The sequence below is a fragment of the Pseudopodoces humilis genome, chromosome 4 (genome assembly GCF_049639895.1).
Source record: "Pseudopodoces humilis isolate 2021_Gansu_Grassland_sample_001 chromosome 4, ASM4963989v1, whole genome shotgun sequence".
In the NCBI taxonomy this organism is placed as follows: Eukaryota; Metazoa; Chordata; class Aves; order Passeriformes; family Paridae; genus Pseudopodoces; species Pseudopodoces humilis.
Genome location: NC_142203.1, coordinates 63,993,809 through 64,137,987, shown reverse-complemented (window position 1 = coordinate 64,137,987; position 144,179 = coordinate 63,993,809). Strand labels below are relative to the sequence as shown.

Below are 144,179 nucleotides of genomic sequence, written 5' to 3'. Positions count from 1 at the left end.
TAAAGTGATTGTATTATTCACTTTCTGAATAATTATGTAATTTATGTTGCTAACTGAACTTGATCATACTACAGGCACTATTGACCCCAACAGACAACCAACCAACACAAGCAATGTTCTTTTATTTTGGGAACTATTACTTGGGTTATCAAATCTTATGATGAGGAGAGGTATATAAGTACTGGGATGTGCATAAACCTGGTTATAGCATTCTACTTGTGCAAATAGTCCAGGCATATGTAGAAGCAAAAGCTGCTGCAAACCCTCTCCAGATAGAAAAAGATGCCAAATCTGTCATTTCTTGAGTGAGAATTAATTTATTTAGATCATCCCCCCAGGACACATACATGTTGATATGGACCTGCAAACAGGATTGCCATCTTTATTTCACTATATACCATTGTTCCCAGAAGACACATACTGGATATTGTCTTTCTCAGTATCCAAAGCTCCCACCAAGATGCAAACTTCTCCTGGTCCTTGAAACACTGGTTGTAGAAAGAGGAAGAGGTATTGTGTCTCTCAGAGGGAAAATCTGGGAATATTATCTACAGAATAATTGGGCTTTTATTCTTTTTTCTCTCTACATTGTTTCTTCTACTAGATTTTATGGAAACTCACAAATAAAATTTCATTCTTGGACAACTGTATCTCTGTGAATCCCAGAGATGGTTTTAGACTATGTACATGAACTCTTCCTCCTCTTTAAGCTGTCTAGACACAAGATAGCCTGGTCTGGAGACCGTGTAGCTGCACTGGGGAAATACATTGGCTGGCTAATAAACACTGAGGGGGTTGGAATGGATTCATATGAACACCAGGCAGTGCTTTGAGACTTCAGCCATCTTTAAGGCAGTTAAGAGGTGGCACAAATAAAGAGCTGGGGCCAGTAGTGCCAGCCACAGCTGCAAGGGCTAATGAGGACTGACTGCTTGTGCTGTTTTCCTGCTGCAAAGGTTTTTCTCAGGCCTCTTTGATTTTAGAATGATAGGACATATATCATAAGGCTAAAAACTAAGACAAGACAATAAGAGATGTACTGGTGTTAGCCACTCCTAAAGCCTTTCCAGTCCCCCTAAATGTGTAGTTTTGCACCTGTGTGCAAACATACCTGCACACACCCTCCTAGGCACACCCATCAAGCCAGTAAGGAATGCAGCCACTGCTCTGATGTTTTTAGCAGGGTCCTGCATGCTATGTGAGCCAAGAAAAAATTCACATTTACAGGAAAACTCAATGCTGGTCTCACCCTGTAACGCAGCAAATAAAAACATTGCACAACAAATGTTGACACAGTAACTCTCAGAGGAATTTCACAGACAAAACAACCATGTGTTCAAAGATACTAATGCAATAACCCAGGATTTCACATGTGTTTATTAAGAAATTATTTCCTAGCAAACAAAACCAAGGATATGAGGTGATTATCATCTAATACCATCAGGTATTGTACCATGCCAATTTTACTTAAAAAAGCTTGAAAACATGTAAGGAATATTGCTTGAGGATTTGGTCAATACTGAGAAGACATCTTGGTTTCTTAAAATTTCCTAGCCCCTTTTAGACATTTCAGATGTCTAAAACACTATGTCATATTTCATTTATACTCTAAAAACTGGAACATTTTTCTGGCCCTGAGCTCTGACCCTGTGGATTGTTGTTTGTCCCTAATGGACTGCTGTCCATCCTTAATGCATGCTAGGGAATTTCATAACAGACATGGGAATGTGGATAAAGTAAATCAAGTCTAGGAATTCCTGGGAAAGAGGAAATAACCAGTGATTGTAACAGTAAATAAAACTGGACAGGCCTCATTTTGCAGTCCCAGGGGCAAAGGGGTGTATATCAGTTCATATCTAGTCAGCAAACCCCACAAAAACAGTTGTCTTGCTGGAAACAGTCCCTGGCCCATGTGAGTGGTTCAGTTGGCCCCAAATGCTCTTTTGGGGGAGAACCAGCTAGTACAGACCAAAATCACATTAAATAATTCAACAGGAAGGATAATAATGTGCCACTTTCTGGACCCCATGGCTTGGTCCTCTCAGTTTAGCAGCACAGATACAACCAGGATGCTTAACAGAGGACAGAAATGGCTGCAATGTTACAGTGACCCTTCTCTGCTGCTTCTGGGAACACAGAACGAAAACCACTTTCCTCTTAAAGTATCCTGAACCTCCACAAGCAATGAAATCTTAAATGCAACTGCTTTATAAAGTAACTGTTCTGAAGTATTTCCAGGAAATTAGGCCATTGCTGAAGTCCAGTTCTGAAGTGCTATTTATTTGCTAAATACTTTTTTTTTTCCTCTTGGATGATCACTGGTGATAACAGTAGCTCCTAAAATGATTTCATAAGAGGTACTTATTTGTCAAACTCATTTCTACCTTTCAAACCTTTGCAAATGAAATCAGCAGTTCATTACATGCAGTACAAAACTTTGTAACCAGAAATCATAGAACTTTTGTTAATCCAAGGACTGGCCATCAAATTTAGCATTGAAAATGTGGACCTAAATCAGGGCATTTGGTAGCTATACAGAATCCATTTCCCAGTGTAGCAGGTGTCCATCCAATGCTCACTAAGGCTTTATCTTTTCAATAGCCAATTCATGTCAATGTCACAGTTACAGGGACCAAAATGGAGAAAAAGGGTGGGTCATTGAGACATTTTCAATCAAGTACTGGGCACATAGCTTCATTATCTTCTATTCTACAGCTCTGACAAGAGCACAAGTTTCTCCAGAGCTCTGTACTCCCCAAAGCTGATAGAAAGCCAGCTTACTTTTACCTTCTGAAATCTGAAGAATGCCTGCTGAATCCAGCAGCCTGGCTGGTGTGTGTCATGGTTCTTTGTCCCTGTAGTCCTTGGACAAGATGCGTTTTTCCTGGTAAATCAAGATCACCACCTTTCTGTAATCTTATCTAGCTGTGCTGGGGGAAGCATTGATGGGCTTCAATGAGGTCAGGGCCTTTCTCAGTCCTGCACCCCCCCAGAGTGGCTGGTGCTGTGTTCAGTGACTCATTTCTGGAACGAGGCTTTGACAGTGACACATATGCCACCTCCCTTATTAGAACCTGGATCTTCCTGATTAGATGTGCATCATAAACAACAATGGTGGAAATTTACAAAAACAAAAAATTAAGTGCTTTCAACTGGTAATGGTTGATTCTGCTATAAGTTTCAATTGCCTCAAGCTGAGCTGATTTCCAGGAACAGATCTCATTTCTGTTTGACTATTGCAGTTCTCTCTCGGGACTCGTAATATGAAGCTACAGATCGGCTGCTTTACAGTGCTGTGTCAGAAAGCCTTCCTGAGATACACATAAACAGCCAGTGAACTGAGGAAACTGCAGATAATCAGCTTTATTTTCTCCCTGAGTGGGTTTTAACACATGGGTCACATTGACCTTAACACATGGGCTTGAAATTCACACTTGGTGCCCAGTCACCCACAATCAATCGTGTGATAATTTTTTGTAGCTGATTTATCTGAAAAGTAAGATATCACGTAAAAGCTAAGGCTCTTCTTTCAGCTGCACAATTACACTATACTCACAGAACAATCTAATGAAAGAGGAAGACTGATTCTATTATTTAGCAAGGTCTCAGCAGCAGAGAACATGAGAGGGAGAAAGTCCCTGGTAACCAAGTTATGTGCCCAGTAAAGAAAATATCATTAGAAGTTTGCACTTGCTGACATGTTTTTGATTTCCAGATAAATGTGCACTTCCTGAGTGCCATAGGGACTGTGTCTCCCTATGGACCCCCAGGGCAGCAGGCAATACCTGACAGTTCAAACCAATCATGAAATCAAAGTGCTTGTGGTTGGAAGGGACTTTAAAGATCTTCTAATCCAATCCCCATTCCATGGGCAAGGATATCTTTCACTAGACCAGGTTGCTCAAAATCCTATTCAGCGTGAGGTATACACAATTTCTCTGGGCAACCTGATCCAGTGCCCCACATTTACAGTAAAGAATTTCTTCCCAATATCTAATCTAAATCTACCCTCTTTCAGCTTCAAGTCGTTTCCTCTTGTCTTATCACTGCATTCTCTAGTGAAAAGCCCCTCTCCAGCTCTCTTGTGTGTGGCAATGTGCCTCGGGGCAGACAAAGAGTTACATTGTCCCACCCCAAACCCCTTGTGATGGGTGGCCCAGGTGTTCTGATTGGGTTTGAGTCCCTGGGGGTTTCTCCCTTGCTGTGTTTCTAGTGGTCCCTGACTCTGAACTCCACCCTCAGGGGTGGAAACCCTCAAAAGTTCTGTCCCTCAAAAACCCCGGCTCTGCCTTTGTTCGGGGCTCTTTGTTCTGGATCAGAGTTTGTGCCCATGCTGAATAAATGGTTTCATGAACCGGGAGTCCGTCTCGTTGGTGTTCCATGCTGGTCCCCAGAATCCTACTGCTTTCCTGGATGAGATCCTGAGGTTGCGGACTGCAACACTTGTGGGCCACAACTAGGTGCTGGAAGATGCTATAAGGTCTCTCAGGAGTCTTCTCCAGACTGAACATCCCCAGCTCTCTCAGTCTTTCCTCCTAGGAGAGATGTTCCAGGACTTGATCATCTTTGGGGCCTCTGGTTTCATTCCTACAGGTCCACTCCCCACCCCCTGCCCAGAGGGCCAGGCAGCCCAGCCCTGGGCACCTTCCTGGGGATGGAGTCAGGCCAAGGCCAGCCTGATTATTGGTCCATGGGCAAGGATCCCAAACAGCAAGGTCCATGACCTGGCGGGGCAGTGCCTGATGGCCCTGAGATGCTGGAACAGTTTCCTGGGTTGTGGATAGATGGGGAATTCCCATGAGAAGCTGGTCAGGGACATAAGTATGCCTGCACCCCTCATGCCCTGATACTTGAGATACCATATGTGTTCTGGGGTGAATTATTTCCCCAGATAAGGATGATGCTGGGTGAAAGGCTCTGGTACCCCACAAACTACGGAAGTAATAACTTCCAAAGATAAAATGTGGATTTTAGCAACAAGGCTTAACTGAAAAATGAACAATGGTTGAGTTAATATCAAGTTCTGTCTGCTCTGGGTTTGGCTATTGCAGGTTCAGGAACAACTGGGCTGTCTGGGTAATGAACTGGGCAGGATGCACAGCAGCCACTCATCCCTCATCCCTGTTCTGCTGGTGCCTGGCTGTGCCTCATACAGACACCTTCATATCTTCCACCCACGTGTAAATAACTCTGGCTGTTTTCTGGTTGACAGAACATGCAATGAGAAGGATGCACAGGCACGTCATTTGGTGCTCAGCAAACTTTAAGGAGCAAGCCTTAAGCTAATCACAGTGCTGAACCCCACAACTTTGGTCTTTTGTGGATGGAGCCAGTTATTCCTGAAAAGAAGTGGTAATACCAATAGTGCTGATCTGGAAGACAAATAATTTGGTGCTGGAAATTAAGTATAAATTAAACTTAAATCTCTTAAACATATTCTTTTTAAAAAACAGAAGTTGGAAAGTTTAATCCAGTTTTAGAAATCTATAGTGAAAATATTTATATTTGTCCTAGTCACCGCCTACCTTCCTTAAAAGTCAGCATAGGAAGACAGGCACTATTAGGGCATGACTCACCCAGCTCATTTTGTGATATCTATCTAAGACAGAAATTCTGTCTTCTAAGGGTCTGTTTCTCTCCTCAATTGACTAAAAGGACAGCCAACAATGATTATCTTGGGTGCAGCCACACACCTTTTAGGGGCATCTCATTTGCAGTAATAAAGGAACAAAGATCAGCATGCTCAGATCTATCTGCATTGGAGATCTTCACCCTAACCCATATATAAACACACAAGCTTGGGAGCTATGGAAATTTAGCTCATAGAAAAATTGACATCTGTGAGTACAAGTTTCATTAATTAAGTAATTAAGTGTTGGTTTTAAAAACATATTATTTGTGTAATCTTTATTCTGTAACCCTTCATCGGTGAAACTGAATTGTTTCTGTTACAGACAGTTGAAGCTTCCCTTTTCTGAAAAAAAAAAATAGTCAAAGCATGCTGCTCAAGGACATCTGAGAAACGTGATGGACTTCTCCGTCTGAATACCCAGCTGAGTATATTGAGCTGGAGTATCATGAATGCCACAATTTATACTGCTGCTGGAGATGTATCCCTGCCTTTTCTGGAGTGCAAACCTGAGAATGCACTGGACAGCAGTGGACTCTGCCAGAACTTACTGGAAAAACACTGGCTAAGATGGTCTCTGTTTTATCACTCACTGGGAAAATGTTACTAGCAAAACCACTGGTGCCTATTTTCTACTGTGTTTACTATGTCTAGCAATTTTGCATTTAATAGTCTTATTTTGCACAAAAATCTTAAATCAAGAGATAATTACCACTCTCACAGCATCTGAAGTATAAAAACACCAGGACTCAAACATTTAATACCAGATGTTTTCATATTTGCAACAAGGAACAATAATTGCTATAACTAACTGTGGCTCATCATAAAAAGTTTGGCAATTGATATTTAAACTTATATATTTGATTTACCTTCAAGTCCTTGAAGAAAACTCTGGATTACCCCTTTCTGAGGTTGCATAAGGATAAACATTACAACAGACACTCTTCAGTTTTCTTCTACATTTTCTCAAATTTTGTATTCTACATTACATACCTATATCATATCTACATATCTACATTTATACAGAAGTGAGGGTGAGATGCCTACAACATCAGTGCTAATTGTCCAGTCATTGAATCATGCCTCAGCTGTCTCAGACCCTGGTAAGTGTACTCTATATACATTACATGCTTGTGCTAGTGAAAAATTAGATATGTTGGAATTTTATGAAATTTTGTGTGGGAAGGCTTATTACATTTATTTTGAATGATGCTTCCTCTCTAATCTTAAGACCAAATAGATAGGGCTTTTTTTCTGTGCAGTAGACATGCTGCATTATCAAGAAAGATGTCCTTTGTGAATTGGTAAGGTCTCTGTGACCTAGGTTACCCTGACAGATTCACTTCAGGTTTGCTGTATCTTCTCCAATTATAAGTTATGGCCCAAGGCAGTGATCCATCAAGCCAGGTAGGTTACTTGGAGCTTACAGTGGCATAGGGATGGCATTTCCTGCCCACAGTGAACAAGAAAACTATCATTATCTAATATATCATCACATCTAAAAAAAAGATAGATGTTGAAGGAAATATTAAAGAACTTCAGTCCTTGATCTAAGGGTTGAGGACCCTGTGACAGAGCACAGGAACAAACCCAAAGTCCTTGCAAAGTGAAATCCAGACCCTACTGAAGTCAGCAGTAAAAATCCCACTTATTTTAGCATGCTGAAGATTTTCTCTGGATTCAGTGTATGGCAGAATCATCCCCTTATTAAAGAGTGGCAGATGATATCTCCTTTCTGTGCTGTAATGCTCAACTGCAAAACAGAAAGAGTGGGAATTATAGCTGGGCAGCCAGTCATAGTGGTGTCCCTCAGGGGTCTGTGCTGGGGCCAGTTCTGTTCAATATTTTTACTGATGACGTGGATGAGGGTATTGAGTCTTTCATTAGTAAATTTGCAGATGACACTAAGTTGGGAGCTTGTGTCGATCTATTGGAAGGTAGGATGGCTCTGCAGAGAGACCTAGAATGGTTGGATGGGTGGGCAGAGTCCAATGGGATGAAGTTTAACAGGTCCAAGTGCTGAGTCCTGCATTTTGGCCACAATAACCCCCTGCAGCACTACAGGCTGGGGATGGTGTGGCTGGACAGTGCCCAGGTAGAAAGGGACCTGGAGGTGCTGGTCAACAGCCAACTGGACACGAGCCAGCCCTGTGCCCTGGTGGCCAAGAAGGCCAAAGGCATCCTGGCCTGTATCAGGAATAGTGTGGCCAGCAGGAGCAGGGAGGTCATTCTCCCCTGTACTCAGCACTGGTGAGGCTGCACCTGGAGTTCTGTGTCCAGTTCTGGCCCCTCAGTTCAGGAAGAACATTGAGACGCTTGAGCACATCCAGAGGAGGCAATGAGGCTGGTGAGGGGCTTGGAACACAAACCCTGTGAGGAACAACTGAGGGAGCTGGGGGTGTTTAGCCTGGAGAAAAGGAGACTCAGAGATGACCTTATCACTCTCTACAACTCCTGAAAGGTGGGTGTAGGCAGGAGGGGGTTGGTCTCTTTCTCCAGGCACAGCCAACAGAACAAGAGGACACAGTCTCAAGCTGTGCCAAGGGAAATATAGGTTGGATATTAGGAAAGAGTTCTTTTATAGAAAGAGTGATAAAGTACTAGAACAGTCTGCCCAGGGAGGTGGTCACCATCCCTAGATGTGTTTAAAAAAAGACTGAACGTGGCACTTGGTGCCATGCTTTAGTTGAGGTGTTAGGGCTGGGTTGGACTTGATGGTCTTGAAGGTCTCTTCCAACCCAGTGATTCTGTGATTCTGTGATTCTATCCCCATCAGCAAGAGAGAGCAAAGCAAATCTTACTGTGAGCACTTGCACTGCACATAACCACTCTGAAACCAGAAGTGCTGGAGAAGTGGGGGCAGTCAGAGAGCACCTGGCTGCCTTCTGTTTAGCAGGAAATAACTTCATCTAGCAATTAATCATGGTGAAAAATGTCAGGGATAAAAAAATTCCCTTTTACCAGAAACTTTGCTATACAGTCAAATCAGAGGCCTGTAATGAAAAGCTGGTATTAAGCTTAGAGGATCAGGAGAAAGAAATCTTCATTGTTTGTTGGTGGTGCAGAGAACATAGACAACCATTCTGACTGATTCTTGCCCCACAGAATGCAACAAGCAGGAAGAAACAAGGGCACTAAAAACCAATCTTAACATAATAGAATTTGCAGCTCACTCCTAGGTCACCACTAGCATATTACTGTAGATCTTCACCTGGAGGAAAGAGCTATAGAACTACAAAGGAAAGCCTATCCCAGGCTTTTATAATATTTTTACTACATATTTTAAGTAAGAAAGCACACATTTATTGTATTCAGCAGCAGGATGATTTCTTCTTTTTCTTGAGCTCCATCAAGTTGAAACTAGATGATGCTCTAGGTAGCTTGACAACATCCTAAATATGTTTCTTTGTAGGGAAAGATAACCACTTCACATCCGGCCCACTCCCAGCTCCCAGGCGACTTTGTCCAGTCTTTGGCACCGTTTAACACTTACACATAGGGCAGGTTGTTCAATAATGGATATTTCTCATGCATCATGTGGTGGGTGAGCAACTGGCAGATGTGTCAGACATAAAGGACTGTAGTGAATGGAGTAACATCTGACTGGCAACCAGTTACGTATGGAGTTCTTCAGGGGTCCATCATGGGCCCTATTCAGAAACAACTTTGGATGCAGGGCTGGAAAGGATACTACATCTGCAGATGATAGTAATTTGGGAGGAGCTGTTGACTCCCTCCAAGGCAAACAGAACCTGCAGACAGACCCTTGGTGACCAGGCTGATCAATCACCAACATTATGAAATTCAGCCAGGAAAAATGCTGGATCCTGCACCTGACACAGGACAATCCAGTATGCATGGACAGACTGGGAAACGAGATGCTAGAAAGCAGTGCCATGGAAAGTGACCTGGGGCTCCTGGTTGATGGCAAGTTGAACAGAAGCAAGCAGTGCCCTGGCAGCCAGGAGGTCCAACCCTGTCCTGGGGGCATCAGGGACAGCATCACCAGCCAGGCAAGGATTGTCCCACTCTGCTCTGCACCGGGGCGGCCTCAGTTCTAGTGCTGGAGCAGTTCTCAGTGCCACAACATAAAAAAGACATGAAACTATTTGAGAGTGTCCAAAAGAGGGCCATGAGGATGGTGAAGGGTCTGAAGGGGAAGCCGTGCAAGGAGTGGCTGAGGTCACCTAGTCTATTCAACCTGGAAGAGACTGAGGGGAGACCTCACTGCAGTTACAATTTCCTTATGAGGAAAAGAGGAGGGACAGGCACTGATCTGCCAAAGGAATGGCCTGGAGTTCTGTCAGGGGAGGTTTAGGTTGGATATTAGAAGAAGTTTTTTCACCCAGAGGGTGTATGGGCACTGAAACAGTTCCCCAGGGAAGTGGTCACAGCACCAAGCCTGACAGAGTCCAAGAAACATTTTGACAATGCTCTCAGGCACATGGTGTGATTCTTGGGGTGTCCTGTGCAGAACCAGGAGTTGGACTTTGATGATCCATGTGGGTCCTCTCCAACTCAGCAAATTATATTTTTATTTTCTGTGTTTCTGTGAGGTTTTTTTTTCCTGACTGTCATTGTTCTGATGTCTGTCGGTAAAGAAGAATTGACTTTCAATTTTCCCCTTCTTAAAATGCAGGTTCATACTCCAGTTTGTGAAATTCCGAGTGCTGAAGGGAAAATTCTGGTTGCAACTGCTCAGGAGCAATGATTTGTGACCAAGGAATGCTGGGGGCATGGACCATGGCTGGGCTGAGGTGCCCTATGCAATTGCTGTCAGGTTTGGTGATGGTGTTTGATGCGGGTGTATGCAAGGAATCTGATTGTCATGTTTTTCTGCAGACTCCAAGCAGAACCACTCCAAGTAGAACCACATACTGCAGTAGGACTCTGCCCAGTGCATTGTTCATTAAATGTTTATTTCATATTTAAAGTACAAACATTCTTAATTCATCTTGAGGGGTACCATGAAAATTCTCCAAGCCTGAGGCTTCAGGCTTTCTGCCTAAAGCTCAAACCCAGCAAACAAATACAGAAAGCAAACACCTCCTCCCTTCAGCTACTCCAATTAGAGATCACATTGTTTTGAAAGCTTCACTCAATCATTGCATAATTGTGGATTTCAGTGTTTGGTATTGCTCCTTCCATTTGTACTGTGACTGCAGGTAGCCTCTTGCTACCCCTTCCCCATTTGACGTCAGAAGTGGTGTTGAAGTGCCTGCTCTGTCTGCCTGCATGATACAGCAGGTATTCATCCAGTGAAACAAGAGTGCACAGCAGTCACAAGCACAAGGATAAAGCAGCAAGTGGATGAGGAAAGGAATAGTCCCATCAGATCTTGGGGAGAACAAAGGCAATCTTTCTTTTTCTCTCTTTCCTTTTGTTCCCCTCCCTTCCTCTGCACATCGCCAGTGGTGGCAGCAATGACAAGCTGTCCCTATACTCCCAAGCCCAGGTAATTTTCAGACAGAAAAAAAACACTGCCACCCTTCTCCCAAAAAGCTGTTAAGCAAGCTCTACTTTTTTTTATCATCCTTTTGTTTTGATCGACTTATCCTTTCATAACTGATCAAGTATTCCGTGGGTGGCTCAGTCTGCATTTGATGCAATGATCATGGTGTCTGCAGAGAGCAAATGGGTTATGGCAGGCAGCTCCCCTGCTCCAGCACCTGCAGTTTGATGCCAGCACATTTCATGGCTGCCAGCATGCAATGACTGACTGTCCTCCGCCTCCCTGTTGTCTCCATTTGGATGCAGTGAGGGCGGATCTCTTCTTTGGGACACTGGTAAGGCATCAGGCAGAAGCACTGGGTCTGTGTCTCTGGGAAAGAATGTGTGGAAATATAGTAACAAGTGTGATAGCTGAAACCAAATTTTATACTTTGATAACATTTCAAAGTCCAACAGGGAAAAGTACTCTTGGATTTTTGTGATATATTAGTTACAAAAAGCCTGTAATGCGTTCACTGGATGGTTGGATATTAGGAATAGAGACATAATCAACTTTGAATAACAGTTTTTGCAGCAATGGCCCATGCAAAAGACTATTTTTAACTATTTAACTATTTTTATCCACTGGCTTTCCCTGACTTTTTTTCTAAACAAAGATATATTAAGTTGACTTTCTTTTACCAATTATCCTTGAACACAATCTTGGTATGAAATGGAGTCTTAAGGTCCATATTGTGTCAGCTCCTATTTCATTAAAGCTTTCTTCATGAATGCTAAGCTACCTACTGCTGGCTTATGGTAAAGCTCAGTCCTGCTGGTTATTTCATTACCTATTTCTGATCTAATCAGGTTCTGACTCTTTATACTCTTTCCCAGAAATTCCCTAGGCAGAGTTTCTGCCTTCATTTTTTTTTAAAACATGAAAAATGTGTGCTTTCTTCCATTTAGCTTCTTTCATGGTACTGCAGTATCTTCTCTGCAGTATGTTCTGTCCCTGTGTTGATACCAGCTACCTGCTCTCAGGAAAAACAAAACATTAATTTCCTAAATGTTTGTGCACACTCATGAAAAGTGGACTTCTGCAGAGATGATGAAGAGTCCAGTTCTAATCTCTTGAGCACCACACTGACAACTAATCTTATTTAATATATTTTTCTCCCCTCTCTCTTATTTTTCTGAACAGGGCTCCTCTGTAGGCTTTTGAGATAAAAACACTGACATACTGGCACAAGATCCAGCTTGAAGACATTTGCACAGTGGAGGCAGAGCTAGGCTTCTTAGAGGCTCTGGAATAAGTAATTTTTTAAAAAAATTCACCTTTTTCCCAGGAGCACAAGGTGCCTAGAGGTTCCACCAGAGCACGTCCATTGATGGACACACCTGGTCATGCCCTCTGCTTCAGCCCACAAGGAACAAGAGGTCATGCAGTAATTTTACAACCATCTTTACTTCAAATTCTCTGCCACAGAAATCTTGCATCTTCAAAACAGGGGCTTAGGATTGCTGCACACTGCTGTTGCTTTATTTATCATTAAGTAGACCAGATGTGATAACAATCGGATTTGTCTCTGGCAGCAAGGGATGGAGTGAGTGTGTCTGTCACTCAGCCTTTACCTGGCAAGCACTTGATGTGCGAGGAGCCAGTCAGAACCTCAGACGTCTATTTACAGAAAAACCTACTGCTCTTATCACCTGGTTACACAGTAAATAGCCAAGTTGCACAATATTGTCTAAGAAATAATCCTCTTAGGGATTTTACCAGCTTAGCTAGTTCATTAAAACTCTTGATAAATACAGTTTTCACATATGTGTATTTGCAAATTTTACCATTAAAATCATATTAAGCCTGATGGCCCCAGTCTCGCTTTTGAAGTAGTATCATGATTTAATTTCACAATTTAATTATATGCTATAGAGGGTGTGAGCCAAATTAATTCCTGAATTGAAAACTAGAATCTAGTAGCCTTACAAGGCATGGGTGAAAATATTACCAACTACATTTTTCTGATTAAAGATTCAAATGGTAATTCTCCTGATAAAGTTCTCTTAATCTCAAAGCTCCTCTTGTGCCTTTCTAATGGGAACTAACAGCACTACACTAGTTGTAAGTAAAGGGAAAAGGCACATATTTAAGTGTAACCCTAAGTAGCAGGGACGCAGAACTGACTACACTTTCACACTCCGTCCCCGGAGGGACTACAATGCTGTAAATCCTGTTCCCGGAGCAGCAAAAGTCAGCACATTTCACTTTTAGATCCAAAGGGATGGCTAAACCTTACCATTCAGAAGTCATACCTTGACAATCCTCCCAGTCATAGCAGGTGTCATAACCACAAGGCACTTTCTTCAAGCTATTTTCAGAGAGCTTTGCCCTCTCAATAGCCCAGTCTAGGTTGGAATTACCATGGCAAGGGCCGGCATGCAAGAAATGGAATGACTTCACTCCAAGGCACATTTCGGCTGAGTACTGACAGCTGGGCTTGGTCACATTCTGTTCAGAAACAGCATGTAGCACACAGATGTCTTCTGAGTAGTGGCTGCCCAAAGGAAGATGAAAAGAAAAATTATTTTAGCAAGCTGTAGAACAAGTCCATGCTATTAAATAGTCTAGCAGCATTGGATGAAACACAGCAAAGCCATGGCCAGGCTGGAGGTCCATCTAAAGGCTGCCCTAACTACTGCAGGACCTGGACCTGATAACTCCTGTGAGATGGAGAAGCTTTGGTCCTGTTCAAGTGTTGGGAGGTGAAGGGAGGTGAAGGACATGTGTCTGTACAGGAAACAAGAGAGGCTGTTATCTCCACAAGGATGTGAAATTTCCACAGGGCCTGGATGGCTTTTCTGAGTTAATGCATCCCTGCAGCTGTGTGTGCAAGTCTATCTCTGATGCACAGTTGTCTTGGAACCAAGGGCAGGCAAAAGCAGTCATGCTGTTTGTAGTTTCCTTTTTTCTGTATAGTTCTTGGTTACTGAGTGAATTCATTCCTAGAAGGTGCATGCATTTCCAAGCAGCACCATTTTGTGGAGCTTAGTAATTTTCCAAAAAGAGCATCATAAAATCATAGAATGGTTTGGATTGGAAGGAATCTTAGAGATCATAGTTCCTGCATGCTCCTTGTGCACGGTGTTGACATTGGAGAAATAAAGAGAAGAAAAGGAAGAGTTGGGGTCTCCAGTACCAAAGAGCAGTGTAGATTAAAAGGATCTTCTATCGTGTCTCTTTACAGTAAAGTCATTGGATGCATTCAGGAGAGCATTGCCAGTCAATTATGGGAGGTGACCCTGTATATCTAGTCAGCCCTAGTGAGGCACACATGGGGTGCTGTGTCCAGTTCTGGGCTCCTCAGCACAGCAGAGACGTGGAACTCCTGGAGCGGGTCCAGTGGAAGGTTACAAAGATGATCAGGGGACTGGAGTATCTCTGTTTTGAGAAAAGGCTGTGGAAGCTGTGCCTGTTCAGCCTGGAGAGGAGACAGCTGAGAGGGGACCTCAGCAGTGTCTGTCAGTGTCTGCAGGGAGGGGCCACAGGAGGGACCAGGCTCTGCTCGGTGGTGCCGAGCAATAGGACAAGAGGCAAGGGGCAGAAACTGATGCAATTTCAGGTAGGAAATTCTACCTGAATATGAGGAAGTGGGTTACTGTGAGTAGGAACAGTTTGCACAGAGAGGTCATGGAGTCTCCCTCACTGGAAATACCTAAGAACCACCTGGACACAATCCTGTGCCATGTGCTCTGGGATGGCCCTGCTTCAGTAGGCAGTGTGGGCCAGGACACCATTGGGGACCCCTCCAACCTGACCCATTCTGTGATCCTGTGATTGTTCATTTGATTCATAGGCTACAAACAGGGCTGTAATTTGAATACACAGGAAAAACTAGCTAATATCTGAACAGAGAGTAGTCTTGATTTGCAGTTGTCTTTTCCTGCTCTTCCTGTTCAGTGTCGCAATGGCCTCTTGGTCTATCATTAGAGAAACTTTGATTTCTAATTACAGTACTTACCCACAATCTTCTTCTGGAGACATGCAAACACACTGAGATCCAACCTGCTTTTGTCCTGGATTGCAAATACCTCTAATTTTAGTTTGCACATCTGAAACAACAGTGAGACCTACTATAACTACTAAGAAGTGGACAGAAATATCTTATGCTTCTACCATAAAAGCTAAAATGGATTTATTTCTATTTGTTCTAAGTTTCTATTTTCAAAAACTCTGTTTGGCATGCTACAAGTATCTTCATCAGTCTTTGGAAAAATCATTGGAAAACATTGTTTAACAAGAGAAACTACAGAATTCTATAGAATGCACTTTCCTACTTTGCTTTCATAAAGCCCTATTAATGCAGTTGGGCATTGGTTTGGTTTCGGATTTAAGCAAACAGTTGCAGTGTCTTAATTTCATTATTAAAGTTTACAGTACATTGCATCCAAAAATTCTGAACATAATGCAGAAGTTTAGAGCTGAAGTTCTGTGGGAGACACAAAGTAAAACTGAAATTAATGAACAGCTGCTATACGTCTTAAATCCAGTCATCAGCCTTCTAGTTCTAGCTAGCTGAAATAAGCAGTACTGTTGATACCAGTAATATGGAAACAGTATCTGCAGGCATACTAACCTGTTTCACATATAATAGAACTCAAAATAGGAGGCATCCAGGACAGGTCTTTCCCACAGGTATACTTTGTGTGACCAGTGACTACAAACCCAGGTTGGCAACTCAGCTTCACTGTTTCACCAATGTTGTACTGTTGCTTAAATGGGGAAATTGTGATACTGTCAGATATTAGTGGCCTGAGGCATACTGAGGCTGTAACAAACAATAAAAAAAAGCATAATTCTTGTTGGTTTAATGCTTTGTGGATATTTACAGAAAGTCATAATTCTTTATCTGAAGAACTATATAAAGATCCTCAGTAACACTGAACATTTGTCTGACATTCAAAACTAATAAAAATGTAACATAATTAAGTATAGAAATTTTCAGTGCATCATCATAGTCTTTAAAATATTTCTCAAGTAATAACTAAATAATATCAATATGTTTCTTATGTATGCCAATATAAGTAATTTAATTTTGCTGTTTAAAAATAGTAAGAACGGCATTTAACAGCACATTTTAATTTTTCTTTTGTAAATGGAAGAAAGTCAATGACAATAGAAAGCTCCTAAGTATATTCAGATACTTCTTTTTTTAAAAAATTAAGACTAAGTCAATACAATCACACCAAGTTTTAGAAAAGTACTGAATCTCTCCTGTTAGCAAACACAGACCAATTCTGATCCTTAATTCTTAACTGAGCTATAAATCCTTCAAGGCATTGATTTATGGTAGAGATTTTCAAGGCAGCCTGGGAGGTTGTTGTTAGAAACATATCATCCATTTAATATAAAAGATAGTAGACAAATTTCTGTAAGAATAATTTCTTCTTCGTAACTGTATCAACCTAAAGGTATCTATGTAAGTCTGAAAACAAAAGCTGAGTACTTTTGTTAAAAGTATGTAAAACTATGAAAGAGGAGAATCTTGCAGCATCCATCTGAGGATTTTCTAATACACTGGATATTACCATTTCCTTACAAAGCACATAATAGCAACACTTCTGAATTGAAAGAGGAGTGATGTAGTGACTCATGATGTTTTTGCCATGTCTACATGAAATACCTTCTTAAAATGCTACCTTTCCAGATACGTTAGAGATTCTTTTTAAAAAAACTTTTATTAAAATCTTTTTTATATGATTTTCTTCCCCTTCTATTTTATTGCTGTGCATTATGTTCATTTTCTCTTTCTTACGTTGGCACTCAACATGTTGTTGTGTCCAGGTTTGATCTGGCAGACACCGAAGGTATTGATAGCCAATGAGGCTATGACCACTCATGCAAGCAACTTCAACTTCCTCCCCCACAGCATACTGGTTCTTTTCATTCTAACAAAAAAAAAAAAACCAACAAACAAACAAACAAACAAAAAAAACCAAAACCCAAAAATTAAAAAAAAAAAAAACACACACCAAAAAGCTCTGCAAGGATCTATGGTAACGAGGCTAGGCATTGTCAAAGGAAACAATAGCAAAATCCTGATAAGATGTAATGAATGCATGCAATTCCTACTCTGAAATATGAGTCATCCACTCACCAATATAATGATAACTTTGTCCAGTTGCGGTAACTGATGTCATGGTTACAAAACAAGGATTCAAGGACCACTTGAAATGAATTTTACCTTGATTTTTCTTCAGTTGCTGATGGAATGTGGTGGGCTAGAGTCCTGCAGCATTCCTTGAACACAGCACTCTCACTAGCACAGTAGGTACATTAGATATCAGGCACATACAGCAGAGAAGTTATCAAATTTCCAATCTCTGCAACTACTACACTTTGCCTCTGTATCATTTTTCATGCTCACCCTGATAAAGCCGTGCTCTGGTGGGTCTGGCCTAGAACATCCAGAGTCAGGTTCACTAATCAAGACATTCTCTTCTCTCTTGGTTTCATCATCATTTATACAAGGAGCACCTCTGAAAAGTGAAAATTTACTGTAAGGCTGTATCTTAAGCATTCAGGTTACCAAGCAATAATGGCAGAATGTCAGGAGAGCTGCAAGTGTGTCTTGTCATCCTGCCCCTATAATTTTATTCTGTTAAATAAAAGATGGTGCACAAAACTGCAGGTTGATAGGGGGGAGAGCATGAGAGCAGTAAAAAAGTGCTAAATGCATCTATCAACATAATTAATTAAATATTTTTATGTAGCAAGAAAAAGAGTCATCAAAGAATAACAAAACAGGAAATCTCTAAATAATCCATGTAATTCTGTTGCCACCCCAGAGTGGTTAAAGGTGGCTGGTTGTGGGCATGGAGCTGTACAGCCCATGGTGCCTAACTCAGTAACAAAGAACTGTGGAGTCCACTGCTTGTAATCCTCTCCTATTCACTCCAGAATGCCCTCTGCAGTCATTACAGCAGGGATAGTGAAAATCCTGTTTCAGCTCTTGGTCCCAGTGGAAAAACTGAAGCCTTGGGCTTGAAGATGAAAAATGCTGAGCCAGTTTTTTGAAGTTGAAACCATGCTAAAAAGGTACATCACGTACACTTGAAGTGAAAATATGAGAAAACTTGGTAGCTTCATCCGAACTCTCTCAGATCTAAACCTCTATGAAGGAGGGGATAGTAAAAAAAACTCCAATGAAGAGAAGGAAAAGACTTCTCCTTGGCTTTGGAAAAGTAGATATGCAAAGCAGAATGCAAGATCTATCTTTAGTATGCAGTTCTTCAGCAATTTTCAAGGAATAGAAAATTAATAAATCAAAATGTGAAGCAAATTGCAGAGATTTTCAGAGTTTCCCTTTTCTCTACCAAAGAAATTCAGAGGGGAAAGTTGTCTGCTATTTCTCCTTGGTAGTCACAGAGTCGCTCTGGAGGGCTCCTTAACTATCCCATTACTATGGAGATCTTACAAACTTCTTACCTGTCTGTGAACACAGAGACATAACAGTCCTCCTCTTCTTCCCACTGCCCTTCACACGGCTTCCCACCATTCATTGGGGAGGGGTTATTGCATTCCCGAGTCCTTCTTTTTTTGAAGGAAGCATCACATGGGCTCCATTCAGACCAGCAACCCCATCGGCCATCAACAGCAACTGCAAGGAATAAAAGAGACACCATCTTTCATTGGCAGACCAGTACCACACAAAATATTTCTTTTATGGCCACATATGAGAGAGATAATGGTAAACTCATAATAGTAATTTTCAGAAGATGTAAAATTGTCAATGTTAACATTGCATCTAGAACATAAAGTTTTCCAGAAGATGTCCAGCCAAGTTCCAGCTGCTTCATAAAACTAAAATACATTTACCTTTCTAGTTTTGATTGAAAGTAACATTAAAACTCAGAAGCAGCATATTTTATACTTTCATTGTACACACAGATGCGTGTGTTTTCATGGTACTGACAAGTTTCTTAGGTAGTTATTTAATGAGTTTTCTAATAAATCTGAGTTCTAACACCATGTCTAAACCCCAAATGTACATCCCATGCCAGTTAAATTAAAACATTACTATTACTGTCTTCTCTTAACTCTTGGCATCAGGTACACCACCATGAAGCATGCATAAGTTTTTTTCCTAACACACGTTTTCTTTTCTGCATGCAATAGACTTTCTGTGTCTATCTCTGTCTTCAGTTGTTTATTAATTTCAAAATATTTCTCTATCAGGGTCAGATAATGAGACCTGTATCTGCCTAAATGACTTTACCTTATTTCCCTTTTGTTTGTGTAATATAAACATATATAAAGTCTCTTTTGTTTCCCCTAGGTATGGCACTAGTGCCAATTTAATTTAAAAATGTTTTTGCATTAAGTTGCTCTTTAAATTTGCCAGAATGGTCATTATGTTGTCTCTCCTTATGACAACTGAGTTTTCCTTCTAAACCATAATCATCGATTTTTATGTTCGTTAGCCATTTAGTCTTAAGCATAATAGGCTATAGGGAAAACTAAGCAATGGTTTTCTTAACTTTTTGCATCAATTATCTTTGATCTCAGCTTCCCCCTTATTGCTGAATAGCTCATTTCATATTACTTTAATTATGTAGCTAAAGAATATTTTGCCATGTCTCACACTGTCTTTTGAGTTATGGCTATTCAATTTGATTTTTTTATTTGTAATCCCTACATTTTTTCTCATGCTTTTTGGACATCACCATGTGGTAGGAAGTGCTGTGGATTTAGCAAGGGCAGGTTATGGCAGATTAACCCCAGACAAAGAGATACTAGAAGGACCACATTTGCCCACCGCCACCATCACCCCGAATACCTGCTGTGTAACCCGGAGCCCGCGTCTCGCAGTTGGCGCCGTAGGTGCCAGCCGGGCACAGGCAGAGGCACTGTGTCCCAGAGAGCACAGGCCTGCCATTGTTGGGGCACGGGGCACACTGGCAGGGGTCAAACCTGCCCACGTGTTCCCTCAGGGCTCTCCTCAGATGGCGGCGCTTGGTCACAGCGCATGGCACGTTCCTGACCAGGTCCACGATGGGTGACACCTGGCAGAGAGCTGCACAGTCAGCAGGAACCAAAACACAGCAGGGCCCTCACGGGGGTAGCCAGGGCACTTTAAGGGAACTAGAGCCTACATATGAAGCTGTATCACACAGGAATTATGGATGTTTTAAAGGAGCACAGCAGTGCTATACATATATGTTATCCTGTTCACAATGCTTTTATCTCCCCAATTTAGGACTCTGTGAGACGGGAGAATCAACCAAGTGGGATACTCTGTCCTAAAATTCAGAACACTCTCTACCACACATCACATCACTATTACATTACATCACATTACATCCAGTCCCTGTCTTGTCAGACATCCCTATGTTGCCTTCAGGAGTTCAGGAGATGCAGCAGTAGAGACCTCAGTGGATGCTGCATCCATGCTGGTTTTGCTATTTGCCTCAAGTGCTGCTGAGCAGCTGCTGTACCAGCTGAGGAGGGAGACAGCTCGGTCCACTCACAGCAGCACCAGCACACTGCATTAAAGGAGCAGGACAGAGATACAGGGCATTGCTGTTCTATTTCACTTTAGCTAAGTGACATACTTTGCAACACAGGCCTGACAAGGGAATGATCCCATGCACTGTTCTTCCTGCACAGTAACTAACCCTGAGCTCCAGAGCAATTAATTCACATTCCTCACCCTTAATCCCACTGTCTATGGACAATGCAAAACTGGTGTGCCTTATAAACCAACATGCACAAGAAGTTGTTCTGATAAAAGTTCTGTATGCCTATGTTGTGCCCATACTTACGTAAATTCATATTGCATACAACATCATCCCTGTTTACAAGAAAATATATTTGCACAGCTCTATGAAGAGCTGCTAACCAGTTAGTCTTTGCTATGTCAGTGTTTCTCTTGTTCTTCTCTTACCTCAAAGTCAATCACTGCAGGATTGTCTTTTGTTGATTCCAGCCAGTCTGTGAAGACTCTATGTCCTGGAAAAGCCCCTTTTTTCTCCCAGGCCAGAGCTGCTGCATACTCTGACCTGCCACCTTTTACCAGGGAAACTGATCGTTCAGCTGACTCCAAAATAGAACCTGAAAGACGATTTCATCACAGTATTTTCAGACAAAGGCTTCCAAAGACAGTGGGTGTGACAACAGAATTATAAGAAAATGTATAAGAGGATATTAAAGAATATACTAAGATTAATTTCTTGGAACTATCCTTGGAAAAATGAAGGATCATTCAAGTCAAAGCTCAGAAGAACAATCCCTGCCTGCTATGACAGCAGCTTGTGATAATATTCCAAATGAAAGTGTTTGAGACCTGAGTCCTGGGGATATTCAGAGTGTAAGACAGTTATGGAAAATGCAGAGCACGCAGGAGCCTCTTCTAAAACACACAGTATGGCAGAAAGGTATCTCTAGAATGCACAGCATGGCAGGTTTAGTCCTGGCTGTAAATATCTAAATAACAGATATTAATCAACTACTGAGGACAAGAATATTGTGGAAGTGATGAAATTCCTATCCTTAGTGACACAGAACATGACTCCTGCCATTCTCATGGAAAATGTGCAAGGTCATTTGGGGCACCTGAGGGAAATGGTATCTCTCAGGGTAGATAACAGGACATGGTCCCTGTTCTCATCATGGTCACCTTCATGTGTCACAGTCATCCTGTTTGTGGTGCATCTGGTACTGACTTTCTTTTTCTTCCTGAAGAACACACGCCTGGTTGTTTCTGTTCGGACACACTCTGTTGATTCCTCAACTGACAGGCCTAGAAATACCACAGAGCAGCATCTTCATCATCATAACCAGGATACGTGGCAGGCACCATGCCCCAGGCTCCCACACTGAGGGAGCAGCTTCCCGTGCTCCTCCCCTGCCCCTGGAGACTTCACTACAGCAGGCATGTGCTTCCTCTTGTAGCTTTGCACGAAGGCATGCTTCAGATACCCTCCCATATCCATGCAAGTTACAGAAGTGGCATTAAAGATCATAGATTTCCATATTTATGGTATTGTCTTTTTGTTTTGACAGTCTAGCATTCATGGGAAAATTTTTAAGTAATTTCCAAACCATCAACTTTATTAACTGCATGTGAAAAAGTACCTATTATACCTCTCAGACCTCAGTCCCATGTACCAGCTGGGGAGGCAACATGCAACAGGATGCTGGAACATCTTTTTCTTGTGGCACCTGGTCTTGGTCTGAAGGTCTTAAGTGGTTTCCCTGAACACAGTGACATTTACCAAATAAGGAATCTCCTGAACTTTTCAAATACAGTGTAGAGCAAAATTTTCTTCTTGCTCTGTATGTAAGCAGTGTGAGTAATTAGTGAGTCTGTGAAAGATTTTTTGGCTGTTGGAGAACTTACTCTGTGGTCTAAGACTTAGAAACAGGGATAAGAAAAGCTGTTAAACAAATAATTATATTTTCTTGTTAAAGATTACATACCTGAGTTCTGCAGTTCCTCAGAGCTGTACTGGTAAAGAATATCATAGGAACCACCCATCTTCCCAGAGGTGTAGTAATGAGTGCCAAAGTCATCAAATATTCTGCTGTATAAAGCATAGTTGTACTCCAGGGGCAGGTGGTTAAGTGCTTTTAGAAAGATGTCTGATAGCTGCAGATCTGACTGTTTCATTGTGAAGTTTGCAACAGAAATTACTTTATGGACTCTAATAAAGTTGGAATTCTAGAAATAAGAAAAGGGGAGTGTTAGGACTTCAGAGGGCAGTATGTGCAGAACCTAGAGGAGCCAAGATTATATCCTGAGATATACTGCAAGAACAAAATAATCCTGCTATCATGATGTTTTACCCATGAACAAATCAGCTCTGGATTTTCCAAGAGCTCTGTGAGGTTCTTGAGGGCTCTCTTGCATTGTGGGTATATATAGCAAATATTCCAGTATTTGTGTTCCAGTAAAAAACAGGGCTCACCAAGCCCATACCAATCCAAAAGGATTCCTGTCATGAAAAAATACACCAGCAATTGGTAAGATGACCAAAAAATTCTGAGGAAGGCTTCACCTTTTAACTGTGGCTTGTTTGCAGGTAATTTGGTGAGTGGGTATTTTTAACACTAACTCTTTTATGAAGTTCCACCATTTAGCAGTCTGTTAAAACTGAAACTAAACCTAGGGATAAAGACCTCCTTGAGTTCAAGTGTCAGGCTGTTAATGTGAGAGATAAGAAAAAGAGAATGTTCAAACACTGGAAACATAGACTCACAGGATATCCTGAGGTGGAAAGGACGTCTTTTACACATAGAAAAAAATATATCTTTTTGAAAGAGCTTATTCACATATTTTTGCAGTGCTGGAGTCTGTTTATGTTAATGTTGTACTAAGTAGAAAGCAAACAAATAGAAAATACTGAAAGAAGGGACTTGTAGAGTGACAAGGGGAACTAATGGCACAAGCCAAAGCAAAGAGATCAAGAGAAAAAGGAGGGACAGGAAATGGGAGCAAATAACCAACTGGCAGATAGGAAAGATTCATTATAAAACACTATGTGTTTTATACACAGGTTCTTCTGCTGGATTTTGCTGCTCTGCTCCACTCCACTTTCTCAAATTACAACGGCCCCAGCTAATGTTTCAATCATGACACAAAATTCTGGGCCACTTTGGCAAATATTGATTCTAAAACTTTAGTTGGTTTCCATATGTGCTTGCAATCTGGGAAATCCCAGAGGGGGAAGAACTCACTAAGAGCAGCCCTGAGAGAAGGACTTGGAGGTGCTGGTAGGTGAGAGGCTGGACATGCCCTGGCCATGGCACTCACAGCCCAGAGAGCCAAACGTGTCCTGGGCTGCATCCAGAGCCCCGTGGGCAGCAGGGCAGGGAGGGGATTCTGCCCCTCTGCTCTGCTCTGCTGAGACCCACCTGCAGCACTGCATCCAGAGCTGGGGTCCCTGCACATGAAGGACATGGAGCTGCTGGAGCCAGTCCAGAGGAAGGCCAGAATAATGATTAAAGGGCTGCAGCAACTCTGATATGAGCACACACTGGAAAAGCTATTCAGTCTGGAAGTCTCCAGGGAGACCTCATTGTGGCATTGTAATACTTCAAGAAGATTCATAAGAAAGCTGGGGACAGACCTTTTAGTAGGGCCTGTAGCAGTAGGGGAAGGGGTAATGGTTTTAAGAGGGCAGATTCAGGCTACATATAAGGAAGAAAATTTTTATGATGAGGATGAAACACTAGAGCCGATTGCCTAGAGAGATGGTGGATGCCCCCTCTCTGGAATCATTTAAGGCTGGGCTGGACAGGGCTCTGAGCAACAGGATCTATTTGAAGATGTCCTAGCTGACTGCAGATCAGACTAGGTTGCCTTTAAATGTTGCTTTCAACACAAACCATTCCACTATTTTATGAATCTATGATTAAAGGATCAGAACTCATGAACACATACTACAGACCAGTCTGCTTAGCTAAAAAATTTCTGGTAAATAGAATTAAATTTAAAAAACAGCAAGTCTTCATATTTCTTCCATGCAAATACGAAGAAATGCATGGTACTTCAAGTGGCTAAGGTCCTCTTGAGAACCTGGGATAGTCATGTAAAATTTTTATGCAAATATTTATATACAATATGTTCATTTATATGCATATATGCAATATATATATATGCATATCACATGTATTTTAATATAAATATTAATATCTTATTTATACCTATTTTAACATATAGGTTTCAATGACACATCCCAAAGCACAGGAAAGTTCCTCCCTCCTTTTAAGTGATCAATATAGTCTTCTTTTTTCACTATATAAGGAAGTCTTGCAAATTTATCTGTAGGTCTTTCATATGTACACAAGTACACATCTACCTATGTATATTATAGTAATTGTGTTTACTCACTATACAGTTTATGGAGAGAGAGATGAAAATAGAGGCTTACTGTCTGATACAGTAGATAACATGAGGAAGACCCAAGGTAATAGTCCTTCTCTATATTAATTAAGAAAGGATTTTAAACTGTATCATCTTTACCCAACACTGGACTAAGTTATTAGTGGGTTTCTGTGGTTTCACAGAATCATGGAATGGTTTGGGTTGGAAGGGACCTTAAAGACTATCTAGGTTCAACCCCTCTGCTTGGGCAGAAGCAACTTCTTTGCTTGAACACTGCCAGGGATGGGGCATTCACTTGCTTGTCTGGGCAGCCTGTTCCTGTACCTCACCACCTTCCATGACAACAATGCTGAAAACCAATGTAGATGCAAAAGAACTTTTCTGTTGCAAGTTTTACCTAAACTAACATTTTCATAACTAGCTCTGGTCTGTGTTTAAGCCAATAAGAAGCTACTGTTCCTCCAAAATAAACTTGCTAATTGTACAGGAGAGCAGCCTGATCTGTGTACAGATATCTACATAGGCATGAAGGTGAACTGATTTCAAGCAGGTGGAACTTCAGGATAGTTGCATTCAAACTAGGAGCAATGCACTGTTCAAGCAATCAAGCTGCTTAACTATTAAGACAAGCAAGAAAGGCCTGCAGCAAACTTCCATTATAGGAAATCTTAAAGTTAAGACTAATATTTTTGCAAAAGTTTCACTGTAATTGCATTAGAACTCCTGAGTTTCAACAAGCCTTAGCTTCGTTCAGTCCTACGGCCTTTCCCATGCAGAAGTGCAAACAATAGCTGACCATTTACTGCCATTAAGCAATAAAGATGCATGATATTTTACCCTACCAGTATTTGTTTGCTTTAAAAGCACAGAATCTTATGGGAAAAATGTTATCTCCTCTGAGAAACTTTTCTGTGGGTGTGTTATTTCTGAGATTATTTTTATGACCAAACATATCTTGGCAGACATGAGACCCCAATATACAAGTAAGTTACCAAATAAAATAAAAAAAATAATCATGTAGATTAATACCCAGTACATGCATATGTACAACATTCTTGAGTGCTCTTCCTTTATTTTTTGAGTTGTTTGCTACTGTTAGGTATTATGCCCTCTTAATTTATAATTAGGAGAGAGGAAGGAGTGGCTTACGCAATATGATAATGTCAAATCTATGCTTTTTAAAAGTGGAATAAGCCTATGTTTTCTGTACTAAACAAAACCCATGATGCATTACAAAAGGTATGCTACAACCAGGAATATATTGTAGTATCAGAAGAGAATTTTTTAAATACCTAATCTAGTGGGCCAATGTCTCGATAGGGAAAGTAGCCTTTGGCAGCTCTGTTCTGAAATGAGCAGACAGAAATCAATAGAAAGAAAGAAACTGAAGGCAACATTCAATTACCTTTTCATATGAGGCTTTAATAGCTTTCTTGAAGGAGGAAAGTGAAGTAACCTGGACCCGTGTCTTTCTTGAGAATAAAAATGGGATACCAGAAGAACTTTTACCACTACGAGTGGATGAACTACTGTCAGAAGCACTATCACTCAGGGGAGTTAAATCTTTGTAGAAATCTGATGTTACATCATCCTCTTCATCTGCTACCTGGCAATTCAGTAAAGTGAAATGCATTTGCATAAATGATAATATGAAACAGAAAACTGTTAAGCAAAGAATTCTTGATTTCTTGCTTATTTTTTAATGGAAAAAAATATGCCTGATTATTTGAGATACGAAAGTAAGCTATAAAACTGTTCATAACACAAAAGATGAGACTGAGAAAGGCTAAGAGGCAAAATGAATGCAAGTTAAGCAGCAGTCTTACAAATAGCTGTTTATACAACAACAACCACAAAAAAGCTGTAACACTTTCTTCTAAAGCTTCTCACCCCTGTGCCCTAAACCTTAGGAATATTTTTCAACAAGTTTCAACATAATTTTAAAAGAATTCCAGACATACATGTTGTGTCCACATCATGATGACTTCCCAACCCCATGGCTTCTATATTGTACAAGACAGGGTTTGGTCCCTCCTGACCTTTTTTTCCCAATTTCCAGCTAGAAGAAAGAACAGGTTTGCACAGGAGAGTCTCAGAGTATACTTGGACTGTTAGCACCTATACTGCATGATGGATTAGAGGCAGGTGAAGAGGAATTATGAACAAACCTACTGATCTGGTTGGTAAACCTCCAGTGGTGGTGTTGAGCAAAAAATCAAGACAACCTCACCATCAGATCAGAAATCATTTATTTCCCAAAATTTGGGACAAGACCTGTGTTTTTGAAAAATGAGGTTTTTTTCCCCTCCTCTAGGCTTGTTTGCTTAATAGGGCTGCTAAGGATTTTGGGATATGAGGCGGTGCATTCTCGTCCTCCACTTCCATTTTACAAGAAGTCATATCCTTTTACAGGAAAACACACTGGAGTTCCAGGAAGGCCCAATCCAGTGGCCCTTCTACATGAGAAGCTGCTCTAAATGTTAAAAGATAAAGATGCACTCTCAAAGGTGAGTTTTACAAACCCTTAACAGTTCTGCAAGTGGGCATTAGTAATTTACTGAATCTTACTGGCTATAAAGAGACCTGGGCAAACCAAACATTGGTTTTCCTCTTAAATATTTCTGCACTCAGTAATTTTCACCATTGTTGACAAATCCGAAATGTCATAGCCAATTCAATTGCAGGTTCTGTGGAATGCAGCAAGATGTCCTTTTTTCAGTTTCCTCTGTTAAAGTAATTCTAAAATTTCACAACACCTCTTGCAAAAATTGTTTTCATCTATTAGTTGAGCTTTCTTCACATACTGTAGTATTTTCTTCCCAGTGCAGCATCTACTGGGCTCAAACAGGGCCTGCTCATATGTACACAGCCAGATGTTGTGCTCCAGTCATGGTATTCAAAGCATTTTCTGAATGCTAGTGTCAATGAAAAAGATATTAGTGGTTCCTAGATTTTTTTTATGATACAATCCAAGTTCGTTTTGGTCATTCCCCAGCCTGTCCTGTAAGCCTCCTCTCTAGGCTGTGTATATTTTGTCTTCCTGCTTCCTTGGCTCAGTGCCTGCCTCCTTTCTTTGTTGCATTGTGGAGGGACTGAGCAGGGAGCAGGCAGGACTGAGGGGTTGAAATGGCTCAGGGAGGAGCTGGGTCCCAAGGCTGCAGGTGACAGGAAGGAAGCTGGACTCAGTAGCTGCAGCCATTGGCAATTCGAGTATACAGAAGTGATGCTGGAATAAGCTTTGGAGTTGGACAAACCTCTGCCTAGATGATGTCTGGCTAGGAGAAGGCCCTTGGTTCCAAGTCAGAACAAAATAAGGCTACAGTCACAAGGAAGCAGGAGAAGCTCAAATCAATCATATTGACTCTGGTATATGGTGCATTAAGTTAACACAGATCTGAAAGACATGAGTGGAGCAAGAAAATTTATCCCCTTTTCACATATCAACTGAAGCATCTTCAAGCCTCATCAGGTTGAGAAATCTGTATGTTCTAAAACATACAATACTACTTAACACTTGAGCACTTGGATTTTGATTACACCAAGGGTTTTATAGCTAGGAGCTGCTGCTTGCGAGTACCTGAAAGCTGACAGCCTCCAGATTTGCAGGAACACGATACAATTTCCTTGTCTCATTGCGCTTCACTGTTATGCATTGTCCTCCATTGAATGAGTTGCCAAGAACTTCCCCTCGGCTCTCTCCTGCCAGAATGTGAAATCTAACAAAAAATTTATTTCCAGAGATTAAACAACTCTAGAAAGATGTATGAACTTGAAACATTTCAGGGTATACAGCTGCATTGAAGTATTGAAGATTTGATTGAGAGCATGAGCATCTGGGTCATGTTATTGGTTTGAAAGGAATTACAACCACTTCTCATTCACACTGAATTCACTGGAAAAATGCAGTAGCATCAATACAGTTTCCTGCTTTCCAGAAGTGCCTAACCTTACCGATGACCCCAAAGTCTGCATAAGGCAGTCAGTCTTAAGTGGAGAACCTAAAATTGGTTCTAGGTAAATGAGCTACTGGTTCTCTATTTCTACCATAAATGATGTTACTGGACAACACTGAGATCAAAATTCAATTAAAAAATACCAGTCTGCTTGGGACAGGCATCCCCTGTTTAGGCTTTATATTGTTTTAATTAATAGCATGGAAGTAGTTGTTATCCTGTGAAATGTCACACAGACAAACAACATCTGTAGAGGAACATCCTCAAAATTTTTGAAGCACTTGGTATGATGTACAGGCAAGTAATTCCATGAGCTGTAAATTGCCCATACATGCTCTGGTTGCTGTGCCACAGAACCAGGTGTCAGGGACAGTGTCCCTCAACACCTCTTCATCTACCAGCAGTGCTGGACTGGAGGATGCAGCAGGCAAGTCCTAGCCTGATTGTTTTATTGTTTTTTTATAATTTCTTGCCAGTTTTAATTTGAGAGATTATGTGCTTTAATGAATGCTCTCACATGGTAACTGGAAATTATTTTGTTCATGTAAATTAGTGAGGTAACAACTAAATCTTACGAAAAAATTAGCAGAGTTGGCTTACCCACTGCCTATTAATTGCACACCTGGGATGCTCTCATACTTTCGGTTACACACCGTCTTTTTCCTTCCACAGTTTCTTTCATCAGAGTTGTCCCCGCAGTCATTTTCTCCATTACATTCCAATGTTTTTGAAATACAGCGACCTGCACCAGAGAAACAGCAGCAGTAAAAGTTCATCATGTCTAAATGCAGAAAAGGGCAGTCTTGTCTTTTTCCTTTGCAAAAGTGTGAGCTTGCTATAGATGTTAACACTGAGTTAGTGTAAGGCCAGGATTATCCCAATTAAGAAATGATCGTTTCAATTCTGTGAGTTTTGCCTCATTTCAAAGCTGCAAAGGCTTAATTTTAAGTTTGGCAAAAGGATATGTGGATAAAATTATTTAGCCTGATCAGGTATATTTAAATTGAAGCAAACAAGAAATAGACAAAAGCCTAATAAAAATAGTGAGAATTTATGCTCAGACAAACTCTTCAGTTATGGTTGTATGTGAAAAATGTGTGCAAAGAAATATAATTGGAGTACTGTCCAGCTATCACGATCATAGTAATATCCCAGGCTAAGAACGGCATTTTAATTACTTATAGAAGAAACTGAAAAGATAAGCTGTTACTAATACATATAAAATTCTCACATAAACTTTTCTCCCTGGTCCCTTTCCCCTGGAATTTATACATGAAATGTATGGACATCTTTTGTCTCATTATTTAGTCTTTTGACTAACTGGTAATACTGCAGTTACACAGTGAGGATAATCATTACCACTTTCACACTGAAATTTATTCTTGCAGTCAACTTCCACTATGTTGCAGAGTTTAGCTGGGAAACAAGGGCGGGAATCCACCAGTGGCTCGGTACATGCCTGGCCCCCAAATTGGGATGGTTGCAGGAGTGTCCGGGTACGGAACTGAAAGGCAGAAGAAATAAACCCAGGGTTGCTTTTATGAGCTGTGTTTGTAGCTAAGTTCCACCCTAGGCAGAGACACACACCTCAGTGCTGCTGAAGCTTTATCAGAACTAGAGCCCTGAAGGAAATAATCAGTCATTCTTGTCCTTCCATTCTACTATGCCATCACCCTGGGTGAGGCAGGCAGGTATCCAAGAGCCTCATTAGCCCTGATGGAATATAAATGATTAAACTGCACACTACCTGGTCTACATCACCAAACAGATTACAAATTCCATCTCTGTATCTTCAGTATACACAGTAGGAAATTATGTGAGAACAGGCTTACAGAGATTTTTTTCTGTTCTTTACAATCTCTGTTGAATTAGAAATATCCTGACAGTGACAACCCAGCTGGCTTGACTCCCATATGTGGGATCTCTTGTTTGAGGAGAACTGGATGACTTGAGAAGACAAAAATGCTTTTCCTGAAAGTTTCTGGGAGCTCATTGAGTTTTCTTTCCCTGAGACAGCACCCTCCACACAGAATAATAAAGTTGAAGGGTGTTAGATTAAGTACTTCAGATATGTTTTCCACTCCACAGGACTGCTGGTGAGACCTGTCTGCATGTGCCTGAGTAGTTTCTCCTCTAAGAATTTTTCCTACTGCAAAAGTATGGTTCATTGCAGACTTTCCTCCCTGTAGATAGACCCTGGAGACAAAGAGTGTAGGAAGTTTCTAGTAAAAAACAATTACCAAGTGACTCTGGAGGGAGAGTGTGAAGAACACCAGAAAATTTTCAAGCTCATGAGAACCATTCCTTACACTCCATTTCAGTTTCATAACTCCCACTGTACTATCTGTCAGAGCTTCCAGTTCTTTACTCCTTCCCATCAATGGGAACTTGCTTATACTAGTCTTCACTCTTACACTGTAAGCCAGGTCCTCTGTTCTGTTGGTTGTTCATATTTTTAGAGGTCACAAGCAATGATCTTGATATTTTCTAGAAGAAAATGGACCACAGTCCACAAAATCACCTTTCCATTTGAAGAAACATATATGTTGCATCAATACTTACAAAATTACTAAAAATTAATACATTTGTATATGGATGTAAGGTAAGAAATTCAGACACATAAGAGGGTATTGAAATCAGTCCAGTTTAGAGGAACACTCCCTTTCACCTCGAAATTTTCTGTCTCCCATTCTCTCACTGATTCTCCTTGCTCTGCTCCCACACTGCTCATCCTAGTTGCAACCCCACAGGCTAGTTCACCTCTCACATATAGAACACCTTTAAGTATGTCTTTCTCACACTATTTGGGCATCAGAGAGTTATGTATGTAAAGATATACTTAAGAGGTTTGACAGATTTTCAGAGTTGCTTTTCAGGCATGGATTTCTGAAACCAAGATGTCCCACATGCAGTGGAACATAGGCTGTGTCTGCACAGAACCTCAGAGCTGCTCTCATGGTCAGCTTCAAAGCTCATACCCACCAGCCTACAACTACCCCACACAATCCACTGTCACCTCCCTCAATCCTCTACAGCCTTACATTTGACAGGGCTTGGTATGTTTAGGTAAAATTCACTTTAACCTGATTTTTCATTTCTTCCCTCTCTACTGTCTCACCTCTAAGTGTACCATTGTCAACTGAGAAAAGCCCAAGAGGAAAAACCACCATCCTGGGTGTTTGTGCCACAGACATTGCACATCTGCCTGTGGCAGTGGGGGGGGTTGTGCATGCTGTGAAGGTTCAGGGAATGTTGCTCTGTATTTCTTAACAGCAATCTCAAACTGATCCTGACTATCAGTATAAGACACAGACTGAGAATTTCTAGCCAGCGACACCTAGGATTTGTTGACTCTTTTTGAGAGATGATTTGTTTCTATTTTTCTTGTCTTTAGAACATGCAGAATGTTATGGCTAAGCTAAGATTCTGTGACTCTCTGCTGCTTAAGCAGACATAAACACTTTATGGTTTAGTTGATTCATTATGTGAAAAATTCACCATTAATTATGGCAGTGGAAATTTTGAAGCAAGTTTATCATAAGCATCACAAGCAGTCTCATAAATGGATTTACTGTACTAAATCACCCTTTTCTTGTCTGATCTGCTTATTTTAACTTGTTCTCTTCAGCTCCTACTGTATAATTCATAACCAATTTCCCTTGTTAACTTAAACTGTCATTTTCCAGATCAATTGATGTAAAGTTGAAACAAGGAGATCTCTTTAGCATAATTTCTTGCATTTAACCCATATAATACATTTTCTACCTACTTGTTTTTTAACACATGGGTCACATTCTGACCAAGGGCCAAAGCCTCCAAGCTGACAGTTGATAGGACATGTTTGCTGGTTACATGTACGAGATTCTTGCTTTGTGCACAGCTGGTCACAGAAGTTTTGGCTATAATATTCATCCATTCTTATTTGCCTAAAAAAATGTAAAAAAATATGCTAGGAAACAATAGACAGATTGTAGGTGTCCTCTACTCGTGGGTGAAGGCTGACAAAATGATTTGAACTCAAATAAGAAATCCTGAGAGATAATATGCAGTTGCAGAATGTTGATTACAAGAAAAATCCAAATATGCCTTAAGTTTAAAGAGCAATTTTTTTTTGGTTCATGTCACTTCAGATGTCCCAGAGGATAGCTACAGACAGAGTCAGGAGGGAAAGAGGGTACTTCTCACAAGTTTAGATTATTCCACAGAGCTGAATCAAATTAGATACTGCTGAATCTTCATTTGACATCATTTGCTGTCATAAAACTAATGGTGCAGGGAGGAAATTTGGAGCTCACCCCTCCTGTGGCATTGTGCCCAGTGCAGGGCTCCCAAAGCAGGGCACTGAACAGCAGCCTTGTGTGTCCACAGCAGCTGAACACCCAAAGCACGCTGCCAGCAAGGCCACTGTAGGACTGGGCTGTCCTCCTCTCATTACATCTATTGGTAGATATTGGTTTGTTTGGAGGCACTGGCTCATAGGATTAGAGTGGGCTGAGTTGGAAGAGATCTCAGGGGTCATTTAATTCCAGCCTTCCCCTTCCCTCCCTGCCTCACGGGCAGTAATGTTATGTATACAAAATTCTGTCATTTTAAAGCATTGCAATTAAAAGATGATCTATTTATCTGATAAACACTCGAGCATGACAATTTTTCTCAATATATTGTGGAAGGTGGAGCTTCAGACATAGGTGCCCCTCTCAGTAAGTGCTATTTTTCACGGAAAAGAAGTAGTGAGATGGCTCAGCCCCCTACCTGTGCCTGGTCTGTGTGCCGAAATTGCAGGTCTGTGAGCAGGCAGACCACGACCCCCATGGGTAATGTTCACAGTAGCACCCCTGGCTGCTCCCAGTCATCAGACTCAGCAAGACCAGGTGCATTGGCACAGTCACACCCATGGCAAAGGCATCCATCTACATCACAGAGACAAGCAGCTTAAGCTCAAGAAACTGAGTTATTATATATTATTATAACCACTTGGTTATGCCAGGGCTCTTACAGAGATGTCACTTCAGTTAGGCCCAGTTTAGCGTATTCAGCTCTGAAATGCACATTCACTGCTTGCAGAGTCTATAAATCTACTTCAAAATACTAAGGTGCTAAGCTGGGCACCTAGAAAGGGGCAATCATGCATGATAGACATAGCACTAATTCAGTCAATACTTCAAGGACCAGAAGTCGCAATGGGGTTTTTGGCCACTTATTTATCAGGAGAACTAACAAAATTATGCATTATTTCTGTTTCAGAAGTTGCTTGTAAATTTTTTTGTACGTGACAAATAAAGATCTGTTATTGTTCTTCGTTGCTTAGAAGTATCCTCAAAAATATTTTCTAGAAATAAGAATAAAAATATGAGAGTTTTTCCTATACAGTATATAAAACAACAAACAAGACCTTATGACTAGGCAACTCCATCTATTAGCCTGTAACCAATTAATTTTCACATGCCTATAAACCCCCTTTGCATAAGCATTTTATTGCAGTGAATTCTCCCCTCTCAAAGTTTTGACTAGCCTGTTGAAACTGCAAACCATCACTATTCAAAGCTCACCTGAATTTTCTATTAGCAGTAGAAACAGAACATCTAGCCTATTTCTCACTCCAGTGGTCAATCAAACTTTATTTTTTGAGACAAAAGGTTATAGGCAATCTTTAGGAAGTAATAATACTTAGTAGATTAAAAACAAACAAACAAACAAACAAAACCAAAACAAACAAACAAACAAAAAACAAACAAAAAACCCACCCACATTTTCCAGAAACAATATGTATTAACTAAAAAATGCAAACCTCAGCATGAGATTGAATCAATACTAAATCTGATAGGCTGTTACAGTAGGGCATTATAAATTTGGTTTACATCAAAACCTCCCCCAAATCAAAAGGACATTTAAAAACCAAAGTATTTATTTCAAAACAATACTCCAAAATACTTAGTTTCAAAAAGTTTGAAATGAATTGTGCAACTGTTTTTTTCTTTTAGGTTTTTAGCCACATATGCTATTATGATTTTTATATTTTGCTGAAAAAAATGAAACTGCATCAAATCCAACCATTGCTTCCTCCCTTAGCAAAAAAAGGCAGTAGGTCTTCACATTGCTGTGCAGTGAGAACTTGAGCACTTTTTACATGGAAAGCTCATCAATGAACAAGTCTTTCAGAGAGATTTAAGCACAATCAAATACAACATATAGTAAGACAGAGGAAGTAGTAGTCTTGCCAGTGGATGAAGAAGAGAACAGATATTTTCTTTTTCCTTACCTGACTGCCTGGCTTCTTGCATCAACAATGCTGGCTTGGAAAAGAGATGAAGCCCTACAAAACAATTACTTGCTTCATTCCGTCACTGCACTGTACATAGAAAAACAGACTTTATTCTCATCAGTGAGCAAAAAGCAACCTATCAGTGCATCAGAAGCCATATAAATATTGGCACATGCGAGAGTAATTCAACATTTTAAAGAGATAGAACAAAACAAACCCCACAGAACACTTCTCCATAGGTCTTGTAACCTGTGTGCTTTGAAGCCAACCAGAAAAAAAAATCCTTCTTCTTAACGTACTGTAAGATTTTTACCTGAAAACTCAGTGTATGTTGCAGACTCATGTGACCCTGGTGTGGTTTGCTGCAGTCTTTCAAATGAAAGGCCAGAGGCTTTGTTTGATTTGGTTATCCTTTAATGAAGGCAAATTGATCTGGTGGCAGGAGTGCTCAGAACTAAATGGCCCCCACACCTGCTCCCCCAGGGAGATGTGTTCTACAGAAGTGTGGAGAACCACCTCTTTGTACAAATGCAGCTGCCCAAGATGAGCCAAAAGGATTCAAAGTACATTTGCATTAGGCTAGAGTGGCTCAATGCACCACAGGTCTCCTTGTGCTGCCTGAGAGAGCTGCACAACCTCTCTGCCTTCAGTCTGACAGCAAGAGAGTGAGAATTTAGTAAGAAGGCTCATGCTTGTAGCTCATTACTGCTTTCACAAGGAAACAGGAGACAGAGTCCAGGCTAAGGCAAAATACCTGTCTGCTGCTGCACCATCTCCACAAAAGGGGGGCTCCCAGAGAAAGCAAAAGTCCAAATGCATTTGAGGTCATTTACAGCTGTCTGCCTTTTGCCCTCGATGGTGCGATCTGTGCATTGACCCTGGGGAAGTGCTGCCAGCAGACAAGAACTGAGAGCCTCTGTCCTGCAAGCATGGGCACCACCTCATGACTGAGGTGCCAAGGCAGGGGTTAAAATGGTAAATAAGAGAATGAACACACGCAGAACAGAAACAGCAATGGCAAGTACAAAACAAGGAAGTGATTTGCCCTAAAAAAATAATGACAGTATGAAATAGAATCCCTGACCTCCCAAATACCCATTAAGGATTCCATGCAGAGGGCAATCCTGCATTGAGCCCTCTTGACTCCATTGGACTGGCAGAAACATGTCAAGATATCAGAGCCCTCAAAACATATTTCCCAATTAGTTGGGATCCAAGGTCATCTATATCCTTGGAAAAAAACCTCAGAGCTTCCTGCATAGCTTCATTTTCCAGTTGCCTTTGCAGATTTTTTTAAATTCTGAGCTTGGCCAAGAAGTGTTTTTGTACAACTTGAGAACTTGAGAACAAAATTAGCAAAGTGATATTCTGCCAGATCCTTATTACATTGTGTAAACTTGTTATAGGAAATCAAAATAGTCATCACTAGCTCTATCATTGCTGCTGGGTGGGATTTTTAAAGTTGTGTGAAAAATATTGTCTTCTACCCTCCAGAGAACATCTTCTAAACCTTAGCAGGCACAGCTCACTGAGGGCAGCCCCCCACAGCCCCAGTGGGAGCCCAAAGAGGAGATCCCAGATTTCTCCCAGCCCTGCAGGAATAAACCACAGCTGTGAGCTCCAAGTCAATGTTCACGGTACATAATGCAGATGGCTAAAACCTTCTATCTGAGAAACTATTTTTTTTACTTCTTCATATCAGGAAAATAAGGCGTTACTAAAGAGAGTTTTTAAATTTTAAAAGATTTCAAAGGAAAGACACTTCACATAGTGTAAAAGCTTTTACAAAAAAAGTAAGTCTTTTACAAAAGCAGTATTACAAAAAAAAAACCCCAACATTTGTAATTAGAGAACAAGCTCACAGACAAGCACCACATTTAGCATTAACGGAAATGTTAGGTGGAGATGGGCACTGGTAGACCTCACACCAAAGCAGGGCTTGAGAAAAGCGCAACTGCATCTGTATCAAATGCTTAGATGCGTGGTCATGTGAACTTAAATCAGTTGTCTAAAAGTTATGGGCCACAGAAGCAAAGAGTGCTGCCTAGGCTAACTCACTTTTTGGCAAAGCTGCATACAGCTGCTGGTGTGCCCCAGGAGTCTGTCAGCTCATCAGCAAGCGTGGCAAGGTGATGAGATGAATGAAGGCTCTGAACAAGAACAACACAGTAGGCACTCATTTTGTCACCAAGGTGACTAAAGAAAGGACTTTTTCACAAATGTGCTGGCTCACTGCCTGTCACTGAAGGACTGGACTCCATATTACAGCTGTTTCTTAAAGGTTTTGTCTACAGGGTATCCTCAAAACAATCTGAGTCTCTGGTCTCAAATTCTGGTGCAGTATTCCCTAAAGACCAAAGCACTAACTCTGGAATGAAACTGGGAGCAGCACAAAGAGGTCAGTGTGTAGGTGCCATTTTGTTACCCCCAGACTCTGGAAATGTCCACGTACATATTCATGGCCTCAGTTTCATTACTTTTACAAGAAATATTTATCCAGGGAAAAAAAAAACAAACAAAAAGAGATGAACATATCTTCATCTCTGCTGCAATGTCTGTATAAAAGATCATTTTTCAAAGAATGTGGAAATATTACCTCAAATTCAATGAGTATTCTGTCTGACAATGTAGCATTTCTAGCTGGTTTTCACATGGTCATGTCTCATCTATTTAATCCTATATCTATATCTATTCCTCGCACTTAGAAAAACTATGTTATTATCTCAAGTCAACCTCTAACTTCCCTCTTAGAGCAGCACATGTTCTCACCACTAACCTCTGCTCAAGGGAGAAAGTCTAGAACCTTCAGTTCTTCAGATAATGAATAGCAAGAGTTTACTGCACTACATCCCTCATCTTACACTGATTTTACAGACACAGCTTTAGCTGTCTGTGTTCCGCCAAAATCTGGAGTTTTAAGAGCATAAAGTGATACTATTCACTAGACATTTTTTCCCCTCGAAATCTTCCTGAAAACAGCACAAGAGAAATCTTTCACCCCTATAAAGCAGATGAAAAATTACTATTAGGATGGAGTGGAAGGATAATACACCTTGCACTTAATTTAATAACTCAGAGAGTTGTTTTTCCTCCATATATACCCCTCATGAGAAGGGATAAAAAAAAAAAGACACCTTTAAGCACAAAGGCTATCTGAATGGCTTCAATACTGAGCTGTTCTGACACATCCTGTGGCAATAAGAAAAGTGAACCATAGAACATCCTATATGCTCTGCCCCTCACTGGGCTGTCTGAGGACAGGGGTGGCAGTGCCACTGGCATGGCACAGCGGTGGCAGGCAGCCCTGCGTGCACCCAGGCATCTGCCACTTGTGTTCTTCTTCACCAGGGAACCCATGCCTCTACCTCCTCCCTGGTTGCCACTGCAGAGCTAAAGGAGGTGTGGGATTGAAGAGGAGAGTCAAGGCTTTGATAAAAGGGATTGTATCAGCGTGGAGGATTCTGTGGACCAGCAGCACCTGTGAAGAAAAACTATTTATGTCCAAGGATTGGACAAGCAAATTCAGGTTTATGAGGCAGAGTTTGGAATCAATTTCCCTCTTCAGCCACTTTGTTGAATAAATAAAGTCAGCAATTCTTTCTATTATGCAGAATTTTCTGCTTCCTTGAGTTTAATTAATAATCTGGAAGTATTTGGAGCATCAGTAGTAGGACTAAGGACTTCATTGTATTGGGGAGTGTGGGTGTGAGTGTAAGTGTGGGTGTGAGACTGATCAAGGTAATTTCAGGACAGCAGGAAGCAGAACTAGCTACCACTTCTGAAAATATGTTCAGGATGTTTTGCTCTGAATTAGGCCCAGTTCAGTGTATTTAGCTCCGAAATGCTCATTCACTGCTTGCATCACTGAGAGAACCCAGCCCAAACATTTTTTGCTGAGTTTCCACCCTCTTTCTTGTACCTCATGGTAATGGTTGGGCTGAAGCCAAGGAGGGAAACCCTAGCTCAGCACCTTCCTTTGTTTTCAGGAGTCTGTCTCATCACTTCTTTAGGCCACAGATTACCTGGAAATTGACATAAAGCTTCCCACTTTTAGAAGCCACATTGGATTTTATCCCCATTGAGAGTCCAGCAATGGCTCAGACAGACAGAACATGACTACAGGCCTACCCCAGCACAATTACAGCATAAACACATTCCCCTGAACCAAAAAAACAGCCCTTCTTCCAGGGTCTGAAATGCTTAGAAAGGGGGTTTCACCTATCACAGAGTGAAGAACCAAAATTATGGAGAAACTACATCCCGGGTTCCATGACTGTAAAGCTCCTCACCATCAGAAGAAGGGACTGGAACCAACCAGAAGTGCTGCATGCAGGCATTCATCCCTCAGTACTCAGCCACCTCACCTCATCATAAAAGGAGGGTGGAAAGGCAGCCACCCTTTGCACAGTGCCCTGCTTCCTAAACCAGCCTTCAAGGGAGAAGGAAGCACCATCTGAGTAAGAGTCTGATCTGGTCTGTCCCAGAAGAGAGTCACTATCCTCCATGATAATGTCTGTAATAGAGAGCACCTCCTGCACCATAGTAGGAACCTTGCAGCCACTACTGCGTGGCCACAGAGGGATGAATGCAGGAGAGGGATAGCAGCATTTTGGCCACATACTCTTGTTCTGCTTCATCAACTTGGCCCATGGCTCATGGCTGGACCATGAGCATCACTGCACATGAGCTGGCACCACCACTTTATCCAAAAGTGTCTGTCACGTGGCAATGTGACACCACAAATCTCCCATTTGCAGTTGCTGGTTCAATTACTTCCCATCACTGTTTAAGTCATTCAGCAAATTAACTCTCTCTTGGTACCCATAGGCACTGGAGTGGGAGATGGATGCTGAGGTTTGAGACAGTGAACGAGATCAGATTTGGAATCCCTGAAACATCAACCAGCAAGATGTGCTGGATACTGCATCTGTGCTTAGTTCATTTATGAGAAATGGTACTTCTGGAGTGCTATCAAGCAGGAGGGAAAACAGAGCTGTGAGGCACTTGTACCCCATAGCTTAACAAATATCTTAGATAAAAGACAAGATAAAATACCTGTCATTTCACACAACTAACTCAACTCAATTCAGATGGTGGTATCATGAGTACCTGCAAGCATACCTAGGAGGCAGCAGGTTGTGCCACAGCTGATTTCCCCAGTGTTATTTGCAACATCTGTCAGCAAGGAAAGCTGCATACAGGATGTGTGTTGCCTGCCTACAGGCTTTGGATGCTCCCTGGGAACCACCTCTCATAAGCTGACCCAAGTTATGGAAAGTGCATGGGGAATGGCTCTGTTCAGCCCACAGGAAATATGCCTTGCAACTGCAGGAGCTGTGCTGGCCTTTCTTTCATGGGGACAGAAGGTCTAGCAATGTGTGTACATAAGGCAACTACTAGACACTGAAATTTTGTTTTACAGATTCCACAGACTTAGTTCAATTTACTTCCAGACAGTTTGCTGGTAGATCTCAGCTTCCTGAAAGACGTAACATGTTGTTGAAAACACAGAAGGTGAGAAGATAAGATCCTGCCTGATGGCAAAACAAAAGGAAAGAAAAACTTCAAAAAGAACAGTGCAAAGCAATAAGGATTCTTGACAAACAATGATAACTACTATCAAACAAGTCTGATATATCAATCAAAGTAAGTCACCTTGTTTGATTAGAACAGGATCTGAAAGCCACCTCACTGGGAAAAGATGAAGGGAACTGGGTGCACCCTAAAGTGTGTTCCTTTACCAGTATATCCATTCCCAGCTCAGACTATGCCTCTGTGCAGAAAGTTGTGATTCTCTGGCTCTTCTGTTTTCTCCAGGGCCTATCCTGGGACAAATTTCCTTTCTCTGCAGCATCTGAACCAGTCAGCCTTGCCCAGGATTACTAGTAGTTTCCATGAGGCATGGAGCTGTCGTTTGTGGCTGTGTACAGCTTTTTCACAGGCAACAGTTAACATATGCTGTGGGGTTTCCTCTTCTCTTAGATATTTCTCAAATTCATGAAGTTCAGCCCACAAGTGAGGCAAGTTTGGCATTATCCTTTCCACAAATGCTTTGTCCCCAGCCTGGCACACTTATGGGAAGGCAGACAGGCACACTGCATTGGTGCCTGGCTTTCTGTCAGACACAAAGTGAGAAACAGAATAAGAATGGATATGTCATCTTATTTAGTACAGTTCATGTAGCATATTAATACTAAGGATAGGAATGAACAAAGCCTAGGAGGTAAAAAGGATTTTCCTTACTGCAATGTACATTTTTCACATCATAGAGGCCCAGTGCCACATGAAAACTCCGTCCTGCAAATCTGCAATGTGTGAATGACCTTACATCTCCATAGAGGCCTTTTGGGTGACTTGAATCAATTAAGCTATGAAATTGCATAATAACTAGTGAAATTCCTCCAGCTCTACTAAAAGAAAACTTCACCACTAGGGAGCACCAGTAGACAAAGTTTTTTAGAGTTTTTCTGTGTTGAAATCAAACTACAAATATAAACTACAAAATGCATTTAACAATGTTACAATAAATACTTTAAATTGCACTTTTTTATAAGTACCCACTGAGAAACTAGATGAATCAGAAGTAATGGGGCAAGAGATTTTAGTTTACTTGATCACTAGGCAAGTCCTGTAAATGGAGACCTACTAAGAGCCCTGCTGATTCATCTCTGCAATTCATGGATAATTTTTTTGAAGTTTCTGTATGATTGGTAACTTAATCATCATAAAAAACCACTAATACCAGGCAATGAAGGAGTCCTTCTCTACCAGAGATTAACTTTTCTAGGTCAAATCCAAAGTACATTACAGAGCCAAGAGAACAAACAGCTTGTTTTTTTCTGTAGCAAATCAAGATCAGAGGTGCCTGTCAGTGTTTGGCAGTGACTCAGAGACAGACAAAGAAAATTCAGAGCTGTAGCTCAAATCTCAGTTCAGCAGAACTAACTGCCTGACCAGAGATGGTGGCTGACAGCTCACCCTGTACGCTTTCAGCTCCTCTTCCTCTTGCTGGAACAAGTCCTCCTTATCCTCTCTTTCTCTCTGAGTTGGTCACAAAACATCAGCATTGCTATAAACACCTGTGCAGAGTGGGATGACATTAAGGATGTGTCAGACTGGCTGTTCTGGTTTTATCTTTGTGCTCCATCACCCAGGTTGCATCAGGGTGTTCAGGGGCCTCACAACAATGAAATGAAGACAAAGGCTCAAGTCAACAGAACTTCGACTACTCAATAGCTTTGTGGATAGAGATCAAAGCATAAATAAACTGATCATTAAGAGAATATTTCAAATTTTATCTTCTGTTTCTCACACTAGAAAATGGAATTAGACTTGATAATTCAGGGACTCAGACTGCTGGTCTTCCTCGTCTTCATTTTCCCCAACAACCAGGACGTGCACCATTTGAAATACAGCCCTGGTATACCTCACACCAATTCCCACAAAACAGAGGAGGTTCAAATGAAGGCTATTCTATAGCCACTGCTCAAAGGGGACCTCCTCTGTGTTTGGAGGCATGGCCACAAGGACATTCTCCAAACAATCATGCTTGTGCCATAGCTGTGAAAAGATGGTGATGCAAAGTTCTGCAGACCTGATGCAGCGGATGATGGCAAACTGAGCACTCTTGTGAAATCTGTACTGGTTATTTCATGGAAACTAACCTGCATTCATCAAGTCTGCCATGGTAGCCCATTTTCAGTTGGATTAAGGCTCTCACCTTCATCAGTGGCATGTTATTTCTTACCTTGTTCTTCCCAACAGTCACATTACTGTAGTGAATGTGCTCTAAATATCACAAGAAGGTGTAATTGAATTCAGTAGGAAAGCTCCTGCTCACTTGTATATTGCAATGGCACTTAGGGTGACATTCACGATCACATATAGAGGGACAGCTTCTGTGCTGTGGTGCTGCTGGGCTGGCCAGAGGTGCCAATCGCCAGCTGAGGATGCCTTAGTCCACCCAGGCACTGTGGGTTTGAGGGAAATGGGAGTGGAAGAAGATGAAGTGGGGTAGCTGAGGGGAAGTTAAACTGAAAACAGTAGCTGCATACCTGATTATGTTTGATGCACTCTAAAAAGCTGGATAGGAAAAACCATACAGAGGGTGAAAGTCTTGAGGGTTTCTGGGCATTGTATGCACTGTAGAAAGCAGAAATTTAACAATGCCCTATGTTGGTAGACTATAATTATTTTAATTATTTTTTAATAACCTCAACCTCAGCTTTGTACAGAGCTTGTGTCTGACAGGACTGCATGCCCTGCAAGGTCCCAGAGCCAGCAAACACAGCTTCAGCAAACAGGGAGAGGGTGAACTGCCAGGTGCACATGCAGGCTGGTGACCTCTGCTCATTCGCACTCATGTATTGAAATACCCCTGCATGCACTAACACACCCTGCTTGCATCATTCTGACCATCAGCTACCAGCATCTGCTCATAGTTAGCCTTCTTCAAACAAAGCATTATACAGATCCTACTGCATTTTTCCAAGGATACGGACTCCCCTTTACTGCAATCACCCCCATGGGAAGAAGGGAAATGGACTAAGCCATCTTGGCCAAAGCTTTTGGCTTTCCTGGACCACCCCAAGGCCGGGTCCCAGCAGCAGCAGGATCTGATGCTGGAGACAGGCTGTGCTTCTAGACATCAGCTGCTGCAGGACAGTGCTGTTTGCCTTGGCTCCAGCACTGCTGAACCTTTATTTTGAGACAGGTCCAGGAAAACAGGAGGCAGCCCTGACCTGCTGCTAATGAACTCAGTCACAACTGCATTGCTATAAAACTGTTTCAACACCATTCAGCTCAGATGAGATATTTTTGTTTCATGCTGGTGCAAGTGGGAAATGTTGAACTCTAATGTGCTTGCAGTGATTGACAGGCTCACAAGGGGATCCAAAGATATCTCACTATGTGAGACTGCTTTTAAAATCAAGTTTACAGTAGTCAATCCTTCTTTAGAGACTTAATGAGTTTAACAATCATCCCAGTAAACCAACATTCACTTTACAAAAATAAACCCAGAGGGCAGGGAGTGAATTCAGGTTGGTTTCAGCCCCTAAAAAGGCCCCACTTAAGATGAAGTTTATGGTGTACCTGTTCTGCAGATAAGCAGGAGACTGGAGGTATTTCTATAATTACATGTGTGCCCTTCTCTGGAAGCAGTGGCTATTTTCATACCTCAGCCCAATAAGGGAAATGTGAGAGGCATCTGTGCTTTGTTTATAGCTCCATTAACCTTTCTTGAACTGTAAATTACTTGGCAGTGGCTAAGACAAAAGGGAAGGGCAAGGCTGGATTGCAAAGGAAAAGTTTGAGTTGCACAACTAATTCAAGCATTTCAGATTTTACTGCCTAAAGTTATAGTTCCTTTGAAAATTTACTCCATAATTATAAAACTCATTAGAGGAAATAAGCACATTGAGTATATGATCAGTTGTAGAACAGACTACTGTAAAACACACTTTTTTAATATATTTTCTTTATAACCTTTCAACTATGATAATTTTCTATGGCAATCTTCACTCTTCTCTCTTTCTTACTCTTCATCAGTTAGTGAATAAACTAATGAGTTTAGGCTCTGCCTAGCACACTTGAAATTTTCAGAGAGAAGGGAGTTAGGAGCAATAAACTGTATTCCTACTTTCAGCCCCCTGGTTTAACCACAATGACAACACTAGGAGAACATAAAGGCACAGCCTATGAGGACCAGCAGCAGGAGGCACAGTGCTGTAATGGCATCTGGAGCATTATCAGTAGCACAGTTGTGAGTAATTGCATTAATTGCCTTTAATTACACTCTGTGACCTGAAGCAGGCTGCTTCCAAGAAACATGACACAATACTAATCACAATGGGTTTAGAAAGTAACTTGAACAAGTATGTGGTTAGATGTTTCTAATGAGAGCTGCAGCTGGAATAACAGGCGTGTGCTTGCTGTATTTGTGTACCCATTTTACATGTCACTCATAACACAAGTAAAGGAGGAAGCAGAAGATTTTTCTTCATAGAGTGAACCCTGTACAAAGGGCAAATCTGTACATGATGCTTTGCTTTCCTTTTCCTAAATGTGACGTCTTTCTTCTGCCATTAGTGTCACTATCCCTATAGAAAATCTTTAAAGACGGTGGGTTTCACCACAGTTCCTGCTGGATAGTAACATCTTTGCCATGGGCACAGTGCAAGTGGTAAAGGACCACAGCTTTCCACAAATCCTGAAAGGATTCTTTTTCTCAAAGTCAACTTTGTCCCCTTTTTAGTTGCAGTTCTGCAAACATGAATAAATGTTCACATGTATGAATTTTTGCGTTGAGGCAAATCTGTTCAATGCTGGACAGAACTTCCTGATGCAAGACGAATGTCAGTGGAGGAATTGAATTAGAAAGGCATTCTCTAAGCTCTTCAGCCAAGTCGTGGGATGGACCTAAACTCCCAAAGCTGGGATGTTTGCAGGTGCACACGTGCCTCAGTGCTGGCAGAGAGGCATTTGAGATGGTCTGCTGGTGGAGCCAGCAGTACTGTTTCTCTGTAATGACTCTCATGTCCTACAGCAGGATGGAGCTGCTGGTGCTGCCATGCCACCTTTACATCATCCACCTGCAATTATGGGAGAGGTGCTCTTCTCCATGACTCAGAATGTTTTATTCATGATCCATTTATGGTAAGACATCACACCCTGATGATACTGGAACTCCTTTGCATGCTAATGGCAAGGATTTCAGCTGTGAGTCCCTAATTCTCATGCTTTACACTGAAATTGCATGTTTGATGGAGAGTTGCATTCTGAATCTGCTGCATGTGCACTGACCTGCATATGACCTGCATGCAGAGTGCAGCTGGCAGTGTAAATTTGGTGTGCATGGCTCGGTATGCAAGGGTAACTGCATGCATGACTCCTTGAACACCTGTATGAAGAGGGGGTTTAAAAATTATACACTATGTCTTATGGTTCAGGCAGTCTCCTTCTCACTCTTCCCATTGAGCTCCTTCAGACTGGTGAGACCCCCAGGCTGACCCAGCTCCCAGCTTGGCTACTTCTGAGCTGCACTGTAAAGCCTTCCATACCCAGGAAAATAAAGGGAGATTTATATTATGCCTGCATGATCTACCCATGCTGCTATTTCCTCTGTAGCAGACATAGGTGGAAACCCTTACAGTTAAACTGATGAAGAGGGAAAACCAACTTCTGCCTCACCCCTCATTGTGAATGTTCACAGGCTGTCCTTTCTCCTGCCCAAGGTGTCAGTAGATCCTGAGTGTGTTCTTTTTGAGTTTCTGATTTTCAGTCTTATCTGTACTGACATATTTTGAGGTGTTCAAAACATTGATCTAGTAGGTCATTCTGTGATTTTATTGTAAGTCTATCCATCACATGATTCACCCATTTATTTTTAGTTGTCTTAAAAATGTATTGCAGGAGGCATATATACAGATTTATAAAGGGACTCAGTGGCTATATGCAAGTGCCAGCAAACATAACAGTCAGCTGACAGCTTGACCAGGGTCCACATAATTCTTCTTACCTCCTACTCCAGAAGCAGGAGGCAAATAAAGGAACTTCAAATCCCCATAGCTACCATTTACAAGTAACTGAAATCTTGACCATTCTAATTGGTTTAAAAACCAACAAAATCATGCTGGAAACCAGCAGCAAGTCTCTGACTCCCTCAACTGTCCCTGAAAACCCCAATCTAAGGCCTTGTTCCTATTGTCATTGAAGTAATTAAACTAATGAAATTCAAGATAGGGCAGCAGAGGGAAGCGTAGTCCAGACAACAAAACACTGGGTTAGGAGCTACAAATTACAACACTTAGTCCCATACCTCCTTTTCTATGATTATGCCAAGTCACTCACTTTTCTTGACCCTTTCTTCATCTATTTTTAGGCTCAGGGGTTTATTCACCTACTTCAAAAAAGATCTGTTCATCTGTGTATCCCCTACATGATCTTCAAGCTATTAATTTTCTGTGATGAAGACATCACTGACAGCCAGATCTACTACTCATCACACATTTTGGAACAGCCTGGACTCCCCTTTTCACTGCCTGCAACTGTATGAACTCACACAAGAGACAAGAGAAGACAGTGCTGTGGGGGAAAAGGGAATATACCATGAAGGCTTTTGTTCTGTGCTTGTGAACCACAGGGACAGGATGCAAGAAGACTGCTGATGGAGGAAGCTGGTGATGATTCAAGCCTACAGTGCCCTCCAGGATTTAACCCCACAGGAAGAAGGTCTCATGACTAACATAGCATACTTGGGCCCCTGGTGCATCATCAATGCTAACTACAGGCATTTTGAGGCTTGCTTTCCTACCTACACCTCCTCCTCTAAACCCACCGATTTCCAGTGTCTGGGCATGGACAGCCCTGCTCCCAGATTCTTTATACATTCACAGTATATAACCAGCACAGCTGTAACACTCATCTTTCCTTGTCCAGATAATAATGCAGCAATGACTGGCTGTCGCTGTCCTCCATGGATACCTTTTTCTCCAGCCAGCCAGCCCTACATGCACTCACTCAGTCCTGTTTGCAGAGAGGCTTGGCACCACTCTAGGCTGCCCTGGCTATGGTTTCTCCTTCACAGGAGAAATTCACACTGCCATCATGGCACCACAAACTTGGCACCACAAGCGGCATGTAGGCCTCATGGTGATGCCATGGAGAAGTTACCTAGAACAGAGGCTAGACAGAGTTAGAAAACACACTAGGTATTTATTGAAAAGCCTTGGGCAGTGCAGAAGCCTCGCAGAGGCTACACCAAAGAAGGATGATAGTCATGAGTTTTGTCGGATGGGTATAAGTTTGGTCTGTTAGCATATCAGGGTTTAGCTGTTAAATTGCAGCTTCAAGTAATGAAGTCACATTCCCTCAGTTTGCTCCCCACAATTCATTTTTGTTTATGCTTTTTGGGTCTGAGGCTGAGATGATGACCTTGGTTCCCATCTGAGAAAGGATTGTTTTGTCTGACCAAACTGCGGAGAGAACTTACTAACACTTTATATGAAGTTCAGAGTTATGCACTAACGCGGTACATGATCTGAAAAATATAGAGGGTAAAACTTAAGGCATAAATGGTGACTATGAAGGGGTATTCCAAGATAGTGGGTTTGGCTATATAGGTTCCCATTTCAATGTTTGAAGTCAGTCTTCGTGATAGAACCTGGAACAAGCCTGCTACTTACTGCAGCATCAGCATATTGCAATTGCCAGCCACACAGAACATTATATGAACACTTGCTCAACACCACCTTTGCCCCATAAAGACAGTCATAATGAGAGGGTTTTCAGCACTGCTAATGATGGTGAAGAAATCTGACTGCATTACTGCAGTAATTTAGCCCAAGGGAACCTGGAAAAACAAATGAGGCAACATATATCACCGATTTGCCTTTTTTCTTCTCCTCTTCACCCTGGCCAACAAGGTCATGCAAAATATCTTTCATTTCATTACAGGCAATTTGAGTCATTAACATCAAGCTGACACTGTAGTGTTAATTCTGCTCTGCAGAGATAAGAAAATGGCCAGTGACCTGAATTTTGCATAGACACAGAGTAATTGCAATGATGCAGCCAAGATTAATTCCATCTCTGGGTATAAACAGGCTGTATCTTCAGAGGAGGATTAGGAAAGTCATGCTGTATTGGGTCTGAGTGAGGTGAAGTTCACAGCCCTTACACAACCACGCCAGCTGACCCAAATTAGCCAAAAAGATATTCTATACCATATGAGATGAACTCAAATATAAAGCAAAGGGAGAGAGGAGGAAGGGGTGGGGAAGCATTCATGAGTTTTCAATGTTTGCCTTCCGGAGGAGCCATTATGCATGCTGAAGCCCTGCTTCCCAGGAAGTGTTGGAACATTGCTGCTGATGGGAAATAGAGACTGACCTTTGTCCCCTTTAGCTCTTGTGTGCTCAGATCTCTGCTTGTTTCTTTCTTTTTACTGTAATAAAACTGCCTTATCTCACTCTGTTGGTCATTCTCCATCTTATTGTCTTCCCTGTCCCAGTGGGAAAGGGAGTGATAGAGTGACTGAGCGGCCACCTGGCAGCCAGCCAGCATCAACCCGCTACACATGCTTACAAGAAAGATCATGAACAGACATTGGGAAGAAAAAAGGACCCTTCATTTAAAATTATTTTGGTATTTTGTGATCATACTGGCTGAATTTTTTTTCTTACTAAAAAAGTAAGAGCAAATCAAATGAGAAGTTTCTCTGTTTCCGTCAGACAGACTCAATGTGTGTAACAAAACATGTCTATGAAAAGGAGGGATTAGTAGAGCAAATAGGAGCTGGAAGTTTGGAGAAGCTTATGACAGCAAAGAGGACCACATTCTGTATGACCAAGCTCATGAAGGAATTTTATTTATTTTTGAACAAGATATGTAAATAAAAAGGTTTTGTATCACTACATTAACTCAATTAACTTAGATTCATTTTTCCTTATGAATGAACCAGTCTCCTTGTGAATGAACCAGCTAAGATTCATAAAATCCTGGTGGGAGAATTAGAACAGCTGAGGAAAAGAAGGATCCACAGCTAAAAATAAAAAAATTACCAAATACATGAGCAATCTATTTAAACATGAACCATTGATATCTCACAGTAGCAGTGCATATACACTGCCCTTTCTAGAATCCTCACAATCTGACTAAAATGAAAGATTATGTGATCCAGAAGGAGTTTTAGGACTACTAGATTAAATTAAGCAAGATATCACCAAAACTATATATGGTGGATTTGTAAAGACACATTCAGCACAGTGCTGTACATGAGGGAGCTTGTGCTGAATATTCTCCCAAGAGGAATCACAACTTACTCAGTACAAATATAGCCTTGAGCATGCGTGCATGTTTATTATAGGCATGCTTACTGTTTTCTGCCTAACACAAGACAAGAATGCTGAAGAGGTGCTACTATAATATTGATTTATTTTCTTAAATGTCACTTGAAGTCTCACTGCACTATTCACTTAAGAATTTATAAATATGAGGAATAACCAACCTTTTTTCAAGTTGTTGGGGATAACTATGAAAGCCAGATTGGTAAGAATTCACAGCACAACCTTGTTATCTGCACAAGGTAGTGTGATTTGCAGACCCACCATTACTCCCTGTAAAGGGAGGCAAACACTGCTATTTAGTGCCTCTATATTCAGTGCTATGTCCAGGGCTAACATATGGTCAGATTGTATGGATCAGTGTAAAAATTACTGTGTTTCGTAGATCATGGCAATATCACTTTTAGGTCACAACACTGCTGATTTAAGCACTAGACACTTAGAGAACAAGTCATACCACCCTTAACAGTGGCTGGCACTGGAAATAATGCAATGAGCACTTGCAGAGCAAGTTATGGACTTCAGGACAAGACAAGCATATCTTGTGTTTGGCTCTTTAATGTAGGATTTTGAGGTTGCAGACTGCTGTAAAGCAGCAACTCATCTTGATTTAAGTCTTGATTTGTTCTAAGTATCACACAAACAGGTTTCAATGTCTGGCTGGTGGCACTGAGGTAAATTGTGCCCCCAGCCTCACAGCTGCTCACATCACACATCCTTTGTTTGTCAAAAACCCTTTTTCACCTGATTTGATCCTTGAGCAACACTGGGAAAGGAATTATCACAGAGTGATGCAACCTTCTAAATGCTATCAGAATTCAATGTGTTTTGGTTTCACAAGATTTCGGTAGGGAGAGGATGGTGAAGGAGGGGACACTGTCCTGAAAGCAGATGTTTTCTTGTACCTTTCCCACAAAGAAAAATCTCCATGCTAGACTTACAGTTTGAAAATAGAAGAACCAGTAGAGATGCCTGAGGATAGCTCAGTTCATAATTAGCCACAGCAAAATTCCTGTAAAACTACCAAGACCAGTGAAACAATATTTTCCTGGGAAATGCAGGTCAGTCTGACAGGGAATATTGTGAACCACTGATGATTCCCAGGGGGAAGGATTCAGTTTGATTAAATGTGAGACATAAACACAGATGAGACCCAGACAATAAGCTAATACATGTGCTGCTTCAATAACAGCAACAGCACCACATGGATTTTATAATAACTAAGAAGTGGGTTCTTAAAGGATGAGATTTGCACAAGCCCTAGTTTAGTCTGAAGAATGAGCTCATTACAGTCAGACATCTCTCCTGAATTTCCTGAAAATTCTTTCAGTGATGCACAAATATCCTCAGACTTGCACAGTTCATCACCTTCAAAGCAACAGGATCAGTGTAGCATGGAGTCAGTGTTTCAAAGGAAGTATTCTTTCTGCCATCTGAACACACAGCAGCAACACAGGGGCACCTGGGCTTGCTGTGGAGCCATGCCTATATCCAGACATGACTGGATAGTATCAGGAAGGTGTTACCCAGACAGGAGAGCCAGCTGCACCCTTGAAGACAAACTTTGAGATACAGTGAGGAAATAGAAGAGCCATCTAACATCTCCATCAAACATAAGCAGTTAACAGGATCTCAAATAACACAGCTTAGATACAACAGTCAGTCAAAGAAAATGCTGATTTTAAAGACAGCTTGAAGGCATAGAAACTGACTGTCATGTTACATTGTAACACATAATATCTTTTGCAGAATGATGCAAAACCTCGCCCAGCAGATGGGAAAGCTGTTTCTTCTCACGCCTGGGGAGCTGGGCATGTGCAGAACCCCAAGCCTTCACCACTGCTGCCCCCAGCTGTTTAAAAAATCCACAGAGAAGTTCCAATCCCCAAGGCTTTATGCTTTTTCCAAGTGAATACAAAGTGTTTGCAAATTAAAGCACCCATTTTATCTATGCATTTTGCAGAGGTATAAATGCCTATGAGGCAAGCTCCAAGGCAAAAGGGCATAACCAGGGCAAAACCCTACTCCAGAAATGCCGTAAGAGGCAAGCACAAGACCATTACCAGTTAAAAGATTACCCATGACTCCCCAACAGGGTATGCAAATACATATCAGAATCAACATCTGCTTGCAGAGGGTTTTCTGTTTGGAAGGACAATGTGCTCTGAATCATTTGCCCCAGAGATTTTGTACAGCAATTCAAGGTAAGATATATGAGAAAAAAACAGTAGACCAGTATGTTTTCTCATCTCTTCTCCTTTACTCATCTGAAGCTTCCCATCCCCTCTTAATCACAAAATAACAACATGAAGGTTCCCAAATAATTTTTTTCCCTTCCAACTTGTCCAATTTTTAGGAGAATATGGACTAGAATGAAGATATTCTATTTTCCACATCTATCAGTATTTAAGTGCTCTATGCAACACTAAAGAGGCACAGAAGGAGAGAATAGAAGAGCTTCAGACCAGTTGGCACATCAACCTGTGCATGGGGAGTTGCCTGGGGCAGCCCAGTGATCTTGCATAGCAAAGATATTTGTCTAACATAAGACATGTTAACAACTTTGTGTTGAAAAAGCATATGTTTCTGGAAACAACCTTCAAAACAGAAAAAAAACAACCCCAAATTAATACATAATCTTGTAAATTATAAAAACACAGGACAATTCATCTTTGAAGGAGGTCCTCTGTCTCCTTTAAGTGCATGGAAGTGCTCACACTTATGCACACATGATGCTTACACGGCAGCATCACTGCTTCTTTTTTTTCTGAGACAATAAAATATATTAAAAATACACAGACTTACTGACAATACAGTTTGGTTCAGCTCCTTTACATGGCTTCTCAAAAAAATTGACAAAGTTCTTGCAACTCAGTAGGATAAATTCCAAATGCATCAAAATGGCACTCAGATCAATAATGTTACATCTCTTTAGGTTAGAGGGAACTTCTACAAACCTGTGAATAAATCCCATTTATGTTTATTAATAAACTATTTCTGAATATACACTGGGTCCCACCATATAAAACAGACTGAAAGTTAATACTGATATTCTGCCTCCGTGGAATTCCACTAAAATCCTTTCTTCCACTCACCTGATCTAAGCAATGCTAAAACCCTATAACAGGAGCTGCCAAAAATTTCCATGACACACCACTGATTAACAGCATAAGGTTTTTGACCCATTTATGTCCATCATGCATGAGAAAGAGAAGAAAAGAGTGCCTTGCAGCAGTAGCAGGTCCAAACATTTTGTTTGATATGAAAAGGGAGATATTCCAGTCCAATCCTCTATTATTCTACTCAGTGCTATGGAACAAAAAGTTATTACAAAAATTGTGAGCGTAATTCTCCAAGCTATTTATTTAATTTTTCTTGAAGGTCAAGAGACTTCTTCTGAATTTCTGGGAAAAGGACCAATTAAAAAAAAGCAGTAGCAGGAGGTTCACTGAATAATTTAGCAAAGTGTTTGCAAGTTCTCAGGAACTTGGTCTTTCAAATTAAGCTTCTTTTTTACTCTAAGAGTTGTATTTATTTAATCCAAAAATCTTATCTTCATTGCACAAAGAGAACATCAGAGGAAATCTCCTCAGAGCTCTCCTTTGATAAACATTATGATTACAGGCAAATTAAAGCACTTTACACATACATATTTGTTAACTGCAGCCTTTGCACAACTGATGCTTTCAATGTACAGAAAGAACATCCCTGAAAGCTGAAAAGCAGCTTCATCATAAATTGTTGATTTACATTTCTCTTTGTCAAGTCCTTTTAACCCTTTTGAGGACTCAAGGTTTAATTAAAAATAAAGCAGAGTGAAAATTACAGACATTTGAGAGCAGCAGCAGCAGCCCTGTTTCCCCCCTCACCAGCAAACAGCCCAGGAAGGATGCATTCGCATTTGCTTTTTATCTGCGCCTGTTTCTGGTTTAAAATCATCAATTCCTCCTAATCAGGCCAAATTTTATGAAGTCAGAATCATTTATCTGAACCTGTAGAAACTTGAGCTCCTACTTCATGTGTGTTCCTCTGGACAGAGTGGATGGGTAGCCCAGGGCACCAGCTCTTAATAAATTATTTCAAATAAAAGCCAAAAGACTAAATTTTTTGCATCTTAAGTACTCTGTAATGGCTGGCTGGGATTTTCCTGCTCCTCTTTTGCACTAAATGTAACTAGCCTTAGTCCTCGTTGAGACATCAAGTGTACTTCAGCACTCACTAGCAACATGTGGTATAACAGCCCCCATTAGCTTTCAGTAGCCTTGACATACACAAGCTTGGCCTTGCTGCTTTCCAAAGAGGAGGCAGCTAATGGCCCTGCCCTGTACATCCTGCTCAGCTTTGAGCTTGCAACCTAAAAACACAATGTTCAGACTATGTGGTCAGTTCTTACAGTGGTACTGTCAGATTTTGCAAGAGGCTTTTTGAAAAAGCTTCCTCCTGTCTTCCCCACTACATACAGACCAATTATGCAGATGTACAAAAAGTTTCAGCCAAGTTCAGCTTGTTCATTTAACTGTTGCAGTAAGGAGAATATAGATTACCTGATTTTCTTGCAGACTGTGTTGTCTGCACAAACAGATGTACAGAGTAATAATCCTCATATTACAAAAAAGCACCTGATCTGACCATATCAGAGCTTTAAGTGATTCAGTAATTCAAGTAGATGACAAACTCTAAAATATTTGATTAATTGCTATTTTGCACAAGTCCATGAATCGTGGCTATGACTACCTGTTTGTATAACTATGTAGTTAATCACCCCGAAGTAGTCAATGTGGAAGCTTGCTTTTGATCTGGAAAAGGCTATCATAGTCCTTGTTTACTTGAACATAGAGCAGGAAGACACAATAGCTTGTTAGATTAGACTGTGGAGACAAGGCATGTGGATCGGTCGGTACCGGGCACTGTGACAAATTGTGACTCCATCTAATAAAGTACTCCTGGCTCTCCACTCTGCTCTACATTATATGCACAAATAGCCCACAAAACTACTGTTACCCAAATGTGGACCAGGTATATATCCACGCAATCTTATGAAAATCAGTATATCAAACAGACGAACGAAGACACAACAAATTCTTTTCCTCCCAGAAAGTGTTTCCAGCACCTGATAATCCCATCTAGCTAAGGGTATTAGGAAGGATTAAATATGGAAATAAATTAAGCTGAAGTATTCTGTGACCCTGTGATAACAAATCAGAAGGGTGCTCAAGGGGGCGCTATCCAAGCAGAGCTTATTTTCACATGCATATAATAATGAATCAACTTCTTTTCTATTCATCACTAGACAAGTGAGATTGTGATTTGTGTGAAAGTTTACCTTACTTACTATCAAAAGTAATATTTGTTTCTGTTAAGAAACAACTGGTCCTAAGCACTCTTCCAACACCAAACTATTCACAGCATTGGAATTCCATGAGATGAAGCCACTGTCACTATATTAGCAACCTTCAGCAAATTTATTTTTCATGAAACTGCCTAATCTTCATTTGGGCTGATGAAAACATTCAACACTCATCATGGTAAGAAGTGTTGTGGTGTAACTACCCAGCACGTGAAATGCTCTCCTTATGTCTGCTCTGAACATGCCTCTGGAAAGATTCAGGTGGTGTCTCATCCTGTTGCTTGTGAGCCACCACTTGTAGCCATGCCACTCATGGTTTGATAGCCAGCTATCATACCTCCTCCTCATTTCCTGTCCAAGGAGTCCTGACTTCATCTTTCCTGAGCTGGAAATTTGCTGTAACTTTGGTCATCCTTGTTGCTCTGACTGAGTCTTTTCAGGCCTGCCACATGCTTCTTAATACTGGCTAACCAAACTGCGCTAATATTGATGGTACCTGGATGAACACATAATGATGTGCTCTACTTTGTTCCTATATTTTTCCCCATGATCCCTACTGTGATTTGCTTTTTTGACTGCCAAAGCAAATGAATTTCATTGCTTCATTATTTAAAGTTTGTTTCAGTGCTGATGGTAACAGTCGATAGAGGATTGAAAGGCAGACAGATGAGAAATCCACATTTCTCAATAGCCTGGAAAATAGACTGCAGACATTTGTTGTTTGTATTCACAGTTAATTGCATACTTCATTTCAGTTAAAATACAGAACCAGACACTTACTCTTGAAGCAATCCCAATGGGATTAATAAAATGTACTGGCCACTTTGGGAGCATGCAGTGAATCTATATGAGCAACAAGGTCTAAAGAAGGTAAAAGGGCACCCAGAATATTTTCTTTCTGACAGCTTTCACACTTTCTATTTCTCAATGCTGTAATTAGAGGAAAAGCAGAGATGTATTTTATAGGGTTGCAGATACATAACACAGTGGAAAAGATGTTTGTTCAGATTTTGGGTCAAGTGTTTAATGAACACCAGCAAATCTTCCCATTACTGCAGGAAAATAATGTGGTGGTGTTTTATTAAGCAACCAATCCTCTAAAACCTTTTACAAGATCTCTGATGACTTGAGTCAGATGACTGCCAGGTTGATTAATACAGCCCTAGAGAAAGGTGAAAGTGGCAAACCCTGGCTGGTGTCAGTATTCTTGGCCACGGCAGATCACATCTGCTCTGGGGCAGGCGGGGCTTGGAAACTTAGGAACAAGGAATTCATTCAGGTATCCCCCAGTAACATAACTCCCTCTCCTCCTGGATTTGAATGCAAACTGAGAGATGGGTTCCACATTTCTGAGTTTCTAGAAGAGCAAAACCAGAGGACTTAGTCCGCTGTCTAACAACATGGTTTTTTTTGCACTCTTAGGTAGGATCTATCCTGGTTGTTTCATCAGTGTGGTACCTGACATATCCAAAACACACCCCAGCTCATGCCCTCAAATTCTTCCTTGAAAGCTTTACAAGCTTCAAAAATGTGAAAAAATGTGATGGCTACTTAGGGAATGGAAGTGGTTTGTTCAGACAATAGTTTTGCTAACAAGGGTGGTGCATGCAACCCTGGAAACTGTACACGAACAAGGAAACAGAATGCATCTGCATAGATGGCATGACATTAATGAGAAAGGAGCATGTGTATCCTGTCAATCAAGCAGGAGATTTTAAAAACTCTCTTCCTTTTAATCAGAATGCTGTGAGGGAGAAGTGGCTAGCAAGAAGCACTGCAAAATCCTACCTTACCTGCAGATTATTGTTTAGTCTTTTAAGTTTCTTCATTTTCATGGCTTCATCGGGCTCAAGTATTTTTGTTTGAAGATGAAGGTGCTCAGGTATTGGGCTGAATCTGTGTGATAGTGATAGAAACAAAAGAGGGTCGGGTCTTCAAGTGCATCCTCCCCCTCTCCAATAAATCCCCTCTCACTTTCCAAGGTCTCTGATACTCAGTGTAGTTTGTCTAAGACAGGAACACCAGGTGGGTATTACAGGAGGAATTGTCTGTGTGACTGCACAAGCAAAACATACCAAAGATGGGGGAGCTGAGATGTTTGCATTGACTTTGCACATTGACCTGCTAAAGTCAATATAGTGATGCCTATATAACTTTGATCAAAGTTACAAGGTGCTTATATGGCTCGAGTTATAAGATATCAATATAACCTGATATATCTATATAACCTGATATCAATATAATCTAAATCACGACCTTTTATATATCTGTATAACCTGATACTTACATAACCTGATTCATAGTTTTTTATACCTATGTAACCTGAATCATAACTTTTATACCTATACAACCTGATATAAATAACTTTTTAGACAATGTAATGGCTAGCATATGGTTAACTGAATAGACAAAAAAAATAAGGAAAAAAAAATCACCAGGTGTATAGCTTTAGATATATATATATATATATATAAGTATAGTACTAAACAAAAATTGGGAAGTGAAAAGCCAATTAGCCATAAAATAAAGAATTTAGGCTGGTTAGGAGCAGACAGATCAAGGAACATTGTGATTGCACATGCTCCTAAGACCAAGTTGAAAAGTTCAGATGTGAAGAAGACCTTGGAAGCCTTCATCAAAGACCCCCAAGACCCCTGAACTGGGGAGGCACAAGCGCAGTGCAAAAGAACTATCTAATAAACATGAGAGAGATCATACAGTTTAAATTGGTTCTGGAATGTATGTGATGATAACACTGAACAATACTTACTGTATGAATAAACCACAGCACTTGACAGAGGTGGGTGAGTTAGGTGGAGATATCCCCTTCACCACCAGTGCTGCAGTATACAAATACCTCCTCTATAGACATCAGTCTGTGGGGATTTATTTCCAGACTATCTTTCAGGCATCAAGGGTAGGAAATGCTGCTGGAGACTGGAACAACTGGATCTTCCAAGATTTCAGACAGCTTCTGTGGGCATATTCCTCTGCTAACCCCACCTCCACAGCCCCCTGCCCCTTCCCAGCCGGGATGTGTGTAGAGAACATCCAGCCTGAACATTTGCTGTAGGATGTGTGAGTAAAAGCACTAAGAGCCATCATGCTAAACTCAACACCAGGTTTGATGTTCCTTCCAGCTGGCCAGCTGCTGCTGCAATTTGTGCCACCCCCACATGCTCTAGTCCAGCACTACACTACACTACCAAGAGCTGCAGATTTTTACTCCTCTGTGTATGCAGGTTGGCTAGCTTTTAATAACCATATGAAAATTTGGTATCACTTACAACATTTTAAAGAAGAGATAGAAGCTTTGTTGATTGATTCAAACTAAAGGCTACATTTACTGTTTAGTAACCACTTCAGCAATGGCAAAAATTTATTCTGTGTACTGACCAATTAACATGCTCCTGTTGGTAAGACAGTACTTTGGGTTTCTGCAGGGAGTCACTGAGAGACTTGCTCATCTTTCGTGGCCTCTTCTACTGCAGCCCTGCAGCTTGCACCTGACTCCTTCACCCGGGCCAAGTGAGAGGTCACAAAGAGTAGGAGGGCACTGCACTTAAGCTGGGTTTGCCTGTGACACAGCAGGAGAAGTGAGCCACAGAAGACTGTCCTGGAAAACAAAATTTCTGGCCTTACTAGGAAGATTAAGTAACCCAAACCTTAAACTTCAAGCTTCTACCATGCAGAAAGGCTTTAACACGCCACACACAGCTCTTGCAGGAGGCTGAGTTGCTTGCCCTGCTCAAGTGTACAGAGCACTCTTGCCAGGAAGTTGCCTGTGCCCCGTTCTGAGGGGTGTCCCCACACCACATAGGAGACACCGGGGAGGGAAGTTGGAGGGATTCACCTCCTCACTGGCATGTCCTGGAACCAGACATGGGGCAGCAGACAGTCTGCTCCATTGGACCTGCAGGCAAGTGGGGTCTGGTTTGCCTCGATGGTGGGCAGTGCTCACCATGGGCAGCAGTGTGCGAGGGCCCAGGGCCCAGGGAGACAGAAGTGCCATCCCCCGCCTTCCAGAGACCGCCAGCGGCGTGAGCCAGCAGGCCGCACCGCGGGGCCTTGTGCTTTGCTGCTTCAGGCAAACCGGGGCTGGAGAGCCCTGCTAGAAAAAGAGGTAGCTAAGAGCTCACTGTGTCTCTGGCAGCATGGACACATCACAGCATCCTCCGGTATTGAAGTGTCTCTATAAAAACCAAGTGGAAAGGACACTCCCAGTGCAGTGCCTTCATGGGGCAGTCCGTGTACATCCCTAACAAAACAGCACAGCCTGTGTCTAATATATGGCTCCAACCCATAATCTCAAACTGTGCTTAAAAAGCCTCCTACATGAAAAGCCTTAAATGAAGCAATGAAGCCATAAAACAAGAATACAGGTACCAGAGCTTTATTATATGTTTCACTGGATACAAAGAAACTGGATTTTATATTACTTTTTTTTACTCTAAATACACATTTTTGTCATAAAAATTCACATTTGCTATACAGAACTGTAGGCATTTTTAACACAACATTTATTAAAGTACCATTAAACAGATCCTAAAACGAGAAGGTGCAGCTCTGTGAACCTTTGTGGGCACAACACACAGGGAGCTCCATGTTCTCAGTGTTACACAATCATCCTTCCCACCAAAACAGAGACATGCCATTCAAATGCATTAATGCTCACTGGGAATAATAAGGCTTCTGTACAGAGACCCTGAACAGTGTCAGGAGGCAGTGTGGCAATAACATGCTAATAATCATCACCTAGATGATACTAAACTACTGATGACTGAGGCAGTCAAAAACTTAACTGTCCTGGCAAGCCCACGTAATTTTTCTTTTTAAAATTGTGTTTTTAACCATATATTTTTATTTTCAGTAATAGTAATTACACAAGTCCAGGATTCTGCTTTAAGGATGCCCACTTCACAGCAAAACTAATTGCAGCTACTTGAGGAATTTCTTCCAATCAAACTCTGACCTTTGCATGACCAAAGGATGAAGGAAGAGATTAATACATGCCATCTTACTGCGGAAACAAAAACCCTCAGTCCACCTCCCTCTGAGGAGATACTCTGTGGCCAAGGTGATGCCTCTTTAAGAGGATGTGTGTGCATAACTTGGATTGTGGAGATAAACCATCCTGGGACATCAGATGAGGCCCTCTACCAGCTTTTAGCCCCACACACTTAACATCTTATATGACCATGTGGACTGCTATGATGTGCTGAGGCTGACAAATATCTAATATGCACAGCTGGCAGGTAACGGGATGTGTATGCAGAAGTCCAGATAAGCAGCACCAAGCAGAGGCAAAGGACAGAAGGGAGAAGATGCTGCATTTTAACTGGGCAACTGAAGAGGCTCTGAAATCAGACTTGTGCCTTCCCTCAGTCACTGTTCAGGTGGATCTGACTGAAGCTGACCTCATACCAGATGTGCTGCTGGAGGGCAGGCACCCTACTCCAACCAGCCAGGCACAAGGTGGACACTCTATGTTTAGTTAATATCTCTTTCCTAATTACTCTTGGCATCAGGCATCTTAAACATAAGCCATGAAGGGAGAGCTAGACCTGGCTGTGGGAATAGTATAGGAGTCATACCTGTAGGCAATGTAGAGATTCCTATGTAGATCCTGCAGGAACAGGGAATTATAGTTTTTTTATTTGAAGCTGACACAATCCCTGAAAGCAGAATGCTGTACATGGGCAGGCCAAGCCATGCTGATTAGCCTATGGTATTCACAATTTTTACATAAGGATTTTTTTTTTTTTTGATAGGTCCAACCTACACTGGAGCAAAGTTCAAAGCTCTTCCTGCAAATTTAAAGCTATATTCCAACACAGGACATGAGCAGTATTGCATAGCATCCAGGCACTTCCTTAAAGCCAGGATATCCCCATCCTCCTATCATGACTATATTCCAGAAGATGAATTTTAGGCCACTCAATTACATGATCACAATTCCTGCTGACATGAGCAGGAGCTGTGTGTGCGCAGAAGTGATTGGATCTGTAACACACTGGAAACCATGTCTTTGCCACCTTGTACAGTCAAGGCAGTTAATCAGGCAAACATCCTATTCTTTATCTACAAATCTGTAAGTGAGCTCCACGTAACTTCGAGTTTAACTCCTTTGTGCCAGAAAGTGAGGGAGTCAGCTCTATGGACAACCTTTGCTAACATCTGAAACGGAACCAATAATTATGAGATTTAACAATATTATCCTAATGCATTAAGGCAGGTCACATAACTGCCCCTTTCCTTTAGGATTAATTACTATTTCCTTGTACACTGTAGACAATCCATAATCCATTTACACACATACCTACAAAACAGCAGCACAGTAAAAACTAAATAGACCACTGAACTCCAAATACTTGTAATCAATACATTACATATACTATACAGCATATTTTAGCCTCATCATTGGGTAAACACATACAATTCAGAACAACATTGACTGTATGTAACACAGAAGCTACCACTGAGATATGACAAATACATCTTACACTATTAGCTTTTACTTCACTGAAAAGGAATTTAGAACTTTGAAATGGTGTTACCCAAACCCTTGAAATCACCAAATGGCCTAATCAGTTGCTAATACCTGGTGTTTCTTATATTACATTGAGGATAAAAAGCACTGGAACTGTGGTTTTCAGGGCACTTTGTTTTCTTGCTTTATTTTTTTTTATTTTGTGGAATTAAGCTCCACAATTTTAAATTTCATTTGCAACATAGCCTATAATTACTACACAGTGACTATCTGCTCACTCTTATCTCAGGGAAAAGGCTTAGTAACTCCTTTGAAGTTAGTAGAAACTGTCTAGATTTGTATCAGTATGACAAAAAGATTAAGCCCAGCATACCGGATCATACATTCCCTCTCAGCCATGCATGCATATATATTTATATATACATACATGTGTACATTTAAAATAATGTTTTGAAATGGCAGGACCTACAAAACCAGTAATGTATCCAACAGCAAAAGAATGCAAAGAACCCACTAATTCTAAAACTACGCTCCTGTGGTCTGATTCCAATTTACTCCTCACCATAGAAGGCAGGAATTGTACTCCAGGAACCACTCCTGTTTGGACTGGATTTCTGCAGGTTAAATCAGTACAGAATGAAGATGTCTCAGTATGTGTAAACTGAAAAATGGAGCCAGGTGGGTTTACACAGCTGAGACACTCCATGTGTGCAGCACAGTAGCCATCTTTCAATTATGGGTGAAAAGAAGCAATCAAGTAATCACATGAAACTGCCAGAAAACAACAGTACTCAATGTATACATGATGAACATACTGAGGGGGAAAATAAGCAGAAGAAGCAAAAAAATGTTTTGGCAGTGAATGACATGACAGTTTGAGTAAGTAGAAGCTTATACAGATCAATAGTGTAGACAGATATTTTTTCTTGATGGGCTGATTACAGTCAACTAATTTCCCATGCAAGATTCCTTGTAATACATGTGAAGAAACCTTCCAAGTTAATAGGATCAGAATAACACATCTGACCCAACCCTGCAAGCACATTTCTGGTTGAAATAAAAGACAATTTTAGCTGCATATGGGTGGCAGAACTGGGCTCTGGAATGGTCCAGTTGTGCTGCATAGTACTTTCTGGCTTGTTCTTTTTTGGCAAGATCCCCAAACAACATCAACAGGGAGTGCATCTCTATCAGGACTTACAGTTTTAGGCCCTCACAGATGAAATCTTCAGAAGAGCATGGATAGTATATCCCCACATGCACTTTTTTCTTTTAGTAATTAAGGCAAGTTTGTTTACCTGTTCCTACCATAAAGTGCTGTGCTTCTCCAATAGAAAGATCAACAGCTAAATGAAAACATATTTTTTCTGACCAGAATTTAACGTTTTGCTAGTATTCTTCCCCACTAATGGACAAGTGATACAATTTGTCTATTCTTGTTTCTTGTCAGAGGACTTTTTTTTTGCTTTGCTTTTATTTTCTATTTATTTCCAATTGAGAATTAGAATAAAACTGACACTAAGCAAACATTTTATAACAATGCTAACAAACTCTAGAAAGCTCTATACTTATTCATATATACAGGCACACACACATACACTTTTTAAAATACAGCAAAGCATTTGCCTTGAGTACACCTCTGAGCAAGCAAAAAGCCTGGTGTGTCTGTGTGTGTGTTTGAGCAGGGGTACCAGCAGAAATCTGGTGTTGATGCTCTCAGATGCAACAGAATGCCAGCCAGAATACAAAAAGAAGGAAACCTAATTTTCACTCTATCCAAGGATTCAGATTCCTTTACTGTATTAGAAGGCTAGATTAACTCTTTTGACTATATTTAAGCAGCTGAAGAATCACAGAAGGAGTCTGGAAACAACCAACTCCAGCTAAATGGAAAAAAGAGCATTTCACACCACACTGCCAATAAATAAGCAAACATTTTTACATTTCTATGTAGGACACCCACATAGGTGTGGGTTCAAAAATTTATTTTCATGTTTCATTTTATATATCTGTTACATAAATTTTACTTGGAGAGCCTGTGGAAACCAGAAATAAAGTCTATCAAGCCACTCTATAACTTGCTCAGTTGTGGATGAAAGCATTAAAGCCATACCCCTTGTTCAACAAAACCATGACTTGTGACTCTAAGTAAATTTTTGATGCAGTCTGGATGAAGTCTAAATGCCACAAAAAACCTTACTAGCTTAGATCACAGATTTCACTGGGGATGACTCGTACAGTCCTAACCTATACAGAAGAGAATGCTACTGAAAGAGCCATCATGACTTTGTAACAGCTGCATGGGTTTTTTTCAAACAAATTTATAGTAGTCCTGTCCAGAACCCCAAAGATCATTATGCAAGTGTACAAGGATGTCTGTGTTATACACATGCATTTGTGTCATTATACTACACATACACTTAAATTATTCTTTATTCTACACTCACATGTGCATACACTTTTTCCAAGACAACCTCTCAGTACAAAATAGCAGGAAGTGTTCTTTTTATTCCACTCCCTAAACTAAAGCAAACAAATCTCCCATAATGCTTGTTATCCATCTGTTCGATATGACCATTTCTGAATTTCTAAACTTTGATGGGAGACAGTAGTCATTATCATCTGACAGAAAATAGCAATGGACTGTATGATGCAATTCTCTCTTCTCGCTCAACTAAAAGTTCTAGTAATATCAACAGAGAATTGACTTTAATTCCATCCCATAAATCCCTGCAATATTTCAAAGAGCATTTCCTTGTAAGATGTTATACTATCTTTTGTTTTGTACAGATAAGATGTTTTACTTTCCAAAGTTGGGTACCTGTGTATTGATGTGTCCAGGAGATAGGACTGCCTGTATTTTATCCAGTTAGGTGTCATACAGTTGCAATGCTCTCATTTTATAAATCACTAAGTTTTCCATTTAGTTTTTATATATATTTCTTTAAAACTATGATGATCAGTGATTTTGTTGCTGGAACAGTGGCATTCAACAGATTTTCAATCTTATGCTATGCAGTATTATATCCCACAGACAATTTAAGGACTATAGAGTACTGCTATTACCTAGAATTGAACCACTACACTCTTTAGTACAGGAACTTTTCGCTGATGAAACTGGTACTGATTCTTTGTAATCAGTGGGAAAGTGTTCTGTTTATAAGCTTCTTAAAGAGAAGCTTAGACTGCACCTATTTTTAAATGCAGTTTCAGTTTTTCAGAAATCAGATTTCTACCATGGGACAAAATACTGCACATCTTAAGAGTACACACAACTCACTTACCTTATGCACAATCCACACTAAACACACACTAAACTGAGTTTTCCTACTCAATTCAATGGATATGGGATCAGGCTCTTCCATATGATTAATCCTGGGAAGAAGTGGTGCTCAAAACTTCCCTAACTGTATTCCTGCTGGAACCAGGGAAAATATGCACCAGCAGCTGTTCCTTAGAGGTTCATATTGTGACCAGTGTTATTTAATATCTTCATTAATGACACAGATGAAGAAATCAAGTTCACCCTCAGCAAATTTGCAGGTAACACCAAGCTGAGTGGTGCTGTTGACACACCTGAAGGATGAGATGCCATCCAGAGAGACCTGGACAAGCTGGAGAAGTGAATCCATGGGAATTTCATATGGTTTAACAATAAATACTAAGTGCACAGGCAGCCCCTGGTGTCAGCACAGGCTGGGCATGAACAGACCCAGAGCAGCCCTGCCCAGAAGGACCTGGGGGTGCTGTGGGTGAGAAGCTGGACATGCCCTGGCCATGGCACTCACAGCCCAGAGAGCCAAACGTGTCCTGGGCTGCATCCAGAGCCCCGTGGGCAGCAGGGCAGGGAGGGGATTCTGCCCCTCTGCTCTGCTCTGCTGAGACCCACCTGGAGCACTGCATCCAGAGCTGGGGTCCCTGCATAAAAAGGACATGGAACTGTTGGAGCCAGTCCAGAGGAGGCCATGAAGTTGATCAGAAGGATGGAGCACCTCTCCTGTGAGGAAAGGCTGAGGGAGAATTGGGATTGTTCAGTCTGGAGAAGAGAAGGCTTTGGGGTGACCTAATTTTGGCCATCCAGTACCTGATGGGAGTCTACAAGAAAAATGGAGAGAGACTTTTTACAAGGACATATAGTGACAGACAAGTGGGAATGGTTCAGACTGAGAGTAGGTTTAGATTATATATTAGGAAAAAATTCTTTGCTATAAGAGTGATGAGGCACTAGAACATGTTGCCAAGAAAAGTTGTGGATGCCCCCATGCCTGGAAGTGTGAAAAACCAGGCTGGATGGAGCTCTGAGCAACCTGGTTTAGTGAAAAGTGTCCTGCCAATGGCCAGGGTGTTGAAATACTTTGTGATTACAGAGTTAGGCCAGTATCACATATCTGCTGGCTTGACCTGAAGCAGAGACACTGGAAAACCCCATTTTGAGAATGAAAAGCAAGCAGGATTTTGTCTGTGCTTTGTGCAAGCTACACAGTACATCATGTTTACTGCCCACTGATTATGGTAACATAATGCATCATGTTTACTGCCCACTGATTATGGTACATAACACATCATATTTACTGTCCACTGATTATGCATGTGTTAGAAGCATGACTTTGGATTTACATCACAAAGGCATTTAAACCTGCAGCTCATTGATAAATATGATCAGTTAAACCACCTAACAGATGAAATGTAGCAGCTTGAAATTGTCATGCCAGATATACTGTCCTCAGTCTCCTGGTGCAATGCTCACACCATTGGGAATCCTGCTGTGAGCAGGAAGAGGACAATATATACATCCCCTTGCTCTGAAAACAACAAATTTCTTGGCACTGTTCATAACCACAGAAGACACATGAATCACATTTGGTATCTCATGGAGAACCTGTAAATGGCCTTCTTCTGTCAAACACTGTAAACATGTTTAGTTTTGCTCTTCACATTAAACACAAACATGAAAAAATGATCACAAATGATGAAAACATTTCCCTTATGCCCACCCACTAAAGCCCTAAACACCTCAGTGTGTTACAAGAAGATGAGTGTTTTACAATATAATCCTTTTAGAATACAATCTTTCTTTTTTTTTTTTTTTCAAATTCTGAATAATGCAACAACATACATATCACAGTACTATCAAGTAGTTTCATCTTCACCTTCATCCAGAGAATAGTTGAGCTTTATGACTGTGCTGATAAAGTCACCAAGTTCTACAAAATCTGCAGTGATAATATTCACACCACTTTCTCCTGCTTTCTGAGTTCGGACCCACTCCATCATTGCAGGAAGAGCCCTAAGGAGAAAAGAGGAACAATAATTACTCAAAAAATCAGAGAGACAAATGTATCAAGGCAGGATTTACCAACAGTGTCTCCCATTGATCTTACTTGGTTCCTAAGGGAAAGAAACCAAGTGAGACAGGACACAGGTTACTGCTTAAGCTTTTTTAAAACCCTTTTTAATTTTCATTCTCTGGGGAAATAATATGTTGATTGCACTTCAACTTCTCAGTAGGAAAGAATGGAAGGAAGATCATGCAGGCTTAGAGTAATTATTGATTTTGCCTAAGGCAAAACTGGACCATGGACCAGATACTTTTTGATATCATCTGGCCATATGACTCCAAGGGAATTGCTCATGGAAAAACAAGTAACAGAGAACTCAAGACATTTGCAAAGTGTGTTTGATACACTCAAGGAAATGCTAAAAATAATATTTTGAGGAACACAGAAACAACCATGATTCCTACAAGTATAAGCACAGCGTACACCAAAACCCCTTTCTTCACCAGTACTGATACTCAAGCCATGAATCAATTAGACTTAATCATAAACTAGTGGTTGATAACAGAAATAGAAAGCAGCAAAATCATATCAACTCTTTTCTAAGATGGCAGATTTTAATTATGTCAGATCGTTAGCACAGAAATACTGGAGTCTAAAGGATATTTGCCTTACTGTGTTTCTGAGTATAAAGAAATTTTTCTGACATTTTTCTGTGAAAATACAAACTAGCAATCACAAGAAACATCTGTAAGAAAAATAAAAGGCTCCTTAGTCCTGCTGAGGCTGTCAAGCAGCAAAATCCAGTTTTCAGAAGAAAGAAGTTAACTGAGCTACAAAAAAATAAGGTACATTCTTCAGAGAAAGGGCATTTTTCTGAGAAAGGGTAATTGACCATTGGTATAAAATCCCAATGACTGTGACAAACTCTGCAGCACTTTGAGTCTTTAAATCTAGCTTGGGTATCGTTCCAAAATTATACTCTTGGTCTACCTCAAGCTGCTGAGTTAAATAAAATAATCTTAAGGTCTGGGCAGGGCTGCAGTCAGTTTAGATGAACATTGTGTTCTCTCTGCTCAAAGATCTATAAATCTGTGATTTCCCCTAAACCAGCACAGACACAAGGTACATGGAAAGTTTTTGTCTGACAGTTATTTAAATGCAGGTGAACATGTTGAACCTATATCTTCTCTCAAAAGCTTTAGAAAACAGATCTAAAGAAAAGAGAACTATTAGCAGACAGAGACTGTACCTGTTAGTGGCTACTAGAATCAGTCCGTTTTAAAAATAATTTAATACAGAATAAAACCCAAGCAGCTAAAATTATTTCTCTCTATGATTTCACAGGAGAATACCAAGGTTTTATTTCACCAAAATGTACTTGAATCTAGTATGAGATCCACATATCAGCAATACATTTTATTTCAGTCATTGATTCAGTATGACTGAAGCACTTATATGTATGCACACCAGCTAATAAAACCAAATTCAAACGTTCTGCTGTTTATGAACCCAGCCATCACCTTTAGATGCAATTTTATGTAATCCTGAAAAGCTGCACTCCATAGCACTGTAACAGGGCACAGATCAGGCGTTAAATACCTGGCAATGCCTGGACTGCTTGAAAAGATCTGCAAGCAACCAGAACCAGAACAGATCTCAGCAGAATAGCATAGACCACCAAGGTAACAAAAGGCAGCTCAGAGCAGCTGCAAACTCCACTGCATCTTCACATGTGAAAGCTACTGCTGAACTCTGTGCAGAACTCATCAAGGTTGAATTTATGAGATGGCAGTACATTGATTTTGTATTTAATACCCTCCTATTTAAGCCCAAAGAGTTACAGGTCTAAAGGTGAACTGATTCCTTCCTTCCTTCCTTCCTTCCTTCCTTCCTTCCTTCCTTCCTTCCTTCCTTCCTTCCTTCCTTCCTTCCTTCCTTCCTTCCTTCCTGCCTTCCTGCCTTCCTGCCTTCCTGCCTGCCTTCCTGCCTGCCTTCCTGCCTGCCTTCCTGCCTTCCTTCTGCCTTCCTGCCTTCCTTCCTTCCTGCCTTCCTTCCTGCCTTCCTGCCTGCCTGCCTGCCTTCCTGCCTTCCTGCCTGCCTTCCCGCCTTCCCGCCTTCCCGCCTTCCCTCCTTCCCTCCTTCCCTCTTTCCCTCCCCTTTGAGGCATAATTAACTTATTTTTGTTCTCTTTTACTTGTTCTGAAGATGGTTCTGATGTAATTTCTTCACACCATACAGTTTGCTGTCCATACACTTACCCATATTGACCAAAATACTATTGTCATTTTCCTAATGTGTTCTCAGTAAGTCAGCCTCCACCAAGCAGTCATACCTTTTAATTAGTGCTTTATCCTAAAGTCAGCCTGCCTTGCCATTTAATCCACAGTTGACTTGGTTAGTTGAATCTTTGTTTTACTAATATTTCACACAGGACACAGTTGCATGACCCTCTGCTCACACACAAATTGCTAGATAAAGACACAGAAATCTTTTGTTTGTGGGACTAGAGAGCATTTAAAGATAAGTCAGAAATTAATCACATTAGCAAACAAAAAGCTTATTTGCATAGCAATGCCAAATAACACAATCCTATTTAAAAAAAGATAGCTGAAGTAAAGATTCCACTGACCTTAAAGATTTGATGCAGGATCTGTAGCTCTGTTTATGACAGAAGTCAATACAAAAACCATACAGACCGTTTCTTCCCCACGTGCCATCTTGACTGTGGACTACACCAATGACTCTAAGGAACCACACGTTGCTCAGTTTCAGCATGTATCTCAAATGCCCACAATAATTATTAGAATTAGCCTGCTTTAATATTCCTCGGGACGCTTTTCTGGTAGCAGTACAAACCTTGTTCACCTTGCCTTGTAATTTCCAAATTGTGCCTCAAACTAGTGATTGTTCTCACCAAGGGTTTTAGTCAGGCAAACAAACCACCTACAAGACTAGGTGTCCTTATGTGGTTCTCTGTCAGACATGGGGGAAGCTTCTAGAAACTTCTCACAGAAGCCACCCCTGTAGCACCCCCCACTACTGAAACCATGCCAAGCAAACCCAATTCATCTTGCTGGATTGGTCAGAAATGATTTTATGTACAAGCATATACACAGAAGCCTCTCAGCCTGCAAACCCTAAGAGCATCACTGCCTCTGTGTTAGACAGGTCCTGGCTCTCCTATGCAGGATATCTCTGCTTTAGGGTGCCTCCCACAGCTGGTACAGCCCAGCTCTTATGGCTACAATCCCATTTCACACAAGGAATAATTTCTAACCCCTATGGGTTCCAAAGCCACCAGAACCACATGCGCAGAAGGTGCTGCTTGTCTTTGCATAGAGCCAAGGAGGAGAGTAGGTGTGCTCCTCCACAAGACCTGTGCCAGAAGAAAGAGAGGAGTCCTCTCCTCTTACTTCCTGGGGCACTGTTTTCATCCTGCTGCAGCTCCTCTGACCTGGGTCGGAGTTGGCCAGATCTGACCCTGCCAGGCTAGTGCTGCACTGCCCCAGAAACCAATATCTGAAGTCAATTTGTTTTTCCACATCCCTAGTGGAAGCAGAGGGTTTAATGGCACCAGTAGCGTAGGGAGGATAAAGACTCAAGGGTGGGGAGCTTGGGCACTGGCAGGGAAGGAGACAAATGGCAAGTTACCTCGGTTTGACTGTGGATTGAGATCAGTAATCCTGGTGATAAATTTTCTGGCCTGGAGGAATATGTAGCTTTTTTTCACTAACTGAAAAGTAGGAGGTCCCAGACAGCTGCCCCTCATTGCCAGGATGGTGGGAGTAAAGCCATGTGACTGCTTGATGTGGAAGGACTTCATGGGAAGGACTGTGGTCCAGCCCCAGCCACCACCACTGCATCTCCACATAAGAACACAGGTCCACCATCCATGATGCCCAGCAGTCTTCTGAAGCAGCATTTCCATCTGCCAAAGACTGCATGAGAATGGGGAGAACAGAGATCTGGGACCTACCTATGCTGGACAACACAAAGTCATGCAGCTTTTATCTCAGGTGGCACCTCACTAAGTCAGTCAGAGCTACTCATAATTTATCAGTATGAGGATGGTTTACACCATGACTGCAAGCATGCTATACACCACCATTTTCAGCCCCCCCCTTTTTTTTTTTGAGGAGCCATGTACTTTCTCACATAGCATTGCTACAGCAATTTTCATTTACAACACAGTAAAATCTAGACTCAGCTATGACACTTATTTTATTACCTCTATTTTCCCTGTTCTGCTTGCCTGCTTACATAAGCAAAAATGTGCACATATTTATTTTTAAGTTTTTCTCTTCTTTCAGGAACCATTTTCTGATGCATTAAAGGAGATCTGCTGAGAAATACTGACCTCAACTACAAAACAGGCATAGCCCTTTTTAAAGTTACTGAATATTCAAGACCTCTTTCTTCTTTTTTTTTTTTTTTTTAATCTATCAAAGCTCTCAAGTGACTTCAGTGGCATTGAATTTTGTTTAAAAAATAATAATTAAGCATTCAAGTTGCATCAGTTTAAGCAGTAAAGTCGTGAGTCCCATTAAAAGCTTTCAGAAAGAAAATATGATCTAATTAGTTGTATTAAAATTTGCTTTTAAAAAAACATTCTTAGGCTATTTTAGCTCAGAAAGAGGGTTGGTTATTTGGTTTTTTTAATGTCTGAGTCATGAAAGCCTGACAATGTGACAGAAGACTAATGACAGCAGTGCTGTAAGACAGGACCTCCCGTGGTGGAACAGCCGTTCCTCTGCAGAGCTTTCACAGGAGAGGAGAGGGAAAAGCAACTTCAGAACACAAAACAGAATGGCTATTCACTATTTAACGAGAGTTTGATCACTATAGGCAGAGAACAGGTTTTCTTCTGGAGTGCAGGGAGTCAGCACAACCTAATCCACAGAGAGAAATTGGTCCCATTCACAGGGTGTGATGCTGCCAAGCATTAAGTGCCCATTCCCAGTAACACCAGTGAGAACTGCAGCAGGTCTCTATGCTCAGGGCAAAGTGACATGTGGCATTTCTTCCCTCTCCAGTGGAGCACACACCTTGCTCCCTGCAGCCTTTTGCAAATAGGTGTTACTGCTGAACAAAATCAGTACCCCTCTGCAGGAGGCTGTGCTTACACAAGCCTGACTCATAGAGTCCCTATATTCCTTAATTTCCCCCTTCTCTGTTCAATATTACCACTGCCTGCAACAACACTGAATTCCAGAGCCATAATGCAGCATATGCTCACTTTGGCTTTTCAAGGACAAAGAGAATTCATTGCTCCAGTGGGAGCAGTGCATTTCCCGTGTGTCACTGAAGCATGAAAATCATGTCTGGAAAGAGCTTTGAAAAGTCATCCAAGTTCATCCAGCCCACCTTGAACAGGATCGACTACACAAAGATCAGTGATGCAGATCAGTGATACAAACCACTTCTGGTTCAGTTTAATCTATTTATAAGACCCCAGACAGGGAGATGTCACCTTTCTGTGTATTCAGAGCACCCCTCTACAGATATCCCTATACATCCTCATTACCTTCAGCTGGAGTACCCAGAAGTAATGGCATTGTGGCATGCTGCTCAAGACTGTTCACCATGCCCTCACTTTGTTCCTGCTAAAGATTTACTCTGCATCTGTAAATAAGTTTCCCTGCAAAGGTTGAGCCTTAGGTACCATTCCACATTGCATCATTCTACCATAATTTTCTCTGTGGCAAAACTATGTTAAAAGGTCCTCCTCTTTTATATACCAGCCATTTGTTTTCACTCCCTGATCAAAATTTACAATTCTCTCAGTTGTGCTAATAGACCTAATGTGCTAAATGTGTAGAGATAAAATTAATACAACACATGGAAATGGTCTGAATTAACAGAAAGAAAACAAGTGGTTTTGCTCTCCTTCTGTCCCTGATTCATCAACAAGTTTTGGTTTGTAACAGGTCCTTGCTAACTGTTGAAATGTGACAAACAAGGAACAAATGAACTGAAGCAGAGGTTTACACAAGCTTGGCACAAAAAGGCTGTAAAGGAACTCCTCAGATGCACTTCCACACCCCTTGGATCCTCTTTAGGCAGCTGTAGCATTGTCATAAAATTGGCACAACCAAGGTCAGACTGATTCAAACCAGAAAATTTGGGCAACACTGAGTAGGAATTTCTTTCCCTGGATATGACTGGACATTACCGCACATGAGCTGCCATGTTTGCAAGGACTACCTACATTAATATCTAATAGCCTTGAATTTATTCTTCTGAAAAACCTGTCTGTAATCCAGTAATCCTCAATTGCTTTATACAATTTGGAAATGCATCTATTCAAATGACAGACAAGCATGCTGGGGTCAGATGCATCTTTTAATGTAATTATCTTAGCAGCATACTCTGCAGAGTCACTAGCGGCAAGATGTCTTCCTTCTGACATTGAACTGCTGTTGGCTTTCTGGGTTTCTTTTATAAAGGGAGGCAGAAATGAGCTCAAAAGGAATATTTCTGTCCTCCCTACAGAAAATATTTCAGCTGAATTTGTTAAACCTACATCTTGTACAAAAATGCAATGGGAGATTTAATAGCAGCAAAGAGTGGTTTCTGGAAGTAAATAATGTTCAACATCCCATTTTTCCCTTATTCACTGTTTTTAGCCATTGCATCTAGAGCATTAACTAATAGCATTAGAAATTCAGGCAGCAGGAGAAGGACTCAGTGGCCTCTGTAGTATAAAAGATCTCATTAAGGAGACAACTCTAGTATTTTGGCTACTCTCTTGGTTAATGCAGTAGGGAACTGAAGTGGCAAAGACAGAGCTAGAAGTTTGAGCTGCTGCCATATAAACCATGGTAGTTAGCTTTTATATTAAGCCTGAAAAAGGCTTGTAAAACATGTAGTTACCCTAGTATAGAAAATACACGATAGCCAGAGGATTTAAAGGAAAAGTACTACTTGCTATGAGGATATCTTTGTTCAAAGGCTGTTTTTTCTCAGTGATTCAGCAGTTCAAATTAGACAAGCCCTTCAACTGCTTCTCTAACCTGGAGTTGTGCAAAGCATTTGATATGGTCATGATATCCTTGTCTCTAAAGTGGAAACATAGATTTGGTGAATGGATCACTTGGGGGATAAGGAATTGGCTGGATAGTAACACTATCTTTAGCTGTGGTCAATGGCTTAATGTCCAGGTGGAAATCTGTGTTAAGTGGTAATTCCCAAGGGCTGGTATTGGCACTAGTGCTGTTTAACATCTTTGTTGGTCACATGGACAGTGGGATTGAGGGTTCCCTCAGCAAGTCTGTTGATGACACTGAGCTGGGTGGGGCAGTCAACACACTGGAGGGAAGGGGTGGTATACAGGGGGACCTTACAGACTTGAGTGGCAGTTCTGTGCAAACCTCATGAAGTTCAAGGTCAAATGCAAGGTTCTTCACATGAGTCAGGGCAACCCCCAGGCTGGGGGCTGATGGGATTGAGAAAAGCCCTGCAGGGATGCACTTGGAGGTGTTGATGGGTGAGAAGCTCAACATGACCTAGCAATGTGCACTTGCAGCCCATAAAGCCAGCCTGGGCTGCATCCAGCAGTGTGGCCAGGAGGCTGAAGGAGGGGATTCTGCCCCTCAGCTCCACTGGGGTGAAGCCCCACCTGGACTGCTGCATCCAGGTCTGGAGCTCCCAAAATAAGAAGGAAATGGACTTTGGAGTATGTCTAGAGGAGGCCATGAAGATGATGGGCTGAAGAAGAAGGCTGGATTACCTCTCCTATGAACAGTCTGAGAGAACTGGGATTGTTCAGCATAAAGAGAAGGCTTTAGGGAAAACACAGAGCACATTTCAGTACCAAAATGAGGTCTACAGGAAAGCTGAAGAGGAATTCTTCACAAAGCATGGAGTGACAGGATATGAGGAATGGCTTCAAACTGAAAAAGAGCATGTTTAGATTAGATGTTAGGAAGCAATTTTTTACCGCAAGAGTGGTGAGGCACTGAAACAAAGAAGTCACAGATGTCCCATACCTGGAAGTGTTCAAGTCCACTTGAACGGGCCTTTGAGCAACCTAATCTAGTGGAAGGTGTCCCTGCCCGTGGCAGGGGGCTGGCATAGGATGACCTTTAAAAGATCTCCTACAACACAAACCATTCTATGAGTCTATGTTAATGAGTTATCTCTTGGAGATCACAGAGTGCTGGTCAGGGAGGTCAGAGCGGTGTTCAGTCATCACCCCTTTCAACCTCTGGTAGCACAAACACAAAACTTGAACACTCATTAACACAGGTACCTTGATGAGGCAAATTTTATCTGCATGAGACAGTTGGTCCTGCTCCCAGTTCCACACAGAAATCTGAGTGTTCAAGAAATATTAAAAAATTCCCAGAAATGACAATATGCATGGAATATGGAAACTAGAACCAAAACTTATAGCACTGTCTGTGAAACAGAAAACCTCTGCTTTAAAGACTAAAATATCTGTCACCAATCAAAGGAACAGGTACAGGTTTGCAGTTTTTTTCCTCCCCCATCTTCTAGTTCTTAAAAAAAAAAGAGTTATTATTTATTCATACACCCATTACACTTGAATCTCTGTATTAAAGCATTCAAATCAGGTGTTAGAATCTGACAACAGAGCTGGAACTCCTTTGTCACAGACAAGGTTTCCTCCACCAGACTCAGCTAAGGGCTTTGTTTTCTCCAAGAGCTGCCACCATGTGTTACCTGGGACTTTACAAAGAGTTGTCCTGCTGAGGAACTTATTTGAGTAGTCGAGGTATAAAATTTTTCAGCTGCTCCCCATTTTGGAGTTTTACTTGCTGCTGCTGGCTCATCTTGTTACAAAACTCACATTCTTGAAAAAGTAAAATTTGATTGATTCAAGAAAGAAGACAGATTTAGAGGGAAAAAAAAAAAAAAAGGTAGTGCATGGAGGAAATACTCTGAAATTTAATGTAGAGAACAATGAAAGAGAATCTACCACATCAAAGAAGGTGATTTTTACAAGCATTAGCCCTGCCCAGAACCTTGTAACACAGATGAATTAGCAGAGTGGTTATGAAAATCCAACTTTTGAGTAAAAGGAAAAGTTAGTAAAATGGTATGTAACATTAGCAGAGAAAGCAGAGCAGCTAGGTGGAGGGCAAGGTTTATTTAAGAAACTTCTGACTGCCAGCACTATTTCTCTGCTGTACAACTTGTAACAGAATTTCACGCATCATTGCACAGTTTCCACTGAAATCGTTACTACAACAAATCTAAATTACGTAAGTAAATAGAAAAAATATTAATTTTATGTAGTCTGCAAAACTGTTTCTTCCTGCAGATACCTTGAAATGAAAGTGAATCTCACTAATATTTGAATTCTTTGCTATTGAATATAGAGACAACTAAAAAGTATAAATCTGCAGGTGATGCAGGTGACTGCTTGCTGTAGTACCTTATTCAGTATATTCCACAAGTTATTCAGACAGACATATGCAGAATAATTCATATGGAAGGCAAAGCTGAAAAATGCAAGGAAAATAACCATATTCAAGTAAGAGAAAGTTGCAGTAAAGAGATGCATCTTATGCTATTCTTGGGATCTTAATACTTTCTTACTGTTTAGAATAAAGATGAAAATGTACTTTGTTCATGAAACATTCAGCAAACAGATTGTGATGAAGCAATCCACCTAACAAAGTTTAAATGGAAAATTATAAAACCAAGAATTACCTCTGAAGAAGGGAAATAGTAGTTTTTCATCCCTACTGCTATTTGGACAGCAAGAAGCAAAGAATATAGTAAGGGTTTCAGGCAGCACATCCAAGTAACAGAAATTTGGCATAATTACAGCTCTGATTTGAATGATGTTGTGATTAAAACAAGTCAGAAAATTAGATGGTGGAAATAAAATTACATAGGAACACACATTTTTCAGTTAATTAAAAATATATTAAATGTGTAGCTCATTTTCAGCATAGCCAATTAAACATTCTTTTCTCACTCGTCTCTTAAAACTGTCAAAACACTTCAATATTTCTAAAACACTAAGGTGGAAAATATCACATGTAAATGTTTTCTTACATATTTTTCTCATATACAACTAGTCTTCAAGTTTGTCCCCATTTCACAAATAGAATCAACAACATTCACAATTCTGTTTTCCCAATACATTTCATTTAGCATACAAACTCCTCTGCTGTACCTCTACATCTGAGGCATCACATCTTCTGCTTCCCGATGTCTCTTTTTTCTTCTTCACCAAGACTTCATCTGCAAGGCTGGTTTTATCATTTCCCTTGCAGGGCATGTTCCAAATGGATTCACAGCACATACAATAAGGATGCTTATTTCACTGCTGTCACAGCCACCTCTAATACTGTGGTGCCCCACAACCCCAGCCTGGTGCCTGGACCACAGGCACACACTCATTAACTCCTCCACAAAAGCTGCTTCATGTCACCACAGAGGAGGTTCAAGCTGCTTATTATAATTTATACATCTTCTGGCTTCTAACTCTGGACTCCCACAGCTAAACCATCTTTGTTAATCAGCTGGATCCCAGAGGCACTATCCTCCTAAATAGCATCCTGGGCATTGCTGTGAATCATTTACCAGGAGCAGCCTTCCCAGAGGTATTCCTCATTCCTTCTACTTAACTTTCCTCACAACCTAGAATTAACAAGCCCAAAGCATTCATATGATAAACCCTTTACTATGCCAATTATAATTATCCAAAATACAGTACCCAGGAGATATTACAAAATAGTCACTGCTCTTTTACAGTGAGAAATGTTTGTCCTGGATACAGCTGGTGGAGACAGGCTCACCAGATTATCTTTCTGCCAAGGTATTCCCATGTCAGGGGAACCGTGCCCCTAACACAGACTTCTCTGACTTCTCAGTAACCAGTGGGGAATGAATACTGCAAGAGCACCTTTTTCCCCACCTGCAGATGGGAGTCCCCATCCCATGTCTCAAGACCAAAGTTCTCCTAGGCTCCCACAAGTAGACCAGCAGGAAGAAGAACACAGTGAGGTCCTGTCCTCCCATCTCCAGTGACAAAGCAAGTGCCATGGACAAGACTATGCATAGCTGCCTTTGGTAAGGCAGGTTAGCAGCCATGGGATTCTCCTGTAGAATGGGGTCTGGGAGGAACTTGCTAACTAGTGATCTCTGTTCCTCTTTCAAGAGGATGAAGCTCATCTTAAAAGCAGTCATTTTTCTGACTCCCACTTTTCCAGCTGGAAAACTTCACTGTAGGGAGCCCTTCTCTCACTTCCAGCTTAAATTTATTTAGTCAGTGTATACCTGCTGCTTTTGTAAGAATGCTTGCCCTCAGCTTAAACTGTTTCTCCTCACTGGTATTTATTCCCGTGATATTTACAGAGAGTAGGTAATCACAGAATCTCTCAGGCTTCACTGTGCCAGGATAAATAAGACAAGCTTTCTCAGTGTCTTCAGCAATTCACTCCCTGGTTATCCTAGTTAGTAGTCCCTCTCTGCAGCTGTGCAAGTTTTATCTACTCAGAACATGGATTACCAAAACTGCATTGAATGTCCAAAAAGATATCCTACTAAACCTCAGATGGTAGTATCAGCATCTTTCTGTGCATGCTATAAATGTCTAGGTTCATAACACAAGGATACCACCCTTTCTTCTACACAGTTTCCACCGAGGGCTAAGATTTAGTCAACCATGAGCAACACTACAGCAGCTACCTTGCCTGGCAATCCCAGCTGATGAGATCCTGCCTTATGAGAGCATGCTAACATCATTATGACCTTACATTTTATACCACTGAATTTCATCTCACTTCTTCTGCAGGCATCCAGGTCTTGCTATATGTTACCCCTCATGTTTCCTCAGTTACAATGACAGACTCTTACTTTGTGTTATCAGAAAACTTATTCTTTATAGCAGAATTCAAAGTCCTTAGAGGCAAAATTAGAGATCACCAGGGTCTTTGAGGAAAGCTACCACTTTCTACAGTTTGGTACTTCTAACAGGGCCAACTTAATTTCTGATCTCCAAACTCCATTTCAGTTTATAATACACTACACTTAACTCTACCAACTGCATTATACATTATTTACCAGCTGCACCAGGCCATACCAAGTGTGACAAACAGGTCAAGGGAGGTAATTATGCCCCTCTGCCCTCATGAGACCCCCCCTGGAACACTGTGTCCAGCTCTCAGGTGCTCAGCACAGGAAAGACATGTACCTGTTGGAGTGGATCCAGAGGAGGCCACAAAGATTATCAGAGAGCTAAAGCACCTTGATGAATACAGTATGAGAGAGCTGGGGGTATTCTGCCCAGAGAAAAGAAGGCTTTGGGGAGGCTCTGGAGGAAATATCTGCTTCTTACATTCTGTTAGATAGTTCTGCTGACCTCTGAGCCACACTTTTAAACATTCATCACTGGCACATTTTGTAATCAAACAATAATACTCATCCTTTCTTTTAACTTAGCCTTATAGTCAAGAGTTTTGAACCATCAAGATGATGCCATCAATGGCAGCATAACATGATGGACAGCACAATTCAGATCAGTCAAAAGCTGCATCAGACTCTTCCACATTGCATAGTCCTGAATAACTACCTCTAGACTACATCTGCCAATATGCTGTCTTCCTTGAGTTCAAATAATTTTAGATTTTAGAGAAGGAAGTTTGGTCATTTAACTTCTAGCCAAAATAAAGCAGTTGAGCTTTCTCAGAGAAAAATTAAGGACAGATTCTGTTTCATTTCTCCTGCATAAAAGTAAAGGACCCTGAAATGTGCCAAAGTATTACTTAGACTATAGAGACTCCCTGAAGAATTCCATCCTTCTACAGTGTTTTTTATTGTGCACACCATGTTAATTAATACTGTTAATAATATTGCGGCTTTGCCTGGCTGGTGGTATTCACCTTAGAGACAGCAGACAAAACTGTAGGTTCTAATCTAATTGTCATGAGAAAGTGAAAATGTATTTTGAGAATGAGAGAAAAAAACTCTGTCACTTGATCAGCTGTGATACAAAGGGGCAGGCGAAGGCTGGGTGCTTCAGTGCTAGACATCCACTGTGATACTAAACAGTTGGGAAACCAAGATTCTGAAACCAAGAGCTGCTGTTCCATTAAATTCCAGCATTTCAAAATGTGATTTTGTTTCATATTAGAAAGCAAAACAAAAATGTTGGCCTTTCAATGAAATAAAGTGCAAGACCAATTTCTAAATAAAAAAATGAAAAGCTGTGAATATAGAAACAGCTTTAAATATTGCAATTAAGAGTGTAACATAAATCTAAAGACAAGACAGATTAATAGGAGTGAAAATCAAAATGTTTTGACATAAAGTATTTTGCTAAAATAGATTTTTCCCTGGAGAAAAACACTGAAAGGAACAGTCCTGGGGGAGAAAAAAAAAAAAAATAGTAGACTTTAAAATACCTGCAGTTTTCAATAAGGAGCAGCATTGATGGGAAAAAGAACAAGTGGCTTTGTAATCTCTGGGTTGAAAAAATTTACAGAAATGTGCACCTGATGTCACATCTCAAAAACTAACAACTGTGGATCAAATTCTTAACAAAGGATATAAAATATTAAATAATATACTATTGATGTGATGTCAAATTAGCTTTAAAAACAAAAAAATATTTGGTGACTTAGAGCACTCTTACTGGTTCTAATCAGCACCAAAAATAGGCAGACATTGTAAGAAGTCTTATGTTTCCAGTAATACTGATAACTTTTGAATTGATCTCATATTTTATTTAAAGAGAACTCTACAGCAATGAACTGTGGTTGCCAACCATCAGGGAAAAGGTAGACTAAAAATACATTATATATCTTGTAAAAATTTACCAGGGGACTACAGAGGATGCATCAGCAATAAAGTAAAATCCCCATGGAGAGAGGATGAGGGAGGTACTTGGTTGAGAAACACTTTAGCAAAGAGGTCATGGAATAACTGAACTCTTTGGGTTGAAATGGATCTTTGAAAGCCATCTGAAGGACATAACTTGTTAATAATGTCCACCAGAACTCTGAGCTCTGGATATCTATCCAAGTCAGTCCTTATTCACCAAAGTCTACTGATCAAATTCATCTCTCTGATTCAGACAGAAGGATGTTGTGAGGGACCATGTCAAAGGCTTTACACAAGCCCACATAGATGACATCCCCTGTCCACTGATGTGGTCAGTCCATCATAGAAGACTACTAGGTTGGCCAGGCAATAATTACCATCGGTAAAGCTGTGATGGCTGTCTTGAATCACCTCCCTGTCCTTCCTGTGACTTAATGTAACTGCCATGAGGAACTCTTTCATCATCTTCCCTGGCACAGATGGGAGGCTAACAGAGTTCCCAAGGTCCTCCCTCCTACCCTTCTTAAAAATGGGTACATTTCCCTTTTTCCAGTCACCTGGGACTCCACCTGATAGCCATGAATTTTCAAACACCATGGAGCAGCTTGGCAACTCCAACAGCCAATTCCCTCAGGACTTTAGGACGCATCTCCTAAGGTCCCACACACTTACATACCATCAAGTTCCTAAAAAGAACATGAATCTGATCTCCTTCTTATACTGGTTTTCCTCTCCTGCTTTGATGCCAATTCACTTGAGATATCTGGGAAGAAAGGCTGTCAAAAGAAGTCATTCCCTTCTCCATCATCATGGCATTGAGTTATGCTGCTTCATCAGCACAAGGAAAAGCAGACCTGCCACCTCAGTTGTACATGGTGCCTGAGAGTACCTGCAGTGGCTCACACTCCTCTTGTGGAATTCAGACCAAGCTGTACATTCATCACAGAGCTGCTGCAGTCCTCTTCCTCCAACAAACCTCTCTCACCAGACGCTGATGGTGGTCAGTCTCAGCTAAGCACCTATCTTGCACTGAAAGACCAGACAGACAGACCTTGCATACCCCTGCCTCAGCACAGACATGGGTAGATCTGTTAGAACAACCTCTATCAGTGTGACCCAGTTCACTGGCAAGAGACATTATTTAAGAGACTACACAAGTTCACAAAGAGTGGAGAAAAACACGCACCACTTCAAGTAGCAGACGTGAGTCCATATCTCCAGAGATTCACCCTCTCTTCTCAGAAGAGCTGGGCAGCTGGTACAGTCATGTCTTAGGCTGCAATGCAAGATGTAACCAAAAGTATGTATTCTATTACCATCTATTAAAACCAGGTGGGGCAGTGTTCTTTATCTCTTCCATCCTCCCTCCAGGAGGATTTCTTCTGTTAATGGGCCATTGAGTCTCACTGCATGACTGATAAAATTACATCATCCCATTGTCAGATGCTCCACCCAGGGGGAGGAGCCAAGCATTCCTACCTGGATGTAATCTGAAACCTGGAACAACACAGGCAGTCTTTCTCCACTGGCTTCCCAGAGGGAACACTGGATCCATCTACACCACCACTGCACCTTCAGAGGAAAACTGCAGCATTTCTACAGGATCATTGCTTCAACAGAACCACATCTGTCACTCCAGGAGGACTGCAGCCACCATTTAATCAGACTGCTACCAACACCCTGACCAACAGGGTGTCAGGTTGTATTCTGACTCTGTCAGTGGTTTTGTACTATTGCATTTTATTTTAATTTTCCTATTAAATTGTAGTTCTGACTTATGATCTCCCCCTGGTTTGCTTTCATACCAGCACAGGTCAGTGCTGGCTGTCAGCAGGATAGGAATCCAGAAAGTTACCAAGCGGGAATTACAGTAACTAATCCTGGTTGTCAGTCCATCCAATGCATTACTTCATAGAATTGTAGAATATCTTGACTTGGAAGGAACCCACAAGGATCATCAAATTCCAACTCCTGGCCCGCACAAGACAACCCCAAGAGTCACACCATGTGTGTGACAATGTGTGACCATGTGACAATACCTGAGAGCATTGTCCAAACTCTTCTTGGACTCTGTCACATTTGGTGCTGTGACCACTTCCCTGGGGAGCTGTCCCCTGACCACTCTCCAGATAAAGGACCTTGTCCTGATATCCAACCTAAACCTCTCCTGACACAGCTTCATGCCATTCCCATGGTCCTGTCACTGGTGAACAGAGAGAAAAGATCAGTGCCTGCCTCTCCATTTCCCCTTGTGACAAAACTCCAGTCTGCTACAAGGTCTCCTCTGCAACTCCTCCAGTCTGAACAAGCCAAGTGAACTCAAGTCTTCATATGGAGTCTCCTCCAGACCCTTCAGCATCTTTGTAGCCCTCTTTTGGATACTTATACTTCCAGTTATTAAAGGACAAAGCAATATCATTCCAGAGCTGAAAAGTATTTTTCAAACAGTCCACCTGTATTTCTTATAAGAAATATCTTAGAAGAAAAAAACAAAACAAACAAACCAGGTGTTCATCATATGGATTAATACCTCCACAAATGTACCTCAGATTGCAGAGCTCAGATGAGGGTGCTTTCCACCAAGAGAAAACCATTCAGCTGGATTTATGTCTCTCTTGTTCTAGCACAGCCAGACACTAACAGCAGTGAAACACTGTCTGATGGAGAGAGGAAGCCAGCAGCAAATGCTGCTAGGCGAGACAGATCATTATCAGCCAAATGTTCTGAGCTGCAATTAGCAACAGGCTCAGAAGAACTTGCTGTGCCTGGTGTGAGAACAGGGCAAGAGCATAGCTCTTGTTTGCAATGCCACAGCAGTGACCTTGCTCACCTCTCTCAAATGAGTCCTATCCTTTACCTGTAGCATAAGGATGCTTAATAGATGGACCAAACTGAGCACAGACACTCTCCATGCCATGTGCTCCTGCTCTTCACAGAAACAGCGCCAGTCTTGGACAACACACAAGGACCTTGATGACATTCCAGAAATAAGCTTCAGGACCACCCACCTGGCACCTGACAACAGCCTGAAACAGCATCCCTGGGTACAAAACATCCTTTCTTAAATTTTTACCATCTTTAAAGGCTGGTAACACTCTGGCATCAGATTTATGTTTTCACCCTAATTACCCAAACCCTAACCAGCACCTCATACGTGGCTAAAGTAGAAATGAAACTTGCTGGGCTGACTACTTGCAGTAGCTTAGAAGAAAAAAAAAACAAATCTAAGTAAAAAGAGCATGTGGGAGGAGAGAGGTGAAGAAAGATGGGTAAGGAAAGGAAGTGACAACAGTGTTCCTTTAGCAGGGAACTGTGCTGTGTCCCCTCCTGACACAGGGTGGTTGGCACAAGACCCACACAGCTGGCCAGTTGAGAGAGTATTAAAAGTTGTGAGGAGCCAGTCCTCACTATTTCAGTGATATTTTCGGCCAAAATTTCTTCAGCCATCCAGGGAACAGAGAGGTCCTGTGGTTGCTTTTCTCTGGTAGGACATGCAAATCCGAGACAAATTGTAATGAACTTAGCTCTGAGAAAAATGCCTGTTCACAAGGAGACGAGTTTCTTTTCAACACCCACTGCATCAGGAAACAGCAGTGAAGACACTGGACAAAATGACCTTTACCCATTATTCAAGCAACATAGTCCACTACCACACCTGCAGGAATCATTTGGGATCATAGCCTTGCCTCAGAGCTGTAATTTGAACAGGTCTCACTGGGAAAGCAAAGAAGCCAGTTTCGGACATCAGAGTATGTAAATAACTTGCATGGGAGTGTTGATGTGCTGGAGGGCAGGAAGTCCCTGCAGAGGGATCTGGGCAGGCTGGATCATGGGCTGAGGCCAATGGTGTGAGGTTCAACAAGGCCCAGTGCTGGGTCCTGCCCTTGGGTCACAACAACCCCAGGCAGTGCCACAGGCAGGGACAGAGTGGCTGGAAAGGAGCTGGGGGTGCTGGTGACACAGCTGAACATGAGCCAGGCTGTGCCCAGGTGGCCAAGAAGGCCAATGGCATCCTGGCCTGGCTCAGCAATAGTGTGGCCAGCAGGGGCAGGGCAGGGATTGTCCCCCTGTCCTGGGCACTGGTGAGGCTGTACTTTGAATCCTGTGCCTAGCTTTGGGCCCCTCATTCCAAAAAAGACATGGAGGTGCTGGAGTGAGTCCAGAGAAGGGCATCAGAGCTGAGAACGGGTCTAGAGAGTAAGTCAAATGAGAAATGGCTGAGGGAGTGGGGTTGTTTTGCCTGCAGAAAAACAGGCTCAGCAGTCAACTTTTTGCCCTGTACAAGGCTGCACAGGTTGTAACATGGTGGGGTTGACCAGGCAACCTGCAACAGGACATGAGGAAATGGCCCCAAGGTGCACTACAGGAGGCTCAGGTTGGACATCAGGAATAATTTCTTCACTGGAAGGGTGGTTAGGGATTGGAAATTGGCTGCCCAAGGAGATGCTGGAATCACCATCCCTGGAAGTGTTCAGGAAACTATTGGACATGGCACTTTGTGGTAGAGTTTACTTGGCATGATGGTATTTGGTCAAAGACTGCACTCAATGATCTTGGAGATCTCTTCCTAAGCTTATTGAATCTTTGATTCTAAATCAAAGTAAGAAGGGAATAAAGATCCATGGCAGTCCCTCCTTGCTCCTAACAGTAAAATTAATGTGTCTGTTACCCAAGATCTAATTTCATATTTGATTTACTATACAACAGTGCCTGCTCACAGAACTGAGAGTGCAGGGTGCAGGTTTCAACACTCCACCATGAAACAAATCATGGTGAGGTTCATCCTTCATGCTATAGCTCTGAAAACAAGAATGTTCAATAGGAAAGTGCCTGCATCTCACCATGGCTCCTATTTCACTCTAACTACTTAGTCTCCTTCATATCTTAATACTCTTTTATGATATAATACATTCTGGATGACAGTTGCTTAGCTACAAAAACCCTCAGATCAACAGCTACAGTATTAAAATATTGCCAAAGGTCAAATCCCACTGCATGATCATTCAGTATCTTATAGATATGTCTTCTATTATTTTTCTTAGTGTCTGAAATAAATACTGAAAGACATTTTAATATAAAAGGCTATGCTCTCTAGGGCAACTGTACAACCCAGGACAATACATGCAATTATATCATTATAATTACAGTCAATTTCTTATTATAATCTTTGACAACATCAAGTTTGTATACTAGACTTAGCCCTCTTAGCCTGCCCTTCCCCTTCCAAAAAAAAAAAAAATTATCCTGGAGAAAAATATAATTATTAAGAATTTGCCTAAAAGTAAAGTTGTAAAGAATAGATGAGTAAAATAAGGGCTAGATATTTGCAGGATTTGTATTCATGAAACAAGCATCTTTCATAGTGACAGTGACTCCTTAAGAAAAAAACTGCATTGCAACCCACAGATTCCTAAGGAAAAAAAAGTATCACCTCTGCTTTAACAGTAGAAAAGCATGGGCATTTTTATAGTTTATGCAAATTCTGTATCATACAGAAGGTGGCACACCAACAAGACCTTTGGTCTGGCTGCTTTCACTATTTCCAGCCCCCTGTCATAGTAATCTCTTTTGTACAATTGTGGCAGCAGTGTGCCAGAATCCCTACTGCCTCCTCTGCATGCTTTATCAAACACATCTCTGGCTGTAGCCTGCATGGCCAACTGCTCATTGAGCCCACAAAGGCTACTTGTTTGTAAGCACAGGGAAGCATTTAACTAAATTAATTGCAGGCTTGGTCTATCTTCTGAGAATGGATTTAAGGGGTTTCTGTCTCTAGGGCTCCTTTAACACCCCTTCCTGCCTTAAATCTTTCCTACCAGCCAAGTGGAGGTACCCGCTGCAGAAGCTGGGGATATGCAGGTGACTTCTTCAGAAACAGTGTGGATGCATCCTCTCCATATTGCATTTGAAAGTCTTCTGAGGTTTTAGAGGCTACTGAGAATTGCTCAAATCCATCAGAAATTATAGATTTCAGCATGTTCAACATGGTTTTAAGAGCTGACAGGATTTTGTTTTGACATTTCTATTCACATCCTACCCCTCTAGAAACGTGGAGCAGCAACAGAAGATTAAAAATTCAAACTTCCAAACATATAATGAGCATGTTAGTTCATGCAGAGCTGTCCAGTTCTCTGCTTAAACTTTGACAAAGATGTGCATATAGAGCTACTTATATAGTCCTGAAAGCAATGGTTTGCAGCACACAAGAGCTAACTCAACACAGAGACATGGACGTTGCCATATCTACTGAGTTTGTATTTGTTTGTGTTTGTGTGAAACATCTTCGCTTTACAGAAAATTATTACCAGCTTGAACACCACCTTGTGAATACACCTGGACAAGCTTGTTTGTGTCAATCTCTGTGCTCATTTTGTACCTTATAAATGAAGAGCAAAAGGATCAACCCATCAAGGAACCATTTCCTTCACAATGAGGTAAAAGCAGCTACACAGACTCAGGCCCAACATTAGCAAATTTATTTTCCCTGGGGTCAGAACTTGTTAGCATCTATTAGCTTTTGAGTTTCCTTAGTGATCTGAGTAATGCAGAAAGATCAAAGAAATCCCAAGCAACTTAATGAGACATTTGCAATTTCACTACAGCAGCCGTAAAGATTGAAGTGTGAAATCTTTGAGACAAGTAGATGTTAGAGACAGCTTACAGCAGTGGAGCTGAGAGAATGAACATTTCCTTTTTTGTGATGAAAAACACTTGCTGCTGTCTGTGTGTGCAGGGTCACACTGTGGCCAGAGTGTTTCCTACAACTGGAAAACATAAAGTATATTTACAAGGAGTCACACAGCACACACAGTAACTGTAAGCAGATATTTTGATGCCCAGCATAATAAAACTCACAAGCACACCACACAAACGGAAAAATAGCGAGACACCCATACCTACCACAAGAAAACATCAAGATAACTACCCCAAACAAACACCCAAAAGCCAAGCCACTGATCATGGAAGTCACCATGGTGATCACCACCAATCTTCCTCCTTCACCAAATCCCACAGGCTACTAGTGGGTACATAAATACTTTAACAAAGTTATTAAAAATCTGTATTTTGTGACAATTTAATACTGTTCCAAGTTCATGAGCAAAGCCATCAGACGCAACCACACAGGCCTTCCTATGGGAATGCTATACTGAAATTCTCATGCAGACAGATGGTCAGATGATGAAATGCCACTACACACACACAGCCCATTGGGCTTTGTGTTAACTGCACAATTGTCATTGTGCAGGCCTGTTAACATGGTAGATAGATTCTTCCAATGAAATCTCCCTGTGCTGTTCTATGTGCAAACACAGACTGCCTCTTGTGTAGAAGGACTGGAAAAGTAATTAAGGATAGTTTGAGGAAGAACAGAAATATTAAAGATTTTTCTGAATTGCCCAGAGTTCATTTGAATAGCTTACTAATACACCAGAATGCCATTTTGTGCCTTCTGTGGTCAGGAAATAATAATAATAATAATAATAATAATAATAATAATAATAATAATAATAATAATAATAATAATAATAATAATAATAAAAATAATAATAATAATAATAATTAAAAAAAAAAAACCAAAAAAAAAACAAAAAGAAAGGAAAAGATAGCCATGTCCCAAGGCAAACACAGTGTGGTAGGTGTGCTTGTACCACACACATTAGTGAGGGACTGAGTCTCCCCTCACCTCTCAGCAGCTAAAGAGCTGACACATCAGCTTCTCAAGTCCTAAAATCAGAACCATCTCACTGGAGCTTGGTGGTCTCCTGCAGCCCATAACGGAGACAGACACTAAGGTTACAATCAGGAAGGATGCAGAAAATCAGAAAAATACAGTTGCCACAGTTGCCACAGTTGCCATTTCTGTTGGTTTTCTTTTTCATATAAAATAGTTTAAGAATGGCATCAGTCAGTATGAAGTGTGGATTAAAAGATGATCAATTCCCACTCCTCCTGCCACATAGAAACTCAAAAATTCAGCTGACGGAGGTGTGGCACCATCAGTAACTGACTCAAAAAATCCCACTTCTTGCAATCTTGCAGGGATCATTTTTCATAAAATATCCATCTATTCCCTAGCTAAATCTGACTGTGCTTAGTTCATGACTGTACCCAGAGACGGATTTTCTCCTGACAGTTTCTGTGGCCTACTTACCACCCCTTCTGCTAATAGTGTGGATTGGATGCTTTGCCTCCACTTCAAAAGGTTCATTCTCATCTGCAGGATATTTTTTTTTCAAATTTGGTTTGGTTGCTAAGGAGGAAGCTTTAGCATGGTAGGCAAGGATTTAGTCATATGTGAGCCACAGAGAACATTATCCCTAGAGATTAATTTGGAAATCAAGTGACAATTGGCGGGGTATGTGTTTACTTTCTATTTTTTGAAAGCTTTACAAGTACCACAGGATTTCTGCATCTTCTGAAGGAGATCTATTCTTCTGCTATATTAATAAATGGCAGAGACAACAGAGTATCATGCTTGTCTCAAGTGTCATAGATAAAATTAGTAATATCACTGCAAATCAGAAAGCAAACTAGATTATTAGGAACAGCTCTACACTAATCAAAAGGGTGTCTCACAACCACCTTTCAGATATGCTGAAGGCAGCTGCCTCACTGTGAAGTTAATTCAATGAACACAGAAAATGCAATTCATTTGGCATATACTGTTTGCTAAGGAGAATTTCTTGGCATCTAAACTGTGTGTGTGATAGAATGTTAAGCCTGGAAACACACTGATAGTCCTCAAAGTTTTTCATTAAATCCAAGAAACATAATGTCCACAAATGCAAGCTATTCTCCTCATTCAAGTAAATGAAAGTGAAGCGTGTGTTACTGAGTTTTGTTATACTGAACTGTGGGCCTAGGAAGACTACAAGAAATGGCTTTGCCCTCTTGTATTTGTGCAGGACAGAAAGCTTCACAACTTTTAATTTCTCCTTCTTTCTAATTGCTGTACCACAGAACACTACCTGCGATGGCAGCAAAGCCTGTAAACAAACATTATCAGTAAAAAACTCCTGGTTTATATTCGCTGAATTGAGTCTTAGGAGCATGAAAAATTTTTTGGGTTTTTTTGTTTTTGTTTATTGGTTGGTTGGTTTTTTTAATTGAGGTTATTTTGGGCCTCACAGCTTGCATATCTGTGCTCTAGGAAACAGGTTAAAGAATAACATCCCTTCTCCTGAAATATATTGCCTTGGAAGGCTGCTTTACAGCAGTGTGCATGTGAACCTCCACCACCACAGGCAGTCATGGAAAAGCCATTAAACCAACCATCTTGGTGACAGAGGAATATTTCACTGTGTTCTTTCCCAACATAAAATGCAAAATAGCAGCTTGGATTCTGGATAGAATTGCTGCATGGAGTCTGCTCACAGATTTCCTAGTCCAATGGATGCTGTGACTGAGGGTAACTGTGCTCTCCCTCTAAGGTAGCCACTGCTCTTCAAATCATAAACAATTTCATGACTAACGATTGACTTCAGAGACCAAAACCTGGTATGTTTTGTTGCATCTGAGAGGATCTAAGCTTTGCCCTATTTTCAAAACTAAGTCAATATGTAAAAGACCACTGTACAGGTGGAGGAACAAAACAAAAGAAATTACTACAGCTTTTATTCAACCATGCCAAAGGAACATTTCTTAAATGTAACACTTAATTTAGGGAAAAAACCAAATAACCCAACTGTAGTAGTTTAGATTCACCAATTTATTTTCCTGGGACCCACAGATCTCCGGCCAGCCCCGCTCCCCACCCCCGTGGCCTTGTCCGGCCTGGGGGGAGGCTGAACTGGAGCTCTGTTACCTCTTACAGCTGGAAACCAAAGAGGGAAAAAGAAAATCCTGGGCTTACATTTTAAAGGGTGCTGTTCACAGTTTGATCTCACTTTTCAATGGTCAAAACTACTCATTTCTCAGAAATGGTGAGTTATTGACCAGGAGAAAAAACTCCCACCAGCCTCCAGCATCCTTAACTTCCTTAGGTGTTTCTTACTTTTTTGTTGTTGTTTTTTTTTTAAATGCCAATCTATCACACCAACCAAACCCAAACCAAACAACAAACCCCCACACCAAAATTATTTGAAAAATTCAACCTTATTCCTTTGCATTCAGATCTTTTAAAATTCAATGGGAGGGAAGAACCCTATCCAATCATGGTTACAAAACTGCTTCAATTAGCAAGATAACTGCATTCTTAATGTAAGGCTCTACATTAGCCTTACATCCCCAGCATTTCTCAATAAGGTAAACAGTATAATATACAAGTCTATGCAGTAAATGGTAGCAAAAGCACGTATGTTATCTACCTGGACATAAAGATGAGATTTAATTGGGTATTTATTCTGAAAAGGACAAAATAATATTTTTACTGCATGATGGTTTAAAGTCACAAAAACAGCACAGCTGGAATGTACATCTTAGTACCTTTTGTATGGATTCCATATTTTTAAGCTACTGAAGTATTAAGGCAATGAGATTGAAGACAACTGCACAAATTCTATTGTGTAAATTGTACTTCATCTTTTAATTGCTTGCCTATTTATTTTTTAACAGAATAATCATGAAATATATTTGATGTTTACTTTTAGAGCAGTTAACCCAAAATACAGGCTCAGTTGCTGTCTACATTATTATAAATTCAAAGCCTGTTTCTTACTATAGTGTATTTTTGTATTAAAAAGAAAAATGCAAGATGAGATGCCACACTGGGAAGACTAAATATTAGCCTTGGAGATTATTTTGAAGGTCTATTTCTTTCATAATGGCTAAAAGAATTATGCAAAAAAGGAAAAAAAACTTTTCATGTGGCAGACGTGACTACACACTTGGGGATCATGTGAAAAATCTCAGTTGAAATCTGGCAAAACAACATTTTCAGGTTTTTATTCAATTATTTATTGACTTTTGAAGGTAGCTACAATTTCAAGATTTGCTGCTGGAAAGGCATAATAAAAGTTCAACAGCCCTGGATTCAAAGCCCAGTCAAACATATCCAGCATCTATTTCAAGTCTTTGTTTTACAAACAGCTTCTAAAAAGCACATTGTAAGCCAAAGATGAAGAAAATGGGGTTTGATGGCTATTTTATTCATACAAGAAGCTTTAAGAACAACCTGTTAGTTTCCAGATCGTGATACTTCATGTTCTAAAGAACACTCAGGAAGATATTTACCAGAGGAAAAAAATCCCTTAACAACAAGGTATTATTGGTAAAATCCATCAACAAAGCACTGTTTTAGTATGGAGAAGTGCTCTTCATACTCAGGAGAGAGGGAGCCTACCCAGTCCCCTGGAGCCCATAAAACACAGACAAAGGATACACTAAGTGCACTCACACAAGGACTTCTAAAAGGACTTCTAAATCATATTCCACTGCTCATAAAACCTTCCATGTTAGTCTTTTACCATGTCAGGTAAAGTTTTTACCTATTTTTTCAAGTTAACAGCTGTTTTGGAAAGCTGCCATAAAAACAGCTCAACCTTTCACAAATATGAGGCCTGTTTTCTTTGCAGACACTGCATCTTTCATCTCACAGAAGGGGATATGCTCCCAACAGACCTTCCTGTCACAGGCACATCCTGCAGAGAGCAAAACATTAGCAGGCCACTGACCCCCACTGTGAATTTTTTTTACACTCTGCAACTGTTCTTTATTTTTAAGGAGAGAAAGAAAATAGCTCTTGTGTCTCAGCATTAAATTTCAGTTTTCATACCAATTTGTCAAGAATATAGTCACATGCCTTTAAGCTCAAAATTGGCTGTGATTTATCTAAGTCAGAACAGTGTAAATAATACATGTCTTGCACAGGTGGCTTTTTTTGTAATATAACAACTAATGGCCTGTCAACAAACTATTCCATGTACAGAACCTATACAATGGTCTGCAGTCTTTCCTGTATGATAAATGAAGAAAGCCTTTAAGGAGTCAAATTCTCTCTGATGGTGTCCTGCTGTCTTTGATACAACGTGTGATGGTATAGAGACAGAGAAACCATACATCTTTGAGGTGTGTAAAGGCAAATTCTGCATCAGGCTTTGTTGATGAGCCACAACAAAAATTTTTTTTATCCAATATCTGAAGCTTGATGCACAAATAAAAGCTAAAATTATCTAGATCATACAGATAGATTTGTCTAGATCATACAGATAACATTTTCCAGTAAGGAAATCCTAGACACAGTATTCAGTGCTTATGGTATGTTTTCCACATTTGGAAAACAAATCAGCAAAACCTGCATCCAGAAAAAAGAGAAGGTTAAGCCAATCCCCTAATATCTCATTATGCTTCAGTTGCAGATTTTCTTTCAAGATGCAAAAACTTGTCCTTCAATGTGTTTCTCTTCAGATATTTTAGGATTATGCTAAGTTCTGACTAGCCCACAGTAGAATGGAAGAAATGCATCAGCCAGAGTGTCTTTAAAGGGAATTGGAAAAACAGCACTACCAACATGCAGTCAGCACAGTCAGCACACCTTACCAGCCACAAACTCACCTTTCTGTGATCGTTTCTCTGAGACCACTTGCAACCCCTTTCACCACTGTACTAGCCTTTGGCGTCAGCACTACTTGAGATATGAAAAAGGAGCCTTTCTTCCTTCTTTCAGTGATTGATGCCTGCAGGAACTGAATCAGCTTTTCCGTATCCGTTGTGTTTGCCCAGGGAGCTGGCATCATCTGGCCTGGCCACAGAAAGGCCACCTCGACAGCCACTGGGCTGTGGTAGAACACTAGCACTTGGTGCTCCTTTTCCCACAGGTACTGGAGACTGACTTCATGGGCAAATATAGCGGGACACATTTTGTTTCCGTATGTGTCCTTGAGCATCTGGACAAGCTTTTCATGATGGCACTTCTGCATCCCGTAGAAATGATTGAAGTCCAAGAAGACCACTTCTTTTGGGTGCTCAGTGAGGAATGCGTTGATCTCCTCCAGACCTTCTTTGACTTTGGCACTGAATAAACCATGAGCGAAGTAGAGTTCATTGTCTGGGTCTCTGGGCTTGGTGGAAATTCTGAGATCAAAATACCGGATACCTGCTCCCAGCTGGCTGGTGAAGTTCATGGTCTGTGTAGCCAACCACTTCCTCATCAGCTTCTTAGCCACAGTGCCAAAAACTGACACAAAATTCTGGACTGTCTCCGGCTGTTCAGGCCCAACTGGAGAGGCTTCATCAATGTAGAAGCTAAAGGAGTCATGAGACCCTAAAAACACAAGGAAGAAAAATTATCAGTATTGTACTCATCTATTAAAAGCCTTTAGTGGGTTTTTCTCAATGAAAATAATTTTCTGACCTGTACCAACACCCACCAACCACCTCCCCTGCCATTTCCCTCAACAACAGTACATTTGTCTGGCAGCATTTGCCTGAAGAACACCTTGTAGGAACTTGGAAAAAAGTCTGTTTCACTGCTTGTCTGGATGCTCAGTCACTCTCTTCCATCTCTTACTTATGCCTTTAGGCTCAATGAACCCAGTGGTCTCTGAACATCAAAGCAATTCTGGTAGCAAAGCTAGTCACACAATAAATCTCTTGAGCCAAGGAGAAGAGTTTGGCCCTGCACACTGAATCATGCACTGTCTAGTTTGTAGAAGCAAAGGAAAAATCAAAACAAACCAAAATCTTTCCACATACACCTTTATGGCCAGGTAAAATAGGAATTGGAAAAATGTCAAGGAATATAACCTTTCTGATCTTTATTTCAAGCCTCATCTGGTCATCCACAAGGTTACTGAATGCTATTTTCCTTCTTAAATTTATTGCTAAAATTCTTTACTTTCCTTTGCTAAAAAAGTACAACAGAGTCAAGAATAGCATCACATTCCACTGATAAAATTCAGAAACTCTGCATGCTCTTCACAGGAATGGGACGCAAAATTTAGCATGCCTATGCACAGGAGTTGCCCTTTTCTACAACATAAAGTTGAGTACAAATATGTAGGGCATTTTGCCATAAAAAATTCTCTGTCTCAAGATATGTCCACCCTACAATCTTAAAACAAAAGCCACAATTAACAATGCTCAGCCTTCAGATAGCGACATTAAAGCAGTTTTATGGAGAGATGAGCTGACCCTAGGAGATGCTTATCACCTTTGTCAACCATTACCCTGCTGAACACCTGGTGTTTGCACCTGGCAGTTTACACAGAAACACTGTCCAGCTGCTGGCAGAGCCACACTCCTGCTATTCCGTAGGTGCTTCTGGTCAGACTCACAGCAGCAAGGTCTGCTGCTGAGCCTGAGATACACTGCTTGCAAAACTTCTTCAGGGTCAGTAGGACTTGTATTCTGAAAATGGACTGCAGTACTAGGTGCTCAGAGATACAAATCCTACACCAAAATGAGCTCAGAGCACTAGTCTTGCCTGTCAGCAATGCTTTTGCAGGTGCTTTTCAAAATTACTTTCCAAAGCATGCATGCTGTACCAAGTAATATCACATTAATGAAATTCTGCTAGTCAGTCATTTCTGAGAGCAATGCTACTTTACCTGAACTGAAATAAACCCTATAAACTGAAGCAGCAGCTATAACATTTTCTTTTTTAACAATATATGGAGTCATGACAAATCATCTTAGACTCTGGCTTGGATTTGGCTTTGTTTAATCTGAGAAATGTATTTAAATTTTGTACACACCTGCTTCTCGTGGTTGACTCTGAACTACATTTTGCTTTAAATATTAGACAACTTTTCCATTTTGATGAAGCTTTCTACTGCTAAGTGTTGAAGTGATAATATATTTCTTGCAGAACCTGATTAGATCATGCAGATCTGGTTACACATTGATATCCCTGGGGACTAGATCTGCATACAGAATTCTAATGGTAAAACAAATTATTAGAGCAGTGACCTGTGTATCAACAGTATTACAGGGAAAATCAATGAGATGCATTAAATGTTCTGCTCAGTGTAACCTGTACTAATCTAGAAATCAAAGTAAATCCAGTCTTGTTTAAAACAAAGCACAGATACTGATATTAGGAAGGGATGGATTTTGCAAACCCCCCGTTGTCCATTGAAGTCCTTTTTATTTCTGTAGGGTTTTATGCCAGATTAAGTACCTGTGTAAATGTGATCAACTGATTAGAGCAGTAGGCTCAAAACGGTATTAAGACTAATTAAACCATTTGTCTTTTATCTTCTGATCTGCAGACAAAGGCAAGCTAAAGGTGTTGAAGAGGTAGTGGCTAAACTTGACCCCAGCACCGCCAGTAGGTATATATTGGTTTAAACCACCTCTTAAAGCTACTTTAGCCAAGAAAGGCAGCACAATTCTCACAGCAGAAAACTAAGGTGAGCAACCTGTCAACAGGTTTAGCTACTGGTAAAGAAAAACACAGAGAATTGTGTGTGTGTGTGTGTGTGTGTGTGTGTGTGTGTGAGTGTGAATACCACAGTTAGAGACACCTGAACACTGCAAGTAGGATCAGTCAGAAAAATATTTTTTCCTCATTAAAGTCTTCATGCACATATTTGAGCCTAAAAAGAGGTATTCCTATGTGGATGGTAATGAGAAAACTGCACAGTGCTCTGAGAATTTCCAAGTTTTGTAACCCAAACAAGGAAACTGTATAGCATAATACAAAAGGGAAATAAGGATTAACTTGGTTGACACAAAATGAAACGGAAATCAGCTGTTCAAAAGTATGTAAAGATTCCTCATGAACAAAAAATACAGCAAATATTTTGCCTTTCCACATGTATAAGTAATTTAAACAGATCAATTAAGTATTTATTTCCATCATGCACTCATCTACATTTCCTTTTGCCTTAATTCTGCACTCTTGTCCTAGACAGCTTATTTGTGTAACTCACAGAAATTCAAAATCCTTACACTTACCAGAGCAAACTAGGGTATGATATTTTCCAATATCATGCCCAAAATCACTGTATTCCTGGTAATGAGAGAATCATGCACAAACATGCTTTTGGCAACCATGTTTAATTCCAAATCTTTCTTTTGTGCATGGGGACATTCCCCTCCTACATTACCTAAGGAAAATGTTCTTGGAGGTTCTCTGTACCACCAAACTTCAGCCTCCATGAAGAGAGGATGCAAGTTACATTTAGTAATAGAAATGCAGTGATGCCTGCAATATCTGGAAGGTGGCAGTGCTTGCACATCATCTATCTCTGTTACGGTAGGTTTGTACCACAGAGACTTCACAGTCTAAGACCTGGAGAAGCAAAGAGGGGAAATGACTCATTCCAAGTCCTTCAGGGAGCAAAAGATGATATTCCTCTTATGTGCAAACATATTCTCTCAACAGTTTATTTAGTGTCTAAAATTTTCTTAAAATATTTCATACTCTTTTCCTACTATTTCAACAAGAAATATTTATTGAAGAAATCAAGGATGAAGGCTCATGGATCAGCATAATGGAGGTAGCAAACAAGAAGTTAACATGGTGTGCGCATACTATAGACTGCCCAGTCAAGACAAGAAAGTGGATGAAACCTTTAAACAACTGGAAGAAACTTCATAATTACATGTTTCCATGGGGTAATTTTGAGACATTTACTATCAGAACAGAAGAGCAGATTGCAGGAACTCTGGAAAGCATCAGAGATATTTTTTTTCTGCAGGTTCTCCTTTAAGTTGTGAAGTTGCACTGCTGGATGTTGTATGAATTAAGGAAGAAATGGATGAGTGACTATGCAGAGAAATAAGAATTTGAAATACTCAGGAAAGCAATGAAGGCAAAAAGCAGAATAAAGATCTTGGATTTCAGAACAACTATCTTGGCTTGTTCAGGAAATTGGTAAATGGTAGCCTGGAAGAACTCGATTACCTTAAATGCCAAGAGACTCAGGAGAAAGGGCTGAACTTGAAAAGCATCTTCTCTAAAGCATATGAACAGAGTGCAAAGAAACAAGGAGACAAGGCAGGAGGCAGGTTTGGCTGAAGGGGTAACTTCTGAGTGACATTAAACTTAAAAAGCCACTACAGAAGGTTTTAGCAAGGACTGGTTGCCAGGGAGGAACAGAGGACAAAGGCACAGAGGGAGTTAGGAAGGACACAGCTGGACAGGGAAGCCTGAAAGGGATGGGGAAGGCAGTAGACAGCTTCTGCTGATGTATCAGCAGCAAAAGAAAGCACTTTTGTAGTGGAAAGGTCCACTACAGAACAGGACAGGCCTCCTGAAGGATGGGATGCCATCCAAAGGGACCTGGACAAGCTTGAGAAGTGGGTTCATTGGAATCTAATGAGCTTTGACAAGGCCAAGTGCTGGTGCTGCACCTTGGGACACCCCTGGTGTCAGCACAGGCTGGGCATGAACAGACCCAGAGCAGCCCTGCCCAGAAGGACCTGGGGGTGCTGTGGGTGAGAAGCTGGACATGCCCCGGCCATGGCACTCACAGCCCAGAGAGCCAAACGTGTCCTGGGCTGCATCCAGAGCCCTCTGGGCAGTAGGGGAGGGAGGGGATTCTGCCCCTCTGCTCTGCTCTGCTGAGACCCACCTGGAGCATCCAGAGCTGGGGTCCCAGCACAGGAAGGACATGGACCTGCTGAGTTGAGTCCAGAGGAGTGCCTTTGATCATGAAGATGATGAAAGGCCTGGAGCACTTCTCCTCTGAGGACAGGCTGAAAAAAGCTGTGATTGTTAAGCTTGGAGAAGAGAAAGTTGCTGAATAGCACCATTCCAGTAGATAAAGGGTCTTAGAAGAGAGAAAACAAATTTTCACACAGACAGCCATAGGACACAGAGGAACAGTTTTAAACTAAAAGAGAGGAAATTCAGATTAGATGTCAAGAAGTGAGCAGTGCTACTCAGAAGGCAATGAGGCACTGGGTCAGTTTGCCCAAGAAAGTTGTGGATACCCCATCCATGAAAGTGTTCAAGGCCAAGTGCTGGGTAGCATTTTTAATCTGGTCTAGTGAAACATGTACTTGACCTTGGCAAAGGGGTTGGAACAAATTAACTCTAAGATCCATTCCACCTCAAACTATTCCATTATTCTGTAAGAAATTATCAAGAGACACTTAAAATTCCTACACCAGCCATGACTCAAAGAACAGAAGTTGCCAGTTTCAACTACCAAGACACTAAATTTTCAAAAACTAGGTATCAAAGAATAAATTGTGCAGCAACACTTAGATTGCTAGAAAACACCTGCTAGTACTTTTACTAGGGAGAACAGTCTACTGTTTTCTTTACTGGATTCCTGTGATAGGACAGTTGGGAATATTTAACCCACTACAGCTCACTGTGGACATATTTATGCCCATATTTATGCCTTCCCTGGAGGGCTAACTCCCCCATTTAAAAAATATTTGGGCTTGGTGCTGAAAGAAGTGCCTAAGGGAGAATGCCTTTTAGCTCAGAATTGTTCCTTCAGTCTCTTGGAGATTTACATAGAGACATGTTAAATCTACTACTTTTGATGGCTCAGCTTAAATATATCATTCACAAAGTTGACAAATGTAGCTGAACTTTGCTGTGCCTTCCCTTGCTTCCCTGTCAGCTCTGGCCATCCCTTGGAAAATACAGCCTTGTAAACAGCACCTATAGTTGAACAGCACTGACCAATATGCTCCCAACAGCAGCAATCACACCCTGAAGAACTGTAAGTATCAGAAAAAACCACAAACAAATAGAAGCAATAGTTCACAGGATTTAGCATGCTTTGCTGTCTTCCTCTCCATCCATGGATTATCTTGTCTCTGTGCCAGTAGTTATCTGATAGTTGTTAGATGTGTTAGGAATGTTTTACTAGTGCTTTGGGTGTCATTAAAAGCTTTACCCCTTGTCTTTCTGTATTTAGGAGATGTCATACCTTTTTGACTATTGCTGAAATGTCACATGCAGTGCCACATGATTTCATTAAAGACATCTGTATCAATGAAGGCTCTATAATAACTGACAGCAGGTAACATGTTTCTTGGATGATGTAGAGAACAGCTAGGACAAAGTCCATGACCTTTGATACACAGGAATTCAATGCAGACGTTCTTGCAATCTCATTTGGTCTGTTCTCCTTGTCTTTTTTAACCTTAAAAAATCAATCATTCAAGGGAGAAGCCCTATGAATTGTCAGCTAGTTGCAATGCCACTTCAAGGAACAGCAAAGCCTAGTCACGAACACTAGAGTTAATGCACCTCAATATTGTGTTTTGCCTTCTTTTTGAGATGGCTGAGTGCTGTTCTCTTCATCAAAGCCACAGCACATCTCAGGAAGTCAAAAGGTGCTGCCAAGAGAAATCTAATTCAGACTTAACTCCATTTCCCTTTAGCATGAAAACTGCTTGGGTGATATCAGCTCTGTTTGATAAAAGCAGTGCACAGGAAAACAAAACCAAAACTGGGAGAAACAGATTATAGACTGCCCGGTGTCCAAGTGTCCCCACATGTAACTGCCTCAATTTCCAGTTGTTCTTTCAGTGTGTATCACCAGCTGTGTGTCCCCAACCCCAGCTGAATGTCACAGGGCTTAGTCACATATTCACACTTGGAGTCCACAATCTAAAGGCATGGGAAGAGAGGTACACACTACCTCAGGTAAAGCAAAAATCTGAACAAGTCCAGAGAACAGGAATACTTGGATGACATTGAAAACTGACATACATGTATACAACAATATATATATATATACACACACATATATATGCTGATATGCTACAAGAAATTACACTCTTGTATCTTAGTATCTCATTCTGCCTTGAAGACATTGGTTACAATGTGTGAAACAACAAGGAAAGGAAACATTTTTTTCTTTCTTGCCCCATAATTTCCCAGAAGTGATAGGGCCCCCCCTCTCCTCCCTTCACCCCCACATCTTCCCACCACCAGGTAGGTTCTGGACCAGCCACTGGAATTGCATATAAAGGTAACTTGCACTCCGGTCCTATGCCTGGGAATACAGCACTGGGAGTCTGCACTGTGCTGCTTTATTGGGACTATCCTGAGGACAAAAGGAACAATCTGAGAAAACAGACAGGAGCACAGTAACCACTAAGCAAACATTTTAACATGGTTTGCTTGCAAGAGTGAGCGGAACCACTTTTTTGCCAACCTCTGCCTGGGTTTCTAATGATATTTCTGCCACAGGTGGAACTCAGCATTTCTCAGCCAAAACATCTCAGCTGGAGCCCCTCAGTCCACATCAAATGTTCGAGCACAACTTCAACAAACTCACCAGCTACTGGACCAATCTAGGACACAGCCTAGAACTGCATGTGCAAAACACTCAAAACCCAGCACAAAGCATCTGCTTCTTGTTCACTGTAATAAAGAACAGAGAGTTTCTTTTCAGAGGTTCACAGAATTGCTCAGTTTGGAAGAGACCTCTGGAGATCATCTGGTCCAATCCTCCCTTCTCCTGAGTGAAACAGAAAAAAAATGATGCAGAGTTTACAACACATCATTGAAGACTTCTCCAAAACACCTTGCTGAAGCAGCTTCTTAGCCAGGAAGAAAGCAGAACTGGGAGGCCATCAGTCCAGAAATGGCATTCCATATCTAAGGACCAACTTTGCTTTGTCTTCCCGATAAAAAAAATAAAATTTTCATGCAACATGAGAGGACTTTAAACAATTACTTGCTCTTGTTCCTCTTACATGTCCTTATTACCTGTGAAATACCTTGAGAATCATTTTGGTTTGTACTTTTGAACATGGCTATAATTGTTTCCACTGGAAGCCCACCAATGCTGATACTGCCAGTACTCCATGACTATGAGGAAGTGCTCCTGACTCAGCCAAAGATAGTACTTCTTGAAGCTGTTAAGAAACAGCTTATGGAATATGGCAGTGCCTGCACTGGGAAGTGTTTCAAGTCAGTGGATTGAGCTAAGATCAGTGCCTTGCCTAAGCACTGCTTCTATCCCATAAAGAACTCCTGAACAATAAAACAGGTTGGGAGGTGGGGAAGGATCTGCTTGGTACTAAGGCCCTGGGTAGCTAGTAATTATCACAGTATGATAGGCAAGCTTGGCTACAAATCTGATTAGGTTACTTATTATTCAATTCATACTAATACGTTTGGTGCACAGAAAACTACCCACATGCAGTTTCTCAAAGTTCTCTCCTGCCAACACAAAGACCAGGTCCTGTTCCTTTTAGAGCACAGTTATCAGTTAATTCCGCTTTTCAAATTCTTAGTACTGTGTTGAAAAGTAAAGAAATAAGAAAAAAACAAGCTGTGATTATATTTCTAGCTCTCCAAACAGTGTAAGCACATTCACAACCATGGTCATCACAAGCTCAGTTTTGTTAAAGAAACTGTTCTTTAACAGAAGTTCAGCACATGCTGCCCTCCTGAGAGTATTCCCTCTTACTTAGTAACTTCTTTACTATCCTGTAATTGTTTGTGTAGGATGAGGTGAAGTAACTTTTTCTGAGGCACTCGCAAGTGCAGCTGGCCTCCCACTTCTTCCCAGGCAAGCCACCTCCTGACAGATTTCCTTGGAAGCTTCATGCAGCCAGCACTCAGAAGGCAGCATGGTGCAGCAGTACATGGACAGCAGGGGTTTTCTAAGAATCCCGGATTACATATTCTAAAAGCTCACCTTTTTTAAAGTGAATAACTAGTTAATCAAATGCAGGCTCTAAACAAGGCAGATTTTACCCAGGAAAATGTAAGATTAACACTGCTAGAAACCAGCAAAAGGGCAGCAGGGCCAGGACACAGCACGGGGTGGAGAAGGCTCCTTCTCCTGTTTGCCCAGCGCAGCAGAGCCCTTGCCCAGTGCTGCAGGAGCAGCAGGGCAGGCTCAGGACAGCAGCACTGCTCTCCATGCCCAGAGCCATTCCTCACTGCTCCTCCAGAGCGAGTCAGGCCACCAGAACTCCTGCAAGCACTCAAAGGCAAACAGATGAGTGCAAAACATTTTTGCATTATAGATGTAAAAGTGGAAAAGATCATGCTGAGGACTGAGAGATTCAGCTGGTCTGTCTTCTCCACTGTTTTTTTCCAAATGTGGTCTACACCTCTCATCTCTACACAGAAGAAAAGGTGAAGAAGGAAGGCAGTGGTACTGCCTGTGCATATACCACATTAATAAAAAACTCTGTCCAACATTTGTGCACTGCACTGACAATTTAAAGCAGTGTAAAAGGCTTGAAACTTTAAAAACCTGCCCACAACAAGCGACTAGAAAAGTTATTTTTATTTGTTCAGTCAAGTGAAACTGAAAACATGATTTCACAGTATTTTGTGAGCAGACACATAACACGTAACACAAATTCTGTAATAGAAGAAGGGTCCCTTCACCTATCAGGCTAAAAACCAGTGGGATTCATGGATGAACTTAAATCCAAACTTACAAAAATCAGTAAATCAGCTTCTAATTTTTGGCAGAGCAAGAGTAAAAAAAAATCTAACAGTTTTTAAAAACAATCATTTCATTAGGATTGACCAAGCACCTAGAGCATATGGTTTAAGATCATCAGAATTTGTAAGTTCAGCAGCAGACTAGACACACCGCTGCAGCTTGCATGGTGCAGGTCAAGTGCTGTAATATGCAGATTGCCATGGTCTTCTTGTTTATGTGTGTGCATATATGAAGATTGTATAGGATATTCTAGATCACATAAATTAGAATTACATATAACCTTGTATTTTATGCCCAAGTAAAATTTGAAGACAAATTACCTACCAAATCACTTGGAAGTAAATTCACTGGGGCAGAGCTGCAGCTACTGTCTATTACCCAAACTGCACAAATGAAAATACTTTCAAGTCTTTGCTTTTCTCTGAACTATGCAAACAAATCTAGTATTGCATCTTTTTGCTCTGCAAGCTCACTGCTCAGTGTTCAGATGCATGAGAGATCTCTATCAGATCTCACATTTTAGTTAAACACTTCTCTCAGAAGTACCATAATAGCTATTTTTCATCTTAATTTAGGGACTAGCAGACAAGAATGTGAAGGAAGGAAAAAGGGAGGAAAAAATAGCAAGAGGTATATCTGATTCTAAGCATAAGATTATTGTGCCAGGAATAGTTTGGGGCGTATTTTGTTCCAGCACCAGCTCAATCTGTCTGAGTGTGTCATTAGCATCCAAGTCATATCTCCTGGGGCAATCAGAAGCACTAAAATTGTGAGCCAATAGCTTTGGGACTAGTGAGAGATTGTGATGATCCCAGGCAGCTTTGCTGAGCCTGTGAAAAGGCATCTGGCAACAGTGAGCACCTTCCAACCATAATTCTGGTTCATAATCCAAATGCTATCATTGACATAAAAGCCTTGAAGGACAGCATGCACCTGAGAAGGCTCCTAAAAAAGAGAGTGCTCATATTTCTTCTTCTCCATGCACACAGAGAGCCCAGGTAATTCAATGTTCACACTCTAAAATAGCATCAAATTAGACAACTTCTCCTTCTTGAGCTTTTATTTGGCTTACTTTCATGAAAAACATTCTTTGATACTCTTAAGCATGAGAAATTTCCCTTAAAATGCCTCTGATTACACTGGTATCTCTATTGCCACCTATTGTATCTTTTTGGCAACACAAGATTTTGGATACTTCATTTTTCCTTTCCCTCACCTCTTGACTATCCCCTCTTCTTGGATTTTTTTTTTTTCTCTGATATACAGTACAGCTTTTTCCTAACTCATGACTGCATTGATACATCTACTAGCCTCAGTATAGTTCTTATTTGAGCTCTCCTTTCTATTTAAAAACCAGTAATAGTAATTTAAAAAAACCCAACAAAATGAAAAAGGTGCAGTATTTTCTACTAAATCTGAGCATCCCTTCTAAACAGTTCTAGTGATCTTGAAGCTGACAGAAACTACTTGCACAGCATATATAGCTTCTGCATCTTCACCCATAATTTTAAGGCAAAGAAAAGGACATCCAAGAGGTATGTGTCTGGATAAAATGAAACTGCATTGCAAAGCCAGTGGGAAGAATGATCCCTTAAATCAGGCTTCCTATTCCTTTTAAGATCTCTACAAGACAACCACTGCCATCTGAGATGGATCATCACAAGAAATTTCAAGGCAAGATTCTTCAGTTTTACAAATATCAAACTGTGCTGCAAGAACACCTGCAATGCAGAGAAAAAGGACTCTTCCTGAACTGTATGAGAGCACTGGCAGTCAGTTTACCAGAACTCTGGAATGGGACAGTCTAAAGACAATATGGATAAAGTTTTATATTAGCACACAAGAAATCCAGGCTAGCTTTGTTTTCTTTTTCTCGGTCACTGAGTTTGAAAAACTGATGCAAATCTGAGCAGCTCAGGTAATGCTTGGGGGAAAAGCTGCAAAATATTATACCCTTTCCTGAGTCAGTTTGCAAAGGCTTTCACAAAGAAACACTTTTAAAATATCCCTTTAAAAAGCTGTGCATATAGACTTAGCTGACCACACCATGACTGAGAGATAACCAAAGGAGGAAAAATATTGCAAAGTAAGAGGAGTAAGAGGGAACCTTGTTAGGTTTTTAATCTTTTGACCACTGCCCTTGCTAGGCACTCTTCCTTATCATTTGGTTGCCTCAAATGTTCACATTTTTCTACTTTTGTGCACTGCTTGGCAGATTTGACAAAGAGCTAGAAACAAAATAACTTCCTCAACCAATCTGCTGAATGCAAGGCTCGTTCTCTGAGACCAGGTACTCTGTAAGAAGTCTCTCATCCAAGGTCTCCTCAACTATAAGCAAAGACATTGTAATGTTCAACTTCATGGGGTCTAGAGGAAAGCACTTAAGCAATTTCCCTAGGACCCTGCGATACAAATGGAAAACACTATGTCATTTCTGCCAAAGCATTTTTTTCCTGCCAAACTCTAGAAAAACATCCCTTAGTAGATGAAGGCCGAACTTTTTGGAATTCACCAGCAACACATGCTCAAATGGAGCACCCCTCCAGCCTAAGGGTTCCCATGGAGTCAGTTTACTTTCCTGTAACTCAGGACTGGGCAAAGGAATGGGGAAGTGGAGCAGTACCACCACAAGGAAGCACATGGGCTCTTTCAGGTGGCCATAAATATAACCCCTCTGCCAAGTTACCACACCATGGTGTCACTGGCCTTCTTAAGCCCAGAGGCCTGCAAATAACAGCACAGCTTCTGCTTCCTTATGTACACCACTGCTTTACAATATGACTGCCTCAGAAAGGAACAACAGAGAAAAAACCTTTCTAGGAGTCCTCCTCCACACAATCGGTATTTATCTTTTACATCCAACTGCATAACAAGGAAAATAGTCTCATTCAAAGATTTTTGAGCATTCAAGTCATGGCATTCCTAAGATATCAGCTGCAAGGCCTATGAGCCATCAGCAATGATGCATTCTGAGCTTGCTGGCACCCAGAGTCCACAGAGCACGTCCTCCTCACACAGTGCTGCCCTCACACCTTTCAGCCTGGTCCTGCACCATGCTTTTCTGCTCAGATTCTCACAGAAATTCTCCAGTCATGTTTAGGCACTGTAGGCTGTCCTTTCCAGGAGCATGATAAAAATGTGACTTTCTACACACCAAATGAAGAAAAGCAATTGCAAAAACTGTAAAACACAGGATCAATGCCAGAAAAACAGCCTCCTGCTGTGAGGTGGCACCAAAAGTGGAAGACAATGAGCCAAGAGGCTTTATAAAGAGAAGCAGCAGAGAGATGCACCCAGCTGGAAAAGAAGAACCCAGAGAAAAACTTCAAATAAAATTATTTATTTGTCGTTGCTAAATGGAAATATAAGCAAAAGTGAGCTGTGTTTTTAGCCATGAAAATGTATCAAAAATAACAGAAAACACAGCAAAACACCAGAGCTATCAATCAATCTCAATCAACAGACAGGAAACAGGACGTACCTAGATGCATTTTAGCCTGTAGATGAAATAAAGCCCAACCAAGCAAATTAAACAAACCACCACACTGTGATACAGGAAAGAATTACAAGTGCAACTGTCAGAAGAGTCTTAGCTAGGATTGCAAAATATCTATCTGCCTCATCACCCAGACTATATCCTCACCAGCCCAGTAACATAAAGACACTTTTAATTTCATTTTGCAAATACAATGAAGACAAGTAAAGACACACAGAATTGAGAGAACTCAAACTGTCAATACCTGTCTTCTACACATCTCTTCTACCATCACTAAAGAGGCAGTTTAAAGGTCCACATGATCAATCAGCCTAGATTCCTGTCAAACACCTTCTAAGGCCTAGCAATCCAATTTCAATCAGTTCTTCCTGCATTATTTGCTGCTAACATTATCCCTGCTTGAGTCAACACAGCAATCAAATAAGCCACTACACAATACAGACGGCTACAAGAAATGAATGAAACCAGTTATAAAACAGTATTGATGCTATTTCATTTCCTATGTTTCCAGCCTACAGTCCACACCAGATCCCCAGTTGGCATTTATCAGTATAGCTCTAATGACCCATTAGGCCAATTTAGACTGCTGCAGATCTGGCTGTTAGTGTTAGACTTCAGTATTAAGAAGTCAATGAAAAAGCACAGGTGGTACTACTGATTAATTGAAAAACAGACAGATGATCTGTCCTTTTTCCATACTCAGGATACATCTAATTTACACTGGATATGCTTATGTCTTCAAAAGCAATTATTAGTTTAGCTGTTTCATACTAACACTAAGTAAAATCCATCATTTCATAGTATTTTTCTAATTTGTAATTGCATACTATTGTTATCCTCCAACTAATTTCAATTGTTTTCAAGGCTTCAAAAGCTAACTTTAATTCAGTAAAACTTAAAATTAGTAAATGTATTGTAAGAACATTTCAAATAATCTGAAAATTAAATGTTTTCAGTCTTGCATATGCTCAGAAAAAGAAGTCATGTCTTCTCTGGACATAATGGCAATGACTGCAATGACCTAGACTGACAGTGGTTTGGCTTCAGTGTGACACACAGCATAGAAGTCAAAGTGTTGTTAGCTGCAGTAATTCCACAGCTACTACTGGTAAAGCTGAAGGTATTAGTAAAGCTGATTTTTACAGTATGGTGATGATGCCAGCACATATTCTTCCATGCTTCCTATGAATTCTCAAACAACCTATGTGTCACCCTTTTTTTCTGGATAGAGATTCCCCTTCTTACTTGGTCAAGAATATCACAGATCAAACTGCCTTAACATCCTCTTCCTCTCCACTTTTTAGGTCTATGACACCCTGAATATTTTCAAGGTACTTGCAAGGACTTGCTAATTTCTGACCCATGTCTTGCATGAGGATGTGAGTGGTCTGCATGGAAGGAGACCCTTTTCTTTAAATCATTAAGTAATTCTTCAGTAAAATGAACTGGCAGATAGCCTCTGTGTTCAACAGTTGCACCTGATAGCCAAAAATGATGGTAGCTGTTCCACAATGCTGCTAGTGCTGTTTTACAAGGAGACAGTTGAACTTCCACCATGATTGGTGGCTTTTTTTTTCCTCTCTACCTTTCCTCCAGTTATAAACATTAATTCAGCATTTTGAAAAATATTAAGTAACTGAGATATTTTGAAAAATAAAGTCCTGTTTACTCATTTTAGGTTCAGCTCTACAGGGTAAAATAACAATAAAGCAAGCCACTTGCAGTTACCTTAAAGAGGACCAACAGGCAAGAGACATAGATCTTCATGTAAGTCTGTTTAAAAAGTTTTTCCACAACTTTAACCTCTCTGTTGGATACAGGACAGTCCTCCTCCTAGGACATCAATGAAGCTGTGGGGTGTGTGAAACCAAAGTTCCCAGGACCCTCCATCCCTCCAACCCACAGCTGTGATCTAGAGGGAGGTGTGAAAGACAAATTCAGGACATAGCTTTGGTGAAAAACTCTTCATCACTCAATAGTCAGTTCCACAACACTGAGTTAATAGTACACTGTCCCCCATTAAAGGTGTCCTAATAAGAAGTGTGACATAGGAACCAGATATTGCTGGATTTTTAGTTGGGGCAGTGTTTAGTGGTGCAAATAGACGGTCAATGTCTTCACAACATTCTCATTAATGCCAATCACAGACCATAAGAATATCTGCGTTGTCCACAACAGTGCAGCTGCACTGCCACCCTTCACCCTGAAGACCTGCACACCACAGGCAGCCAGGACCCCTCAGCACTGCTGCCAGTTCATCCAGCCAAAACTGGCCACCACGGAGCTGCTGAGCTTGTGCTCTGCCCTTACAGGCAGCCGGTGCTCCAGATGGTGTTGTAAGGACATTGTCCACCCCTTCTGCGTGGAAGCATCGTGAGCTATCAGAGAGATCCCATATACAACAGAGGAGGCCTTTTTGCAGAAGTTCAGTTTTGTGTTGTGCTCATGACAGTAAACCATTCACCCTTGCATACAGTTAAAATGTTTAGTGTTTTGAAAAGGAAGTAAAAAAATAATTGCATGGCAAATTGTTTCTCACCTATGAAAACATCTAGTCTGTAAATCTTCTGTTATTAACATTATCACTGATATGTAAACAAAAAAAGAAACATCTCTTACCAGAGTGCATGTTTCTAAATCTAAATATATTCATCAGAAATAAAATTTGTAGGAAGCTCCAAAACCTTTCCTACAATTGGCAATCAGCCATTTTTTATGTTAGGTTACTGACATACTTTAATTAGCTCTAATTCACAAATTACAATATAGAAAAATTGTGACAAGTTTTTTATGAAGCAGTTGTGCATCTTATCAACATGCAGTCACCTTATTTTTAGAGAATTCACTAATGCAAAAAAAGGTATCTTTTCCCATCATGAATTATGACATACCTGTCTTCCATGTAAGTACTCTGGTTTTCTGAAAATCATGTACATACTACTAGCTAAAGGCATTAAAATCTCTGTTCCCTGGAAACAGTAAAGAAAAAATGAAAAAAAAAAAAATCACTCTTTTGCTATAGGGACAAGCACTTTTCTCAAATAGATTTCCAGAGAAACTAATCATGAGTTCTTTTGAAAACAACCCCTGAGTGTATCTTTCTATCTTTCTGCTCCCAAGGACCTTTGAGACCCTGACTTGTGGGATTCTGTCTATTGCTCCATGTGCTTAGCTACCCAGAAAAGCAGAAGATACATTCCACCTTCTGCCTTATTTCATCTTGCATATCCATCTGTGACAAGGTACAAATCCACATTAAACACTAATTGTTTCCTTCTTCCACAAGTCTGCATCCTTTGAAGAACTCCAGAAACAAGATAGTTCAATTATTTGCATACAAAAAGCCAGATTTCATGGCACTGACTGATTTTCACCAACCAAGAAGAGAGACACAAACTCTGGACAGTTAATGACATATTCAAGGATGACAAGCCAAGTGTGAATGCTAGACATGGGTTTGTGTATGATGCTGCACATCAACAGCCCATAAGGAGGGACAGGAGGCAATCTGTGCTGAAATCCACCCCTGCTGCATGCTCCTTTTAGTGGCTGCACACAGGCACATCATCCAAAAGACTCCCCCATCCTGTGCAGCAAGGGCAGCTGCAATGGAGGCAGAATCTGGCCCCCAGTGTAGGAGGAAAATGAACAGTGAGCAGAACAGCAGTTCCCACCCTCATGGCACCATTTAACAGTTTTGCTGGTATGTGACCTTTTGTTTGCCATCAAATCATCTCCCTAGCATTCAGATCATATGTTTGTCTATTCATCAAATCCCCTGAACATTCAAACCACATATACAAAGGCTGTTTGGATCCTTCCTGCCTCTATTGTGGCAGCTCAATAACTAAGACAGGGAGCTCCCAGCTGGGTATCAACAGCAGAGAAACACTGCACAGCCAGAGGGGAAAGACATGTTGGTAGAGCATACTTATATAGGGAGAAAATTAAAGTCTGGAAACTTACCAAAAAGTCATCCCTTTTCTTCTGAGTGTCATAAAAAAAGATGCTCAAAATAATTACTATGCTAGCAATGTTTAAATGCTAATTTGTACAGTACTCTGTGGAGCATACAGCTCTGATTGACATTTTGGCTAGAAAAGGCACCTTACTTAGCAATCTCTATTTGCTGAATTAAAGCAATAATAGAGGCAGTTTGATAAAAATTATGTCACCCTGTTTGAAACCAAGCCAAAGGAAAGATATGCTTTTATGACTTTGCCCCTGCAATGGTATGGTGATATTTAGATCTAGAGACTTTCAGAGGGGATTTGAATCCTCACCGTTAAAAATTAGAAACTGGGAAATTGCTACAGAATTATAGCACTAAAACTGCCCCCAGCTGAAGAAGTTCTGTGTGCAGGAGCAGCAATTCATTGGGTACTTAATTTCGTCACACAGAAGCACATTCACTTAGCTGGCCCATGCTTATCACACCAACTATCTCATCAAGTTGCAACCACTTAAAAATGAAGCCTCTTGTCTAAACTGGTACTGGTTATCTAAATTCCTTCTGAGGTGAAAGAGGAAGACCTCTGGTGTATATTTACCTTGTTCACATATCTGTGACTAATGTAAGTTAGAATACTTCATTCTTGAAGGTGATTCTTTTTCTCCCTCTTCAAATGAGGAAAAAACAGTTCACTTCAGTCAGTTATAATTAGGTGAGATGTATCCCAGCATACATATCTCTGCTATTAATGAATTAGTCTCTAAGGGGAGGGAAATACTATCCCTTTGTTACTAATGGGCAAATTAGGGTCCTGAGAGGCTCTAAGTTTTACTTTCAAAGAATTTAAAGTCCATCTACATTCAATGTAGAAGTTTAAAGTCTAAAACTGTAACCCTGAAAAACCTTCTGTGGCAGACAGGTAATGAATAGAAATTCTTACTCTTTTCTGTCTCACAGAGGTCCAATTATGGTAGTTACATCTGTACAAGGCAGCTTGAAGAAGTGCTCAACAAGGACCCTGTCTGCTTTAGTTTAGGTAGGAGTTGGAGAAACTTCTACAGAGACATAATACAGGGATGTTTTTGTTATTGTTGAACAGGGCTTACGCAGACCCAAGGTATTTTCTGCTTTTTCTGCTTTTCTGCTTTTCATAGTGCCACACTAGCAAGGACCCATCATGGGAGGCTGGGGGGGACACACACCCAGGACAGGTGACCCCAGCTGACCAAAGGGATATTCCAGACCGTATGACATCATGCACAGGATATATGGTAGCGGGAAAGAAGAAGTGGGGGGGGATATTTGGAGTGATGGCATTTGTCTTCCCAAGTAACCATTCCATGTGATAGAGCCCTGCTTTACTGGAGTTGGCTGAACACTTGACTGTCCATGGGAAGTGGTAGATGTACTCTCTGTGTTGCTTTGTTTGTATATATGGATTTTTCTTTCTCTTGTAAACTTTATCTCTGAGTTTTCCAGCTTTTACTCTTCAGTTTTCTCCCTGATTCTGCTAGTGGGGCAATGAGAAAGCGGCTGAGTGGTACTGAGTGGCTGCTTGGGGTTAAACCATGACAGACTGGATTAAGACTCCCAGTCTGAAATAGTGTTTCTCCATCACAGTAATACACAGAAGCATAAAAGATAAAAGATGATGGTGTTTTGTGGGAAATGCTAACTCGGGTTCAAGAGTAGAGGCCATTACTAAAGGGATGCAGGCAAGAACCAACTCTCCACAGTACCAGGACTCACCAGATGGGCAGAGGCAAGCTGGGCTCTGAAATCAGGTGTAAGCACCCTGTGTTTGGTGTTGTGGGCAGAGAGGTGTGCACAAGGACAAAAGGAGGAAGAGCCTACAAGACCAGAGTTGCTGCCACAGGTCCTGCAGAAACACCTGTAGGGAAACACGCCCTTCTTCTGCATGTTTGCTGTACGTAAGTGGTGTTGGGACAAATACACATGGCTTTGCATAACCCAGATACATCCACCACGACCCCCAAGTGTTCTCTGTAAGCTACGAGAAAGACAGGAATCCTATTGGGAGAAACAGCATACCACCCATAATACTTTCTGTTTGACAAACTAAAATTACACAAGCCAACTTGGCATTTCTCCCAGCATGACATGAGAACAATGCCCAGCCGGTCAGTCCTTGGTGTACTAAGGGAAAGCAATTTTTGGAATAAAGTCAGCATAAGCCAGGCTGGAATACACTCGATATGCAGACAGTAACACTTTCAGGTTTCACAGACAGAGCTATTCAGACTGCGTATATTCTTAAACAGCACTAGTATTAGTGTCAGGTTGAATTTTCGTATATAGCTTGAAGTCTGCTGCTTCCATTTCAGGCCTGGAGAAAGCTTTCTATATCTAAAAGTTTATCCATTTTTTTCCAATTATAGCTGCTGGTCGTCAAAAGTTATTATCTTTCCTATGTGCCTGGGACCATCACAGTCATAAGGAAACTACTGCAATATGGGAAGATACTGAATTTGGTGTCTGAATAGAGATTGTCCAAAATGAAGAAAAATGAAGTCACATTACCACTTAGTTCTCGAATTTCCACACCATGCCCAGAAGACCTATACCCCTAAACCTCTAAGTATTACTCATTTTAACTACTATATACAACTAAGTAGAGAACTTCAAGCACTGAGAAATCATCTGTTTCACTCAGCCAACTCAACTCCACAGGAAATAACAGAAACAAGAGAAGTGCCCCCAAACACTTAAGCATTCATGCAACAAAACCAAGCACTACACAGCAAACCCTATTACACTGCCAAAATAATCTGGTAACAGACAAAACAAGGGAAAAAAATCTCCTTAAAATGAAAACACCCACTGCCAGCAAAAAATTAACCTGAAAACCTTATGAATGTGTCAAGAAATAACAATGTCAGGATCAACATCCTTGGACACAAACCTAAAGTTAAGTCCTTAAAAAAATTCTTTAATAGAAGGAGACTAATAAAAATCCATACCACATAAACCTTTAATATTTTTTGTTAACCATAAGATCTTCATTAAGCTGAGCTCTTTAATGCCTGGTCAATAAACTCAACAGCCAGCTCTGAACAATACAGGTAACAACACCCAGCAATGTGTGCTGGAAGTTTACATTTTCCCGCTACCAAGTACATAACCTCTGAACTAAGACTGATCTGATATCAAAGGCTCAATTTTCCAGATGGGAAAGAAATGACAGAAGATGTGTGAACTGTCAAGGTATGGAGGTGGCACTTTTGGGAGGCAGAGCCCCTCTCCCCCAGTCACCTTCACCAGCCCTCCCCGCTCACATGACTGACTTCTTGCTCTGATATGCTATCAACATCTGAGGGGAGACACAGCCTAACAGGCAGCTCATGGTCCAAGAGAAAAGAAATATATCTATAAATAAAAAGCATTACACATTGGCAAATGTGCTGATATTTCGTCTATGTGCATCTTCCCACCTGCACAGCACTGGAAATTAACATTTTCTTAATTTGCTTGAAGAAACACACAGAAGGTCAGCTCGATCTTGTGATTTCTATAGATTATATTACCTGACTTGAATGCCAAACACAGTTTGGTATTTCCAAATATAGACCTTGCATGTATTTTTCTGAAGTGTCTCAGTAAAGGGCTGGACAAAATTTGATTTTCCTTTTTCCCAAAACTGATTATGCTTGATGGCATATCCACTCCTATACACTCCCTCCATATCCCTCTCAAACAGCAAAGAAATAAGAGGACATTATAACCAACATCAGGCACATTCATTCAAGTGAAGCCTGTATCAGCATTTTTCCATAAATCAGTTATTTCCCAATAATTATTTATTTATGTGTTTAAAGCCAAAGGGACAATGGTTTGTATCACAAAGGGTGCACAAAATGAACAGATAATTATTCAGTTTCTTAATCTGTCTGCATTCCTCCTGCAAAAGGTAGCTTTAGCCCTGTGGAAAACATAATGCAAAGGTACAACGGTGAATTGAAAGGTCAATCTGACCTTCACTTTGACAGGTTTTAGACATTAAATGTTAATACACCCAGAAGATGCTAGCTCTGTCTCAAAGACCCTTTTCCTAGCATGCTTTTGTGTAGAGAAACAATGTTCCTGTATAGAATCACAGAATCATTTATGTTGGAAAAGGTTTTTAAGATCATCGAATCCAACAACATTGTTGTCAACATTGTTGTACTCTGAGCTCACCAAAGAGTACAAGTACAAGCAAAACTTAAAATTACATTTTAACTGGCTTTAGATAAATTAATGCAAGCCTGTCAGAGGACACTGACACTGATGGACACAGCTCAGACTGCAGGACACTGTCCACACACTGCGCTCTTACCCATCCACTCCACGAGGGACTGGCATCCCACAGCCACCTGCAGGCTGATGCACCCAGGTGCCTCCCAACCCCTGCCTATTCCCTCTGTTCCACAGAAATGGTTTCATTAATGATACATCATAACCTCAGTTTTCTTGACTAGGGTTCATCTTCTTTTCATCACATATGCAATAATTATTTAACAAGAGGATCTGACACTGCTAAAAGACTAAGGTGTAAGACAGGAGCCCAACTGGAATGAACTATATTTTAAAACCAGAGTGTAGCCATATCATCTGTTGTTTAATGGCAGACTTTGCAGCTCTCTGTCACACTGAAGTTTCTGCATTTGCATTTGATACTACACATACACTTTGCATCCTGCACCTCCTCCCCAGAAATAGATACCTCTAAAGAAAACGAAATGAGGAGATCAATTCAAAGACAGGTGGAAATTTAATTCCACCAAAACTGGAAAATTTTGAAGAGAATATTTTTATCTAGGTAGTATTTGTGAGCCAGAACTCTGACAAGGACATATTGTAAACTCAAAAAAAACCAAAAAACCCATTGCTGTTCTAAAATAAAAGCAGTGCTATTTAATTTCTGCACTGATTTCTCCTCTGGCAAAAGCATCAGCTAAGCAAATAAAATATTTTAGTATAGAGCTGTGATTCCTTATGGCTTTGGCCAGGTTGACAAACAAAACTACCATAAACCTCAAAACCTGGGAGGCAAACAGTTATCTCATTAAAGTGCAGCACACTGAATTGCCATCAGCTCTGCTGCGTGCTATGCTGTGAATAATTAAATGTGGATTCAGAAGAATTCTGACTGTCTGTGTCTGACAAGCTTTATTACTGTGCATATACCAGCAATCATCTCCCCAGTTTCCCAGGAAAAAAAAAAAAACAACACAAAAAAACCATTAAAGACGCAAAAATGAAACAGTCCAATTTTGTCTCTTCTGGCAGTGAAGGTTTATAAGCTAAACTTATAATGCCAGAGATGGCCTCACATAAATGCTTTGATGGCAAATGCATAAATGGAACCGATCTTTTGGACAGCCACCAGTGAAGCAGATATTTTGGTGATCTACCATTAGCAACTTCTCCTTGTGGCCAGACCTACTGAGAGTGTGTGGTCAAAGCAAATGCAATCCAAGCACTCTCAAACAGAAATGCAACCTGAGCACTGACTGATGGATTTTGGCTCAGTCAGGCACACAGGAGGTCACTGAATAATATATTTTCCTGGGGCAGTAGGAAACCTTTCCTTGCCTTCTGAAGTTCTTTATCCTTTTTTCTTGTAGTGTTACTTTATCTTGGAGCATGAAGAGGCTCCAATATGCTAGCTGTGTTTCATCCATTTCAATGAGACAACACCTGACCATGAAAAGCAGGAATTAGCATTTCTTTTCCACTTTTCCATTTTCTTAAGTTCTATCTCACTAATAAAAATCAGGATTTGTGACCATCTTCATGTATTTCAAAATACAAACATAATAAAAATTAATGCATTTTAATGAAGCAAAACCATTGAACAACCAAATCACAAATGAGGACAGAAGTGAGACAACCATCACTTTAGCTGGCTCAGGTCTCCAAAGAAACTACCAGAAATGCAAGTATTCAAGACTGGAAGCCATTGATCCAGCACAAAGAAGAAATATGCAACTACAAAACATTTATATCTGTCCTTACATTATATTATTTTTCAGATGTTCTTAATAATAATATATCAATATATGATCTCTGGTATGAGCTTCTGAAGACCTTGTGGCTGGCTTAGCTCAATGGGTACAATATTGTGTAGTAAATCAAAGAGTATGCAAGAGCAGAATTTGGGACATTGGCACAACTACAAATAGTAGCACATGGTAAGAAAAACTTTGAGGTCCTGGAGCATGTCCAGAGAAGGGCAAAAAAGTAAAGGCTGTGGAGCATAGGTCTTGTTAGAAGTGGCTTAGGTAGTGAAGTGGTTTAGCTTGGAGGATTTCATTGCTCTCTACAACTCCCTGAAAGGAGGGTGTAGCCAGGTGGGGGTCAGCCTCTTCTTTCAAGTAACAAATCAAACAAAAAGGAGAAATGGCCTCAAATTGTGCCATGGTAGGTTTAGACTGGATATTAGGAAGCATTTCTTCACTGAAGGGATTGCAAGCATTGGAACCAATTACTCAGGGAAGTAGTGGAGTCACCATCCCTGGAAGTATTTTAAAGATGGGCAGACATGGCATTAAGGGACATGGCCTAGTGGTGAATCTGGTAGTTTTAGGTTAATGGTTGACTTGATAATTATAGAGGTCTTTTCAAATTGAAATGATTCTATGATTTTCTTCTATTACACAAAGCACCTTGGCCTTTGGCAAAATAAAATCCTGTAGCTCCATGCTTATTTAACTTGCAGATGCATTAAACCATATAATGTCAGCAAGTCTCTTGGACAGAAGCACACTGAATTTCTAGCAGTTCAGATTGATGGGGAATTAAATATTAACCTTTTACTCATCAATATTTCAATGCCCTATTAGGTTCCATTCAGTAGAGAATGTCCTTAGCACACGTCCTTACAAAGCAATCACAGCAAAGCTGGAGAGGATAACAAGCATTTAACTGAAGAAATAAGAAGGGCATAGAATTTGCCTAAAGCCTCCAGAGGTATGGCCTGTTTCATAGCTAAAAGTTATGTTGCTTCAGATGGCACAAGTTACTCTACAGATAAAATCTGTGCATTCCATAGAAGGCTCCTTCTGATGTTGGTCAGAGGTTCTGAAGGAGCTCACCCTGTCCTGCTGACCACACAGAGACAGTACCTTCCCAGGCAACATTTTAGCTACTAAGGAGGCTTTAGCTAATTAAAGGGCAGAGAAATAGCCCTAAATTGATCTGTGGCCCTAAGTCTTACATCACAAGAGACAAAGCATGAACTCCAAGTCACTCACAAGGAACATGTCTCTGACAGGGTTACTGACCTGAAGCAAAATCTTGCAAACATGTAAATTCAAAGCACGGCGTGCTGTAAGTGTCTGGTACCCACCTGCTGCAGGAAAATGGGTGTACCTCTCACACAAAGGACTTCTGGGGAATTAAAGCCCACCCCACCCCCACCCCCCATAAAAACACAATTCCCATATCTAGACTTTTATCCCTACCAGATTTCTCCAGCCAAATCAGACAGTTCATGTTCAGGTGTTGGGGGAGAAAAAATAAACTGAGAGAAAGGAAATAACTATCAGGTACCTTTTAAATTAATCTTGTCCAGATACTATGTGATCTGGCAATTTAAATTAACTTCTCTAGCATTTACAAGTGGTAAAGAGGTCAAGATATGCAATACCTAGTAAATAATTTGCCTCAACAAATATGCTGGTTTTCTCTGGCAAACAGTAAAGGAATCACTAAAACCTACCTGAGCAGACACAACTTACACTGGTTCTCTGAGAAGTTCCACGTGAGTTCTTGCTGCTCAACTGCTCCTTCCCTACCTGGTGTAGGGCACCCATGTGTCCAAATGCCACACACACAGAAAACAGAGGAATAGAGAACTGCAGAATACGGTGACAATGTTTACACTGAAAAAGGACAGGTGAGCTTTTCAGGATTTCCTACAAAGACGTAAAATCTTTCTAAACAGGTCCTCCTTTTCTAACTTGTTCATCTATCACTTGATTTGTTCCATATTCTTTGTGCATCTTGCAAAATAAAGTTTAATTTCATTCCTTATGAACTTTCAACAGGGAGTTGTCACTTGAAGAAAAATATATGTGCACAGATGCAAACACACCCATACACACATTCGTATTGGACTCAATGCCATAATTAACATACATCCAAACTATTATACCTACTAACCAAAAGATTACTTTACATCGTGTGAAATCTTGCCCTTTATAAGTTAAAGAGGAAATCTGCTTTCCTGGGGAGGAAAAATTTCTCTTGTCTTCAAAAAGGTAGATTTCGAAACAATCAGAGTTTTGCCTGGGAATAGTTTTTCAGTTCTTGTGATCTCCACTCTCTCTCACTCAATGCAAAAAAGCCCAGCAGCCAGTCCAACGCCAAGTGTGGCTTTGTTATCCTGTTTGGTTTTGGAGTGGGGTTTTTCTGTTTATTTTGTGGGGGTTTTGTGGTTTTGATTTGTTTTGTTGTTTATTTGGGCTATATAAAGAATTTAAAATTTTACTAAAATTACCCATGTGTAGAACTTAATTTGCTAAGCCACAGGCAGTGTCTGCCCTAGACATCTTACATTCTACAAGGAGAAGAGATGAACAGACAAAAAACTGCAAAGGAAGAGAAAGAAAACTACTGGTGGCAGCCAAAAATTGAGAGAAATTTCAAATCCCTGTTCATGTTAGTATTGGTTTGGCCTGCTGTACCCTGCACAGGAAGAGTAACCCTCCTCAACTCTCCTACACTGAGTGATGGTCTAACCTGACTCAAAGTAAGACCATGCTCATCTCTGACAAGTGTTTGCTTATGAAGACAGCCCTGCTTCTTGCAGGGGGTTTGGATAAGATCAGCTTCCAAGGCCCCTTCCAAATGAAACTATTCTGTGTCTCTACAGTTCTAAGCAGTTCAGAAAGATATTAAACAATGCATAACTATTCCTTTCAGCACGTGAGACCTGTGCCCAAGTCTAGTGCAGATCTTTGATTTTCAACCCCTCAAGTAGAAAACTCAAGTTTGCACAGAGGGCAGAGGGGCAGGTTGGTCCTGTGAATCCATTTTTAACAATGTGTTTCAAAGATCTAACTTCTATAATTCAATAAAGAAACCCCAGTGGCTGAAGCATCTCTTTGTAGTAAAAGTGAGTGAGTTGTCTTAAAGCCCAGGTATGACTAGTCCTTTCACTGAGATTCAAGGAGATAAGTTAGCTACAAAGCTCCATGTTCAGCTGGTTACAGTATTTGATAAAGAGAAGGTTAATCTTTCTTGTACTTTTAATAACCACCTCTCAAATCAGTGGCACAGCTAGTGTCTGACACAAGGGTAAGAACGCCGAATATTTCCAGCTCCAATGTATCAATTAAATAGTGATGACCTCTGAGAAGAAAAGGAGTACTGTGTTTTAACCTCTTTACCTTGAACAGCTGTACAGAGAGGATAATTAATTGAGCAGATCAGTATAGGTGAAAGCCTAACTAAACAGCTGGAAAAAGCCATGAATGAATGAATGAATGACATATACACCACACACATATGTATGTAAATATATATATATGTATACACACACACAAATTAAAAAAAATCTTCATATATATATACATATATATATATATATATGAATTAGAAAGTTTGCAAGACTCCTTTGAATGTGAGCCTAAAGAGCACCTCTGCAACATGTACAGACACCTTCAAAAGGCTAGGATGGATCCTTGCAATCATTTGTTACATCCTAATCCCGCTTACTCGCCTTTCCAAGAATTAAAGAACACATGGTAAAATCAGCAAGACATCCAGACTGAGACAGACAGTAATCTGCCCTGCATTAGGGAAGAGGGAAGCACCCTGAGCATGGTCACTGAATGGGGTCACTTTTAAATTGTCTTGAAAACAAAAAACTTCTTGTCCATAGGGGAGCCGACATGTATTTACTTAAGGTTCAAATGGGTCAGCTCAGGGCAACATGTACATGGACCTCAGCAGTGATGTAATTCTGACTTCTTGAGAGCATGGTTTCATGAATTCCAGATGCATTTAGTAATTAAAATTTGAACTTTTACCAATTCCCATGAAAGTAAAATCATATGTCCATGTTACCTGAGCAAGCCAGCCAAAATCCCAAAGAGCACTTGTTAGACACATCAAGTATCACAGAAAAATATCTGCATTCTATTAATCTTCACTTGATATTAAGTATGTGAAAGCCTGAAAATACATACAGATATTTGTTTCTTCTGAGGTCAGTGATAGTCATAAGGAATTAAAAATGTTTTCATTAATTTTACTCTTCTGCTGATCACCTACCAAAAAGATTCCCTGTCTTTATATGGCTTGTATGTTTTTATTCATTATGTTAAAGCTCAGCTGTTCACACTCCAAGCATAAGATTCACTACTCATACTGTATATCTTAGTCAATAGTTCACTTTCAAACAGTGAATTTGGCTGGGACAAATAGTACTGTCTGAACTTTGCAGCCTATTTATCAGTCAGACTCATCAATTTATTCTCTTATGAGTAGTGATGAGTAAACTCCCACAAACTGTTTTCCCGCACATAATTGCTTTATGTAAGAAAGATTATGCAAGTGTTCAGGGAAGTTCACTTGGTCAGTGCATTCAAGAAGGACCTTTTTGTAATTTTAATTTACTATCTCACAAATGTTTGTAAGCTACTGAACCAGGGTCACAGCCACACTGCACCCTATTCACATTCTGACTTTTCCTGTTTTGAGCATATGAGTGAGCATTTAGAATTTAAGCTTCTATCATCTTGAGAACAAAGTCTACCTAAGCAATTCTGATGATGAAAAGGATTATACTTTAGATAAAAGAACTGAATACAAAGTATTGCTGCTGAAAACAGTGTGTTTTCTTATTGCTATACCTTACTCTGTCTAACCCAATCTAACCCACTGCAGTCTATGTTTATAAATTCATTCTAAACAGTCCATATTTGACATCTTACTCTACTGCAGGGAATGCAGCAATGGAAAAATCCAAGAAAAACCCTTTCCAAACATAACTTTTTCTTCCAAAAAAAGGATTAGAAGACAAAATATTTAATTCCAATGCTGTAAATTAAGAGTTTGATTTTTGAAATATTGAAGGTGAAAAATACCACAACTAATGTGAAAAGACAGTTAAGAGTAAGGAAAACAAAAAATTTTGCAAGTCAATGTGATTACACCATCTGTTACGTAAAGCAAGTAAGTCAAATAACTATGAAAGGAAGAAATAAAGTAAGAAAAAAAAAACTAGTTATAAGAAATTGTGAAAGCCATGATTAAATGTCCTTGATTAACTGTGCCACAACTACTCTTCCTTGTTCAGTCTGAAGAGCAATACTGTCCCAGCCCACATATTCTCTATATAATGTCTAAGTGAATATTTTCAGATATCACTGCCTGCTTCTGACTCCCAAAACCCAAACTTCTGCTCCTAAAAGCCAAAGAATGACTCAGTGCTTCAAGCATGTACAGGTGAAGTAATCATTTAGTCATCCAGGTGATACTCTTCCTGAAGCAGACAGCAAAATTGGCATTGCAGTGAAATATCCTGTCATAACCTTGTCAGAAGTAGCCTCTGTCTCTTGAAGAATTTCTTAAAATTTTATTTATTTAATAAAATGTAGTCGTAATGATTTGGTTTCTGACAGTCTTTGCAAAGTGGTGAGACTACCATACTTTCCAGGTCATGCAGGTAACCGAAAAACACTTATTTTTGTTAGACCTAAATTAACAGGTAGTCCATTTCATAAAATATTTCCTATATTATTTAAGTCTCTAAGAAATAACATTAATTTTTTATATGTGTTGAACTATCAATCTACACTTACACATTCTATTGTTCAAGACTGCCTGAAAGGTAGTATTTTAGAAGAAAGTAATTTTACACGGTTGGTTTACAGAACAGAAAAACCCAATGGGATTAACAGACAATATCTATAGATTCACTACAAAATTATATTAGAATAGGCTGTTCCACAAACATAGATTGCAACAACTTAGCTCTGCAAGAGAAGTGGCTTTAAAACACTGGAGGCTGAAATATATTTTAATTCTTGAGTATTTCCAGCTCATCTTGGCTCTTTGCCAGGAGTTTCCATCCCACAACTTCTGTTTCTGATCATATCACCAAAAACTGAAATATGTAACATGAGCAGTTAAAAAATAAATTTAAAAAAAAGTCTGTATTTCAGACATCACAGAAAGGGAAGCTTTCATTAATATGCGTAGTTTGAGTAAAGTACAGCATTTTGTACAGCACCATTCAGCCACCTGCAAATTAATCCTTTACAAGAAATCCACTATTCATAATATGACCCAGACACAAGTTAGAAAACCCTCAAGATATGGAAAAACTCACAGAATAAAGAGGCTGACCTGAGAGACTTTCTGAGCAGAACTAGATGAACATTTCTCATGGCCTTGAAAAATCATGCATCTCTCCATTCAGCAGCACAAAAAGACTTAGAAGTGTTTCAGTGAAACAAAAGCAATTTTTTTGTGAGTTTTAGTAGCTGATGTAACTGCAAGAGCATACAAAGCAGCTACCAGATCTGTTCTTGCTCTTGCTCTTCCCTTTAAGTCTGCATAAGGTCATTTCTTGAGAACAAGACAATGCAGAGGTAGCAGTACTGCTATTTACATGTTACTTTAAACACAACATCTCGGTTTGAAGTAAATACTTTGCGTTTGATACAGTTTTCAATCACTGAAATAATACACTTCCAATGACTGAAGTAAAATTTTTCATTTTTGAGTGAGAGAATCCCTACAGTCCATTCCAAATGGAGTACTCCTTTTTTGCTAACTTTCATCAACTGCAGATGAAGAAATGCATTTGTTACTTTCCAAGTTATCTTCCTCATAATACAGGATTTATTGGAAAATGGACAACAGTAAGGGCATTTCAGATCAAGGTTTCTTTAGCTCTAAGGCCACAACAGGTAGTGGTTATTGATGCTGGGCTGTTGCCTTGCATGGAAGAAATCAGTTCAAGCCATGGAATAATTCAATTCAATAGACTCTACAGCAACTCTGAAACCTCACACTAAGATGAAGTGCTTTTTCTGGAAAGAACTCTGATCTCACTTTTAACAGATTTCTCTTCTCAATCCATCAGTTGTTGTAGCAAACTCATCAGTAAAAACATGCAGTTTAATTTCAAGCTGAATATATATGGAGAAAAGTGACATTTATATTTCACTTCTTGACTACCCCCAGAGTATGCTGTTACAGTTATAATCCTACCAGAAAGCCATTCTGAAAAATCATTGCTCATATTCTTTAATCAGACTCAGAAACATTTTCATACCCTGTAGGAAGAGACAGCTCCATCAAAAATATGACTCTCACAGGGTCTTTAAACCAACTTTCTTCATGGTCTTGATGTAGCAAATGGTGTCTTCAGGATTTCATAATTTCTAGTATTGGAATAAAATGTGTCATTAAAAGCTTTAAAAGGACAGTTCATGGAATAACTTACAGGACATCATCTTCAGCTGACAGCCAAGGATACAGACACTGAAATGCAAAAGCGGGGAAAAGATCTCAGCATCTTCTCCTGATATTGCCAGCTTCCTCCCCTTCCCTTTAGCTGGGATAAGGAATTCCTCATCATTTGCTCTTCTTGAGGCTTTGAAATTCAACTTTGATATACTAAAGAGCAATAGCCTCCTCCTAGGCAACCAGAGAACTGTGATTATGGAGCACAGACAAAAACATACTTTTATACAGAATGACACTGTCACATACCTGAACCTCAAACACACTTTGAAAGGCATAATGCCTTTATGAGCGTAAAAAGAGGATTGCATTAGGGGTGGAAGGGCTGTTCAAACAGAATCAACAGAGTAACAAATGCTGTTGTGATTGTGGGTGTTTGGCTTGGTTCCTTCTTTCCTTTGCAGACACAGGGACATCTCAGAAAGTCAATGTCACTGCCTAAAAAAGATGATAATTTGGTATCATGTGGACTCCCAACAGGAACCCCGGCATTTTAACATACATATTCAGAAACTGTGCAAATTGTAAGTAACAGGAATTCTTTTTCAGTGCATATTACAAGTTTCAGAGAGGGAGACACTAGTAGTTTATTCCGTATCACCAGACCTTTCGTTTGTCTTCATGTTATGGAAGCATTTCTACAGCAAAAGATGTGACTAGCACCCCAGAACAAGACATGGAGAGATCAGATTTTCTCTCTGGATCTTGCAGAGGTTAAGGATGAAATACTGCCAGAGAACAACAACAGTGTAGGCAGTACGCAAAAATAATAGTTGAGCCAGTGCAGCTGAAATCGGATGGTAAGTGAGCTACAGACAATAGCTAGCAGCTGTGGTCAGGTCTGTCCCATGGGTCAGGGACAGCTAACCTCGAAGTATCACCATATATTGAAAAGTAGTATTACTTTTAATTGTTAATATATTTCCTTGTGTCTTCCCTGCTTTACATTTTCTCTAGGATAGAATGTGCTTTGACTCCAGCAAATAACTAAAATGTAAATTTACTTCTCACCTGAGTTACACCAGTAACTAAGGCCCAACTGGAGGTTGTCATCCTCCAGTTAAGGAGAGGTTTCTTATAGTATGAACAGTCCTATCAGAAAGCTGGTTCATGTAAAAGACCTCACTGGTAAGAGAAAAAGAATCTAAAATTTGCTGCTTGATAAGTAGTGATTTCTGCATAATCATCAGGCTGTAATTTCATTGGTTCAGACTCTGCCACACACACAACAATCTAGACACAGGCTCCAAAGTCACAGATGTTGGCTCTTTACCAGACAGAGTTACTCCTCACAAAACTGCACTATGAAAGAGTACTGCATTTTGACAGAGCTTAAGACGCCCCCTGCAGAGAAAAGCTCAGGGAGCAAGTCAAGTCATGTAAAAAAATTCAGTAATCCAGTGCCTCCCCCCTTCCATATGGCATGGGAAAACCATTTACCAAGGAATTCACAGCATCAAGTTTTGTACAACAACAGTAGTGGTAAATCACCCATAGTCTGGATTAGCAGCAAACTCTCTACATTTACAATACACTTCCAAACTTGACCCTGATGGAGAAATATAAACACATTTTAATTGCTACTCTCTGAACTACTTCTTCTAAATGCTTTCTGCCAGAAAGTAATGTCACTTCAAGATAAATCAACAAGGCATGGATGAACACTTTTCATCTCTTGAGAAGTTTCTGGAAGTGTATTGTGGAGAGTTCCCTCATGAGTAAACCTCACGGACCTGCTGCCAACCTGCAGCAGACAGGTGCATCGGCTGGGACAGATGATGACCGGTGCTCCTGGAATCCATCCACGTTATCCAGCACAGAGTGTGATTCTTAGGGATGGTCCTGTGCAGGGCTTTGTGAGTCCCATCCAACTCAACTTATTCTGTGAATATTGCATCTCATTTGCAGCCAGACCCACCTCCTCTTCATTAACCATCACGGTTCTGAGCATGTGGCTAAGGACAGCAGTGGTGATTTCTTCCCAGCTTCCTCACCTCTCATAATCCCAGCCTCTGCCACCTTCCAAGTCTCTTCCTGAATTTAATGTTTCAAATCCCTCTTCTAAAAAAAACCCTGTCTTTCAGTTTATTTTTATCCAAATCAAGTCCATTTCTCTGTGAGGCAATAGAGGCCAGTGTTTTCATGTGCTTCTCTACACTGGTATTACTTGTATATTTCAATAATGAACTTGTTCTCAGCTAGGTTGTTAGTGAAAAAATATTAAATGAAATAGGACCCAAACACTGCAGCAATGAAGAAGCTCCCTGTTCAGTACCTAGTTTTACTAGTTCAGTGCTGCCTTGACCAGCAAGCCATTCAGATTGACTGGATGCAAACACTGCTATCAATATTTATTTTGGATTTTTTAGGAAGTATCATACACAACAGGATAACTGTAAAGAAGTTTTAACCTGTTGCTTTGACAAAGTCATTAATCAGCCTCACTCTTCATCCCCAAAGAAATTCCTTGAAGTTATTTTTCTGAAGTCATCGTGAATTCACTGCCAAGAACAGCAGGAAGTGTGTAACAGCAGGCATAGGCCTACTGGCAAACAACCTTTTAGGGCTTCAGTAATTCAATATTCCAATTGAAATTAAAGCTATAAAAAATTTAAAGTTATAAAAAAATTTTGTCAACAGTTTTCACTTTAAACATCCAAGCTTGGAACTCATGAAGTATTTCAATACTGCAACATTGCTTGATCACAGCACCAAACTGTCAGAACACAGCTCCATTCTGTGAGCTTGCAGAAACCATTTACCTGCATGGTTTATTGCTTGTTTTACAAAAACTTCACAGCAAATCCTCTCACACTGACATTTTTTAAAAGTAAGGCCTGGGCTGCAATGGTATATAGGCAGCTCTCTCCGAACAGGGGTCCTGAGTACAAAATTTACACGATAAGGGTATCGTAGCAATGCATATTTTCAGAACACACACAAGAACAGCAGAAGTAAAATAGTCTTTTCAAAGCCCATAAAAAATGTAGCAGCTGGTGAAACGCCTAGGTATATCCCATTATTTAGCAGTAAAATGCGTGCCTTTTTACTGTAAATTTCACTTATTTTCCCCAACAGCAGTGTAATTAATACCTGTGTCCCCTCTTTCTGAGCATACATTTTCCTTAACTTTTTCTGAAGTCTTCAAAGCAAAATCAGCTAACAAAAGACTCCTGGGATATGCTCTAGATGCTTTCTGAAGCAATGCTTTGCAAAGAGGTTGGGCTAAATCTGGCAGTGCTCACACCTAATCTCCAGGCAGATATTTAGGGTAGTAACCCAAAGGGCTCATCTGCATCCCTCCAGCCTCTAGAATATTTATTTATTTATTTTCACTTTATTCTCTCTCTTGCATCATCTTGGAAGCATGGATGAAACTACTGCTGCCTTCATGCTTTGAGGCAATGTTTATGAGGCTTCCAAGTGCTCACACCTTGCCTCTCTCCCCACTAGAACATTAAAGATTACAGCAATATGCAACTTGCTTAATAAACTTCACATCAGGAATCAATCCCACACTTTGGTTCTTTGCACAGGTGACTGAAGGATGCAGATAAAACCAGCTGTCTGTGGTTCCCAGACTGAAAGGGGGAAAAGTGCTGCCAGATGCCACTAGAGAATATCCAGTACAGTGTCGAGGCAGCGCTTGCATATAACTCCAAGACAGCACAAGCAACCCCCAATGTGATTCAGAATAAGCTGCTAACTGGCCTCCCTTGCTCTGCAGAGCTTGCAAACTTCCCATTTAGCTGGAGCTTCTGTAACCCTTCATTCGATTTACAAGTGAGGCCAAAAACTTTATCTCCTGCAGCTCACCCTCTAATCCATGGAGATCTGCCAAACCACTCACAGCTTGGTCTCACCTCTGGCTGGTCCTTCTTCTCAGAGACCACTTCAGAGGTGGGTGATGCAATGCAGTGTTCTGTATGCCATAACATTTGATGCACGTTTTGCTTTCCTGTGTAAAATGTTTCCTTCCCTTGCTGGTATGACATAGTGTAAAGTACACATATGTCATGTACAAGACATAAAAACCTGACATGTCTGCTGTCACGAGAAGCTGGACATACCCTCTTTCTCCTCTATGCTTAGGAAAATGCATGGTTTAAAGGTCAAGTCACTTAATTAAGATCTATAAAACACAGGTTAATTTTCTATTCCTGCCTCAGCATCCCCAATTTTAATCAAGTAATTTAGTTTTCCTGTCAACAAAACATGGAAAAACATCCTGTCATAATAGAGAAAATGAATCCTTTATAATTAGTGTTTAATATGGAGGCTATGGAGATGGTTAAAACATGCCCACACTTTCCATGCTCTGGACATTTCTTTCAGCCAAGCTTTAAGCCTATGTCTTTGGCTCAAGCATCAGCAAAAGCCAGAAGTCAGAAGCCCTGTCCTAGCCAGCTCCACCACCAGTCACCAGTGTTTTTACAAGCTGGTATAGAGCTGTATCTACTTAGCAGGAACAATGTAGAAGTCACCATGTCTGATCACTTGCACTGTGATGTCTCAGGGATCTCCAGCTCTACTACTCTTCTCAGTGCCCAGTCCAGATATCAAAACTCCATAAATCCTTACCTTCAATGCAATACAGAAATCCATGTGGTGTTTTTGACAGCTGCTCTTCTGTTCTCCCCAGCGTAATTTAAACTATCTGCTTTTAAGCCATCACACAGTCATGCAACATGAAAATCCAGCCTAGATCAGAGACCAAAGGAAGAGGATTGGTCTTTTGGAAGAAGCTGTTCAAAAGAGGTATGATGAGCCTTGGTGTTACAAGCTTCAGAAGACAGAGCAATACTGCTATTATGAAGCAACTGTATGCAGCCTCAAATAACCCAAATTTTAAAGCTCCTCCTTGAAGAGTATTTTCTGCTTCAACACCTATCTCAATTCCACAGTAATTCCAGGAAAAAAATCACTACATCTGCATTGGGAGAACAAAACCCAGAAATTTCAACCTTCACATATCTTGTTCCAAGAGTTCTCCTGACTTCAATTGCATCAACATATTAAAAGATATGTTATAACTTTGAAAAAAAAGCTAGCTTGTTTTTGAAATACTTTGGTCTAAATATTAAAGCATATTATTACAAATAAATGTTAATACACTGTATTTTCTACAGTAAAAAGGAGCAAGTCTGTGAAAGGCCTGCTACCTCAAACATCATTACAATACAGATAAAATCCAAAGTATTACTTAGTGGTATTTCAGCCTCAAAATAATCAATTAGGCTATATTCTATTTTCTTCTCTTCTGTACATAAGGGTCTGATCTAACACCATTAGTCATCACAGTGTATGTGTCAGCTGACTTTGTAATGCAGTAGTAAAATCCCCAAACCTGCTTTTCCTTTGTTGTTCTCTGGTTTATATTTAGGCAATAAGCAAAGACAATAGAATTTTTGGATAAAGCTGAACCATAAATCTTGTGATTTTTTCACTCTGATGATATGTATTTTTTTTCTTTAATGTAGGTATTTAATAATGGTTCACTTTAAAACTATACTTTTCTTTCTGACAAATGCATTACATTGGGTATTTTAGAGGGCCATATTTAAATTCATCATCTAGTCAGCATTGCTTTCTTCAGATGTTCAGAGCAATTTATTCATCAAGAGCTAACTGAGGCAGACTCAGTTCCACCCTACACAGTGCACAAAGTAAAAATACAGTTACTGCACTGATTTAGTGACATTTCATACAGATCTGCATTTACACATGGTATGAGGTAGTGGAAAACCAGTTATATTCACATTAAAATTTCTCCTCTCAGTGAGTGAATCTTGTTATCCAATAAACTGCTGGAAACTCATCCAAAGGGAAAAAAAAGCACCCAAACCATGAATTGAGTTGAACTTAAGAAAAATAATTCACTTGAAGCATAGTTAGTTCCCTTCTCTCCTCCTGGATCTTTCCTGGTTTGCTTGTAAATTGGTGTGAATTTTTAAAACACATTACTTTGTCTTACATAGTAACTTGTAAGCACTGTTTTAATCTAGCAGGCAGAAAAACAGGCATATTATCCTATCCCCACTTTCAAATATCATTTCCTATTAGAATACTTCTCTGTGTCTCTATTGGTTTTACAAATCCCCTATTTCTGGCCTGTATTCCACACTTAAGACAGAGCTGAAGTAACACCTGATGGAAACTGAGATGCAAAAGGGATTGCATTTTGCTTCTTGTCTTCTGCGTTGCAAGAACAGCATGCTCCTGTAGACAATAGCAATTTCAAAATGAAAAGGTATTATCTCTCACTTGGCTTAGAGAAGCTGCTCTCAAGGAATTTAATTTGTTTATCAGCATTTCTGAATACCTTTTGAAATATGAAACCAATTAATAAAATCTAAAAATGACAACAAAACACCATCATCTTCCTCTGTAGGAAAATTCAAGGTAATTCACAGCCCAGGATCGATAGCTTGTAGATTAAGAAACCTTATCTCTCTTAGCACATATGGGAGAGCCATGCTGAATAAACGTAAAATCCAGTTCTGAAAACTACACAGGCCAGAAGAGTAAAGGAATATGTGTAGGGAGGAATATTCCTTTATTCTCACCTTGTCCTTGAGCCTTTTCCATGACACAGATCAGAGATGACACCAGAGTCAACGCACTAAACTAACTGCACCTTTGATCTCCCTTCAGCACAGCACTTCTTCCCCTGGCCCTAGACCTTCACCTTCACCCAGTTTAACCCTGTTTCAATTTAATCCTCATTCTGTTTATTTATCCAGATACAAACAGGGCTCTCCTGCAAAACTGAAGTCACTTTCTGATAGCAGAGGTTACTCTTGGTTTTGTGAAGGATGCAGCCTCAAAGGAAACAGTAAGAATTCTGTGGTGTACAAAGCATACCAATAAGCAGCTAGGAACTGAAATCCCAACATGGACCAGATCATCCAACCTTACAGTGACTTGTTCTCACTCCTGCAGGGCAGGAGGACGTGACAGCCAAATATATAATGGCACAAAAGCCAAACATTTCTTTGTGGTACCACCACCACCACACCATTCTAAGCTCTCAAAGTCAGTGTTGGTTTTTTTTGATTCACACCCTGTTTTCAGCAAGGAGAGTCTGAAGCATTGCTAGCCAGTTCATTAAAACTAGTCTTAGAAATTCTAGTTTTCTCCATATTACACACTGTGATTTCTAAAGGAAACCCACCTCATGCACACCAGAAGCAACAGCACTCATTTGTACATGTGCTGTTCACGTCCTTCACAGTATCCCTTGGCTTGTTTCCCCTATAATACAGCTACATCCAAAAATTACTGAAGCTGGCTTGTTTTCTCCTTATGTATTGTCAACTTATAAAATGTTTCTCAAAACACTCACTCAGCACATGCACTAAATAACACTTGGCTAAGGGCATGAGTCCAGCTCCCTCTCACAGCAAGAGCCTGCACTCCTAGATAAGCCTTGAAGCATGTCTAGACATGTGCTCCCCGTTCCCACCCTGGACAGCACCTGTTTTGAGGTGATCTCTCCTATTTGAAAGAAGAATGGCTGTCAATTTTGCAGAAGCAGAGGAAGGCAGAACCCCAACCGAGCAATGTGCTGCAGATCACAGTTCATCAAAATTGAGTATTTCCATACCACTGGCAAAGTTTCACTTCAACCATGGAAATGGTGAGAGAACTATACAAGGTGGGGAAAAGTTAAGCCACTAAAAACAGAACAAACTGAACAAACTAACACACAAACATGGCCCAAAACAGATAATTCCAGGTTTGGATTCGTGTCATCTGAGTGTCCTGAATTTAAACATACAGGTTTTCTATACCAAAAAAATACTGAAAAAGTGGGTTTTTTTAGTGCAGTGAGGATGCAGATTAATACAAAGATAGCATATACTACTCAGTGTCCAAACTAGATCTTTGTCTCTTCCAATCAATATCCTCCTCCCCCTTTTTGTGGCTTAGGTTAAGCGGGGAATTTCTGTTCAAAACCAGCTTCATCCAGCCTGTTTACTCCAGTGAACAAATTACTCCTCCCATGGTGCCATGCAGAGTGCCAACACAATCTTCACTGCTTTCCAGCAATGGAAAAAGCAACTGGCAGGTGCCTACTGCAGCAGCTTCAAAGTGATCTCCTGATCTGCCCACAGATGAGCCCCTTTGGAGATGCAGGCACTTCGAATCTGAGGGAACCCATCCAAGGGTCTCACATTTTTGCATCACATGATGGGAACACACATCCTCACACATGAAATACAAGAGACACCACTACCTCAGCTTGCATGGCTTCTGATACAGTATTTGTGAACACAATTTAGAACATTCTTGCAAAATATGAGGGTTTCAACAGAAGTAAAGAAGACTAAGCAGCAAATCTCCTGGGATTCCTGTGCTAGCACCTAGAATGAGTACCTGCTCAAACTTGCCCACTGACAAAGCAACTTCCGGGTAGCATGCACGATGGATGGAAAGCAGCACTCCACCAAAAACATTTGTGAGCTTTGCAGTGTAAAACAAACACCCTTCCTTGCAAAGCACAGGGGGTCAGTGAAATGTTCTATAACCCACTGAGCAGACTACCTAACCCAGCTCTCCTCCTAAGAGCAAGGCCAGCCTTAGTATCAGTGGTCTCTTTGAGATTACTAGACCCACCCTACAAATCAGAAAACATGGCAGAAATTTCTATCAGGAGTTTTGGGATTTCTAACAGCTGTCTTAAGACCATTCAGCACTTCACAGTTAATGAAAATGTGTCAATAGATGTTAATTAATTATGTTAATGAAAATGTGTTTCCATTTCTCTTCTACCTTGTAATGGCAGGCATCCGAGTGAAACATCAGAAGACAATTCCAGTCACATGCTGGTTCAGGAGAGGTACAAACATGCCATTTGGTTTTCATGCTAATACCCAGACTAGCCTGAAACATGTATTTTTGAAGCATGTATTTTGAAGGTCCAAGTTCTAACAAAAGGATTTAGCAAAACTAACAAACTAATAACCTTTGAAGATCTAAAGCATCAATTTGATTGCACAGCACTACATGTAACTCATCTTTTCTACATTTTTCTTGCTCTCACTTAAATCCCAGTTTAGCAACCTTTCATAATTATAAAACCAAGCTGCATGGCTGCCAATGTATAAATAAAAGCCAAATGTTTAATAGGATTAAAAAAAATTATATTCAAACACAAAACCATTATGGATGACAGCATGACAACAAGGTAAATCATGAAGTACACTACTCATCTCACTGGAGTTTGTTTTGTTAAAAAAAATAGCTACAGAATTTATTAAAGGCTACATTAGTTCAGTGCCCTTTATCCTGGCTTTTATAAATTACGAGCAAAATTCATAATGCAGTAGACTTCATGGATGGGTGTTTGCCTTGATGGCAGCAGCACATGTCATGTATCTCCAATCATCTGAAACATCCTAAGTGACATACACAGAAGGCAGCAAAGCCTGGAACCACAACAAGGGAAATCCATTTCTTCTTTCCATCCTCTATCTTCTTTCAGTATTTTGAAAACTTTTATTTTCACAGCTGAAACAGTAAGTATTTAAACATGAGGTATGCAAGCAAATCAGTTCAGAGATTGGATGAACCAAAGATTATCTTTATTTAATATGAACAGAGACATCATTTTAAAAGATGGCAAAGCATCTGAAAACTGTTTTAGTAATTTGTTTTAAATTAGATTATGGTGAAAGCTGATATGGTATTAAAATAGACAGAAAACTAGAAACCTGGACTTTCTAAAATGAAAGAATGTATTTCAGCCTTTATGTATAGTTATTAGCTGACACTATATAGCTGCTCAAAATAATGGAAAAAGATTAAACAAAGGTTTGCTACAGTAGGTCAAATGAAAAACCATTCCACTTTGCAAAAATTTAGATTAAAATCCAAACCTTCAGATTTTGAACCACATTTCTTCCCAATTATATTGTCCATAGTGTCCCAAGGGCTATACGGTAGGGATTGCACAAGGAGATCTGTTCACAAATTAACACCTATAATTTGAACCTACTTTGAACAAAGGACAAGATGGCAAAGAAAGTTATTCTCCCTGGAACTGGCTTCTCTTTGAAGAGTAGAATGGTTAAACACAAATCTGTCTACTAAATCTGAAGAGTATTTATAAATAACATACACTTAATTTCTAAAAAAGTAGTGAGCATTTTAATTATTATTTCTATATAACAGTAGAAGAGATTGCCCAGCACTCTTAGGGAGTTTAAAGTTACAGTCTGCATAACTTTGTATACCTAAGACTTGCACTTTAAACTACTTACACAGTTGAGTGTGTCTCACAGCTGAGCATCTTCAAAGCAAGATCAATTTTGCACAAAAGAGTAGAGTTCAAGCTACAGTATAGTAAGAACCATAGGATAAACATAAACCACACACCAAACACAAAGTTAACGACTGTCAGAAGGTAAGGGCAGTTTGGATACAAAGAACAGTCAAGAAATTTTCAGATAAGAAATAAAAAAACCCCTCCGTTCATTGAGCTGGAAAGACAGAAATAATTCCAGATGGCAACAAAGCTGTTTCCTCTGCCACACCTGCCACGGTGGCAAGATGCGAGGCAGGTTGGAGAACGCAGTTCTGCTGGAACTGAGCTGCAGGAGACACAGTGGACAGAGACTGCTGGGTTAATAAACAGCCCCTGTTGGGAAACCAAGCAAAAGCAGTTTCAAATTACCTCTCGTAGCAGATGGGCAAGTAACCGAAGGGTTTGAACTGTTTGATTTTTACGGCAGTGTGAGTAACCAAACAGCTTTATTGTGTGTGTGGCAGAAACACGTCACAGCAGGAGAAATTAATGGTGAATGCCACAGGAAACTGTATCACATAGAAATATTTTTGAAAGGGCTGGAAATTACACATTAGCATATACAAGGACAGTGAGAAACTGTTTTGTGGATAAAAGTGGTTGATGTAAAAAGACTATCAACAAATTAGAAAAGAGCTATCCTAAAGGAAAGTTCTAAGGATATTTGCTCATTTTCTGATAAGAAAACAAAGCATAAGGCACTTATTTCTGGTAAAAAAACACTGAAAACGGAGTGCAAGGCACAGCAGGAAAATAAAGAATTCTTCTAGGTACATATGTGTGTCAAATGCTAATGGGCAACTTGCATTACAGTTTTATTTATAAGTTTACCTGCATCATCAGTTTACAGTTCTAGGCAAAGACGATTTTGTACAGAATTGGACCCAGGCAAGTGAAGCAGAGGTATTCCGCTGATTATGAGCAGACAAACAAGGGTGAAACAATTCCTGCTTCCCAAAGACAATCACTCTTCACTCTTAAGCCAAATCCAAACCATCGGCTATTCAAAATTAAAGTGTTTCTTAATAACATTTAAACAGTGAAAATGCTGTGTGTCTACATAACCAGCAAGGAAGAACTTCTAGCCTTTTTTAAGATGAAAGAATTTCCCCATGGGGCTGAAAATGAGGAACGTCTACCCAAGAAACAAAATATCACTTGAGCATTTTCAAGCTATTACAAGGGAAGTTAAAAAATTTGAAACAGAGCTGTTATGTCAACGCAGCAGTGCTATCATTCACAAAAGAGGCTAAAATATTCCAGTTGCATTAAGTAGCTTTTCCCAAGTCTCCCCATACCATCTTCAAATATCATAATACATCTTTGACATTTAACACTAACACACATCCTCCTCTTTGTAAAATAACTCCCTATGAGATCTTGCTCTTTCTTTTCAAAGTATGATGATAGTGGGAAATAGAAATTTGAAGTCTCAGAGCCTTTTTATAAAGATGGGTGGTATTAAAAAACTCCACCTGACAACTGCTTCTTATTTGAGGTGAGACAAGGTAGCTCTGCTGTGTCTAGCAATTGCTTTCCAGCTGACGGACAAAGAACTTTAAATATAGTCAAAATACAAAAAAAAAAAAAAAATCCCATCTGAAAAACCACAGAAGCCAATGAGGTCATGGAGAAATATTTTTCAAGAGAATTGTATTGCTTACTTTGCTTCCTTGAGCAACAAGAACACATGCCCAGGTCAGAGGTTTCATCTGCACACGGAAATCAGAAACTCTCCTGTGAAACAAAAGCCTGAAGAATCACAGCTCTGGAAAGTTATGCACTCGAGAGATATTCTAGGTCTTAAATTCATTCAGAAGACTTTACCCACACTATACAGACATGCCCCTAGCATGAATCAAGACTGCTCATATGGCAGATCTTAGGCTAGTATCAGTTTTGTTGGAGAGATGAGTTACTTATGGAAGAAAATACTCTTTTCCATCATAAATTATTCTTATGGACTTCTCAGAGTTGGAATATTAGCATCGGGGAAAAGGCAACAATGATAACACAAATTATTTGTTCAAAGACTCTGATATTAAACTAGACACATATTTAAAGACTGTCAGTAAGAAAGTTTACTATCAGTAAGTGGAACAATTCATAAGGAAATGCTGCCTACTGATGTCTATTTATTGCATTGCATGTAATTGATATGATCAGATTAAGCAAGGTGCATTGACACAGCAGAACATACAGGTTCTCCATACCTCACCTTTCAGCCTCAGCTTTGGAGCACAAAAAAATCAGTCCTATAAACATGCAATGCCTACAAAAACCTATTTCTTATCCTGGTCAAAGAGGCATAGACACTGACAAAGCCACATTTTTCCAACTAATGAAAGATATCCTCCCCCAAAGACCAAAATCCACAGTCTTCCACCTTCCTCTTTGCCAAAAGAGTTGAGAGTTTAGCCAGGCAGATCCTGTAACACAAGAGGCAGTTTGCAAGTACTAGAAGACGTACATCTTGCCCCAAAGTCCAAATAATATACCCTTTCATTATTCTAATAGTTACAGCAATAGAAGATTAAGTATGCGTGGCATTTTCTGGAAACAAACAGATTATTTTATTTCCAAAGAGTGTATACTGTTGCTTGCTACCATTATCACTTGAGGAAAATCTGCCACTTGCAGCATAAGACAACACAGACATATTCAGCTCAAGAAAGAAGAAAAACTCATAGAAAATGCATCATCTTCATACCTGGAAGAAACTCAAATAGAAAAGTTTCTGATGGACAAAGCTGGCTATATAATGCTATATTAGAGATTTCTATCTCATCTAGAGGGTTCCTGCAGTTGGGAAAACAGAAGGACCTAGCTCAAACTGTAAAGAATGAAATGAGTAGAAGAACTTACTGAAATACTATCAAAATCCTGCACAAATTTGTTTTTTACAAAAGTATAAGGGGTTGTAAATTGTCCAAACTTGTACCTGCATAAGCTTAGCAACTGAACAATAGAAGGGTGTGAGCAACGCTTTTAAACATATTATGAACAGAACATTCCTTCAACATATTCTTTAAATACAGTCATGACAGAGTATTATGGGGTTTGTGCTTCTCTTTGCAACCGCTAAAACGATACAAACATGTCTGTTTAGAGACAACAGAGTGTATCACCTCAGTTCCAAGCATTCCTTCTGGACAATGAGAAATGTACTGATGATTTCTAAAACAACATTTCCCCCCTAATACAGTGGAACACCCTTTGTAAAGGAAAATTCATTCTAACATTTTTAAGCTAATAGTTTGTTTTCTTCAACATTAGCATTGGACTGACTGTTGGACTCTGGCTCCAGAACTGAATTTCATCCAGCTGAATTAAGGTCAAAATCAGTATTCCTACTGCGCAAGTGAAGTTTAAATCCTGCTGGAAAAAAAGAATAAAAAAATGTACTGTTAACTTCTTCTGGTAAGGAGAAAAAAACAGGCAATGTAAATAAAATGCTATGAATACTTTAGTACTTAAACACAAACTTCAAAAACAGTGAAAAATTCACAGCTTAAATCTATAAAGATTTGACACATGAAGGTTTGGATTATGCACATTCCTTGCATTAACTACTTGAACACTAGTTATATGCTAATAGCTATTATGCACACATTATTAATGCTCAGCTGTAGATATACGGGAGAAAACTTTCATACAAATATTATGAATGTCCTAAAGGTTATTTCTTCTTAAAGGATGAAACCAATCCCATGTTAGCTCTTGTACTTAATATTGTGCATGTCCACATTGCATGTTTAATATAATAAAAAATCTACCATTAAAAGACAGTATTTAAACTGCACTGACACCTATAGTTTGTGTGCCATGCTCCCTTGCTGACAAATTCACATGAACTACATTGCCACCCTCCCCAAAAGACTCTATTTGCCAAACCTGGCATTTCAAAAGTGAGACAGGCATACAAGAGGTCTGTGTCAATTTACACTAACAGAAGGACAAATTTCAAGGGTCTTAACACTATGCCACTCAAATCATGTAAGCTTTTCTGCTAATTTCACAAAGAGCAGTCTGTGTGCATTGCTGTCATACGAACAAAATCGTTCTGCCAATGTAAGGGATCAGTCTGCATTTAGAGCCTTGCCCACTGCTAAATGCTATATTGGGATTAACTGGCACAGCCCACCGTAAGTTTGGTTGCTTTGTTTGTTTTTAATTTAAACATGTTAACAAGGTGTGAAAGCTTGTATTATTACTGCCAAAGCTCTGAGAAATGTCCACTGCAGAAAAACTGTGGACAGTTTTTAGAAAGAAGCCGTGAGAAAGTAACAGAGAGATCTTGGTGAAATAAATGTACCAGGAACAGCCTCATGATGCTTCCTTTGGTAGAGGAAGCCACTTAATGGTGATGAATAACAAAGACAATTTTTTGCATCTGAAAGCAAGTTAAGTTTCATCGTATCTCCTCAAGCCAGAAAAAAAGTCTCTGAAACAATACATGTTACATGAAAAACCGCCATGAATCCAAAAGAGAGTAATTTCTCATCATGCCAATAATCCATAAGAGCGTTCCACAGTTTGTGAGTTAATGAAAAGTTATTACACTGAAAGATTTTTGCAGCTCCACCTGAACTTGATGTAACAATTGCTGATCCTGGGTTTCTATGCCTTGGAGGGACACAATCTTATACAGGATATATTCAACCAACAGCAACACTCAGTGTACCAAATGCTAGATATAGCTTGGGTAAACCGTCAGAAACTAAGAGACACTTAATTTTAGAAGGACACACTTGTGTCTAAATGAAACTATAGAAAACACATTCTCGCAAATATCAGCTGCTATTACATTGTCCTAAAGTGTCTTTAGCATTATAAAAACTGATGTAACATGAGTAGCTACTACACGAAACTTGCAAGAAGTGAACATTTTCCCTAAGAAGCTTAAAAGACATTAGAGCTTCAGCATCTCTGAAACCTCATTCCATTCAGACACCCTAGAAAGGAAAGATCCTGGAAAAGAGGTCTTGCAAAACCTTGAGGTGCTCCCTCAAACCAGAGATCATCTGAATCAATTACTGGTTTGCATTATAACACGTATTTTGCCTAAGTCTACAACCACAGCTAATATCTTACAAAAGAAAACATACTGAAAAGACAGGAAAGAGTTCGTAGTCTGAACACCATCACCTGCCATCTCATCTTATTTAAAATTTTGTTGAGATCGAGCGTTTTCTGACAGCGACATGACATGAAGCCGCACACTGCCGCAGCCTGCCTCCCCTCCCGCAGCCGCAGCCCTGCGTCCGTCCCTGCTCCGACCCATCTCGCCGCACAAGTTTACGGGGAAAGGGGCAGTATGTGGCATTTAGGTCCAAGGCGAGGTTGACTGCTTGGGCTGTTATGCCAGTCCGGCGGTACAGGAACACGCTCCCATCCCTCCCCGACACCAGGCAGAGCACTCCGCATCCGCCGCCCCACAGCCGCTCACAGCGCGGGGCCGCCGGAGCCGCGTCCCGCCGGTGCCTCTGCCCGCACCTGCCCCGCTCACTCCCACCCACTTCCCACCGGCAGTGCAAGGCAGCACGGTAAGGGACGGGCACGGAGCCCCGCGGCACCGCGGTAAGGGACGGGCACGGAGCCCCGCGGCAGCGCGGTAAGGGACGGGCACGGAGCCCCGCGGCAGCGCGGTAAGGGATCTACCGCGGAGCCTCCCCAGCGGCGTGGAGCACTGAACCGCGCCGAGCGCTTCGCCTTCCCGGCGTAGGGCGGCCGCGGAGCGGGGAGCCGGGAGCACCCACCGGGGATGGCCAGGTTGGTGAGCGGGGTGCTGTGGAGGCTGCCGGGCAGCGCTGCCATCCAGTCGGCGAAGAGCAGCTCGTTCTTTCCCTGTGACGAAGCCATGCTGCCGCCGCAGCTGTACCGCCGCCGCCGCTCGCTCCAACTCGCCCAGTCCCGGCCACGGCTACCGCCACCGCCGCTGCCGCTGCCACAGCCCCGCCGAGCCCCGGCCCCGCCCGCCTGGCACCGCCCCCCCCCCCCCCCCCAGGCCCCCCCCGCTTCCCCCCGGGGCGGCGGGAGAGCCCCCGGGGGCGGCACCGAGCACGGCGTGGCCGGACGGCACCGCCGGGCTCGCCACTCGGCGGGCGGTCCCGCCCCAAGTACCGCGGGGGCTGGCGAGGGAGCGGCGCCACGGCCCGGCCCTGGCGGGTCCGCACAGCCCCGGCTCCGGGCACCCCCAGCCCCAGCGCCGCGGCCCGGGCCGGGGACCGGCAGCTGAGCCCTCAGGGAGCGCGGGGCTGACGCCGGGCGGGCGCCCGTGCCTGCGATGGCGCTCGGGGCCCCGGCTGGCGGCTGGTGGTCATGGGCCTCAGCAGAACCTCCACGGCCTTGGCGGTGGTTCGGCTCAGTGCCCCGCGCCGGGACCCGACATCCCTGCCAGCCGGCTCCCGGGCGGCTTCATCTGCCCCTGATAGGAACGTCTCTTTTTACAATGGGTTGTTCACATGAAAAAAAAAAACCAGAAACAAAAACAACAAAAAAAACCCACCAAAAAAAACCAGTGCACCTTAGTTGAACATGCCGTGGAGATTTAATTTTTTGGCAATAATTTTTTATTCTTCTCTGAGGATGATCCAAAGTTGTATCTAACATTGTCATCTCCAGCCTTTGCAGAAGCATTAGCATTGTCAGTAGGGAAGCATTTTCGTGGCTATCTCCAGATGGATGAATGAATGAAGCTGATAAAGCTCTGTGAGCCATTTTGAAGTGTTAGAGCAAACCTGGTCTTTTCACCTTCAGCATTACCCATTTTTGTGAAAGTTGTTTATACATGTGTAGAAGTTCATATGGTGGGGCTGTCAAAAACAGTGCCTGGAGAGAGTCATGATTGAGACAGGTTCACTTTATCAGTTCACCTTGAATTCTTATGACATCAGCTGTGATCCTGTAACTCGTTCTTACTCAAACTCTTCTATAGCTGGGTTTGACAAGAAAACTTCAGGGAACAACTAATAATAGCCCTCCCTTCTCGTTCTGAGTAAAGTTTTCAAGAATATGAGAAATCCTTTGGCCAGAATTTCTTGGAAAGTGAGTATTTCTGAGGTATTTAAATAAAGGAAATGTTTCTGACTCAGTTTTCGCTTTAGAAATAGCTCTTGAGGTGGGATTTGACTGGGGAAATGTGATCATATCATTGACCTTGGGGTATATATTGAGTCTGATTTGAACAATATGTGGAAAAGGGGAAGGAGAAGGCAAACAGCCACCAAGGCCTGTTAAGTTTTTGCAGTATTGCATCTTTTGTATGAAGATGCTAATCTGCCCCTTCCAAAATCACTGGTATTAGCAAGCATGAAAAGAAAGACAAATCCACATTTTGGATATGAAGACATAAACCCCCCTAAAAACATGGAAGATGTTACTCACGTGAAGATGGAAGATGTTACATTACATCATCTTCAAAGAACAGGAAGAAATTTTAGTAAAAATTTCAAGACTTCTAAAGAGCATTCCAGTAAGGAACACTCAATATTTCTATCAACATGATTAAATAAAATAAAGTTTTTATTTAAGGGGCAAAGTTATTAATGGATTCCACTGGAAATCACCTGGAAAATTTCTGCTGAACTGTTTCATTATGTGGCCTACCTTTTCTGAGAGAAAACTGAAGTATACATCTTTTAGAAAGATTAAACAAGTTTTAGTGCTGTTGTTGATCTCTTATGGTCTCTGAAGCTTTGGGGATAGATCAGAACAAAATAAAACAAATACTAGCAAACTCACCACTTTAAAATGTATTAATATATATAATGATCTTAAAAACTACCTTTTTTACTCTGCTGAAGACTGTAAATATCCGTCTCTGTGCTAACTAGAAACTTGCTGGCATTTGCTTCTGCAAGTAATTCAGACTTTTGTATCCTTTTGTATCTTCTTTTTTTTTTTTTTTATAAATGCCCAAAGTAAGGTTCTTCATAGTCTGCATTTTAAAACCGTGGATACTCTGCTTCATGAAAACTGCTCCACTCTAACATGTCTCACACTGATCATGCTTGAACAGGTCTGCTTCTGTTTTTAGTGCAATGTAACTGATAGCAGGCTTAAAATCTGTCATTTAGTCACTGTGAACTTGGGAATCACAGGCTTAAATGATATGAAGGGAAGTGGGATAGGAAAGGAGACTTTTATGGGACAGAAAGTCAGAAACATTTATAGAGTAAACTAAGAAACATTGACTTGGAAGCTTTGACTTCAAATAAAAAGGTTTTTTTTTTTCTTTTCAGTAGTATGAGACTTAAGCATTTGTCTTTGTATCTGCTTGGGATGTGTTTAATAAAAAAAGAGGGAAACCATTTATCTTTATTAAAGAGCAGCTTATTGTGGTTTAGTTTGAATGTGTCATTTTACTAATTTTCACTGATTTATAAAAAATGACAGCCTGTAAATCAAAGGCAGAGTATCCATACAAACTTTTGTTCCTATTTAAAAACAGTAAAAAACAAAAAATCACGTTTTTTGGCCGTATTACTGAAATTTTTGCACGTAGCAAGTCTGACCTGTTCAAGAAAGCAGATTCCAGGAATGAAATAATTAAAAATCTTAAAAACACCTGGTAAAATGAAAATTAAAAGCAGTGACAAGATACAAAAAATGCCATCTTTGCTCTTTTATTCACAGCTATGCTGAGCTCACTGAAGATGCTATGAAGAGATGTAAAATTGAAATTATGCTATCTGTTCATAATGTATTGTGTTCTCTCCAGTCTTTAGTGTGGATGAATAGACACACTCTGCTTCCATGGCATGGCAAAATAGAGTAATATAGCCAACAGGAATGTTGCTTCAGCATTCAGAATTACACTGTTAAAGGAGACTTTCTGTTGTTTTTATTTTCCCAAAAAAAACAACATTTTAACAATATACATTCACTGTTACACTTTTTCATTTCAACAATCATATAGTTTGCTTCTTCATATGTCCTTGGCATCTATTTTAATCATATGAAATAATAAAGGACAAAAGTATCTTTTTCTGTAAATCACATAAAGTACATTCCACTCTGAAAGGTAAACAAAAATTTACTTAATGGGGCATTGTATTTTTGTGACTATCCTATTATATAGAAAAAAATATTTATTTACTTTAAATCTATTGTTAATTAATTCAAAATGAGTCTTGGAAGTGAAGAATTAGTGTTGTTTAAATATTTGAACTTTTTCAGTAGATTCTGCTTCTGAGGTTGGTTTCTTCCTCCCTCTTACTACCCCTTTCTATTAATAGAAGTTTTTCAGAACAAATCCTGGCTGCCATCCCATGTTTGCATCTCTCACGGCTTTCAGTGACTCTGTCAGTAACATTTGGGCAGTAAAGCCCTTCCAGTTGTTTGCAGCTGAGTTCCTAATTATATTCTTGTTATTTGGGAACACAGTGGATCCATGATATTCTCAATTTTGCTACTTCTCATGGCTAACAGGTATAACAAGTAGGACAAGTACATAAAATCTCAGAGTCAATGCAGATTGACGGAATGAGATAATTTATTCAATAGCCATATGAGTAAACAGAAGTCATGACAGGTATTTTGTTGTCATTTTATACTTTGTCTGGATACTTTGACAAGCTCACCCTGCATTCATTTCTCTTTTTAGTAGTATTTGTCCTGTCAAAATAGATTACAAAATTCCTCGGTAGTCAGAAACCTAGCAGAAATAGGAAAACAGTATTTTCTTCATTTTATGTGAAAGAATAAATCTGTTCCTGGTTTTCAAACAGAAGAAAATGTGGT

At 40.6% G+C, this 144,179-nt stretch overlaps 2 protein-coding genes across 5 annotated transcripts; both read right to left on the bottom strand.

The window, feature by feature from the left end:
- Positions 1-10,527: 10,527 nt before the first annotated feature.
- C6 (complement C6) lies at positions 10,528-35,571 on the bottom strand. Of its 4 annotated transcripts, none has more exons than XM_014256999.2 (19): positions 35,477-35,571; positions 35,161-35,250; positions 33,654-33,811; positions 32,671-32,827; positions 30,261-30,405; positions 29,502-29,643; positions 28,526-28,664; positions 26,354-26,554; positions 22,542-22,782; positions 21,739-21,861; positions 21,007-21,173; positions 19,900-20,125; positions 18,549-18,720; positions 17,488-17,599; positions 16,876-17,008; positions 15,697-15,888; positions 15,082-15,172; positions 13,376-13,617; positions 10,528-11,450 (listed from the first exon to the last, which is right to left on the bottom strand). In XM_014256999.2, exons 3-19 carry the CDS (start codon positions 33,809-33,811, stop codon positions 11,269-11,271), a joined length of 2,823 nt encoding a protein of 940 aa, XP_014112474.2. In that variant the 5' UTR covers positions 35,161-35,250; positions 35,477-35,571; the 3' UTR covers positions 10,528-11,268. The 4 variants fall into 4 exon arrangements, with proteins under 4 accessions (XP_014112474.2, XP_005528015.2, XP_087910583.1 ...); XM_005527958.3 differs by having other exon boundaries at positions 35,161-35,214; positions 35,477-35,566; XM_088054457.1 differs by lacking the exon at positions 35,477-35,571 and having other exon boundaries at positions 35,161-35,442.
- Positions 35,572-65,563: 29,992 nt separating this feature from the next.
- PLCXD3 (phosphatidylinositol specific phospholipase C X domain containing 3) lies at positions 65,564-140,345 on the bottom strand. The gene is made up of 3 exons (XM_005527957.2): positions 140,195-140,345; positions 93,415-94,123; positions 65,564-67,130 (listed from the first exon to the last, which is right to left on the bottom strand). The coding sequence occupies exons 1-3, from the start codon at positions 140,295-140,297 to the stop codon at positions 66,974-66,976; spliced, it is 969 nt and encodes a 322-aa protein (XP_005528014.1). The 5' UTR covers positions 140,298-140,345; the 3' UTR covers positions 65,564-66,973.
- Between the last annotated feature and the right edge of the window lie 3,834 nt (positions 140,346-144,179).

Bases quoted from the DNA above. Each gene is read 5' to 3' on its own strand.
- C6 (XM_014256999.2), bottom strand. From the start codon at position 33,811: ATGGATGCCTTTGCCATGGGTGTGACTGTGCCAATGCACCTGGTCTTG. The intron at 32,828-33,653 runs GTAGGGGGCTGA...ACATTTTTTTAG, and splicing joins GGCACACAGACCAGGCACAG to GCAAATAAGAATGGATGAAT. The intron at 22,783-26,353 runs GTAATTGAATGT...TCTTATTTCTAG, and splicing joins TTAAAGCCTCATATGAAAAG to AATTCCAACTTTATTAGAGT.
- PLCXD3 (XM_005527957.2), bottom strand. From the start codon at position 140,297: ATGGCTTCGTCACAGGGAAAGAACGAGCTGCTCTTCGCCGACTGGATG. The intron at 94,124-140,194 runs GTGGGTGCTCCC...TTGTGTTTTTAG, and splicing joins CACCAACCTGGCCATCCCCG to GGTCTCATGACTCCTTTAGC. The intron at 67,131-93,414 runs GTGAGTTTGTGG...TTTTCTCCTTAG, and splicing joins AGAGAAACGATCACAGAAAG to GGCTCTTCCTGCAATGATGG.